Source organism: Cibotium barometz, chromosome 11, assembly GCF_041138505.1.
Source record: "Cibotium barometz isolate CiBa-2024 chromosome 11, ASM4113850v1, whole genome shotgun sequence".
Lineage (NCBI taxonomy): Eukaryota > Viridiplantae > Streptophyta > Polypodiopsida > Cyatheales > Cibotiaceae > Cibotium > Cibotium barometz.
Window position 1 is genome coordinate 18,142,804 of NC_141056.1, and position 144,179 is coordinate 18,286,982.

The window sequence follows — 144,179 nt, forward strand, 5'->3', positions numbered from 1 at the left end:
AGATTCCTCCCCCACCCCCTTTTTGATGTCTAGTATCTTCCCCTGTAATCAATCCCTCTTCAGAATTATAAAGACCTTGTTTCTAACTATTTTAACCTAGAGAGAGAAAATATTCTAGAGAGAGAATATTCAGATTTTGAATATTTTTGGATAGAAAAATATCTCTTATAATTAAGATGAATTTCCCTGAAACAGAAATTCAAAAAAAATTCTCCAATGTGCAATTGGAATTAATTGGAAATGTGTATAAAGGACCTTAGCCTAGGGGTCTAGATTTTCAGAAATTTTTGGATTATGGTCCAATTAAGGTTCCTATGGGCCAATAGCATCAATCCATGTGTAGGGAGGAGATAAATCCAATTTGTAAAAGAAGATACCCAAAAATGAGTAAATGCTCACATAAGATGAAGAGTTGAAAATGTACAAGGTTTATTAGTAAAAAAATATGAGCAATATTAAAAATATGAGATATTTTGGGTATCCAAAAATGAGTAAATGCTCACATAAGATGAAGAGTTGAAAATGTACAAGGTTTATTAGTAAAAAACTATGAGCAATATTAAAAATATGAGATATTTTGGGTATAATGATTCCATTTTGACACATATGTAAGGAAGGGGAGTTCTTTAAAGGAGGTGCATATTTCACATAAGATGAAGAGTTAAAAATGTACAAGGTTTATTAGTAAAAAAACTATGACACATATGTAAGGAAGAGGAGTTCTTTAAAGGAGGTGCATATTTCACATAAGATGAAGAGTTGAAAATGTACAAGGTTTATTAGTAAAAAACTATGAGCAATATTAAAAATATGAGATATTTGGGTATAATGATTCCATTTTGACACATATGTAAGGAAGGAGAGTTCTTTAAAGGAGGTGCATATTTCACATGCTTGAATGAGTTTTAAACTCATAAAAATTGAGATATTTCATCTCTCCTCTCTCCTCATTCAAGTCTAGTTCCAAACAGTTAGCTTAACTGACCTAAAAATGATCAAAAATTGACCAAACTGATTTGGAAAATTCTAGAATCAGTTTGTTTGGTTAGGAGCTCAATTTTTCCTATAAATAGAAGCCTACCCCTTGTTGAAAAATATATAGTGTTTATGCATCGTTACTCTACTCCACCTAAGCCAAGAACTGTGAATTCATTAATAATTCACTAGTTTTTGGAGCTTCCCTCTTTCTTTAATCCCCATTGGTGGCTCCATCAACATACTTAACCAATTGATTGGTTGGGGGCCTCTACCGTGAACAAAGAATCAAGCAAATTGTAAGGTAATTAGTGAATTTTTATCATTTTCTATAATTTCTCAATGTTTCTCTCTTCTCAACCCCTCTCAAGCTTGAGAGGCTTAATTGGAATGGTTTTTGAATGCTATTCAAGTTAATTGATGAATGTTAGTGAAGAGTTACATAATTTGATGAATGCTATTGAAGTTAATTGATTAATGATAGTTAAGAATTACATAAATTTCCATTTATGCTTAATTCTAATGGTTTTTATGTAATTTCTCTCTCTCACTCAAGAAATGGTCATACTCATGACCCATTCTCAATCCAAATGAAGCTTTTCATAAAGCTTTTCCTTAATCCAAGATTAAGCTATGCTTGATGGTTTTTTTTCTATGCTTTTAGTTTATGTATATTGATGATTCAATCCATTATGGATTGATGATCCAATTAGAGACCATTCTAATTATTTCCTTAATGATAAGCTTTATTCCTTAGAAAAATTGAGATTTATCAGTCATAGCAGCGAAGCTATGGCAAAATTTTTATAAAAATTATGCATAAAATAATTTCATTCAAAGCATAAAAAGAGGACTTCCTACCATATTCTAAGAATTATCATCCTAGATTAATTGAAAGAATTTCATTGTAATCATGGAGAAATTAAATTTTTATATTATGCATAAAGGATAAGTTTTTATATCAAAAGTGTTACTTTTATCATTTTTATTTTTATGCATAGAAGTATGCATAATGGATAAGTTTTTATATCAAAAGTGTTACTTTTATCATTTTTTTTTCATGCATAGAAGTATGCATAATGGATAAATTTTTATATAAAAAGTATTACGTTTATCATTTTTATTTTCATGCATAGAGGTATGCATAAAATATTATTATTTTAACATAAAAGTGTTACTTTTATCATAATTGAATTTCATGCATAGAGGTATGCATAAAAGTTGATTATTTTATTATAAAAGTGTTACTTATATCACAATTGAATTTCATGCATAGAAGTATGCATAAAAGTTGATTATTTTATTATAAAAGTGTTACTTTTATCATAATTGGATTTCATGCATAGAAGTATGCATAAAAGATATTCTTTTTATACTAAAAGTGTGATTTTCATCATAAAGGGATTTTATGCATAACTTAGATGCATAAGAGAAATTCTTTTATTCTAAAAGTGTAATTCCTACCAAATTGAATTTATGCATAGGAAGATGCATAAAAGATTGATTCAAAAGTGTCATTCTCATCTAAATTGAATTCATGCATAGGAAGATGCATAAAAGATTGAATTTTAATTCAAAAGTGTCATTTTCATTTAAAATGAATTTATGCATAGGAAGATGCATAAAAGATTGATTTTTACTTCGAAAGTATTAATCTCCTTAAATGAAAGTTATGCATAAATAAATGTGTAAAGAAATCTTATATCAAATATAAGAATTCTCTTGTATTCTATAAATAGAAATGAGATGTGATAGGATGTGATAAGAGGTGATAAGATGCTTATGATTCAGCAAATCACTATGAGATTAGTGGGTTGTGCGCTGTCAAATTGTTACTGTTAACACTTGACCGGTAGATCAAGTTAAGGGATGACAAATTGAGAACTTGCTTGACTGAAATTCCCGTGGAAGAATGTTCAGAAGGAAATTTTTCAGTCTAATGGACCATTATCATGTTAAAGATATGAATGATAAGATCTGAATGAATTGTTATTTAATTATGAGTTCTATATAAGGGATATTTATCCGAGTATTCTGTTGGGTTGACCAGAATATAAGGAACCCCAGAATAAAATTGGATCTTAAGAAAAAGAGTTGTCCTCTACCTTGCGAGATGAGGACATCTCGCACTTTTTTAAGTGGGGTAGAATGTAAGATTCCCCCAGCCTTCGAGGTATACAGGAGTAAGAATCTCCCTTTCCCCCAGCCTTCGAGGAGTAAGAATCTCTCTTTCTGATCTTATAATTATTCCCTCTCTAAAATAAAAGAAAGATTCTGTTTAAAAAAGGAAGACCCTTTCCCTAGAATACTCCTCATTCAGGAGTCACACCTGTTTTAAGGATTCAGAACAATGAGTTCAGAAGTAAAAATCGGTGTTTTGGATACCAAGGTTTTGGTCTTCATTCGAGTACGGCCCAAAAGAAGTTCTTTATCTATTGGGGAGTTTAAGAAGTTATCCCCCAGATATTGTGAGCCTTATCTGAATTCAAAGAAAGTAAGTGACTTAGCTTACCAGCTTCTTTTATCTCCTCATCCCAAAGTTCTTAATGCCTTCTATAGAATATTGTGCCAAACCCAAATCATGGAAAGACGGTAAAACTTCAGTGGTGGCAAGTTACCGTTGGCTTCTAAGTTACGCTAGCTCCTTCCTTTATATAAGTCGTAACTTTTACTTATCGCTCTCAATAATCTTACTCCCATCGATCTCCTTCTTTCTTAATCTCCTTTATGGCTTGGCAACAGGAATTAGTTTTATCCATGATGATTCGTCACCTTCAAGACGCAAGCGAGTCTATGAAGAAGGATTTTATAGAACAGTATGAGCGCTCACTTTTCCCTCACTTGGGAACTTCTGTAGCTCAGACCAAATGGCAGACCTATCAAAACATAACTAGGGTAACACCCTAGGGTCAGTAGCACTTTCGTAACAATGTCCGCTTGGCCATGGTTATTGAAGCTTTGGGTTTGGGTCCCCGATACTACTGCGTCATGAGATCAAGACATCTTGGGTTTTCTAAGCGGGTCTTCTTACAAGCGTGTTTTCTTTCTCATGAGAAGATATGCCTTTACCCCGTTTTTGGCTTACCTCTTAGAGGTCCTTTTGTTAGATCACCTCATACCACTGAGATAGGTGCGGTAATAACCAACAGAATTATTCCCATAGATGAGTTACCTTATACATGCGCAACTTGTGAGTGCTGCTTTTGTGATCATATGATGGACGGGCTTATGGAAGTGTAAAGAGTTCTTCTATCTTTACTGTATATGTTCCAAGAATGAATAAAGTTTAAATCTTGTTCTTGTCTTGAATCTTACTCTCTTTGAGACTTTTCTCCGTGGTTAATCTTTATTCGTGCATCTTGCGAAATTATCCCAAGTTGCGAGATGAGGACATCTCACGTTTTTTAAGTGGGATAGAATGTAAGATTCCTCCCCCAACCCCCTTTTGATGTCTAGTATCTTCCCCTGTAATCAATCCCTCTTTAGAAATATAAAGACCTTGTTTCTAACTGTTTTAACCTAGAGAGAGAAATTATTCTAGAGAGAGAATATTCAGATTTTTAATATTTTTGGATAGAAAATTATCTCATCTTATTAAAATAAGTTCCCCTGAAACAGAAATTCAAAAAGAACTTTGCAATGTGCAATTAGAATTTATTGAAAATGGGTATAAAGGACCTTAGCCTAAGGGTAAGGGTCTAGATTTTTAGAAATTTTTGGATTATGATCCAATTAAGGTTCCTATGGGCCAATAGCATCAATCCATGTGTAGGGAGGAGATAAATACAATTTGTAAAAGAAGATACCCAAAATATGAGTAAATGCTCACATAAGATGAAGAGTTGAAAATGTACAAGGTTTATTAGTAAAAAACTATGAGCAATATTAAAAATATGAGATATTTTGGGTATAATGATTCCATTTTGACACATATGTAAGGAAGGGGAGTTCTTTAAAGGAGGTGCATATTTCACATGCTTGAATGAGTTTTAAACTCATAAAAATTGAGATATTTCATCTCTCCTCTCTCCTCATTCAAGTCTAGTTCCAAAAAGTTAGCTTAACTGACCTAAAAATGGTCAAAAAGTGACCAAACTGACTTGGAAAATTCTAGAATCAGTTTGTTTGGTTAGGAGCTCAATTTTTCCTATACATAGAAGCCTCCCCTTGTTGAAAAAAATATAGTGTCTTATGCTTTGTTACTCTACTCCACCTAAGCCAAGAACTGTGAATTCTTTAATAATTCACTAGTCTTTGACACTTCTCTCTTTCTTCAATCCCCATTGGTGGCTCCATCAACATACTAAACCAATTGATTGGTTGGGGGCCTCTACCGTGAACAAAGAATCAAGCAATTTGTAAGGTAAGTGTGGTGAATTTTGATCTTTTCTATATTTTCTCAATGTTTCTCTCTTCTCAACCCCTCTCAAGCTTGAGAAGCTTAATTGAAATGGTTTTTTTTTGAATGCTATTGAAGTAATTAATGAATGATAGTAAAGAATTACATAAATTTTTATTTATGCTTAATTCTAATGGTTTTTATGTAATATCTCTCTCACACTCAAGAAATGGTCATACTCATGACCATTTCTCAATCCAAATGAAGCTTTTCATAAAGTTTTTTCTTAATCCAAGATTAATCTATGCTTAAGACCAAATTAATGGCTTTCCCTATGCTTTTAGTTTATGTATTTCATGAATATTGATGATTCAATCCATTATGGATTAATGATCCAATTGGGGATCATTCTAATTATTTCCTTAATGATAAGCTTTATCCCTTAGAAAAATTGAGATTTATCAGTCATAGCAGCGGAGCTATGGTAAAATTTTTATAAAAATTACGCATAAAATAATTTCATTCAAAGCATGAAAAGAGGATTTCCTACCATATTCTAGGAATTATCATCCTAGATTAATTGAAAGATATTCATTGTAATCCTAGAGAAATTGATTTTTATATTATGCATAATTGATTTTCATGCATAGAGGTATGCATAGAAGATGATTATTTAGATGATTATTTTATTATAAAAGAGTTACTTTTAGCATAATTGAATTTCATGCATAGAGGTATGCATAAGAGATGAATATTTTATTATAAAAGAGTTACTTTTAGCAAAATTGAATTTCATGCATAGAGGTATGCATAAGAGATGAATATTTTATTATAAAAGTGTTACTTTTAGCATAATTGAATTTCATGCATAGAGGTATGCATAAAAGATGATTATTTTATTATAAAAGTGTTACTTTTAGCATAATTGAATTTCATGCATAGAGGTATGCATAAAAGATATGGGAAGTGATAAATGTGAAAAGATGCATATGAGATGAGTTAGGATGTGATAAGATGAGTTAAGAAGTGATAGGATGAGTTAAGAAGTGATAGGATGTGTATGGGATGAGGTAAGAAATGTATGTGATGGGATAAGATGTATATGGATTGTGATAGGGTGAGATTATGGATGTGAATGTAGATGTGGATGTATGCATGTAGATATAGATGTATAGATGTGGATGTGAATGTGAATGTGGAGGTGGATGTATGCATGTAGATGTAGATGTAGATGTATGGATGTGAATGTGAATGTGGATATGGATGTATACATGGAGATGTGGATGTATGCATGTAGATGTAGATGTATGAATGTGGATGTGGATGTATGCATATAGATGTGAATGTACGCATATAGATGTGAATGTACGCATATAGATGTGGATGTATGGATGTGAATGTGGATGTGGATGTGGATATATGTATGGATGTGAATATATGATATGTGATGTGAAGGAATCTGAAGTGATGAGATGGAAAATGATGTGATGGGATGAGTACTCATATAAATGGAATGTGGAATAGGTAATGTGGATTGAAGAGGGATAATGTGGAAAAATGAGAGTTTATATAGAAACTGTATTTGTAAACTATTTATAAATGGCTGTTTTATGTCAAGAATGCTGGGGAAGCATTTTGACCGTCTTGTGATTAAGGTCGTGGAGACCTAACTGATAAAGTTGCAACTGCTGACGGAGAGTCAATGGTGGACGTCTCGCGTAGCAAGGTCGGCCGAGGTCTTGACCAGCCTCGGTTCGATTAAAATGGCGAGCTTCCGGTACGGTGGATGAGGGACCAAGGAAGCGGCCTATGAGTGAAGCGCTAGGTCACCTGCGAAGAGGGTGCTGACCATACGGTGCTCGGGCTCTGGGTTGCTCAGGATACCCACGCGTGCGTCGAGGAAGATATTGGAACAAGGAGTAAGAGTTGTTTTCTGAAATCGGGCATGGATCTGGTTGATTGACCTTGCTAGTCTTCAATGGATGAGTCCATGGCTCTTTATATGGATCTATTGGTTGATCTTGCTGATCTTCAACAAGAGTCCATCTTGATAAGTGATTATATTGCCGAGTATTATGGGCTAGGAACTATTGAAACGGCCCCTGAAGTGGACAGGTGGTGAGCGTTCTAGTTGCCAATGATGCCATAGATACTCTGATGAAGGAATGATGGGAAATTAAGAATCAATTGGATAAATTGGAAGATGGTGATCAATGATACTATGGTTTTATTAAAGGATTGTTTTAAAACTGGTTGAATCTGTGAAAAGGCAATTTCATATTGGGTGTGTAAGTGGTGTGATTAGTTTTATTTTTGCATGAACTTCCGGCTAGGGGGCCTTGGAACTCTTTTCCTTGGTACCCAGGACAAAACCTAACCAAATTCTTAATTGGATCCCATCACTACAGTGGTTGGGCAGTTGGCTAACCCATGGGATCGGCGGATGGGGTTAGGCTGGACTGATGGATCCGTAAATCAAGACTCAATTTTGTTATTACGATAGATAAAGTAAATCCCGGATAGTAATTGTTCTATGGATAGGAATCAACGGCTGTGCCTCTTGATGGGGAAAAAAGCGTTGATTCCAATGATCCAAGTGCAAGTTTCTTCTTTGATCCGAACGAGTACCTTTATAGGGTGCAATCAGATCAGCTTGATCAGTAATAGTCTTGACTACGTTAGAGTAAAAAGTTATCCTGGTGGAATCGCCCGTGCTTTCCGGGTAAGGGAAGTTTTTTCGAGTCTGGTTTTGGAAAAACCGACGGATTAGTCTCTTGTCCGGATATCCATGGACGAGGCCCCAAATGTGGGATCCCTGTCCCGCGCGAGAAGTGCTACTTCCGCTGCTAGTACCCCGAATCTGTTGCTCGGTGGGAATAGGGATCTCACAAAAAAGAATATAAACTTCCTAGAGGCCTACTCTTTTGTGTATCGGAACGTTGCTCCTCAACACGTTGCTCTATTTCTTGCGCACTTAACTTGTGATTGTTAGAAGCAGCTGTACCTGCAAAAACAACTCTCGCTGAGAAACATAACTTTTAACACACAAAATTGCTGAATAAATCATCTTAAATAACATCCTATTGAAAAAGATCTACCTTTAGTTTTCTTGGCACCCTCTGCTGCTTTGCAGAGTCCTTGATTTCAACTATTCTCTCTTTATTTGTAGCAAATGTAGCCTCATCAATTTCTTCAACACCCTCTGCCACCACAGAGTCCTTGATTTCAACTATTTTCCCTTTATTCGTAGCATATGTAGCCTCATCAATTTGTTCGACAATCTCTTCTTGTCTCCCCTTGGTTGCAAAAGTCTCTTGAAGCTCTTCATTAACTTTATCTTTATTCTCACTAACCTCAACATTAACTTGCAAATCAGGAATATCCTTAGTCTCTTTAGTCAACATCACTTGAAGGCCTTGAAGATGTTTGCAAAGCTGAATCATCGATGTGATCTACCTCCACCATGTTGTCTTCATTATTTCTAGCATTTGAATCATGAGAGTTGATCTCTCTAGTAGGGCTTTCATAATGATGTTCTAGTTGAGCAATGTTATCTTCGTCTTTCCCTTCTTTGTATATATCTATAAGATTAAAATAAAATGCTATTGCTTTTAGGATCTAAATAATACACCAAGGCTAATACAATACTAGTCATTTTTATATCTACACATATACTTTTTATCCAAACTTAGATTACTCAACATTAGGCGATGTACCATAATGAATTAGGAACCATATTACCGGCCAAGACTTTCACACAAGGGTCAAACTTGAGTTTGAGCCTCACTTACAAGGGCAAAGTAAAGATCTCTCAACTTGAGATTGTGCCTTGTGTTGGAAGACATCCGACATAAGTGGAGGTACGGCTCAAACTTAAGTTTGAGCCTCACCGCTACACTAGGATATGGAGTAAGTGTAATTTCTTAATAGTAAGTGTGCGTCATCATTTGTATTAGGCTCAAACTTAATTTTGAGCCTCACTACTACACTAGGATATAGAGTAATTTCTTAAAAGTAAGTGTGCATCATCATTTGTACCAGACGTTGGCATGAAATCAAGGATAATTAGAATAGAAACATTCACTTTAATAGAAAAATGTTAAAAGTGAATCCAAAAAAGCCGATGTATTTATCAAAAGACTAATAATTATTTCAACAAATCCAAACTTTGAACAAGACCTATGTTAATATTTGTTTTTGATAAGCTCCTTTCACATGATCACTATTCGTTGTACATTCATAAGCACTATCAGTGCACTTTTCTACCTTTCTTTGGTTGAGAGCTTGATGTGCTATGAGCATGGAAAGCCTTGTTGACATCTGTATCCGCAATCTTCTCAAATGCCATAGCAACCCCAACATTTGAAGCTTCCATGGCTTTTGCAGTATCCAATATATCATCACCATTCCCACCTTCATCATCATTTTCATGCCTTCCAATATCTTCAAAATTGTCTTCGGCATCCTCATTGAATAGAGCATCATTCCCTTGGTCCTCTTCATTCCTTTGCCCTGCATAGCATCCCCAACTTCTTTATCAGCATCTATGTCATTTTTGTTGTCAATACCATCACCTTCGTCTTCCTCCTTTGTTCTTGGCGGGTCATCACAATGTAAAGATTTTAAAGGTTCTCTTTTTCTACATCATCTAGTGTTTTCTTTTTTGTGCCGCCACTTGCACCACACCACTCTTGCAAGGACGGGTGACCGTCTAAAAGAGCAGAGCACTTTGATTCTAATGCCATCGCTTCCAAATCATCTTTGCATAAAGCAATACATCGTCTCTTCTTTAGCAAGCTCTCCTCTAGCACAACTCCACCACAATATATCTCTACAACATAGCTGTGTTCAAAACCCTGTGAGATGAGACCGTCAATAAAGCCCTTGTCGATGAATTCTCTATTTTGGCCACTAGAGCCTGAGATGAATACATTTTTTGTGAGAACCCTATCAATGGCCTCAAACTTGTCAACCTTGCTGATGAAAAGAATAACAGTTGCAATCTCAACTGTTCCAGATGTCCAGGCATCATCTTTTTGTGTGTGGATCACGCCAAATTCATAGTGCACCTTTGTTGACTGGCTAGAAATCCCTTCGATAAGAATTCCAATGGTGATGAAATCAACAAAACACACAAGAATATATTCATATTGTGAGTTTAGTGTGTTCAAAGCAAGTGCCAACTTGGAGAAAAATTCTAACGAGAGCTGCTCCTTTGTACCATGTAGGTCCATGATTGCCAGTTGAAATGGTACATGCTCTTCACTACAGAAGGTTATAATCTTTGTCATATCAAAACCCACCTCCCTAATTGTCCAAGGAATAGACTCTTGTTGAGATACAATACCCATAGATGCTCTATATAGGTGATTGAGTAAAGTTACTACACTTTTTGAAAGTGAAGGATTTTTTTTTTGGAACGATTGAGAGAGCCCCTAACAAAGGACTGGCTGTAGCTCCTCAATTGATTATACTCATACTCCCCTAGCTTATATGTCTCACACACCTGTTCCCAAGTCATCTTTTTCCTTGCCAAATCAAAATAGAAGGCGGTTATTGCATCTTTGAGCACTCGATTTGTTTTTAGCTTCCAAGCCATCTCCTCTATATCCATTCTTTGATGGGTTTGCTTTCCCTTCTTAAGCAATATTCTATTGTCAAGAAGTGCTATTTAAATGTCTAAAACTTCCCTCTTTTGAAGGCCTAAAATGCACCTAAACAATGTTGGGCCTAGCGTGACTGTTCCTGGTGCTGAATTTGCCCACTCTTCAAAGTTGGAAGTTTGGGATTTTAATCAAGACCTTTAGTTTGAGTTTCGCCCTTTGTATTTGGTAGCAAGCCTTTTGCATATAGCCTCATGATCTTAACCCAATTCTGCCATACATCATCATCACATAGAAGCAAGTGTAAATCTTTTTTGACAAAATTCTTATGTAGTGTATGCTCCGTGGTCTCCACAAAGGCCTGCAAAGTTGCAAAGTAAGAAGTTAGCCCCCTTACTATAGATATCACAAAATATTAGGAGGAATCATGCATCTATGGGTTTTCAATCATTTGGAGCTTATGCTCAAACTTGAGTTTGAGCCTCACTTGCCAGTGTGCTAAACTAGTATATAATGGTGATGCTCGATCTTAGGTTTGAGCGTCACCTCCGTATGCAAATCTAGCACTTACAAGTAAGACTCCAACTTAAGTTCGAGCCACAATTAGATATGCAAGTGCCACACCATCACAGAGAGGTGAGGCTTGAAGTTCAATTTCAAACCAAACTATTAAGTTTATGCAGTTTGAGAAGAAGCCTCACATGCATCTTTCTTATGCTACTGCTACACTTGAAACTATAGATCCGTAAAAGATATTATGAAAAGTAAAGAAGAAGTAATGTATGTCTATAATTTACCAAGATATAGCAAAGAATCAAAAGAGTACCTTCTAAGACTCATCCATCTTGGGTTGATTGACACCAGGCAAAGGTTTACTAGGACAACCGTTTGCATGACATTGTGCTCGAGCTTGTAGAAGTTGATCGAGGAATGGCTTCTTTTGCATTGACTTTGCAACAGATAAATTTGCATCCTTGGAAATGTCACGAGAAACCTTGGGCGGGCAATTTACAATTATCTTTGATCTCCTGAACCTAAATTGCTGACGCAGTTGAGGGGTCACTTTAGCCATATTTAGAGCCTGCAAGCTTTTTGCAGCACTAATGGAGTGTTGACCAGAGATAATCCAATATTCAACTTTATGAATATCTTCTTTTGCGAGTTTATCAAGGGGGTTGTTTCGTAGCACGATTACAGGGCATCAAAATTGCAAGTATCTCCTCTTGCTTTGGGTCCTCAATAAAGTCTTGGGTCAAAATATGAACCCAATCCTTATTTAACCTTCTATACGCAGTTTGAAGGAGCAGGATAACATTTCATCACATCAATGCTGAAGACCTCATTTAGACCAAAGGGACAATAACCCTTCTTTATTTCTAATGAGATCATTGCTTTGCTGTCCTTGTTTGGAGTCTCAACCTCCATTAGCTCGTCATCGAACACATCTATCTCCTTTGAACCACTTGTTGGTTTTGTCCTTTGCCTCTTTGAAGAGATTTCTTGAACCTTTGTAGAGTGCTTTGCCTTTCTCTTCTTTGCAAGTGCTTGCTCCAATTCTTGCACCTGAGAGCCTGCCATGTCTTCTGCTATTGTGCTTACATCAAGGACTTTTGTTTTGTCACCCTCCTTTTTATGTTTTGTTTGCACCAGCATTTCTAGATGCTTCTAGTGCACTCTTCACTATGGCCCTGCCTTTTTTCTCCATAACTTTCCTAACTTGAGTGGTTGTTGTCTCCTTTTCAAGTATGGACTTTTTTCGTGAATCCAAAGCCTTCTTTGCATGCCTCACCACTTTCACCAAGTCCTCCACATTATCCACCCCTCTGAGTCTTCTTGATTGAAAAAGTCAATGATCTTCAATCCTAGCTCTACAATAGAATTGTCCTTTCCTAGTTTACTACCAGTCATGTCTACTGGGTGAAAAGTGTCCAATGATAAGCAAAACTTATTTTCTTTTGTAGTTTCTCCTTCTGGCAATATATTGCATGTGAAGCATGGTTTTGCTCTTGCATCCACATCATCCTTAGCGCCTACCACAATCCCCATATCTCCATATGATGTATCACCTTGAGAAAGAAACAAATGGAGGACTCCTTTGAAGTTTGCACTAGCATCGTAGCTATCCACAAACCATTTTACTCCTTCTTTGTTACTCAATTCAAAGGTTTTATCCACCTTAATTCTAGGAGTGACACTTTTAGCTTGAGTTGTTGTTTCGAGAGCATCCAGAGTAAAGATTGGTGCACCATCCACAAACCATTTTACTCCTTTGTTACTCAATTCGAAGGTTTTATCTACCTTAATTCTAGGAGTGACACTTTTAGCTTGAGTTGTTGTTTCGAGAGCATCTAGAGTAAAGATTGGTGCACCATGTGGTTGCGAGGTAGCGGGCGCTCTGCTAGCTTCCATTCCTGTGAAAAGCACAAAAAAAGTTTTAAAACCTTAGAAAAAAATGGATTTAAATGCTACATATCAAATCAAAACCTATCAAACTTAAGAAACTTAATGCATGCTACAATTATTGATGCTTCACTTAGTTTTCTTGAATAGCGGGGGCCTCACTTGCATTTACTTAATCCATACAGAAGCTCGACTTGGAGCCTAGATCCAAGTTGTGCACTCATATGCTAGGGGTATGCTAGCATAGAGAGGCAAGGCTCAAACTCATGTTTGAGCCTTAAGGCAAAGTTCCATGTATGGGAGGCTTGAACTTAAGCTAGAGTCTAGATCCAAGTTGTGCACTCATATGCTAGGGGTACACTAGTATATTGGAGCCTTAAGGCCAAGTTCCATATAGGGGAAACCCAAACTTAAGCTAGAGCCTAGATCCAAGTTGTGCACTCATATGACAGGGGTACACCAGCATATAGAGACAAGGCTCAAGCTCAAGTTCGAGCCTTAAGGCCAAGTTTTATGTAGGAGAGGCTCGAACTTAAGCTGGAGCCTAGATCCAAGTTGTGCACTCATATGCTAGGGATACACTAGCATAGATAGGTAAGGCTTGAACTCAAAGCCTTGAGGCCAAGTTCCATGTAAAGTTAAGCATGGAGAATGAGCCTTAACACATAAGTTCCATGTAGGGGAGGTTCGATCTTAAGGTGGGGTCTATATCCAAGTTGTGCGCTGAGATGGTAGGGGTGCACTAGCATGGAGAGCAAAGGCTCAAACTCAAGTTCGAGCCTTGAGGCCGGAGAACACTAGCATGGAGAACAAAGGCTCAATCTAAAGTTTGAGCCTTAAGGCCGGTGTACACTAGCATCGAGAGCAAAGGCTCCAACTCAAGTTCGAACCTTAAGGCGTAGCATGGAGAACAAAGGCTCAATCTGAAGGTCGAGCCTTAACACCGGGGTGTACTAGCATGGAGAGAAAAGGCTCAAAATCAAGTTCGAGCCTTAAGGCCGGGGTACACTAGCATGGAGAACGAAGGCTCAATCTGAAGTTCGAGCCTTAAGGCGCCGGGGTGCACTAGCATGGAGAGCAAAGGATCAAACTCTAGTTCGAGCCTTAAGACCGAGGTGCACTAGCATGGAGAGCAAAGGCTCAAACTCAAGTTCGAGCCTTAAGGCCGCGGTACACTAGCATGGAGAATGAAGGCTCAATCTGAAGTTCGAGCCTTAAGGCCGGGATGCACTAGCATGGAGAGCAAAGGCTCAAACTCAAGTTCAAGTCTTAAGGCCGAGGTACACTAGCATGGAGAACGAAGGCTCAATCTGAAGTTCGAGCCTTAAGGTCGGGGTGCACTAGCATGGAGAGCAAAGGCTCAAACGCAAGTTTGAGCCTTAAGACCGGGGTGCACTAGCATGGAGAGCAAAGGCTCAAACTCAAGTTCGAGCCTTAACGCCGGGGTACACTAGCATGAAGAATGAAGACTCAATCTGAAGTTCCAGCCTTAAGGCTGGGGTGCACTAGCATGGAGAGCAAAGGCTCAAACTCAAGTTTGAGCCTTAAGACCGGGGTACACTAGCATGGAGAGCAAAGGCTCAATCTGAAGCTCGAGCCTTAAGGCCGGGGTGCACTAGCATGGAGAGCAAAGGCTCAAACTCAAGTTCGAGCCTTAAGACCGGGGTGCACTAGCCTGGAGAGCAAAGGCTCAAATTCAAGTTCGAGCCTTAAGGCCGGGGTGCACTAGCATGGAGAACGAAGGCTCAATCTAAAGTTTGAGCGTTAAGGTCGGGGTGCACTAGCATGGAGAGAGCAAAGGCTCAAACTGAAGTTTGAGCCTTAAGACCGGGGTGCACTAGCATGGAGAGCAAAGGAGCAAAGGCTCAAACTCAAGTTCGAGCCTTAAGGCCGGGGTGCACTAGCATGGAGATCAAAGGCTCAAACTCAAGTGTGAGCCTTAAGGCCCTGTGAGATCCCCCTGTTCCCACCGAGCAACGGATTCGGGTACTAGCAGCGGAAGTAGCACTTCTCGTACTGGACAGGGGTCCCACATTCGGGGCCTCGTCCACCCACGGATATCCGGACAAGAGACTAATCCGTCGGTTTTTCCAAAACCGAACCCGGAAAAAACTTCCCTTACCCGGAAAGCACGGGCGATTCCACCAGGATAATTTTTTACTCTAACGTAGTCAAGATCATTACTGATCACGCTGATCCAACTGCACCTATAAAGATACTCGGTCGGATCAAGGAAGAAACTTGCACTTGGATCATTGGGATCAACGCTTTTTTCCCCATCAAGAGGCACAGCCGTTGATTCTTATCCATAGAACAATTACTATCCGGGACTTACTTCATCTATCGTAATAACAGAAATTGAGTCTCGGTTTACGGATCCATCAGTCCAGCCTAACCCCATCCGATCCCATGGGTTAGCCAACCGCCCAACCACTGTAGTGATGGGATCCAATTTGGAATTTGGTTAGGTTTTGTCCCGGGTACCAAGGAAAAGAGTTCCAAGGCCCCCTAGCCGGAAGTTCATGCAAACATAAAATTAGGCACACCACTTACACACCCAATATGAAATTGCCTTATTCTTAGCATCAGCTAACTTTAAAACAATCCTTTAATGAAACCATAGTATCACTGATCACAGTCTTCCAAATTATCCGGTTGATTCTCAAATTTCCCATCATTCCTTCATCATCAGAGTATCTATGGCATCATTGGCAACTAGAACGCTCACCACCTGTCCACTCAGAGGCCGTTTCCATAGTTCCTAGCCCATAATACTCGGTAATATAATCATTTATCAAGATGGACTCTCGTTGAAGATCAGCAAGATCAACCAACAGATCCATATAAAAGAGCCATGGACTCATCCGTTGAGGACCAGCAAGGTCAGTCAACCAGATCCATGCCCGGTTTCACAAAACAACTCTTACTCCTTGTTCCAATATCTTCCTCGACGCACGCGTGGGTATCCTAGGCGACCCAGAGCCCGAGCACCGTATGGTCAGCACCCTCTAGGATCCTTCGCAGGTGACCTAGCGCTTCACTCATAGGCCGCTTCCTTGGTCCCTCATCCACCGTACCGGAAGCTCACCATTTTAATCGAACCGAGGCTGGTCAAGACCTCGGTCGACCTTGCTACGCGAGACGTCCTCCATTGACTCTCCGTCAGCAGTTGCAACTTTATCAGTTAGGTCTCCACGACCTTAATCACAAGACGGTCAAAATGCTTCCCCAGCATTCTTGACATAAAACAGCCATTTACAAACAGCATTTACAAACAGTTTACAAATACAGTTTCTATATTAACTCTTATTTTTCCACATTATCCCTCATTAATCCACATTACTTATTCCACATTCCATGTATATGTGTACTCATCCAATCACCTCCTTTTCCATCTCTTCACTTCAGATTCCTTCACATCACATATCATATATTCACATCCATATCCACATCCATACGTCCACATCCACATCCACATTCACATCCATACATCCACATCTACATGCTTATCTCCATTTTCACATCCTCATTTATACATCCACATCCCATATCCACATTCATACATACACATCCATATCCACATCCACATCCACATCCACATTCACATCCATGCATCCACATCTACATGCTTACCTCCATTTTCACATCCTCATTTATACATCCACATCCCATATCCACATTCATACATACACATCCATACATCCACATCTACATCCACATACATACATACATCCACATCCACATTCCACATTCACATCTATACATCCACATCTACATTCACATTCACATACATCCACATCCACATTCCCATACATCCACATCTATACATCCACATTCCACATTCACATCTACATTCACATTCACATACATGCATCCACATCTACATGCTTACCTCCATTTTCACATCCTCATTTATACATCCACATCCCATATCCACATTCATACATACACATCCATACATCCACATCTACATCCACATACATACATACATCCACATCCACATTCCACATTCACATCTATACATCCACATCTACATTCACATTCACATACATCCACATCCACATTCCCATACATCCACATCTATACATCCACATTTCACATTCACATCTACATTCACATTCACATACATCCACATCTACATTCACATTCACATACATCCACATCCCCATTCCCATTCACATCTATACATCCACATCTACATCCACATACATACATACATCCACATCCACATTCCACATTCACATCTATACATCCACATCTACATCCACATTCACATACATCCACATCCACATTTCCATTCACATCTATACATCCACATCCATTCACATCTATACATCCACATCTACATCCACATTTACATCTATGCATATACATCTTCATGCATATATCCATTTTCATGTTCATACATCCACACTCCCATCTCCATATCCACACATCCACATACATACATCCATTTTCACATTCCCATTTATATAACCCCATATACCTTCACATCTTATCTTTTACATCACATCCATTCTCGCCCTATCACAACCCATATACATCTTATCCTATCACATACACTTCTTACCTCATCCCCCCATACACATCTTAATTCATCTTACCACATCCTAACTTATTTCATAAGCATCTTATCACCTCTTATCACACCTCTTATCACATCCTATCACTTTCCATACGCATCTTATCAATTCTTATCACATCTCATACACCTCTTATCACATCTTATCACATTTCATATCTTGTTTTTTAAAAAAAGAGAATTCTTTTATTTGATATAAGATTTCTCTACACATTTATTTATACATAAATTCCATTTAAGGAGACTAACACTTTCGAAATTAAAATCAATCTTTTATGCATCTTCTTATGCATGATTTCAATTTGGTAGGGAATTATACTTTTAGAATAAAAGAATTTCTCTTATGCATCTAAGTTAAGCATAAAATCCATTTATGAGGAAAATCATACTTTTAGTATAAAAAAGAATATCTTTTATGCATACCTATATGCATGAAATCCAATATGATAAAAGTAACACTTTTGATATAAAAATTTTTCCTTTATGCATACTTCTATGCATGAAAATTAAAAATGATAAAAGTAACACTTTTGATATAAAAATTTTCCTTTATGCATACTTCTATGCATGAAAATTAAAAATGATAAAAGTAACACTTTTGATATAAAAATTTTCTTTTATGCATACTTTTATGTATGAAATAAAAATGATTAAAGTAACACTTTTGATATAAAAATTTATCCATTATGCATACTTCTATGTATGAAAATAAAAATGGTAAAAATAACACTTTTGATATAAAAATTTATCCTTTATGCATACTTCTATGCATGAAGGTAAAAATGATAAAAGTAACACTTTTGATATAAAAATTTATCCATTATGCATACTTCTATGCATGAAAATAAAAATGGTAAAAATAACACTTTTGATATAAAAATTTATCCTTTATGAATAATATTAAAATTTAATTTCTCCATGATTATAATGAAATTCTTTCAATTAATCTAGGATGATGATTCCTAGAATATGGTAGGAAGTCCTCTTTTTATGCTTTGAATGAAAATTTTTTATGCATAATTTTTATAAAAATTTTGCCATAGCTCCGCTGCTATGACTGATAAATCTCAATTTTTCTAAGGGATAAAGCTTATCATTAAGGAAATAATTAAAATGATTCTCTAATTGGATCCTTAATCCATAATGGATTGAATCATCAATATACATAAACTAAAAGCATAAGAAAAAGCCATTAATTTGGCCTCAAGCATAGCTTAATCTTGGGTTAAGGAAAAGCTTTATGAAAAGCTTGATTTGGATTGAGAATGGGTCATGAGTATGACCATTTCTTGAGTGAGAGAGAGAATTTACATAAGAATCATTAGAATTTAAACATAAATGAAAATTAACTTCAATAGCATTTATTAAATTATGTAACTCTTCACTACTATTCAAACTTCAATAGCATTTAAAAAAAACCATACCAATTAAACTTCTCAATCTTGAGAGGGGTTGAGAAGAGAGAAACATTGAGAAATTATAGAAAGATGAATATTCACTAATTACCTTACAACTTGCTTGATTCTTTGTTCACGGTAGAGGCCCCCAACCAATCAATTGGTTAAGTATGTTGATGGAGCCACTAATGGGGATTGAAGAAAGAGGGAAGCTCCAAAAACTAATGAATTATTAAATGAATTCACAGTTTCTGGCTTAGGTGGAGTAGAGTAACGATGCATAAACACTATATATTTTTCAACAAGGGGGAGGCTTCTATTTATAGGAAAAATTGAGCTCCTAACCAAACAAACTGATTCTAGAATTTTCTAAATCAGTTTGGTCAATATTTGACCATTTTTAGATCAGTTAAGCTAACTTTTTGGAACTAGACTTGAATGAGGAGAGAGGAGAGATGAAATATCTCAATTTTTATGAGTTTAAAACTCATTCAAGCATGTGAAATATGCACCTCCTTTAAAGAACTCCCCTTCCTTACATATGTGTCATAATGGAATCATTTTAATATTGCTCATAGTTTTTTTACTAATAAACCTTGTACATTTTCAACTCTTCATCTTATGTGAAATATGCACCTCCTTTAAAGAACTCCTCTTCCTTACATATGTCATACTTTTAATATTGCTCATAATTTTTTACTAATAAACCTTGTACATTTTCAACTCTTCATCTTATGTGAAATATGCACCTCCTTTAAAGAACTCCTCTTCCTTACATATGTCATACTTTTAATATTGCTCATAATTTTTTACTAATAAACCTTGTACATTTTCAACTCTTCATCTTATGTGAAATATGCACCTCCTTTAAAGAATTCCCCTTCCTTACATATGTCATATTTTTAATATTGCTCATAGTTTTTTACTAATAAACCTTGTACATTTTCAACTCTTCACCTCATGTGAGCATTTACTCATTTTTGGGTATTTTCTTTTTACAAGTTGGATTTATCTCCTCCCTACACATGGATTGATGCTATTGGTCCATAGGAACCTTAATTGGACCATAGTCTAAAGATTTCTGAAAATCTAGACCCTTAGGCTAAGGTTCTTTATAGCTATTTTCAATTAATTCCAATTGCACATTGGAAAATTCTTTTTGAATTTCTGTTTCAGGGGAACTCATCTGAATTAGAAGAGATATTTTTCTATCCAAAAATATTCAAAATCTGAATATTCTCTCTCTAGAATATTTTTCTCTCTCTAGGCTAAAACAGATAGAAACAAGGTCTTTATATTTCTGAAGAGGGATTGATTACAGGGAAAGATACTAGACATCAAAAAGGGAGTGGGGGAGGAATCTTACATTCTACCCCACTTAAAAAACGCGAGATGTCCTCATCTCGCAAACTGGGATAATTTCGCAAGATGCACGAATTATGAGACTTAGAGAAAAATTTAAATCAGGATTAACCACCAAGAAAAAGTCTCAAAGAGAGCAAGATTCAAGATAAGAACAAGATTTAAACTTTATTCATTCTCGGAACTTATACAGTAAAGATAGAAGAACTCTTTACACTTCCATAAGCCCGTCCATCATATGATCACAAAAGCAGCACTCACAAGCTGCACAAGTATAGGGTAACTCATCTATGGGAATGATTCTGTTGGTTATTGCCGCACCTATCTCAGTGGTATGAGGTGATCTAACAAAAGGACCTCTGAGAGGCAAGCCAAAAACGGGGTAAAGGCATATCTTCTCATGAGGAAGAAAACACGCCAATAAGAAGACCCGCTCAGAAAACCCAGGATGCCTTGATCTCATGACGCAGTAGTATCGGGGACCCAAACCCAAGGCTTCAATAACCATGGCCAAGCGGACATTGTTGCGAAAGTGCTGCTGACCCCAGGGTGTTACCCTAGTTATGTCTTGATAGGTCCGCCATTTGGTCTGCGCTACAGAAGTTCCCAAGTGAGGGAAAAGTGAGCGCTCATACTGTTCTATAAAATCCTTCTTCACAGACTCACTTGCGTCTTGAAGGTGAGGAATCATTATGGATAAAACTAATTCTTGTTGCCAAGCCATGAAGGAGATTAGGAAGAAAGGAGATCGATGGGAGTAAGATTACTGTGAGCGACAAGTAAAAGTTACGACTTATATAAAGGAAGGAGCTAGCGTAACTTAGAAGCCAACGGTAGCTTGCCACTGAAGTTTTACCGTCTTTCCATGATTTGGGTTTGGCACAATTTTCTATAGAAGGCATTAAGAACTTTGAGATGAGGAGATAAAAGAAGTTCGTAAGTTAAATCACCTACTTTCTTTGGTCCACAATATCTGGGAGATAACTTCTTATACTTCCCAAGAGATAAAGAACTTCTTTTGGGTCGTACTCGAGACCAAAACCTTGATATCCAAAACATCGATTCTCACTTCTGAACTCGTTGTTCTGAATCCTTAAAACAGGTGGGACTCTTGAGAAGTATTCAGGAAAAAGGTTCTTCCTTTTTTAAACAGAATCTTTCTTTTATTTTAGAGAGGGAATAATTATAAGATCAAAAAGGGAGATTCTTACTCCTGTATACCTCGAAGGCTGGGGGAGAATCTTACATTCTACCCCACTTAAAAAGTGCGAGATGTCCTCATCTCATAAAGTAGAGGACAACTCTTTTTCTTAAGATCCAATTTTTTTCTGGGGTTCCTTATATTCTGGTCAACCCAACAGAATACTGGGATAAATATCCCTTAGAACTCATCATTAAATAACAATTCATTCAGATCATATCATTCATATCTTTAACATGATAAAGGTTCATTAGACCGAAAAATTTCCTTCTGAGCATTCCTCCACGGGAATTTCAGTCAAGTAAGTTCTCAATTTGTCATCCCTTAACTTGATCTAACGGTCAAGTGTTAACAGTAGCAATTTGACAGCACAATCCACTAATCTCATAGTGATTTGCTGAATCATTTTCATCATTTATCATTACAGGGACTCGTCCCAATCATCCACCTTGTGGTTTCGCTCAGCTTATTACATTTCAATCCATTTTCAGGGATCATCATTTTTCAATCAGAATCCAAATCAATTCATCGGTTTCCAAACAGAACTAAAAATCATATCAACCACATTCGAAATCATCCTCTTGATAGCATTAACGCTTATAATTTCAAGTCTTAGATTTACTCGTATATACTGTCAGTAAAGAGCTGCAGTTATACTCTCGGTATATACGGTAGTCACGGCCCTTGGAATTATAAGGTAAATACCATCATGTCTAGGCCTCAAGCAAGTCAGGGATTCTATATAATTGCGGTACTTCCATCTGAAGACCCAATTACCAATTTACGAATTTCAGTTTGAATATCAAATTGTATGAATTATATCACACAATTACAACCTTTTTTGTGCTTCTTGATAAATTTTTGACATATTTGGTTTCTCAGTTGATCTTTATTAGCCAAATGCTCTGATACCAACTGTGAGATCCCCCTGTTCCCACCGAGCAACGGATTCGGGTACTAGCAGCGGAAGTAGCACTTCTCGCACGGGACAGGGGTCCCACATTCGGGGCCTCGTCCACGGATATCCGGACAAGAGACTAATCCGTCGATTTTTCCAAAACCGAACCCGGAAAAAACTTCCCTTACCCGGAAAGCACGGGCGATTCCACCAGGATAATTTTTTACTCTAACGTAGTCAAGATCATTACTGATCACGCTGATCCAACTGCACCTATAAAGATACTCGGTCGGATCAAGGAAGAAACTTGCACTTGGATCATTGGGATCAACGCTTTTTTCCCCATCAAGAGGCACAGCCGTTGATTCTTATCCATAGAACAATTACTATCCGAGACTTACTTCATCTATCGTAATAACAGAAATTGAGTCTCGGTTTACGGATCCATCAGTCCAGCCTAACCCCATCCGATCCCATGGGTTAGCCAACCGCCCAACCACTGTAGTGATGGGATCCAATTTGGAATTTGGTTAGGTTTTGTCCCGGGTACCAAGGAAAAGAGTTCCAAGGCCCCCTAGCCGGAAGTTCATGCAAACATAAAATTAGGCACACCACTTACACACCCAATATGAAATTGCCTTATTCTTAGCATCAGCTAACTTTAAAACAATCCTTTAATGAAACCATAGTATCACTGATCACAGTCTTCCAAATTATCCGGTTGATTCTCAAATTTCCCATCATTCCTTCATCATCAGAGTATCTATGGCATCATTGGCAACTAGAACGCTCACCACCTGTCCACTCAGAGGCCGTTTCCATAGTTCCTAGCCCATAATACTCGGCAATATAATCATTTATCAAGATGGACTCTCGTTGAAGATCAGCAAGATCAACCAACAGATCCATATAAAAGAGCCATGGACTCATCCGTTGAGGACCAGCAAGGTCAGTCAACCAGATCCATGCCCGGTTTCACAAAACAACTCTTACTCCTTGTTCCAATATCTTCCTCGACGCACGCGTGGGTATCCTAGGCGACCCAGAGCCCGAGCACCGTATGGTCAGCACCCTCTAGGATCCTTCGCAGGTGACCTAGCGCTTCACTCATAGGCCGCTTCCTTGGTCCCTCATCCACCGTACCGAAAGCTCACCATTTTAATCGAACCGAGGCTGGTCAAGACCTCGGTCGACCTTGCTACGCGAGACGTCCTCCATTGACTCTCCGTCAGCAGTTGCAACTTTATCAGTTAGGTCTCCACGACCTTAATCACAAGACGGTCAAAATGCTTCCCCAGCATTCTTGACATAAAACAGCCATTTACAAACAGCATTTACAAACAGTTTACAAATACAGTTTCTATATTAACTCTTATTTTTCCACATTATCCCTCATTAATCCACATTACTTATTCCACATTCCATGTATATGTGTACTCATCCAATCACCTCCTTTTCCATCTCTTCACTTCAGATTCCTTCACATCACATATCATATATTCACATCCATATCCACATCCATACGTCCACATCCACATCCACATTCACATCCATACATCCACATCTACATGCTTATCTCCATTTTCACATCCTCATTTATACATCCACATCCCATATCCACATTCATACATACACATCCATATCCACATCCACATCCACATCCACATTCACATCCATGCATCCACATCTACATGCTTACCTCCATTTTCACATCCTCATTTATACATCCACATCCCATATCCACATTCATACATACACATCCATACATCCACATCTACATCCACATACATACATACATCCACATCCACATTCCACATTCACATCTATACATCCACATCTACATTCACATTCACATACATCCACATCCACATTCCACATTCACATCTATACATCCACATCTACATTCACATTCACATACATCCACATCCACATTCCCATACATCCACATCTATACATCCACATTCCACATTCACATCTACATTCACATTCACATACATGCATCCACATCTACATGCTTACCTCCATTTTCACATCCTCATTTATACATCCACATCCCATATCCACATTCATACATACACATCCATACATCCACATCTACATCCACATACATACATACATCCACATCCACATTCCACATTCACATCTATACATCCACATCTACATTCACATTCACATACATCCACATCCACATTCCCATACATCCACATCTATACATCCACATTTCACATTCACATCTACATTCACATTCACATACATCCACATCTACATTCACATTCACATACATCCACATCCCCATTCCCATTCACATCTATACATCCACATCTACATCCACATACATACATACATCCACATCCACATTCCACATTCACATCTATACATCCACATCTACATCCACATTCACATACATCCACATCCACATTTCCATTCACATCTATACATCCACATCCATTCACATCTATACATCCACATCTACATCCACATTTACATCTATGCATATACATCTTCATGCATATATCCATTTTCATGTTCATACATCCACACTCCCATCTCCATATCCACACATCCACATACATACATCCATTTTCACATTCCCATTTATATAACCCCATATACCTTCACATCTAATCTTTTACATCACATCCATTCTCGCCCTATCACAACCCATATACATCTTATCCTATCACATACACTTCTTACCTCATCCCCCCATACACATCTTAATTCATCTTACCACATCCTAACTTATTTCATAAGCATCTTATCACCTCTTATCACACCTCTTATCACATCCTATCACTTTCCATACGCATCTTATCAATTCTTATCACATCTCATACACCTCTTATCACATCTTATCACATTTCATATCTTTTTTTTTTAAAAAAGAGAATTCTTTTATTTGATATAAGATTTCTCTACACATTTATTTATACATAAATTCCATTTAAGGAGACTAACACTTTCGAAATTAAAATCAATCTTTTATGCATCTTCTTATGCATGATTTCAATTTGGTAGGGAATTATACTTTTAGAATAAAAGAATTTCTCTTATGCATCTAAGTTAAGCATAAAATCCATTTATGAGGAAAATCATACTTTTAGTATAAAAAAGAATATCTTTTATGCATACCTATATGCATGAAATCCAATATGATAAAAGTAACACTTTTGATATAAAAATTTTTCCTTTATGCATACTTCTATGCATGAAAATTAAAAATGATAAAAGTAACACTTTTGATATAAAAATTTTCCTTTATGCATACTTCTATGCATGAAAATTAAAAATGATAAAAGTAACACTTTTGATATAAAAATTTTCTTTTATGCATACTTTTATGTATGAAATAAAAATGATTAAAGTAACACTTTTGATATAAAAATTTATCCATTATGCATACTTCTATGTATGAAAATAAAAATGGTAAAAATAACACTTTTGATATAAAAATTTATCCTTTATGCATACTTCTATGCATGAAGGTAAAAATGATAAAAGTAACACTTTTGATATAAAAATTTATCCATTATGCATACTTCTATGCATGAAAATAAAAATGGTAAAAATAACACTTTTGATATAAAAATTTATCCTTTATGCATAATATTAAAATTCAATTTCTCCATGATTATAATGAAATTCTTTCAATTAATCTAGGATGATGATTCCTAGAATATGGTAGGAAGTCCTCTTTTTATGCTTTGAATGAAAATTTTTTATGCATAATTTTTATAAAAATTTTACCATAGCTCCGCTGCTATGACTGATAAATCTCAATTTTTCTAAGGGATAAAGCTTATCATTAAGGAAATAATTAAAATGATTCTCTAATTGGATCCTTAATCCATAATGGATTGAATCATCAATATACATAAACTAAAAGCATAAGAAAAAGCCATTAATTTGGCCTCAAGCATAGCTTAATCTTGGGTTAAGGAAAAGCTTTATGAAAAGCTTGATTTGGATTGAGAATGGATCATGAGTATGACCATTTCTTGAGTGAGAGAGAGAATTTACATAAGAATCATTAGAATTTAAACATAAATGAAAATTAACTTCAATAGCATTTATTAAATTATGTAACTCTTCACTACTATTCAAACTTCAATAGCATTTAAAAAAAACCATACCAATTAAACTTCTCAAGCTTGAGAGGGGTTGAGAAGAGAGAAACATTGAGAAATTATAGAAAGATGAATATTCACTAATTACCTTACAACTTGCTTGATTCTTTGTTCACGGTAGAGGCCCCCAACCAATCAATTGGTTAAGTATGTTGATGGAGCCACTAATGGGGATTGAAGAAAGAGGGAAGCTCCAAAAACTAATGAATTATTAAATGAATTCACAGTTTCTGGCTTAGGTGGAGTAGAGTAACGATGCATAAACACTATATATTTTTCAACAAGGGGGAGGCTTCTATTTATAGGAAAAATTGAGCTCCTAACCAAACAAACTGATTCTAGAATTTTCTAAATCAGTTTGGTCAATATTTGACCATTTTTAGATCAGTTAAGCTAACTTTTTGGAACTAGACTTGAATGAGGAGAGAGGAGAGATGAAATATCTCAATTTTTATGAGTTTAAAACTCATTCAAGCATGTGAAATATGCACCTCCTTTAAAGAACTCCCCTTCCTTACATATGTGTCATAATGGAATCATTTTAATATTGCTCATAGTTTTTTTACTAATAAACCTTGTACATTTTCAACTCTTCATCTTATGTGAAATATGCACCTCCTTTAAAGAACTCCTCTTCCTTACATATGTCATACTTTTAATATTGCTCATAATTTTTTACTAATAAACCTTGTACATTTTCAACTCTTCATCTTATGTGAAATATGCACCTCCTTTAAAGAACTCCTCTTCCTTACATATGTCATACTTTTAATATTGCTCATAATTTTTTACTAATAAACCTTGTACATTTTCAACTCTTCATCTTATGTGAAATATGCACCTCCTTTAAAGAATTCCCCTTCCTTACATATGTCATATTTTTAATATTGCTCATAGTTTTTTACTAATAAACCTTGTACATTTTCAACTCTTCACCTCATGTGAGCATTTACTCATTTTTGGGTATTTTCTTTTTACAAGTTGGATTTATCTCCTCCCTACACATGGATTGATGCTATTGGTCCATAGGAACCTTAATTGGACCATAGTCTAAAGATTTCTGAAAATCTAGACCCTTAGGCTAAGGTTCTTTATAGCTATTTTCAATTAATTCCAATTGCACATTGGAAAATTCTTTTTGAATTTCTGTTTCAGGGGAACTCATTTGAATTAGAAGAGATATTTTTCTATCCAAAAATATTCAAAATCTGAATATTCTCTCTCTAGAATATTTTTCTCTCTCTAGGCTAAAACAGATAGAAACAAGGTCTTTATATTTCTGAAGAGGGATTGATTACAGGGAAAGATACTAGACATCAAAAAGGGGGTGGGGGAGGAATCTTACAGGCCCGAGGTACACTAACATGGAGAACAAAGACTCAATCTAGGTCGAGCGTTAACACATAAGTTCTATGTAGGGGAGGCTTGAACTTAAGGTGGAGTCTATATCCAAGTTGTGCACTCAGATATGTGACACATATACCATGTTTATATAGAGAACCCTTGTCATTTAGATTATATAATGTGCACAAAGATCAGTTTTATAGGTTCTCAACATATGTGAAGATACAAAAGAGAGCAGCAAGAAGTGCAAACAATCTACAACGATTGACAAATGGCACACTTAGCGTGCAATCAAGTAAGTGTTTATATTGATATAGACAATCAATTAAAGAAGGACTTACTTGTTACGTAAAGTATTCAATTAGATGAGGGAACACACGAAACGCAGTTGGGCGCACGAAAGTCTCCGATGTCGCACAGACGTGATGGATGCTTGAAGTCTCCGATGGCATGTGGGCGTGATGGTTTTGCAAGAAACAGAGGTCGAAACCAACGCAGACGTGTCAATTGCGGGAGGAAAAGAAACTGTTTGAAACGCAGGAGGACGCAGGGCTGAGCGAGTACTTCAGAGACAAGAAACAGAGATGATTATTGCATACGATGGCATGTGCGATGGTGATTACGAGCACTGTACGCTCACCACACAGAATCGCGTTCGCTCACCACACAGAATTGCTTTGGGTGTAGAATTACGTTTAGGGTTCGCAGGTCCTTTGGTTTGGTTGAAACACGGACGTGTCTTCACTGTGTGGGAACACGGCTAGTGCGATTGGGAGGAAGGGGGAAAAGAAATTTGAATTTCAAATGGGATTCGCCTAAAGACTTTCTTAGAGTCCTATACACACACAAAAAGAAGAATTCTCAAAGTATAGCCCTCTGCGCAAACACTTTACTTATTTCTGTGGCACTTCAACCTTTGCACAAACAGCAGCTGCTAGCTATAGTGTGGCGGCCATGGAAGATCGCCCTCTTTTGGGGCTACTAGTCTTGCTCTTACAAGTGGTAACCATCATAAGCATTCTATCTCTTCAGCCTTGCCCGACATTGGGCCAATAGCAGATGACTGAGTTAGTGTATGGCTTGTGTAACACAGCCAGCTTCTCTACCAAACGGCTCCTTTGCTCACAACCTCAACTCAATGCTGGGCACCCTCACCCAGCAAGCCTCTAGGTCCTTGTACTCAAATGCCACAGTAACTTCTGGTTGTTCCAACGCTTCCTATGTGTATGGCATGTACCAGTGCCGGGGAGACCTCTCTCCTTTTCCGACTACTATGTTTGTGTTTCGCCAATTTTGGGGACTTCTGCATGTAGCTTCGTAATCTTTTAATGTTGTATGAAGCTACCAAACTCATATTTCAATCATTATTCAGATTGTAAAGGCTTTCTTAAGCTTTTAGATTTATGGTTCACCCATTGTTCAAGAATTTTGATTCAATACAGATGGTGATCTTTTTAATTCTATCACCTAGTCTTTCTTACAACTTAAAGTTACATTGAATATCACCTAGTCTTTCTTACAACTTAAAGTTACATTGAATATCCTTTCTTTGTTAAAGTTTCTGTGTTTGATGGTCAACTGGAGGCTATGTGATATAAACAAACTTAATTCTTGGTGTGCATATGTGTGTGTGTGTGTGTGTGTGCAGGCAAATTTACATCCCACCAACATCATATATACTTGTTACAAATGTACAATAGTACATAAATCATATCGCATTATTTAAATGCTTGTTGAGAACATCCAATAATAAATCTTGCATATCGCACAGTAAACATTGTATTGGATCTAACAAAGAATTGTCCCAAAATTGTGCATATTTTTCAAAATTTCTAAATTTGAGTTGGATATGGATGTGTATGTGAAGAATGAATGTGAATGTGTTTGTGAAAATGGATGTGAATGTGTATCTGAAGAATGGATATGGATGTGTATGTGAAGAATGGATTTGAATGTGTATGTGAAGAATGGATATGAATGAGTATGTGAAAGAATGGATGTGGATGTATGTGAAAGAATGGATGTGGATGTGTATGTGAAAGAATGTGATGTGATGTAAAGAGATGTGATGTGACATGAATATATGTGTGTAAGATTCCTCCTCAGCCTCTCAAAATGTCCAGCATCTTCCCCTGTAATTCAATTCCCTCTTCAGAAATATAAGAGATCTCGTCTCTACCTGTTTTATCATAGAGAGAAAATATTCTAGAGAGAGAATATTCAGATTATGAATATTTTTGGATAGAAAAATAACTCATCTTATTAAAATAAGTTCCCCTGAAACAGAACTTCAAAAAGAACTTTCCAATGTGCAATTGGAATTTATTGGAAATGGGTATAAAGGACCTTAGCCTAAGGGTCTAGATTTTCAGAAATTTTTGGATTATGGTCCAATTAAGGTTCCTATGGGCCAATAGCATCAATCCATGTGTAGGGAGGAGATAAATCCAATTTTTAAAAGAAGATACCCAAAAATGAGTAAATGCTCACATAAGATGAAGAGTTGAAAATGTACAAGGTTTATTAGTAAAAAACTATGAGCAATATTAAAAATATGAGATATTTTGGGTATAATGATTTCATATTGACACTATGTAAGGAAGGGGAGTTCTTTAAAGGAGGTGCATATTTCACATAAGATGAAGAGTTGAAAATGTACAAGGTTTATTAGTAAAAAACTATGAGCAATATTAAAAATATGAGATATTTTGGGTATAATGATGCTATTTTGACACATATGTAAGGAAGGGGAGTTCTTTAAAGGAGGTGCATATTTCACATGCTTGGATGAGTTTTAAACTCATAAAAATTGAGATTATTCATCTCTCCTCTCTCCTAATTCAAGTCTAGTTACAAAAAGTTAGCTCAACTGACCTAAAAATGGTCAAAAATTGACCAAACTGAGTTGGAAAATTCTAGAATCAGTTTGTTTGGTTAGGAGCTCAATTTTTCCTATAAATAGAAGCCTCCCCTTGTTGAAAAAAATATATAGTGTTTATGCATCGTTACTCTACTCTACCTAAGCCAAGAATTGTGAATTCATTAATAATTCACTAGTTTTTGGAGCTTCCCTCTTTCTTTAATCCCCATTAGTGGCTCCATCAACATACTTAACCAATTGATTGGTTGGGGGCCTCTACCGTGAACAAAGAATCGAGCAAATTGTAAGGTAATTAGTGAATTTTGATCATTTTCTATAATTTATCAATGTTTCTCTCTTCTCAACCCCTCTCAAGCTTGAGAAGCTTAATTGGTATGGTTTTTTAAATGCTATTGAAGTTAATTGGTGAATAGTAGTGAAGAGTTACATAATTTGATGAATGCTATTGAAGTTAATTAATTAATGATAGTAAAGAATTACATAAATTTTTAATTATGTTTAAATTCTAATGGTTTTTATGTAATTTCTCTCTCTCACTCAAGAAATGGTCATACTCATGACCCATTCTCAATCCAAATGAAGCTTTTTATAAAGCTTTTCCTTAACCCAAGATTAAGCTATGCTTGAGGCCAAATTAATAGCTTTTTTCTATGCTTTTAGTTTATGTATATTGATGATTCAATCCGTTATGGATTAATGATCCAATTAGAGATCATTTTAATTATTTCCTTAATGATAAGCTTTATTCCTTAGAAAAATTGAGATTTATCAGTCATAGTAGCGGAGCTACGGCAAAATTTTTATAAAAATTACGCATAAAATAATTTCATTCAAAGCATAAAAAGAGGACTTCCTACCATATTCTAGGAATTATCATCCTAGATTAATTGAAAGAAATTCATTATAATCATGGAAAAATTGAATTTTTATATTATGCATAAAGGATAAGTTTTTATATCAAAAGTGTTATTTTTATCATTTTTATTTTCATACATAGAAGTATGCATAAAGGATAAATTTTTATATCAAAAGTGTTACTTTTATTATTTTTATTTTCATGCATAGAAGTATGCATAATGGATAAAATTTTATATCAAAAGTGTTACTTTTACCATTTTTATTTTCATGCATAGAAGTATGCATAATGGATAAATTTTTATATCAAAAGTGTTACTTTTATCATTTTTATTTTCATGCATAGAAGTATGCATAATGGATAAATTTTTATATCAAAAGTGTTATTTTTATCAATTTTTATTTTCATGCATAGAAGTATGCATAAAGGATAAATTTTTATATCAAAAGTGTTATTTTTATCATTTTTATTTTCATGCATAGAAGTATGCATAAAGGATAAATTTTTATATCAAAAGTGTTACTTTTATCATTTTTATTTCATGCATAGAAGTATGCATAATGGATAAATTTTTATATCAAAAGTGTTACTTTTATCATATTTGAATTTCATGCATAAAGGTATGCATAAAAGTTGATTATTTTATTATAAAAGTGTGTCTTTTATTATATTGAATTTCATGCATAGAGGTATGCATAAAAGTTGATTATTTTATTATAAAAGTGTGACTTTTATCATAATTGAATTTCATACATAGAGGTATGCATAAAAGTTGATTATTTTATTGTAAGAGTGTTACTTTTATCATATTGGATTTCATGCATAGAGGTATGCAAAAAAAAGATATTCTTTTTATACTAAAAGTGTGATTTTCATCATAAATGGATTTTATGCATAACTTAGATGCATAAGAGAAATTCTTTTATTCTAAAAGTGTAATTACTACCAAATTGAATTTATGCATAAGAAGATGCATTAAAAAAAAAGATTGATTTTAATTTCGAAAGTGTTAGTCTCCTTAAATGGAATTTAAGCATAAATAAATGTGTAGAGAAATCTTATATCAAATATAAGAATTCTCTTAAAAAAGATATGAAATGTGATAAGATGTGATAAGAGGTGTATGAGATGTGATAAGATTTGATAAGATGCGTATGGAAAGTGATAGGATGTGATAGGAGGTGTATGAGATGTGAAAAGATGTGATAAGATTTGTATGAGATGTGATAGAATGTGTTAAGATGAGTTAGGATGTGTTAAGATGTATATGGGATGTGTTAGGACGAGAATGGATGTAATATGGTTGTATGAATGTGATGTGGATGTATACATGTAGATGTATATGTATGAATGTGAATGTGGATGTGGATGTGGATGTATGGATGTAGATACGGATGTGTATGTATGTATGTGGATGTGTATGTATGAATGAGGATGTGAAAATGGATGTATGTATGTAGATGTGGATGTATGGATGTAGATACGGATGTGGATGTATGTATGTGAATGTGGATGTATGAATGAGGATGTGAAAATGGATGTATGCATGTGAATGTGGATGTATGAATATGAATGTGGATGTGTGGATGTGGAAATGGAGGTATGGATGTATGAATGTGGATGTGGATGTATGCATGTAGATGTGTATGTATGAATGTGAAATTGGATGTATGATGTGGACGTACGAACATGGATATGTATGTAGAATAATGAATATGAAGGTGTATGTGAGATAATGTGTAGTCTATATGAGTGAATGGATGAGAACGAGTATACATTGAATGGAATGTGGAATAAGTAATGTGGTCCGAGAGTGGATAATATGGAAAGACAAGAGTTCGTTATAGAAACTGTATTTTGTGACTCTTTGTAAATGACTGTTTTATGTCAAGAATGCTGGAGAAGCATTTTGACCGTCTTAAGGATTAAGGTCATGAAGACCGAACTGTTAAAGTTGCAACTGCTGACGGAGAGTCAATGGAGGACGTCTCGCGTAGCAAGGTCGACCGAGGTCTTGACCAGCCTCGGTTCGATTTAAATGGTGAGCTTCCGGTACGGTGGGTGAGGGACCAAGGAAGCAGCCTATGAGTGAAGCGCTAGGTCACCTGCGGATCCTAGAGGGTGCTGACCATACGGTGCTCGGGCTCTGGGTCGCCGAAGATACCCACACGTGTGTCGTGGAAGATATTGGAACAAGGAGTAAGAGTTGTTTTCTGAAACCGGGCATAGATCTAGTTGATTGACCTTGCTGGTTCTCAACGGATGAGTCCATGGCTTTTTTATATGGATCTGTGGGTTGATCTAGCTGATCTTCCACGGACATTCCATTCTATTATATGAATATATTGCCGGTTACTATGAGCTAGGAACTATGGAAAAGGCCCCTGAGCGAACAGGTGGTGAGCGTTCTGGTTGCCAATGATGCCATAAGTATACCAATGAATGAATGACTGGAAATAAGGATTCAACCAGAGACTTTGAGGATTGTCATCAGTGACATAATGGTTTTATTAAAGGATTGTTTTAAAGCTAGTTGATGCTAAGAAAAAGGCAATTTCATATTGGGTGTGTAAGTGGTGTGACTAGTTTTATGTCTGCAGCATGAACTTCCGCGGCTAGGGGGCCTTGGAACTCTTTTCCTTGGTACCCGGGGGACAAAACCTAACCAAATTCTTAATTGGATCCCATCACTACAGTGGTTGGGCGGTTGGCTAACCCATGGGACTGGATGGGGTTAGGCTGGACTGATGGATCCGTAAATCGAGATTTAATTTCTATTATTATGATAGATGAAGTAAATCCCGGATAGAAATTGTTCTATGGATAGGAATCAACGGCTGTGCCTCTTGATGGGGAAAAAAGCGTTGATCCCAATGATCCAAGTGCAAGTTTCTTCCTTGATTTGACCAAGTACCGTTAAGGTGCAGTCAAATCAGTTGATCCGTAATGATCTTGACTACGTTAGAGTAAAGAGTTATCCTGGTGGAATCGCCCATGCTTTCCGGGTAAAGGAAGTTTTTCCGGTTTCGGCGGACAAACCGACGGATTAGTCTCTTGTCCGGATATCCGTGGGCGAGGCCCCGAGTGTGAGACCCCTACCCGCGCATGATGTGCTACTTCCGCTGCTAGTACCCCGAATCCGTCGCATGGTGAGGACAGGGATCTCACAGTTGGTATCAGAGCAGGTTTAAAACTAATACGGATAAGGAAATTCTTATCATAAATTGATAATAAAAATTCAAAAAAAACATTATTTTCATGATGTATTTTCATTCCGTAAGCCTCTTTAATGAAGAATTTTGAATCAAAGAATTTTTTTTATAGATGAAAGTTCCCTACTTATCTGGTATTCCCGACCTCACCCAGTCTCAAGATATGACTGCGTTCGCCTTCGAACATCTCATCTCTTCCGCTTCAACTCAATCAAGCCGAGCAAGACTCGCACGCCAATTTGCAAATTTATATTTTCCTACCCCAGCGGAGAGAATACAGCATAAGTGGTTTGCAGGGCAATATGTCCACGCCCCTTGCGACCGCCATACAATGCTGTGGCAGAATCTCTCATTGACTATGATTCTGTTAAAGCTGAAAATGGTGCGTGGTGTCATTCTATATTGTGAGATCCCGGTCTCCACCGCGCAACGGATTCGGGGTACTAGCAGCGGAAGTAGCACATCATGCGTGGGTAGGGGTCTCACACTCGGGGCCTCGCCCACGGATATCCGGACAAGAGACTAATCCGTCGGTTTGTCCAAAACCGAAACCGGAAAAACTTCCTTTACCCGGAAAGCATGGGCGATTCCACCAGGATAACTCTTTACTCTAACGTAGTCAAGATCATTACGGATCAACTGATTTGACTGCACCTTTAACGGTACTTGGTCAAATCAAGGAAGAAACTTGCACTTGGATCATTGGGATCAATGCTTTTTTCCCCATCAAGAGGCACAGCCGTTGATTCCTATCCATAGAACAATTTCTATCCGGGATTTACTTCATCTATCGTAATAATAGAAATTAAATCTCGATTTACGGATCCATCAGTCCAGCCTAACCCTATCCAGTCCCATGGGTTAGCCAATCGCCCAACCACTGTAGTGATGGGATCCAATTAAGAATTTGGTTAGGTTTTGTCCCGGGTACCAAGGAAAAGAGTTCCAAGGCCCCCTAGCCGGAAGTTCATACAAACATAAAACTAGTCACACCACTTACACACCCAATATGAAATTGCCTTTTTCTTAGCATCAACTAGCTTTAAAACAATCCTTTAATAAAACCATTATGTCACTGATGACAATCCTCAAAGTCTCTGGTTGAATCCTTATTTCCAGACATTCTTTCATCGGTGTACTTATGGCATCATTGGCAACCAGAACGCTCACCACCTGTTCTCTCAGGGGCCTTTTCCATAGTTCCTAGCTCATAGTAACCGGCAATATATTCATATAATAGAATGGAATCTCCGTGGAAGATTAGCAAGATCAACCCACAGATCCATATAAAAGAGCCATGGACTCATCTGTTGAGGACCAGCAAGGTCAATCAACCAGATCCATGCCCGGTTTCAGAAAACAACTCTTACTCCTTGTTCCAATATCTTCCAGGACGCACGTGTGGGTATCTTCAGCGACCCAGAGCCCGAGCACCGTATGGTCAGCACCCTCTAGGATCCTTCGCAGGTGACCTAGCGCTTCACTCATAGGCCGCTTCCTTAGTCCCTCATTCACCGTACCGGAAGCTCACCATTTAAATCGAACAACCGAGGCTGGTCAAGACCTCGATCGACCGTGCTACGCGAGACGTCCTCCATTGACTCTCCGTCAGCAGTTGCAACTTTATCAGTTCAGTCTTCATGACCTTAATCCTCAAGACGGTCAAAATGCTTCTCCAGCATTCTTGACATAAAACAGTCATTTACAAACAGTCACAAAATACAGTTTCTATAACGAACTCTTGTCTTTCCATATTATCCACTCTCGGACCACATTACTTATTCCACATTCCATTCAGTGTGTACTCGTTCTCATCCATTCACTCATATAGACTACATTATCTCACATACATCTTTATACATATCCTTGTTCATTATTCTACATACATATCCTTGTTCGTACGTCCACATCATACATCCAATTTCACATTCATACATACGCATCTACATGCATACATCCACATCTACATTCATACATCCATACCTCCATTTCCACATCCACACATCCACATTCATATTCATACATCCACATTCACATGCATACATCCATTTTCACATCCTCATTCATACACCACATTCACATACATACATCCACATCCGTATCTACATCCATACATCCACATCCACCTCTTCATTCACATTCACATCCATACATCCACATCTACATACATACATCCATTTTCACATCCTCATTCATACATCCACATTCACATACATACATCCACATCCGTATCTATATCCATACATCCACATCCACCTCTTCATTCACATTCACATCCATACATCCACATCTACATACATACATCCACATCTACATACATACATCCATTTTCACATCCTCATTCATACATTCACATCCGTATCTACATCCATACATCCACATCCACCTCTTCATTCACAATCACTTCCATACATCCACATCTACATACATACATCCACATCTACATACATACATCCATACATCCACATCTACATACATACATCCATTTTCACATCCTCATTCATACATACACATCCACATACATACATACACATCCGTATCTACATCCATACATCCACATCCACATCAACATTCACATTCATACATATACATCTACATGTATACATCCACATCACATTCATACAACCATATTACATCCATTCTCGTCCTAACACATCCCATATACATCTTAACACATCCTAACTCATCTTAACACATTCTATCACATCTCATACACATCTTATCACATCTTTTTACATCTCATACACCTCTTATCACATCCTATCACTTTCCATACACATCTTATCAAATCTTATCACATCTCATACACATCTTTTTACATCTCATACACCTCTTATCACATCCTATCACTTTCCATACGCATCTTATCAATTCTTATCACATCTCATACACCTCTTATCACATCTTATCACATTTCATATCTTTTTAAAAAAAAAGAGAATTCTTATATTTGATATAAGATTTCTCTACACATTTATTTATACATAAATTCCATTTAAGGAGACTAACACTTTCGAAATTAAAATCAATCTTTTATGCATCTTCTTATGCATAAATTCAATTTGGTAGGAAATTATACTTTTAGAATAAAAGAATTTCTCTTATGCATCTAAGTTATGCATAAAATCCATTTATGAGGAAAATCACACTTTTAGTATAAAAAGAATATCTTTTATGCATACCTATATGCATGAAATTCAATATGATAAAAGTAACACTTTTGATATAAAAATTTTTCCTTTATGCATACTTCTATGCATAAAAATTAAAAATGATAAAAGTAACACTTTTGATATAAAAAATTTTCCTTTATGCATACTTCTATGCATGAAAATTAAAAATGATAAAAGTAACACTTTTGATATAAAAATTTTTCTTTTATGTATACTTCTATGCATGAAAATTAAAAATGATAAAAGTAACACTTTTGATATAAAAAAGTTTCCTTTATGCATACTTCTATGCATGAAAATTAAAATTGATAAAAGTAACACTTTTAATATAAAAAAATTATCCTTTATGCATACTTCTATGCATGAAAATTAAAATTTGATAAAAGTAACACTTTTTATGTTAAAATAATAATCTTTTATGCATACCTCTATGCATGAAATCCAAATATGATAAAAGTAACACTTTTATGTTAAATTAATAATCTTTTATGCATAGCTCTATGCATGAAAATCAATGATGCATAATATAAAAATCAATTTCTCTATGATTACAATGAATATCTTTTAATTAATCTAGGATGATAATTCCTAGAATATGGTAGGAAGTCCTCTTTTTATGCTTTGAATGAAATTATTTTATGCATAATTTTTATAAAAATTTTGCCATAGCTCCGCTGCTATGACTGATAAATCTCAATTTTTCTAAGGGATAAAGCTTATCATTAAGGAAATAATTAAAATGATCTCTAATTGGATCATTAATCCATAATGGATTGAATCATCAATATACATAAACTAAAAGCATAAAAAAAAGCCATTAATTTGGCCTCAAGCATAGTTTAATCTTGGGTTAAGGAAAAGCTTTATGAAAAGCTTGATTTGGATTGAGAATGGGTCATGAGTATGACCATTTCTTGAGTGAGAGAGAGAAATTACATAAAAACCATTAGAATTTAAACATAAATGGAAATTAACTTCAATAGCATTTATTAAATTATGTAACTCTTCACTACTATTCTTAACTTCAATAGCATTTAAAAAACCATACCAATTAAGCTTCTCAAGCTTGAGAGGGGTTGAGAAGAGAGAAACATTGAGAATTTATAGAAAAGATCAATATTCACTAATTATCTTACAAATTGCTTGATTCTTTGTTCACGGTAGAGGCCCCCAACCAATCAATTGGTTAAGTATGTTGATGGAGCCACTAATTGGGATTGAAGAAAGAGGGAAGCTCCAAAAACTAGTGAATTATTAAATGAATTCACAGTTCTTGGCTTAGGTGGAGTAGAGTAACGATGCATAAACACTATATATTTTTCAACAAGGGGGAGGCTTCTATTTATAGGAAAAATTGAGCTCCTAACCAAACAAACTGATTCTAGAATTTTCCAAATCAGTTTGGTCAGTTTTTGACCATTTTTAGGTCAGTTAAGCTAACTTTTTGGAACTAGACTTGAATTAGGAGAGAGGAGAGATAAAATATCTCAATTTTTATGAGTTTAAAACTCATTCAAGCATGTGAAATATGCACCTCCTTTAAAGAACTCCCCTTCCTTACATATGTGTCATAATGGAATCATTTTAATATTGCTCATAGTTTTTTTACTAATAAACCTTGTACATTTTCTACTCTATATCTTATGTGAAATATGCACCTCCTTTAAAGAACTCCCCTTCCTTACATATGGGTCATAATGGAATCATTTTAATATTGCTCATAGTTTTTTTACTAATAAACCTTGTACATTTTCAACTCTTCATCTTATGTGAAATATGCACCTCCTTTAAAGAACTCCCCTTCCTTACATATGTGTCATAATGGAATCATTTTAATATTGCTCATAGTTTTTTACTAATAAACCTTGTACATTTTCAACTCTTCATCTTATGTGAGCATTTACTCATTTTTGGATACCCAAAATATCTCATATTTTTAATATTGCTCATAGTTTTTTACTAATAAACCTTGTACATTTTCAACTCTTCATCTTATGTGAGCATTTACTCATTTTTGGGTATCTTCTTTTACAAATTGGATTTATCTCCTCCCTACACATGGATTGATGCTATTGGCCCATAGAAACCTTAATTGGACCATAATCCAAAATTTTCTGAAAATCTAGACCCTTAGGCTAAGGTCCTTTATACCCATTTCCAATTAATTCCAATTGCACATTGGAAAGTTCTTTTTGAATTTCTGTTTCAGGGGAACGTATTTTAATAAGATGAGATAATTTTCTATCCAAAAATATTAAAAATTTGAATATTATCTCTCTAGAATATTTTCTCTCTCTAGGTTAAAACAGTTAGAAACAAGTCTTTTACATTTCTGAAGAGGGATTGATTACAGGGGAAGACGCTGGACATTTAGAGAGGCTGGGGAGGAATCTTACATATATCATTCGATGCCTCGAAATTTCAGACTTTCATGTCAAATTTATAGACTCCTGAGTCGATTTATCCCTAAGGAGAAAATAATAACTCCCTTCGCAGTTAGAGAACTTATGTAACAGGGCATGACTATGGCCCACCAGTATGGTCCTCTTATAGGTCTTCCGAGGAGATTTTGAACTCAGAGCTGAGTTGCTCTATGTACATATTGCAACTTTTATATAAATAAAGAAACATTTTCTGGTTAAAAAAATTCCTGTTGGATAAATGATTGTTTATGGGCGAACGATCTGCTGAAAAAGAAAAAAAAAATCTGTTATCGGACATATGTCATAGATCTCCATTAAGATCTTGTCTTGTATAAGAAATTATTTTCCGAACTCTTAAGTCTTAGGATCTCGTGAATAATATCAAAATAAAAATTTAATAATATATAAAATTTGGCAGAATCATGAGACGAGGAAACCGTGGTCATCAGCCAGACCCTGTCTCTGAAGATGACGAGCTTGAACTTGATGTTCGCAAGGCTCTTCATAGGACTCAGCCAGGACCCTTCAAAGAAGAAGGGGAGAACCTGGGCGAGGCTGTGGAGAAATGGGTGGAAGCCTTGGAAGAGTATTTTAACGTCACAGGATACAATCATCAGAGCAATTGGCTAATAAAGATCAACTGAGAAGCCAAATATGTCAAAAATTTATCAAGAAACACAAAAAGGTTATAATTATGTGATATAATTCATACAATTTGATATTCAAACTGAAAAATTCGTAATTTAGTAATTGGGTCTTCAAATGGAAGTACCGCAATTATATAGAATCCCTGACTTGCTTGAGGCCTAGACATGATGGTAATTACCTTATAATTCCAAGGGTCGTGACTACCCGTATATACCGAGAGTATAACTGCAGCTCTTTACTGACAGTATATACGAGTAAATCTAAGACTTGAAATTATAAGCGTTAATGCTATCTAGAGGATGATTTCGAATGTGGTTGATATGATTTTTAATTCTGTTTGAGAATTGATGAATTGATTTGGATTCTGATTGAAAAATGATGATCCCTGAAAATTGGTTGAAATGTAATAAGCTGAGCGAAACCTCAATGAGAATGAATGAGACGAGTCCCTGTGATGATATTCATAACTGGAATGATGATAATGATTTCAGCAAATCACTATGAGATTAGTGGATTGTGCTGTCAAAGTGCTACTGTTAACACTTGACTCGGTATATCAAGTTAAGGGATGACAAATTGAAAACTTGGTTGACTGAAATTCCCGTGGAGGAATGTTCAGAAAGAACAATTTTCGATTTGATGGACCATTATCGTGTTAAAGATATGAATGATATGATCTGAAATGAATTGTTATTTAATGATGAGTTCTATATAAGGGATATTTATCTCCGTATTCTGTTGGGTTGACCAGAATATAAGGAACCCCAGAATAAATTGGATCTTAAGAAAAAGAGTTGTCCTCTACTTTACGAGATGAGGACATCTCGCACTTTTTAAGTGGGGTAGAATGTAAGATTCCTCCCCAGCCTTCGAGGTATGCAGGAGTAAGAACCTCCTTTTTTGATCTTATAAATTATTCCCTCTCTAAAATAAAAGAAAGACTCTGTTTAAAAAAGGAAGACACTTTACCCAGAATACCTTCTCAGGAGCCCACTTGTTTTAAGGATTCAGAACAATGAGTTCAGAAGTGAAAATCGGTGTTTTGGATACCAAGGTTTTGGTTTCATTCGAGTACGGCCCAAAAAAATTCCTTTATCTCTTGGGAAGTATAAGAAGTTATCCCCCAGATATTATGAACCTTATATCTGAATTCAATGAAAGTAGGCGACTTAGCCTACAAGCTTCTTTTACCTCCTCATCTTAAAGTTCTTAATGTATTTCATAGAAATATGTGCCAAACCCAAATCATGGAAAGACGGTAAAACTTTAGTGACAAGATACCGTTGGCTTCTAAGTTACGCTAACTCCTTCCTTTATATAAGTTGTAACTTTTACCTGTCGCTCACAGTAATCTTACTTCCATCGATCTCCCTTCTTATTAATCTCCTTCATGGCTTGGCAACAGGAATTAGTTTTATCCATGATGATTTCTCACCATCAAGACGCAAGCGAGTCTGTGAAGAAGGATTTTATAGAACAGTATGAGCGCTCACTTTTTCCTCACTTAGGAACTTCTGTAGCTCAAACTAAATGGCGGACCTATCAAGATATAACTAGGGTAACACCCTGGGGTCAGCAGCACTTTCGTAACAATGTCCGCTTGGCCATGGTTATTGAAGCCTTGGGTTTGGGTCCCCGATACTACTGCGTCATGAGATCAAGACATCTTGGGTTTTCTGAGGGGATCTTCTTACTGGCGTATTTTCTTCCTCATCAGAAGATATGCCTTTACCCCGTTTTTGCCTTGCCTCTCAGAGGTCCTTTTGTTAGATCACCTCATACCACTGAGATAGGTGCGGCAATAACCAACAGAATTATTCCCATAGATGAGTTACCTTATACGTGCGCAGCCTGTGAGTGCTGCTTTTGTGATCATATGATGGACGGGCTTATGGAAGTGTAAAGAGTTCTTCTATCTTTACTGTATATGTTCCAAGAATGAATAAAGTTTAAATCTTGTTCTTGTCTTGACCCTTACTCTCTTTGACTTTTTTAATTGGTGGTTAATCTTAATTAAAAATTTTCTCTCAGTCTCTTACTTGTGCATCTTGCGAAACTACCCCCAGTTTGCGAGATGAGGGCATCTCGCGTTTTTCAAGTGGGAGAGAATGTAAGATTCCTCCCCAGCCTCTCAAAATGTCCAGCATCTTCCCCTGTAATTCAATTCCCTCTTCAGAAATATAAGAGATCTCGTCTCTACCTGTTTTATCATAGAGAGAGAAAATATTCTAGAGACAGAATATTCAGATTATGAATATTTTTGGATAGAAAAATAACTCATCTTATTAAAATAAGTTCCCCTGAAACAGAAATTCAAAAAGAACTTTCCAATGCGCAATTGGAATTTATTGGAAATGGGTATAAAGGACCTTAGCCTAAGGGTCTAGATTTTCAGAAAATTTTGGATTATGGTCCAATTAAGGTTCCTATGGGCCAATAGCATCAATCCATGTGTAGGGAGGAGATAAATCCAATTTGTAAAAGAAGATACTCAAAAATGAGTAAATGCTCACATAAGATGAAGAGTTGAAAATGTACAAGGTTTATTAGTAAAAAACTATGAGCAATATTAAAAATATGAGATATTTTGGGTATAATGATTTCATATTGACACTATGTAAGGAAGGGGAGTTCTTTAAAGGAGGTGCATATTTCACATATAATGAAGAGTTGAAAATGTACAAGGTTTATTAGTAAAAAACTATGAGCAATATTTAAAATATGAGATATTTTGGGTATAATGATACTATTTTGACACATATGTAAGGAAGGGGAGTTCTTTAAAGAAGGTGCATATTTCACATGCTTGAATGAGTTTTAAACTCATAAAAATTGAGATTATTCATCTCTCCTCTCTCCTAATTCAAGTCTAGTTACAAAAAGTTAGCTCAACTGACCTAAAAATGGTCAAAAATTGACCAAACTGAGTTGGAAAATTCTAGAATCAGTTTGTTTGGTTAGGAGCTCAATTTTTCCTATAAATAGAAGCCTCCCCTTGTTGAAAAAAATATATAGTGTTTATGCATCGTTACTCTACTCCACCTAAGCCAAGAACTGTGAATTCATTAATAATTCACTAGTTTTTGGAGCTTTTCTCTTTCTTTAATCCCCATTAGTGGCTCCATCAACATACTTAACCAATTGATTGGTTGGGGGCCTCTACCGTGAACAAAGAATCGAGCAAATTGTAAGGTAATTAGTGAATTTTGATCATTTTCTATAATTTATCAATGTTTCTCTCTTCTCAACCCCTCTCAAGCTTGAGAAGCTTAATTGGTATGGTTTTTTAAATGCTATTGAAGTTAATTGGTGAATAGTAGTGAAGAGTTACATAATTTGATGAATGCTATTGAAGTTAATTAATTAATGATAGTAAAGAATTACATAAATTTCTAATTATGTTTAAATTCTAATGATTTTTATGTAATTTCTCTCTCTCACTCAAGAAATGGTCATACTCATGACCCATTCTCAATCCAAATGAAGCTTTTCATAAAGCTTTTCCTTAACCCAAGATTAAGCTATGCTTGAGGCCAAATTAATAGCTTTTTTCTATGCTTTTAGTTTATGTATATTGATGATTCAATCCATTATGGATTAATGATCCAATTAGAGATCATTTTAATTATTTCCTTAATGATAAGCTTTATTCCTTAAAAAAATTGAGATTTATCAGTCATAGTAGCGGAGCTATGGCAAAATTTTTATAAAAATTACGCATAAAATAATTTCATTCAAAGCATAAAAAGAGGACTTCCTACCATATTCTAGGAATTATCATCCTAGATTAATTGAAAGAAATTCATTATAATCATGGAAAAATTGAATTTTTATATTATGCATAAAGGATAAGTTTTTATATCAAAAGTGTTATTTTTATCATTTTTATCTTCATGCATAGAAGTATGCATAAAGGATAAATTTTTATATCAAAAGTGTTACTTTTATTATTTTTATTTTCATGCATAGAAGTATGCATAATGGATAAAATTTTATATCAAAAGTGTTACTTTTACCATTTTTATTTTCATGCATAGAAGTATGCATAATGGATAAATTTTTATATCAAAAGTGTTACTTTTACCATTTTTATTTTCATGCATAGAAGTATGCATAATGGATAAATTTTTATATCAAAAGTGTTATTTTTATCAATTTTTATTTTCATGCATAGAAGTATGCATAAAGGATAAATTTTTATATCAAAAGTGTTATTTTTATCATTTTTATTTTCATGCATAGAAGTATGCATAAAGGATAAATTTTTATATCAAAAGTGTTACTTTTATCATTTTTATTTCATGCATAGAAGTATGCATAATGGATAAATTTTTATATCAAAAGTGTTACTTTTATCATATTTGAATTTCATGCATAAAGGTATGCATAAAAGTTGATTATTTTATTATAAAAGTGTGTCTTTTATTATATTGAATTTCATGCATAGAGGTATGCATAAAAGTTGATTATTTTATTATAAAAGTGTGACTTTTATCATAATTGAATTTCATGCATAGAGGTATGCATAAAAGTTGATTATTTTATTGTAAGAGTGTTACTTTTATCATATTGGATTTCATGCATAGAGGTATGCAAAAAAAAAAGATATTCTTTTTATACTAAAAGTGTGATTTTCATCATAAATGGATTTTATGCATAACTTAGATGCATAAGAGAAATTCTTTTATTCTAAAAGTGTAATTACTACCAAATTGAATTTATGCATAAGAAGATGCATAAAAAAAAAGATTGATTTTAATTTCGAAAGTGTTAGTCTCCTTAAATGGAATTTAAGCATAAATAAATGTGTAGAGAAATCTTATATCAAATATAAGAATTCTCTTAAAAAAGATATGAAATGTGATAAGATGTGATAAGAGGTGTATGAGATGTGATAAGATTTGATAAGATGCGTATGGAAAGTGATAGGATGTGATAGGAGGTGTATGAGATGTGAAAAGATGTGATAAGATTTGTATGAGATGTGATAGAATGTGTTAAGATGAGTTAGGATGTGTTAAGATGTATATGGGATGTGTTAGGACGAGAATGGATGTAATATGGTTGTATGAATGTGATGTGGATGTATACATGTAGATGTATATGTATGAATGTGAATGTGGATGTGGATGTGGATGTATGGATGTAGATACGGATGTGTATGTATGTATGTGGATGTGTATATATGAATGAGGATGTGAAAATGGATGTATGTATGTAGATGTGGATGTATGGATGTAGATACGGATGTGGATGTATGTATGTGAATGTGGATGTATGAATGAGGATGTGAAAATGGATGTATGCATGTGAATGTGGATGTATGAATATGAATGTGGATGTGTGGATGTGGAAATGGAGGTATGGATGTATGAATGTGGATGTGGATGTATGCATGTAGATGCGTATGTATGAATGTGAAATTGGATGTATGATGTGGACGTACGAACATGGATATGTATGTAGAATAATGAATATGAAGGTGTATGTGAGATAATGTGTAGTCTATATGAGTGAATGGATGAGAACGAGTACACATTGAATGGAATGTGGAATAAGTAATGTGGTCCGAGAGTGGATAATATGGAAAGACAAGAGTTCGTTATAGAAACTATATTTTGTGATTGTTTGTAAATGACTGTTTTATGTCAAGAATGCTGGAGAAGCATTTTGACGTCTTAAGGATTAAGGTCATGAAGACCGAACTGTTAAAGTTGCAACTGCTGACGGAGAGTCAATGGAGGACGTCTCGCGTAGCAAGGTCGACCGAGGTCTTGACCAGCCTCGGTTCGATTTAAATGGTGAGCTTCCGGTACGGTGGATGAGGGACCAAGAAAGCGGCCTATGAGTGAAGCGTTAGGTCACCTGCGAAGGATCCTAGAGGGTGCTGACCATACGGTGCTCGGGCTCTGGGTCGCCGAAGATACCCACACGTGCATCGTGGAAGATATTGGAACAAGGAGTAAGAGTTGTTTTCTGAAACCGGGCATGGATCTAGTTGATTGACTTTGCTGGTCCTCAACGGATGAGTCCATGGCTCTTTTATATGGATCTGTGGGTTGATCTAGCTGATCTTCCACGGAGATTCCATTCTATTATATGAATATATTGCCGGTTACTATGAGCTAGGAACTATGGAAAAGGCCCCTGAGCGAACAGGTGGTGAGCGTTCTGGTTTCCAATGATGCCATAAGTATACCAATGAATGAATGACTGGAAATAAGGATTCAACCAGAGACTTTGAGGATTGTCATCAGTGACATAATGGTTTTATTAAAGGATTGTTTTAAAGCTAGTTGATGCTAAGAAAAAGGCAATTTCATATTGGGTGTGTAAGTGGTGTGACTAGTTTTATGTTTGTATGAACTTCCGGCTAGGGGGCCTTGGAACTCTTTTCCTTGGTACCCGGGACAAAACCTAACCAAATTCTTAATTGGATCCCATCACTACAGTGGTTGGGCGGTTGGCTAACCCATGGGACTGGATGGGTTTAGGCTGGACTGATGGATCCGTAAATCGAGATTTAATTTCTATTATTACGATAGATGAAGTAAATCCCGGATAGAAATTGTTCTATGGATAGGAAAAAAGCGTTGATCCCAATGATCCAAGTGCAAGTTTCTTCCTTGATTTGACTAAGTACCGTTAAGGTGCAGTCAGATCAGTTGATCCGTAATGATCTTGACTACGTTAGAGTAAAGAGTTATCCTGGTGGAATCGCCCATGCTTTCCGGGTAAAGGAAGTTTTTCCGGTTTCGGTTTTGGACAAACCGACGGATTAGTCTCTTGTCCGGATATCCGTGGGCGAGGCCCCGAGTGTGAGACCCCTACCCGCGCATGATGTGCTACTTCCGCTGCTAGTACCCCGAATCCGTCGCATGGTGAGGACAGGGATCTCACAATGTGGATGTGAAGTGGTAGATATGAATGAATGGATAGATGTGAGTAGTCGTACATGTGAACGATTGGATGGATGTGGAGGAATGAGATGAGATGTGTATGAATGCGATATGATGTGGATAGAAGTGATGTGATATAATGTGGATAGAATGTATGTGATGGGATGGTTATGAGACTGAATGTGGTGCATATGAATGAATGAATGTGATGTGATGGATGTAAATGGATGTGATGTAAATGAATGTGATGGACGTGAATAGATGTGATGTGATGTGATGGATGTAAATGGATGTGATGTAAATGAATGTGATGGACGTGAATAGATGTGATGTGATGTGAATCGGGATGTGAATGAATGAGATGTGATGTCATATGAATCGGGATGTGAGTGAATGAGATGTGTTGTAAATTGGGATAGATGTGATATGTGATGTGAATGAATATGATGTGATGAGATTTGGATATGGGTAGATGCAAGTGGATGAGATCTGATGATGCGGATAAATGAGGAAAGATGTGATGAGATGGAAAATGATGTGATGAGAATGGGAATACATATGAAATAAATGAGGATTGATGTGGAACAATGTGGAAAGATGAGAGTTCGTTATAGAAACTGTATTTATGACCTGTTTTTAAATGACTATTTTATGTCAAAAATGTTGGGGAAGCATTTTGACCATCTTGTGAATGAGGTCGTGGAGACCTAACTGTGATAAAGTTGCAACAACTGACGGAGAGTCAACGGAGGACATCTCGCGTATCAATCGAGGTCTTGACTAGCGGTTCGATTTAAATGGTGAGCTTTCGGTACGGTGGATGAGGGACCAAGGAAGCAGCCTATGAGTGAAGATAAAAAAACATTCCTTTATGCATCTTTGTATGCATAAAAATTAAATTTAATGAGAATAATACTTTTATAATAAAAAACTTTCCATTATGCATCTTTCTTTGCATAGAAATGAAATTTAATAAGAATAACACTTTTATAGTAAAAAATTTCCATTATGCATCTTTCTATGCATAGAAATTAAATTTAATAAGAATAACACTTTTATGATAAAAAAAATTTCTTTATGCATCTTTCTATGCATAAAAATCAAATTTAATGAGAATAATACTTTTATAATAAAAAAAATTCCATTATGCATCTTTCTATGCATAGAAATCAATTTTAATAATTAATATCAATGATATCCATGCATATTCATAGGTGAATATGTACATGGAGTAATAAGAATGTTTCTTTTAGATGCAAAAAATGGTGGGAATTACTCTTTTGGAATAACATAAAAATAAACTTTCTTTTCCACAAAATTTTGAAAAATTTTACCATAACCTCCTTTGTATGGCTGACCATTTCTCATTTTTATCATTCTTTATTTAACTTAAACTAACCTAACTTAGATTTATAGATCTCTAATCTACATAATTTTCTAAATTCAAGAGAGTAAACAATAAGAAGAGTTTAATTAATCCCTTAGTTAATCTTTCTAAGATTAAGAAATGCTAGAATATAAAGAAAAGAAGGGGGTTGCCTTTTCTTCAAAGGCATAGCATTTGAATTTAATTCAATCAACTATAAAACATTAAAATCAAGAAAACCATAGATTTAAAATATGTAAATAAGTAAGAAAATTGGCTTACATGGATCTTGTAAGCTCTCCTTTGGCTTGAGGGATTGAGGGTTCTACTCTTGTTTGAAGCAAGAGTGGCCATCAATTCACTTTGGAGAGGATTAGGCCAAAAACAATTGAATTATTAAGAAATTCAATGTAGATGGCTCAGGAGACAAGAGTAGAGTAACAGTGCATAAACACCATTAAGATTTTACAAAGGGGGAGGCTTGTATTTATAGGAAAAAGTGAGCCTCTAACCAAGCAAATTGATTCTAGAGTTTTCCAGATCAGTTTGGTCAATTTTTGACCATTTTTTGGGTCAGTTCAGCTTACTTTTTGAATCTAGTTTTGAACAGGAGAGAGGAGAGATGAAAATGTCTCATTTTATTAATTAAAAATCAGGGGTAATGATGAGAAAAAAGGCACCTACTTCATGAGGGGAGATCCCCACTCTGAGGTGTCAAAATTATGTTTTTTAATTGTTTTCGTTGGTCCTTTGGTCCTTAGTCCACTCTTTATCTTATGTGAGCATTTACTCATATTTGGGGGTGTTTTTCTTTTATTCTTCAATTTATCTCCTCCCTACATTTGGATTAATCTTATTGGTCCATAAGAATCTTAATCCAAAATTTTCAGAAAATCTGGACCCTTAGGCTGTGGTCTTTTATGCACATTATAATTTATTTCTAATGCACCTTAGAAATGTCTTTTTAAACTTCTGTTTTGGGAAAATTTATTCTCATAAGAAGGGATATTTTTCCATCCAAATATATCTAAAAATTGAATTACCTCTCTCTAGAACATTTTCTCTCTCTAGGCCAAAACACGTAGAAACAAGATCTTTTATATTTCAGAAAAGGGGATTGATTACTGGGGAAGAAACATGACATCTTGAGGGACTGGGGAGGAATCTTACAGGAACAAGCCCTTAGCAAGAGGCTATAAAGGAGAGTTTGTAAATGAGTGGGTAGCAGTGAAAAGGTGAGAGGTATCTACTGATGAGAGAATCAAGGGTAGCATGATGAGTGAATATAGGGGTGTGGAAAGATTCTAGGAAAAGGTGCCCCCAAATGTAAGGGAGGTGGCACAAATCAAGGAGAAATCAATGGGATTAGATGCTTTGCATCTTGTGGAAAGAAACGCTATAAATTGAGGCATTGGCCTAATGAGTATTTTCTGGTCTTTGACTATCCATGCCTACATTATTTGATTAGGTTAATTTTCACTAATCTTACCTTAATCATCATCTAATCTGTTATTAATTATGTTGATTCTAGCATTTGATCCACCATAGCTCACTCTTGCTTTCATTTTAACATGGTATCAGAGCCGTAGCTTAGGACTCATCTAGTTTTTAAGCAATAGATTATCTTGCTAATCATGATTAATAATCACTTTTTAAAGCCTCTTTCAACAAACTCCTTGTACCCCCAGCTCTCTCTCCCTCTAGCCTTAAAATTAGTCAAAGACCTTCTAGCCACATCTAGGCAACTCCCCAGTGCTCCACCCTCTCATCTCATTTCATTGAATCACCACGCGCTGCCCCCGATTTACGCTGATTTACAGGCACCCCAAATTTGAAGTACAGTGGAGATTACTCACTACTCCAAGTAAATCAGAGCTCAAGAGAGCATTCCTAGCAACTTTCCAATGCTACAAACATGCCTGTGTGGTCCGAATTACATAAAACGTCTCCAGCAATCAATTTTAGCTCAATGGTACTCACAGAAGCAGTTTTGGTAATCTTAAGATTAAGCATTGAATGTCAGATCAAATCCTTTGTTTCTTGGTTTTATCCTCTTCTAGACTAATTGCTATTGATGCCATTGAAAGGATTTGAGCTCATTTGAACTGTAAGGCACCAGATCTGGCCTCCCAGCACACTCTATTTTTTGCACGTAAAACAGGGGATTATTTCACTAATCAATTGATTAATTAGCACTAATCACTATTTTTGGTACAATTGATGGTTCAAATTCACTGTTGGATATCTGATAGAGATGTCTATCACTTCAGATTACAATTCGAAGATGGTTTGATGCTCCAACCATTCAGTACACATCAGCTACACTTGGCTTTATGTAATTTTTGGTGAATTTATGCTGATAAATCTGTAATCATCATTGAACACAAGATCTGAGTTGTAAAAGGGTAGACACTGCCCTTGAATCTTGAATTGGATCAAGTGGTAAGACTTGCTTCACATCATCATGAGCACGGCACAAAAAATAGCTAAATTTAATGGGGAGCAGTTTCATACACATGGCAAACAAAGACCATGTATTTGCTCATGAGAGGAAAAATCTGTGGGGGCTAGTTGAGGGAAGAGATAAATGCCCAGAGGAGATTGGGTAGAATGAGTGGAAGAGCAAGAATGAGAAAGCTTTAGGGCTCATTGCACTAAGCCTAAATGATGAAATCGTTCATCACTACATCACAGGGATACAACGGGCAAAAGATGCATGGGATGAACTCAATAAATTCTTTTGCACTCAAGCAAACAATTCAAAGATAAATCTACTAATGCAATTCTACAAACTTGACATGAAGGAAAGTGAACCTCTAACCACGCACTTGAACAAATATAAAAGTATTAAGCAACAACTGGCAGCCATTGGTGATGAGAAGGCAGAGGATGATGAGACACTAGCAGTGCTTCTGAAGAGTGTGGACAAAGGAGAATATGAAAACATTGTGGCAACCTTAAAGAATGTACCAAAAAATTGAAGCTACATGAGATAGAAGGAGCTCTACTAGAGCAAGAGACCAAGGTCAAAGAAAAGAAAGGGGTGGACCCTACAACTAGAGAGGAAAGAGCTTTCTACACCCGAGGAGGATTCTCATCACGAGGACGAGGACGAGGAAGAGGCAAGGGAGGAGGAAGGACCTTCACTTGCCACAACTGTGGGAAGCCAAGACACATGGCTAGAGACTGCTACAACCAACCTAGTGAAGAAGGATCTGCAAAATTCATGGAGACTCCTAAGGAAGAGGAGTCAAAACATATTTTCTAAGAGAGAAACCCCACAACCCAATGTAACCGGACCCAACAGAGTAAAACTACCTCTGAGCCATCGATGATGTAGTCTATGTGGTAGATGTATGTGTGAGCACTTTAGTCAAGGTCACGGGCACTTGTAGTAGCCTTGGACACATAGAGAGAGAGTGTCAAGGACTATGAGTTAGGGACTTGAGGCATTGGTCGCGGGCTACCAAGTAAGAGGGAAACTTGGTATAGGGTCCAAGTGTGCTAGGATTATTCACTTGAGGGGAGGTGTTGAAATATATAAGTGAATAGGTGTGTACATCTCCAGCAATCGATTTCAGCTCAATGGTACTCACAGAAGTAATTTTGCTAATCTTAAGATTAAGCATTAAATGTCTGATCAAATCCTTTGTTTCTTGGTTTGATCCTTCTACTAGAGTAATTGCTATTGATGTCTTGAATGGATCTGAGCTCATTTGAACTCTAAGGCACCAGATCCTTCCAGCACACTCTATTTTTTGCACGCAAACAAGGGATTATTTCACTAGGCCGTGATTAATTAGTACTAATCACTAGGTCGTGATTAATTAGTACTAATCACTATTTTGGTACAATTGATGGTTCAAATTTACCATTGGATATCTGATACAGATCTCTATCACTTCAGATTGCAATTCGGAGATTGTTTGATGCTCCAACCATTCAAATACACTTGGCTTTATGTAATGTTTGGTGAATTTATGCTGATAGATCTGTTGTAATCATCATTTAACACGAGATCTGAGTTGTAAAAGGGTAGACACTGCCCTTGAATCTTGAATGGATCAAGAGATAAGACCTCCTTCACATCATCATGTGAGTATGGCACAAGAAATAGCTAAATTTAATGGGGAGCAGTTTCATACACATGGCAAACAAAGACCATGTATTTACTCATGAGGAAAAATCTATGGGGGCTAGTTGAGAGAAGAGATGAATGCCCAGAGGATATTGGGTAGAATGAGTGGAAGAGCATGAATGAGAAAGCTTTAGGGCTTATTTCACTTCGCCTAAATGATGAATCATTCACCACATCACAGGGATACAACAAGCAAAAGATGCATGGGATGAACTCAATAAATTATTTGGCACTCACATTAGGAATTTTCTGGACCCAAAAAGGGCCTCCTAAGGATTCCTAATTTTAAGGGATTAGACCTTAAAAAGTTGGGCTTAAGGGACAAAGGCTATGATGACCCCTATTTTTTGCCTTGCCACATCAGCCATACCCCCCTAGTTTCACTTTTTAAAGGGAATATTCTCATACTCTCTCTCTTACTTTTTGACTTTTCTCATACTTTCTCTCTTACTTTTTGAATTTTTTATCTTCACTCTGTACAAATTGAATCTTTCTTGTCAATTTGAAATCTCCTTTATCATTAACTCCCACCATATCTCCCTTCCACATCAACAAAACATTCTCGTATTTAGGTGGGCCCTAAAAAGTGAAAATTTTTTATTTTTTATTTTTTTACATTTTGAGGTGGAAAAAACACCACCCAACCAATATGTATGATGAAAATAATTTTTTTCCTCCAAAAAGCTTGTAATTCAAGGGTCACGTCAGAAGCCTGTCAGGAGCCATTACATCCATAACTAACTGTCAGGTCCCCACAACCCCATAAACATAACTAACTGTCAGGAACTAAATCCATGAGATCCCGAAATTGTGGGGACCCCAATTTTTTTAAAATTTTTCTCATAAATGTAATTTATTGATGAAAAACTAGTATATTTGTATATCAAAATTATCATTTTCTACTTAGAAAAACAGATTTGTGTTGAACCTGCAACAGCAAAGTTTTAACAGTCTCTCTCACTCACTCCCTCTCCCCCCCCCCTCTCTCTCTCTCTCTCTCTCTCTCTCTCTCTCTCTCTCTCTCTCTCTCTCTCTCTCTTTGAGAATCTCTCTCTCTCTCTCTCTCTCTCTCTCTCTCTCTCTCTCTCTCTCTCTCTCTCTCTCTCTCTTTGAGAATCTCTTTGCTTTAGCTTCTTCCTCTGCTTAGCTATGGAGCCTTTGCAAGCTGTGTGTGTAGCCCCTTGTGAAGCCCTTGTGAAGCTAGAAAATGGAAGATTGATTTACACATTCCTATTCTTGAAGAGTATGGCAGCTCTAAAAAAACCCATCCTACTGATGCACAATCTGTCCAAGCTCATAGGATAGCTAAGGAGAAAACTGTAGATCTTTGGGTTGATGGGCATCTCTATCCAGTTGACCCCCCATTAAGAGAAAACCCTCCTTTCTGCAATTTATCATCTTTTATGCAATTTGTTGGTGAAGGAGAGCTTGGCTTGTTAGGATATTGCAGAGAAGATTGACTACAAACCCATATTCTCCAATCTCCATTGCAAGCATCACAATTCAGCCTTTTACAATGTCAAGAAGGACTTAAAACATCATCAGTGAATAAGCAGACCTCTGGTATGTCATACGAGGTTGCTCAAAAGGTCTCCATGACTGGATCAAAGGCAAGGAGATTTTTGGAGAAGCCAGCAAACATAGAGAAATTCAAAGAAGACTTGGGGACTCTGGAGAGACCTGTGTGCAATCACCATAAATGTAGATTGTCCAATGCCAGCTCTTGTAAATATGCGCAAACAGCTTTGGATAAATTTCAATAACATGGTTCGTATTATGAATCAAAGTAGCACAACTGCCCAAGAACAAGCATCATTCCAACAACATATCATAGAATTCACCAAAAGTGTGCTAGGTGCTTGGGGGGAGAGAGTAAAGTAACACACTATATGGTAAGTTATATAGTAAAAAAATAAATTGGTGTTTTAACCTTGACTTTTTCTAATTAAATTCTATTGTCATGTGTACAGCACATAGTTTATGTGCATGGTGCGTATTTCATGAACAGGCTCGACATGTGGAGTACCTAAGGGATGGAGAAATCACATTATAAAGCAAGAGGGGTTTATTTCAAAAATACAAGACATGGAGGTGGAGCTTCTGCAGAGGAGGAACACGTACAAGAGATGTTCACTTGGTTTTATCGCACAACCTTTGGAAGGGTATTGGTTAGGGAGCGGGCCCAACAATCTAAGCTTGCATAAGAGGCACGCAAGGCTGCAAAAAGTCATGCTTGGCTTGAATGATTGCAGACCAATGCTCCCCATAGGCATGGTGCTTGGCATGCACGAATGAGGAGACAAGGGAGATGTTGGGTTGTGCACGCACCAGCATAAATCTAGATGTAATAAGGCTAAGAAAATAAGTTTAGTTAGGTTTTTTTTTCCATTCAAAAAAACTATTAATAGTTCCTTCTCTCACTTCATTTTCATTTCACCTTTTTAGAGAGCTTGAGCTCAACATCTATGTAGACACCCACGTAAGGACACCAGCACATCACCGCGTTAGCATAGTCGTACATGGATATGGCACGCACCAAGAACACTGCACATGCTACCATGCCTTCACAAAACTTAGTTCAAGGCACCCAACAACCACATACTCACGACACCAGGGAAGAGAGTGACCTCTTGGATTCTAGGACATGCCCAATGGGATCACTAGAGTCCAACCCTCCTCCCACAGCAACACCAGGGAAGAGAGTGACCCCTTGGATTCTAGGACATGCCCAATGGGATCACTAGAGTCCAACCCTCCTCCCACAGCAACACCAACGCACACACATGCAGGCCCTTCTAGTGGGAGCAAGCGTGTGAAGAAGACCCCACAATGCAGCCAGCCTAGAGATCAAGATAGAGAGGCCGATGATGAGCAGTTCGACTGGGTTGGTGAAAACAATCCTACATTGTGCAGTACCATAGGTGGCAAGACCCTACTACCAGGACAGGGTCCCCTACCTACCTGGGAGGAACTTGATACACAAGTAGCAACAAGAGGAGGAGGATTTAGACTATGAGAGAGACCAAGAGGAGGTTCCTGCAAGTGCGCGCAAGCGTAGAAAGGTCAAGCTCTTCAAGCCAAGGAAGTCCCAACCTCGCCAACGCACTAACACAACACAGAGAGCAGGATGCGCCAAGGGCACAGGGCTCTACAAGAAATCAAGTTTTATCAGAGGAACACTGAGTTGCTGATAAGAAGAGCCCCTTTCGCTCGCACAGTGAAAGAGATTCTCCAATGATATAGAACAGAGTTCCGTGTGCAGGGGATTGCCCTTGAAGCATTGCAAGAAACCTCCGAGGTTTACCTTGTTGGGCTTTTTGAAGACACCAACCTCCTTGCAATACATGCAAAGAGGATTACCAACCTCCTTGCAATACATGCAAAGAGGATTACCATATCTTCCAAGGACATGCAACTAGCTCGGCGTATTCGAGGGGTGAGCAAGACACGATCTAGAGATCTTAGATGTTAACCTTTTTTTTGAAGCAACTCTTTCGTTTCAAACCCCCCCTTTGTAACAAGCCTATCTGGCTTTCATTTGTAACCTTCTGATAATTAAAATTTTAAGTTTCTCTTACAATGTCTCGGTGTCATCATGTTTGTTTAACATGGAGTGTCTATCATGTGCCAGTTTGTCACCCAAGGCATCAGAAATGCTCCTAGGAGGACTGAGGAAGCTATGCCAGAACAGTGCGAATTTGGCCTCCTGCAACAACGATGTAGGCTCAAAATTTGCACTATTCTAGCACTTCTCCCCTAGCCACTCAGGATCATTTTTTATGCATTTATAATGAAGTTGAGCACACTAATTGTGAGAAACAATAGTTTAATAGATAAAAACACCTTTAATCATGTGTAAAAATATAGTGTTTATCATCCAATGCATCAGAATTGCTCCTGGAGGACTGGGGAAGCTATGCCAGAACAGTGCGAATTTAAGCTCTGCCCAGTGACGTAGGCTCAAAATTTGCACTGTTCTGGCACTGCTCTCCTAGCCACTCAGGATCATTTCTGATGCATTTATAATGAAGTCGAGTACACTAATTGTGAGAAACAATAGTTTATAAGATAAAAACAGCTTTAATCATGTGTAAAATTACATTGTTTGTCATCCAATGCATCAGAATTGCTCTTGGAGGACTGGGGAAGCTATGCCAGAACAGTGCAAATTTAGGCTTTGTAGTGACGGTGCAGGCTCAAAATTCACATTGTTCTGGCACTGCTCCTTCCCTAGCCACTCAAGATCATTTTTGATGCATTTATAATGAAGTTGAGTACACTAATTGTGAGAAACAATAGTTTATAAGATAAAAACAGCTTTAATCATGTGTAAAATTACATTGTTTGTCATCCAATGCATCAGAATTGCTCCTGGAGGACTGGGAAAGCTATGCTAGAATAGTGTGAATTTGTCATCTAATGCATCAGAATTGCTCCTGGAGGACTGGGGAAGCTATGCCAGAACAATGCGAATTTGGGCTCTACAGCAGCGGTGCAGGCTCCAAATTTGCACTATTGTGGCACTGCTCCCCAGCCACTCAGAATCATTTCTCATGCATTTATAATCAAGTTGAGTACATTGATTATGAGAAACAGTTACAAATTTGGGCTCTACAGCAGCGGTGCAGGCTCAAAATTCACACTATTTTGGCACTGCTCCCCTAGGTTTCCCAGGTCATTTCTGATGCATTCACAAAAACATTGATGGTACAAACTAGAAAAAATAATGATTTTAATTAAGGTTCCTATGGACCAATAAGATTAATCCAAATGTAGGGACGAGATCAATTGAACAATAAAAGAAAACCTCCCCAAAAATAAGTAAATGCTCACATAAGATGAAGAGTGGACTAAGGACCAAAGAAAACAATTAAAAAATTTAAATTTTGACACCTCAGTGTGGGGATCTCCCCTCATGAAGTAGGTGCCTTTTTCTCATCATTACCCCCAATTTTTAATCAATAAAATGAGATATTTTCATCTCTCCTCTCTCCTATTTCAAAACTAGATCCAAAAAGTAAACTGAACTGAACAAAAAATGGTCAAAAATTGACCAAACTGATCTGGAAAATTCTAGAATCAGTTTGCTTGGTTAGAGGCTCACTTTTTCCTATAAATAGAAGCCTCTCCCTTTGTAAAAGCTTAATGGTGTTTATGCACTATTACTCTACTCCTGTCCTGAGCCATCTACATTGAATTTTTTAATAATTCAATTGTTTTTGGTCTAATCCTCTCCAAAGTGAATTGGTGGCCACTCTTGCTTCAAACAAGAGTAGAACCCTCATTGATCCCTCAAGCCAAAGGAGAGCTTACAAGCTCTATGTAAGCTAATTTTCTTACTTTATTTATAAATTTTAATGAAAACTCTATGGTTTTCTTTTGATTTTTATGTTTTGCTAATGTTGAATTAAATTCAAATGCTATGCCTTTGATAAAAAGGCCACCCCCTTCTCTTCTTTACATTCCAATCTTTCTCAATCCTAGAAAGATTAACTAAGGGATTAATTAAACTCTTATTATTGTTTACTCTCTTGAATTTAGAAAATTATATAGATTAGAGTTCTACAAATATAATTTGGGTTAATTTAAGTTAAATAAAGAATGATAAAAATGAGAAATGGTCAGCCATACAAAGGAGGTTATGGCAAAATTTTCCAGAATTAAGTGGAAAAGAAAGTTTGTTTTATGTTATTCCAAAAGAGTAATTCCCACCATTTTTGCATCTAAAAGAAATATTCTAATTACTCCATGTACATATTCACCTATGAATATGCATGGATATTTCCTAATATTAATTATTAAGTTTGATTTTTATGCATAGAAAGATGCATAAAGAAATTTTTTTAATTACAAAAGTGTTATTCTCATTAAATTTAATTTTTATGCATAGAAAGATGCATAAAGGAATTTTTTTTATTACGAAAGTGTTATTCACATTAAATTGATTTTTATGCATAGAAAGATGCATAAAGAAATTTTTTTTATAACAAAAGTGTTATTCTCATTAAATTTGATTTTTATGCATAGAAAGATGCATAAAGGAATTTCTTTTATATAAAAGTGTTATTCTTATTAAATTTGATTTTTACGCATAGAAAGATGCATAAAGGAATTTTTTTATTATAAAAGTGTTATTATTATAAAAAATGATTTTTATGCATAAATAGATGCATAAAGAAATTCTTTTTATTTTAAAACTGTTATTCCTATTAAATTTAATTTTATGCATAAATAGCTGTATAAAAGGATTTTTTTAATAAAAGTGTTATTCCCATTGAAGTTGATTTTTATGCATAAATAGATGTATAAAGAATTTTTATATCAAAATTAGAATTCTCTTAAATTCTATGTTTAAATTCTATGAGTATTTGATAAATGAATAATTAAATACTCTAAGAGAGAAATTCTTATCGTTTTATATTCACACGGATTGTAAAAAGAAAATTCACAAAATCTATCGAGATCAAAATATTCAGATAAATGATTAATTTATTTCTCATTGGAATTCGTAACTAATTTAGAAATCAATTAAGTGAATATTCAAAGAAAGAAATTCAGTAAAATAGTAACTGAATTATCAAACCTTTTTGAGAAAGATAGTTCAGGAAAAATCTTATCTGACTCAAACCTTGAATCAGACTATGACCAAGACCAAACTCTTTCGTCAGTTTCGAGGAAAGAAGGTGTGACCAGTTTAGAAAAATACACTCAAAACTCCCGCCAAATCTGAAACTAAGTTTGAGACCCTTCGAATTGATATGTGGATCAAGGTTATAGAATTAGAGGAATTCTGGTATGAAATTCAGAATATCGATCAAGAAGTTTTGGGGATATTGATTCAAGAAATACTCCTTGTATTCAAAAGAAATACTCCTTGTATTCAAAAGAAAATCAAATTGAAAACTTGCTTAGAAACCCTGTTTTCTTAAAGGACTGTCTTACGCCAGAATGGAGGGATGAGATGTGATGTGAATAGATGTGATGAGATGTCATGTGAATTAGATAGATGTGAATGAATGGATGAGATGTAATGTGATGTGAAATGGGATATGAATGTGTATGTGAAGAATGGATGTGGATGTGTATGTGATGAAAATGGATGTGAATGTGTATGTGAAGAATGGATGTGAATGTGTATGTGAAAGAATGGATGTGGATGTGTATGTGAAAGAATGGATGTGGATGTGGATATGTATGTAAAAGAATGTGATGTGATGTAAAGAGATGTGATGTGACATGAATATATGTGGATGTGAAGTGATAGATATGAATGTATGGATAGATGTGGGTAGTCGTACATGTGAACGATTGGATGGATGTGGATGAATGAGATGAGATGTGTATGAATGAGATATGATGTGGATAGATGTGATGTGATGTTATGCGGATGGAATGTATGTGATGGGATGGTGATGAGAATGAATGTGATGGATATGAATGGATGTGATGTGATGTGAATCGGGATGTGAATGAATGAGATGTAATGTCATGTGAATCAGGAGATGTGAATGAATGATATGGGATGTGAATGGATGAGATGTGATGTGATGTGAATCGAGATGTCACATGAATGAGATGTGATGTCATGTGAATCAGGATGTGAATGAATGATATGGGATGTGAATGGATGAGATGTGATGTGATGTGAATCGAGACGTGAATGAATGAGATGTGATGTGAAATGGGGATGTGGTGATGTAAATGGGATAGATGTGAATGGATGATATGTGATGTGAATGAATGTGATGTGATGTGATGTAAATTGGGATAGATGTGAATGGATGATATGTGATGTGAAACGGGATAGATGTGAATGAATGAGATGTGAGGTGAAATTGATGTGATGTGGATCGGGGTAGATATGAATGGATGAGATGAGAATGAATGTGATGTGATGTGATGAGATGTGGATATGGGTAGATGCGAGTGGATGAGATCTGATGAGGATAAATGAGGAAAGATATGATGAGATGAAAATGATGTGATTGGATGAGAATGGGAATACATGTGAAATGGATGTGGATTAAATAATGTGGATTGATGTGGAACAATGTGGAAAGACGAGAGTTTGTTTTATAGAAACTGTATTTATGACATGTTTTTAAATGACTGTTTTATGTCAAGAATGCTGGGGAAGCATTTTAACCGTCTTGTGAATGAGGTTGTGGAGACCTAGTTGATAAAGCTAATGGAGAGTCATTGGAGGACGTCTCACGTAGCAAGGTCGTGGCCGAGGTCTTGACCAGCCTCGGTTCGATTTAAATGATGAGCTTCCGGTACGGTGGATGAGGGACCAAGGAAGCGGCCTATGAGTGAAGCGCTAGGTGACCTGCGAAGAATCCTAGAGGGTGCTGACCATACGGTGCTCGGGCTCTGGGTCGCCGAAGATACCCACACGTGCGTCGTGGAAGATATTGGAACAAGGAGTAAGAGTTGTTTTCTGAATTCGAGCATGGATCTGGCTGATTGACCTTGCTGGTCCTCAACGGATGAGTCCATGGCTCTTTTATATGGATCTATTGGTTGATCTTGCTGATCTTCAATGGAGATTCCATTTTGATTTTTATAAGTGAAAATATTTTCAGGTACTATGAGCTAGGAATTATCGAAAAGGCCCCTGAGTGGATAGGTGGTGAGCATTCTGTTTGCCAATGATGCCATAGGTACACCGATGAAGGAAAAATTGGAAATTAGGATTCAACCGGATATTTTGGAGGTTTATGATCAGTGATACTATAGTTTCATTTAAAGATTGTTTGAAAGACAGCTGAATCTATGAAAAAAGGCAATTTCATATTGGGTGTGTAAGTGGTGTGACTAGTTCTAAGTTTGCATGAATATCCGGCTAGGGGGCCTGGGAACTCTTTTCCCTTGTATACCCAGGACAAAACCTAACCAAATTCTTAAATGGATCCTATCACTACAGTGGTTGGATCCTATCACTACAGTGGTTGGGTGATTGGCTAACCCAAAGGACTAGGCTGGACTGATGCATCCCTAAAATGAGACTCAATTCTGTTACGATAGATGAAGTAAATCCCGGATAAAAATTGTTCTACGGAAAAGAATCAACGGTTGTGCCTCTCAATGAGGAAAAAAGTGTTAGTCTCTATGATCCAAGTGCAAGTCTTTTCCTTGATCTGACTATGGGACTTACGGGTTCGATCAGATCAGTTCAGTTAGTTAAGGCTCTTGACTACGTTAGAGTAAATTTATCCTGGAGGAATCGCCTGTGCTTTCCGAGCAAGGGAAGTTTTTCCCAGGTTTGGTTTTGGAAGAACCGATGGATTAGTCTCTTGTCCGGATATCCGTGGTGGGCAAGGCCTCGAGTGAGGGACCCTGCCCCGTGCAAGAAGTGCTACTTCTGCTGCTAGCACCCCTGAATTCATTTGCGTTGAGGGGACAGGGATCTTTCAATAAAAGAAAATTCAGGCATCCATCTCTCTTGTGTCTTGCACTCTTTTGTGTGTGTATGTGTTTGCTTGCAAGGAACTCAAGCTCTCTCTCTCTCCCCCACATTCTCTTTATGGTATCAGAGCTTTAGTTTGTGTGAGAGCTAAGGAGGCAAGAAATAGCAACCAAGGAAGCGGTACACAGGTAAGAGCATCACCATCTCTTTCCCTTCTTGGTTTAGGTACAACACCCCTCGGTAGCTCCAGGTGCTTGTGTGCTACATAGTACTTTATACTTCAGTTTTTCAGCCAAAATTACATTTTGGGTGTGTCTCGGTCTTCGTTCTGTCATTGCAAGGTATTTTTGACAGTTTTGAGAAGTTCTAGTTAAGAACTATCCATGGTTGAAATCTGGTTATTGTAGTGTAATAGTGCATTTTGGGAGTGCAGACAGTGTTTGCACATGTATTGTTGACATTGGGTGTATGTACATGTATTTTGGTCAAATTTGGTGACATACTGAAGTACTCCCTATAATAGTCACAAAAGATACTCCTGTGTTACAGGTTGCATACATAAATTGTCTATTGTAGGTTTTTGGTTGTTTGTAGGAAAACATGTCTGGTAACGACATCAATCAGATTGTCAGTGAGAAGTTGGAAAAGAACAACTTCCATGTGTGGAAGTTCAAAATGATCGATTTCCTTATGGGTAAAGGATTTTGGGACTGTCGAAGGAGACAATGAGGAGCCTCTTGAGTTGTTTGAAGAGAATGCCACTCCCGCAGACATAAAGGCATTCAAGGATTGGAACCAAGGTGCAAGAAAAGTCATATATTGGCTTTCCATTAGTGTCACAGACACGATGATAGTACACATACATGATGCCAACACTCTAGCAGTTGCATGGTAGAATCTAGTGCAAATGTTTCAAACCAACACGAAGGCAAGGACTAAAGCAAGAGCTACATACTGTGGAAAAGAAAAGCATGTCAATTATAATGAGTATACTTTAAAGATCAAGGACATTTTTTAATCCCTTGGGTCTATCAATGTATCGATGGAAGATGATGACTTGGTAAGTGTCTGTTTGAATGGGCTTGGCAAAGAGTACAAGCCATTCAAGACATCCATTGTAGTCAGGGAGAATATTCCCAACTTTTGGGACTTGGTGTGTCTATGTTGATAATAGAGGAAAAGTCACAAGGTGAGGAGTCTTCTTCACAAAGTAAGAACACATCGGAACATGCCTTTTACTCTACTATAGGTAGAGGCAGAGGTAAAGGTCATGGTCGAGGCCAAGGTGGTGGTCAACAAGGAAATCAGAATTCTGGACAACAACAGTCTAATGATTCGTACACAGGTGGAATAGGCCAGTCTAGGGGCAAGGGGAGCCAAATAGGTCGAGGTGGTTGGCCAAAAAAATCAGAATGCAAATAGTATAGAGTTCTATATGCAAATAGCACTATATGCAAATAGCATATATTGCTATTATTATGGAAAACCATGGCACATGGCAAAGGACTGCTATAAAAAATAGAATGACATTAAAAGTGGAAAGTTGCAGCAGGGTAACTATACATCATCTAGTAAACAAGGAGGTGATGAGACAGAAGTGAGCAGTTGTTTGTGATGCAACACATGCTCAGTTCCATAACTAGAGATGTGTCAAGATCTCAAGATATATGGTATGTGGATTATGGTGCCTGTAACCACATGACTAGTCATGCTAAGTAGCTTGGAAACATGTAGAAAATGTAAAAAACTAGGTTATGTAGAAACAGTTGAGGATACTGCGCATCATTGTGCATGTTGGTAAAGTGTCATTGTCTATGCAGGATGGCAAAATGAAGTACATAGAATATGTACTTCGTGTTCCAAGTATTACAAAGAACCTGGTTTTTATTGGACAGATGGTTGAACAGGGTCTGTAAGTGAGGTTTATTCCTCAAGGATGTTTTGTGGAAGACTTCAAAATCAGTGTTGCTTGGTTGCAAAGGATAACAAAAATGGCAGGATGTTGTTACTTTGGATGTGAACATGCTTGAAGTAAAGGCAGCCATGTTTGCACATGGAAAAGGTGTTGTTGTAGATATTGACATATGGCACAAACGCATTGGTCATGTAGCGACTGAAGTCTATGCAGGCCCAAAATATTGTTGTAGCGACTGAAGTCTATAGGTTTGCCAAAGTTTAAGGTTGATGGTATGCATAAAGTATGTGAAGCATGTCGGCTTGGTAAGCAGGCCAAACATGCTTTCCCACATGAAAAGCATGTCAGTGCAAGGCCATGAGATGTCATACATTCAAATGTATAAGGATCGACCAAGACTGCAACAATTGTAGGTTGCAGGTACTATGATGACCACACTAGGAAAGTGTGGGTTTACTTCATGAAGGAGAAAAGTGAGGTGTTTGCTCACTTTCAGAGATTTAAAGCCTTGGTTGAGAAGGAAAAAGGCATGCAAATAAAATGCTTGAGATCAGATGGTAGGGGAGAATATTTCTCCAATGAGTTCAACGATTTCCTGAGAGAAAGCAGGGAATCAAGAGACAATCTACATATGTAGGTACACTCTGGAATAGAATGGTGTTGCAGAAAGGAAAAACAAACACATTGCAAAAGTGGCATGTGCCTTGATGGTGGCTGAAAAGAATATGCCACATTATTTTTGGACAGAAGCAGTAGCAACTATTGTGTACATTATGAACAGGACATCCACTGTAGCTGTTCATAGTATGACACCTAAATAGAAGTTTATAGGTATAAGACCAGATGTGTCTCACTTGAAAGTGTTTGGGTGTATTGCATATGTGCATGTTTTTGATGAAATGAGACCAAAGTTGGATCCAAAGGTAGAGAAATGCATCTTAATTGGTTATGCTATGGAGCAGACAGGTTATAAATGTTATAACCCTACCACTCGTGAGATACGAGTAAGCAGAGATGTTGTTTTTGATGAGATGAGTATGCACCAGCAGTGAAGGAAATAGAAGATGTAGATGTAAGAAGTGTTGATGCTGCACCACATGTACAGCAACAATCACAAGTGCTTATTGAACCTAGAGAGTCCTCTAGCACTAGATCCAATGTTTTAACACCCATGGTCAGGCACGTTAAAGACATATGTAGGTACACATGTATCACGCAAAGGGAAGGAAAAGGTAGATCAAACCTTTGTGCTTGATCTATTAGTAGGTCACTCATATGTGGATGGTGACTCTAGTGGCTCTGAGTAGAGCCTTGATGAGGAGTTTGGCATTCCATCTATGGTTACTCCTAGTGTAAGGAGAATGAGGGATATTTTGAGGACACTTGTTGGTAGTGATCCACGTGTACATAGGTCTACAAGGGTTAGGTACCCTATTGATAGGTTAAGATATGATGGATATGCCAACCATCATTATACTTACAAAATTTTTGAGTTTGTGTTATTTTAGGACTTAATCTCACCATTAATCTCTTTAAAAACACCATTGTGTTGCATTGTGCATATCATTAGATAGGTTAGTGAAACCTAAAGCACTCTATCAAATTAAAAAATCCAAAAGCATGCACCCATTAAGGAGAAATCAAAGGGAAAAATCTGGATTTTTTGACCAAAACATAGAAAATTGCTCTCTAGTTTGCCTACGTACATGCTTGACTAGGTCTGCGTATGTTTGAAATTAAGAACACAATTCGATGTAAGTGGGTGTATAAAGTCAAGCATAATGTTGATGGTTCAGTGAGCAGGTATAAGGCAAGATTGGTAGCCAAAGGCTATGCGCAGACTTACGGCATTGACTATGAAGAGACATTCAGCCCGGTTGCAAGAATGGCAACCGTGAGAGCTATCATTTTGCTATGGGTGCAATAAATGGTTAGTCTTTACATCAGATGGATGTAAAGAATCCCTTCTTACATGGTGATTTGCAAGAAGAAGTTTACATGATGTAGCCACCAAGTTATGAGAGTGATGCACATCTAGATTTCATGTGCAGGTTATGCAAAGCCTTGTATAGCTTGAAGCAAGCCCCAGAGTATGGTCAAACATGATCGGGGAGTATCATGTTACCATTGGATTTCAGATATCCAAAGCAAATTTTTCACTTCATGTGAAAAAGACAAATAGAGGGATCATGCTATTAGTCATCTATGTGGATGACTTGATTATCACTGGTGATAGTGATGTTGATATACAGGATGCCAGGAGGCTTTTAAAGCAAAAGTTTGAGATAAAGAATTTGAGTGAGCTGCGGTATTTCTTGGGCATAGAGGTGGTGATATCAACTCATGGAATTTTGTTATTGCAGAGGCAATATGGATTGGACATGTTGTCCAAGTATGGTATGACAGGCTGTAAGCCTATTTTAGTGCCATTGGAGTAGAACACAAAGCTTTTCGTAGATACAGGTGAGCTTTTGGAGGACCCCACTACATACAAGCGCATAGTGGGTAGCTTGATCTACATAACCATTACTAGGCTAGACTTGAGTTATGATGTTGGATTTGTGAGTCAATTTATGTGGATCCCTAGGAAGCCACACTTGGATGCGGCTAGACGGATTCTCAGGTACATAAAGTCCACAGTTGATTATGGACTTTTCTATGAGGTTGGTATAGAGATACAACTACATGGGTACACAGATGTTGATTGGGCTGGTAACGTTACATGCAGGAAATCTACCAGTGGTTTTATGTTCTCATTTGGGAGTGCTGCTGTGAGAAGCAGCCAACAATTGCCTTGTCGAGTATAGAGGCAGAGTACAGGGGTGATGCTATGGCAACTTGTGAGGTAGCTTGGTTTCAGAAGGCTACTTAGTGATATGGGTGAGCCTGTGGATAGGGCAGTTGTCATTTATTGTGACAACATGAGTAGCATACAGTTCGCCAGTAACCCGGTATACCATGCTAGAATGAAGCACATTGAGGTGCACTATCACTTTGGAGGGAGAAGGTTCTAGAGAAGGTGATGTGTCAGCAGCACAGAGGATCAGGTGGCTGACATCTTCATGAAGGCATTGGACATAGAGAAGCTCCATAGGTTTAGGAGCTTACTTAGAGTATAGTGTGTGGAGTTGAGCTTGAGGGGGAGTGTTGAGATATCGAGCTCAACTAGTGCTACAAGACGGACATTGATGACCCGCCTCTAGGTGATAGCTTCTGCACTTATGTCACCGGCATGGTTGGTGTGATTGTGGTTGATATGTTGCCAGTGGTGGATGATAGGCTGTGTGATAGCCACTTTGGAGTACTAGAGTTATGGCATAGTTACAGCGCCAGCTCATATAGTCGGGTTCACACTATAGATCAGCAGCTACATTGTATGTTGTTGTAAGAGAGTACTTTCCCTTTATGTATGTACTCTTATCTTTTAGTTATATGGATATAGAGAAGAGAAGAAGATAGAAGAAAATTCAGCCATCCATCTCTCTTGTGTCTTGCACTCTTTTGTGTGTGTGTGTGTGTGTGTGTGTGTGTTTGCTTGCAAGGAACTCAAGCTCTCTCTCTCTCTCCCCCACATTCTCTTTAAACTGCATGTAGCTTCTGCCCAATTCATGGGCTGCCCTTGGTGTACCCTGGCCAATGTAGATATGGGTGAACCTATATGTCCATCTGGTTGTCAAAAGAAACTACAATGCCCTCGCCGCTGGCATTACCAGCTCCTCCTATGTGATGTTGGCCCATTTGACTCCATCTTTGTTTGTTGCACCTTTGTAAGTGCCTTTGGTCAACTTTGGGGTGTTTGTTAGCCGCATTAAGGTTGGTCTAGGCGGGGGAGCTGGAGGGTGTCTCTGATCAAATCCACGCTCAAGTGAACTCTTGTGGTGGCTACCCCTCATTGTTGAGCACCTCGTCTGTGTGTAGGTTGGCATCATAGGTCTTAGTAAAATATAGGCAGTTATATAGATCCAGCTCCCATGGTTCCATTGTTGGCAGACCTCCTAGCCCCAACTACTCCAGTCAGTGTACCACTGCTGGGTCTTTCGCAAACTACCCTGTAGCATTGCCCTATGTAGTAAAGGAGCTTGTGCTCTCCTTTACGGTTGTTCTTCATCCCCAGGAGTGCTGTAAGATTCTTCCCTCTAGCTTTTGAGGTGTAAAGGTGTAAGAACCTCCCCTTCTATTCTTGTAATTATTCCCTTCTCTGAAATAGAAGAAAGATCTTGTTTTACCCTATTTTGGCCTAGAGAGAGATAATCCAACAAAATTAAGATATCTTTGGATATAAAAATCCTCCTAGTGTCTAAAATGGATTCCCCTGAAACAGAAATTCAAAATGAACTTTCCAAGGTACATTTGGAATTAATTAAAAATGGTATAAGGGACCTTAGCCTAAGGGTTTACATTTTCAGAAATTTTTTGGATTATGGTCCAATTAAGGTTCCAATGGGCTAATTGGATTAATCCAAGTGTGGGGATGAGATAAATCCAAAAGAATAAAAGAAAATACCCAAAAATGAGTAAATGCTCACATAAGATGAAGAGTTGATTGAGTACAAGGTTTATTAGTTAAAAACTATGAGATATTACTAAAAAAATGAGATATTTTAGAATAATGATGCATTATATATATAAAAAGAGGAATTCCCATGATAATTGAGATTCAAGTAATTAATGGTAAAAGATAAATTTTTGATAAATTTATTTTATGCAAAAAGAGGAATTCCCATGATAATTGAGATCCAAGTAATTAATGGTAAAAGAGGAATTTTTGGTAAATTTATTTTTATGAAAAAAGAGGAATTCCCATGATATTTGAGATCCAAGTAAATTTTAGTATAATTCAAATTTTGAGTATCAAAAGTAAAATTTTGAGCATTATTGGGAAATATGGGTAGATATGATTTTTGTAAATCCCATGAATCTTTTACTCACAAGAAGAATATTGAATATATTTCACTTGAGAAATTTGAGAAAGATTATGAAAATATCCATCAAGAAAAAGTACCTTTATCTAGGCCAAGCAATTGGTACAAATTTAGAAAAGTCCCATCATCAGTATCGAAAGTAGAAAATGTTACTAAATATGAATAGATGTAAATACGATGTGATAAGATGTGAATGTGATGTGATAAGATATGAGTGGATGTGATAAGATGTAAATGCGATGTGATAGGATGTGATAAGATGTGAGTGGATGTGATAAGATGTAAATGCGATGTGATAGGATGTGATAAGATGTGAGTGGATGTGATCAGATGTGAATGTGATGTGATGTAAATGGATGTGGATGTGGATGTGATGAGATGTGGGTGGGATGTGATGTGATGTAAATGGATGTGGATGTGGATGTGAAGAGATGTGGATGGGATATGATGTGATATAAATGCATGTAGATGTGAATGTGATGAGATGAGATTGAGATGTGATGATATGTGAAAGGATGTGATGTGATGTAAATGAGAATGAGATGTGGATGTGATGTAATGTGGATCGAATGAATGTGATGTGATGTGGATGTTAACAATCCTAAAATGGGATTTATCATGGTGATAGACATAGATTAAGCAACATAATTAAGATGGATTAAACCACACTAAAAACTCCATAAGAGAGAGAGAGAGAGATTGCACACTCAACACAAGTTCTATTTCATATCTCAAGTGAACCATACAATGATATAGGCTCTCTAGCCTTATCCCACTTTACATGTCATCATCCATGTGGCAACTCCTTTTCCACTTCTTTGGTCACACACACCATACATGTGGCATTCTTATCTTATGACAATATCTTGCACCTCTAGGGTGCTTTCCCACATACACACAACACCACGATTACATCTCTCAACACCCCCTCTTAATCAAGGTGTTCCACAATGTGAGATCCCAATCTCCACCACGCAACAGATTCGGGGTACTAGCAGCGGAAGTAGCACATCGTGCGCGGGTAGGGGTCTCACACTCGGGGCCTCGCCCACGGATATCCGGATAAGAGACTAATCCGTCGGTTTGTCCAAAATCGAAACCGGAAAAACTCCCTTTCCCCGGAAAGCACGGGCGATTCCACCAGATAACTTTGTACTCTAACGTAGTCAAGATCCTTACCGATCACGCTGATCCGACTGCACCTATAAAGATACTCGGTCGAATCAAGGAAGAAACTTGCACTTGGATCATTGTGATCAACGCTTTTTTCCCCATCAAGAGGCACAGCCGTTGATTCCTATCCATAGAACAATTACTATCCGGGATTTACTTTATCTATCGTAATAACAGAAATTAAAATCTCGATTTACGGATCCATCAGTCCAGCCTAACCCCATCCGATCCCATGGGTTAGCCAACCGCCCAACCACTGTAGTGATGGGATCCAATTTGAAATTTGGTTAGGTTTTGTCCCGGGTACCAAGGAAAAGAGTTCCAAGGCCCCCTAGCCGGAAGTTCATGCAAACATAAAACTAGCCACACCACTTACACACCCAATATGAAATTGCCTTTTTCTTAGCTTCAGCTAACTTTAAAACAATCCTTTAATGAAACCATAGTACCACTGATCACAATCTTCCAATTTATCTGGTTGATTCATAATTTCCCATCATTCCTTCATCAGAGTATCTATGGCATCATTGGCAACTAGAACGCTCACCACCTGTCCACACAGGGGCCTTTTCAATAGTTCCTAGCCCATAATACTCGGCAATATAATCACTTATAAAAATCAAGATGGACTCTCGTTGAAGATCAGCAAGATCAACCAACAGATCCATATAAAGAGCCATGGACTCATCCATTGAAGACCAGCAAGGTCAATCAACTAGATCCATGCCCGGTTTCACAAAACAACTCTTACTCCTTGTTCCAATATCTTCCACGACGCACGTGTGGGTATCTTCGGCGACCCAGAGCCCGAGCACCGTATGGTCAGCACCCTCTAGGATCCTTCGCAGGTGACCTAGCGCTTCACTCATAGGCCGCTTCCTTGGTCCCTCATCCACCGTACCGGAAGCTCACCATTTAAATCGAACCGAGGCTGGTCAAGACCTCAGTCGACCTTGCTACGCGAGACGTCCTCCATTGACTCTCCGTCAGCAATTGCAACTTTAACAGTTAGGTCTTCATGACCCTAATCCACAAGACGGTCAAAATGCTTCCCCAGCATTCATGACATAAAACAGTCATTTACAAACAGTCACAAAATACAGTTTCTAAATCGAACTCTTGTCTTTCCATATTATCCACTCTCGGACCACATTACTTATTTCACATTCCATTCACTCATATAGACTACATTATCTCACATACATCTTCATATTCATTATTCTACATACATATCCATGTTCGTACGTCCACATCATACATCCAATTTCACATTCATACATACGCATCTACATGCATACATCCACATCTACATTCATACATCCATACCTCCATTTCCACATCCACACATCCACATTCATATTCATACATCCACATTCACATGCATACATCCATTTTCGCATCCTCATTCATACATCCACATTCACATACATACATCCACATCCGTATCTACATCCATACATTCACATCCACCTCTTCATTCACAATCACATCCATACATCCACATCTACATACATACATCCACATCTACATACATACATCCATACATCCACATCTACATACATACGTCCATTTTCACATCCTCATTCATTCATACACATCCACATACATACATACACATCCGTATCTACATCCATACATCCACATCCACATCAACATTCACATTCATACATATACATCTACATGTATACATCCACATCACATTCATACAACCATATTACATTCATTCTCGTCCTAACACATCCCATATACATCTTAACACATCCTAACTCATCTTAACACATTATATCACATCTCTTACACATCTTATCACAATCTTTTATGCATCTTCTTATGCATAAATTCAATTTGGTAGGAAATTACACTTTTAGAATAAAAAAATTTCTCTTATGCATCTAAGTTAAGCATAAAATCCATTTATGAGGAAAATCACACTTTTAGTATAAAAAGAATATCTTTTATGCATACCTATATGCATGAAATCCAATATGATAAAAGTAACACTCTTACAATAAAATAATCAACTTTTATACATACCTCTATGCATGAAATTCAATTATGATAAAAGTCACACTTTTATAATAAAATAATCAACTTTTATGCATACCTCTATGCATGAAATCCAATATGATAAAAGTAACACTTTTGATATAAAAAATTTTCTTTTATGCATACTTCTATGCATGAAAATTAAAATGATAAAAGTAACACTTTTGATATAAAAAATTTTCTTTTATGCATACTTCTATGCATGAAAATTAAAAATGATAAAAGTAACACTTTTGATATAAAAAATTTTCCTTTATGCATACTTCTATGCATGAAAATTAAAAATGATAAAAATAACACTTTTGATATAAAAATTTATCCATTATGCATACTTCTATGCATGAAATAAAAATGGTAAAAATAACACTTTTGATATAAAAATTTATCCATTATGCATACTTCTATGCATGAAATAAAAATGGTAAAAATAACACTTTTGATATCAAAATTTATCCATTATGCATACTTCTATGTATGAAATAAAAATGGTAAAAATAACACTTTTGATATAAAAATTTATCCATTATGCATACTTCTATGCATGAAATAAAAATGGTAAAAATAACACTTTTGATATAAAAATTTATCCATTATGCATACTTCTATGCATGAAATAAAAATGGTAAAAATAACACTTTTGATATAAAAATTTATCCATTATGCATACTTCTATGCATGAAATAAAAATGGTAAAAGTAACACTTTTGATATAAAAATTTAACCATTATGCATACTTCTATGCATGAAATAAAAATGGTAAAAATAACACTTTTGATATAAAAAATTATCCTTTATGCATACTTCTATGCATGAAAATAAAAATTGATAAAAATAACACTTTTGATATAAAAATTTATCCTTTATGCATGATATTAAAATTCAATTTCTCCATGATTGTAATGAAATTCTTTCAATTAATCTAGGATGATAATTCCTAGAATATGGTAGGAAGTCCTCTTTTTATGCTTTGAATGAGATTATTTTATGCATAATTTTTATAAAAATTTTGCCATAGCTCCGCTGCTATGACTGATAAATCTCAATTTTTCTAAGGGATAATGCTTATCATTAAGAAAATAATTAAAATAATCTCTAATTGGATTATCAATCCATAATGGATTGAATCATTAATATACATAAACTAAAAGCATAGAAAAAAGCCATTAATTTGGCCTCAAGCATAGCTTAATCTTGGGTTAAGGAAAAGCTTTATGAAAAGCTTGATTTGGATTGAGAACGGTTCATGAGTATGACCATTTCTTGAGTGAGAGAGAGAATTTACATAAAAATCATTAGAATTCAAACATAAATGAAAATTAACTTCAATAGCATTATGTAACTCTTCACTACTATTCAAACTTCAATAGCATTAAAAAAAAACCATACCAATTAAACTTCTCAAGCTTGAGAGGGGTTGAGAAGAGAGAAACATTGAGAAATTATAGAAAGATCAATATTCACTAATTACCTTACAACTTGCTTGATTCTTTGTTCACGGTAGAGGCCCCCAACCAATCAATTGGTTAAGTATGTTGATGGAGCCACTAATGGGGATTGAAGAAAGAGAGAAGCTCCAAAAACTAGTGAATTATTAAATGAATTCACAGTTCTTGGCTTACGTGGAGTAGAGTAACGATGCATAAACACTATATCTTTTTCAACAAGGGGGAGGCTTCTATTTATAGGAAAAATTGAGCTCCTAACCAAACAAACTGATTCTAGAATTTTCTAAATCAGTTTGGTCAATATTTGACCATTTTTAGGTCAGTTAAGCTAACTTTTTGGAACTAGACTTGAATGAGGAGAGAGGAGAGATGAAATATCTCAATTTTTATGAGTTTAAAACTCATTCAAGCATGTGAAATATGCACCTCCTTTAAAGAACTCCTCTTCCTTACATATGTGTCATAATGGAATCATTTTAATATTGCTCATAGTTTTCTTTTACTAATAATCCTTGTACATTTTCAACTCTTCATCTTATGTGAAATATGCACCTCCTTTAAAGAATTCCCCTTCCTTACATATGTCATATTTTTAATATTGCTCATAGTTTTTTACTAATAATCCTTGTACATTTTCAACTCTTCATCTTATGTGAAATATGCACCTCCTTTAAAGAATTCCCCTTCCTTACATATGTCATATTTTTAATATTGCTCATAGTTTTTTACTAATAAACCTTGTACATTTTCAACTCTTCATCTTATGTGAAATATGCACCTCCTTTAAAGAATTCCCCTTCCTTACATATGTCATATTTTTAATATTGCTCATAGTTTTTTTACTAATAAACCTTGTACATTTTCAACTCTTCATCTTATGTGAGCATTTACTCATTTTTGGGTATCTTCTTTTACAAATTGGATTTATCTCCTCCCTACACATGGATTGATGCTATTGGCCCATAGGAACCTTAATTGGACCATAATCCAAATTTTTTTTGAAAATCTAGATCCTTAGACTAAGGTTCTTTATACCTATTTCCAATTAATTCCAATTGCACATTGGAAAATTCTTTTTGAATTTCTGTTTCAGGGGAACTCATCTGAATTATAAGAGATATTTTTCTATCCAAAAATATTCAAAATCTGAATATTCTCTCTCTAGAATAATTTTTCTCTCTCTAGGCTAAAATAGTTAGCAACAGGGTCTTTATATTTCTGAAGAGGGTTGATTACAGGGGAAGATACTAGACATCAAAAAGGGGTTGGGGGAGGAATCTTACATTCTACCCCACTTAAAAAACGCGAGATGTCCTCATCTCGCAACTTGTGATAATTTCGCAAGATTCACGAATATGAGACTTAGAAAAAAAAATTTAATCAAGATTAACCACCAAGATAAGTCTTAAAGAGAGCAAGATTCAAAATACGAACAAGATTTAAACTTTATTCATTCTCGGAACTTATACAGTAAAGATAGAGGAACTCTTTACACTTCCATAAGCCCGTCCATCATATGGTCACAAAAGCAGTCCTCACAAGCTGCACAAGTATAAGGTAACTCATCTATGGGAATGATTCTGTGGGTTATTGCTGCGCCTATCTCAGTGGTATGAGGTGTTCTAACAAAAGGACCTCTGAGAGGCAAGCCAAAAACGGGGTAAAGGCATATCTTCTCATGAGGAAGAAAACACGCCAGTAAGAAGACCCGCTCAGAAAACCCAAGATGCCTTGATCTCATGACGCAGTAGTATCGGGGACCCAAACCCAAAGCTTCAATAACCATGGCCAAGCGGACATTGTTACGAAAGTGCTGCTGACCCCAGGGTGTTACCCTAGTTATGTCTTGATAGGTCCGCCATTTTGTCTGCGCTACAGAAGTTCCCAAGTGAGGGAAAAGTGAGCGCTCATACTGCTCTATAAAATCTTTCTTCACAGACTCCCTTGCGTCTTGAAGGTGAGAAATCATCATGGATAAAACTAATTCTTGTTGCCAAGCCATGAAGGAGATTAAGAAAGAAAGGAGATCGATGGAAGTAAGATTACTGTGAACGACAAGTAAAAGTTACGACTTATATAAAGGAAGGAGCTAGCGTAACTTAGAAGCCAACGGTAACTTGCCACTGAACCACTGAAGTTTTACCGTCTTTCCATGATTTGGGTTTGGCACATTTTTCTATAGAAGACATTCAAAACTTTGAGATGAGGAGATAAAAGAAGTTCGTAAGCTAAATCACCTACTTTCTTTGGTCCACAATATCTGGGAGATAACTTCTTATACTTCCCAAGAGATAAAGAACTTCTTTTGGGCCGTACTCGAGACCAAAACCTTGATATCCAAAACATCGATTCTCACTTCTGAATCCTTAAAACAGGTGGGACTCTTGAGAAGTATTTAGGAAAAAGGTTCTTCCTTTTTTAAACAGAATCTTTCTTTTATTTTAGAGAGAGAATAATTATAAGATCAGAAAGGGAGATTCTTACTCCTGTATACCTCTAAGGCTGGGGGAGGAATCTTACATTCTACCCCACTTAAAAGGTGCAAGATGTCCTCATCTCGCAAGTAGAGGACAACTTTTTTGCTTAAGATCCAATTTATTCTGGGGTTCCTTATATTCTGGTCAACCCAACAGAATATGGGGATAAATATCCCTTATATAGAATTCATCATTAAATAACAATTCATTCAAATCATATCATTCATATCTTTAACATGATAATGGTCCATTAGACCGAAAATTTCCTTCAGAACATTCCTCCACGGAATTTAAGTTAAGCAAGTTCTCAATTTGTCATCCCTTAACTTGATCTACCGTCTCAAGTATTAACAGTAGCAATTTGACAACATAATCCACTAATCTCATAGTGATTTGCTGAATCATTTTCATCATTTATCATTACAGGGACTCGTCCCAATCATCCACATTGTGGTTTCGCTCAGCTTATTACATTTCAACCCATTTTCAAGGATCATCATTTTTCAATCAGAATCCAAATCAATTCATCAGTTCCCAAACAGAATTAAAAATCATATCAACCACATTCAAAATCATCATCTGGATAGCATTAACGCTTATAATTTCAAGTCTTAGATTTACTCGTATATACTGTCGGTAAAGAGCTGCAGTTATACCCTCGGTATATACGGATAGTCATGATACTCGAAACTATAAGGTAAATACCATCATGTCTAGGTCTCAAGCAAGTCAGGGTTCCATACAATTGCGGTACTTCCAATTGAAGACCCAATTACTAATTTACGAATTTCAATTTGAATTAACAATTTGTATGAATTATATCAAACAATTACAACCTTTTTGTGCGTCTTGATAAACTTTTGACATAATTTGCTCCTCAGTTGATCTTATTGGAGATCTATGACTTAAGTCTGATAAATAGATTTTTCTTTATCCGATCGTCCGTAAAAAAACATTTGTATATTTATATACAAGTTGCAATAATTACATAGAGTGGCTCGGCTCCAAAATTCAAAATCTCTTCGAGAGACGTATAAGACGACGGTACTGGACCATAGTCATGCCTTGTTACATAAGTTCTCTAACTGCGAAGGGAGCTATTATTTTCTCCTTAGGGATAAATCGACTAAGGAGTCTATAAACTCGGCAAGCACGTCTGAAATTTTGAGGCGTTGAAAGATATAGAATGACACCACGCGTCATTTTCAGCTTTATCAAAATCATGGCCAATGAGAGGTTCTGCCTCAGCATTGCACGCCGGTTATAAGAGGCGTGGATATATAACCCTGCAACCCACTTATGCTGTTGTCTCTCCACTGGGTTAGGAAAATATAATTCCTCGAAATGGCGTGCGAGTCTTGCTCGGCTTGTTCGTGTTGAAGCGGAAGAGATGAGATGCTCGAAGGCAAATGCAATCATATCTTGAGACTGGGTGAGGTCGGGAATACCAGATAAATGGGGAACTTCCATCTATAAAAACAATTTCTTTGATTAAAATTTCTTCATTAAAGAAGCTTACGGAATGAAAATACATTATGAAAATGCTGTTTCTGAATTCTTATTACCAATTTCAAATAAGAATTTAATTATCTTTATTAGCTTTCAAAACCTTGCTCTGATACCAACTGTGAGATCCCAATCTCCACCACGCAACAGATTCGGGGTACTAGCAGCGGAAGTAGCACATCGTGCGCGGGTAGGGGTCTCACACTCGGGGCCTCGCCCACGGATATCCGGATAAGAGACTAATCCGTCGGTTTGTCCAAAATCGAAACCGAAAAAACTCCCTTTCCCCGGAAAGCACGGGCGATTCCACCAGATAACTTTGTACTCTAACGTAGTCAAGATCCTTACCGATCACGCTGATCCGACTGCACCTATAAAGATACTCGGTCGGATCAAGGAAGAAACTTGCACTTGGATCATTGTGATCAACGCTTTTTTCCCCATCAAGAGGCACAGCCGTTGATTCCTATCCATAGAACAATTACTATCCGAGATTTACTTTATCTATCGTAATAACAGAAATTAAAATCTCGATTTACGGATCCATCAGTCCAGCCTAACCCCATCCGATCCCATGGGTTAGCCAACCGCCCAACCACTGTAGTGATGGGATCCAATTTGAAATTTGGTTAGGTTTTGTCCCGGGTACCAAGGAAAAGAGTTCCAAGGCCCCCTAGCCGGAAGTTCATGCAAACATAAAACTAGCCACACCACTTACACACCCAATATGAAATTGCCTTTTTCTTAGCTTCAGCTAACTTTAAAACAATCCTTTAATGAAACCATAGTACCACTGATCACAATCTTCCAATTTATCTGGTTGATTCATAATTTCCCATCATTCCTTCATCAGAGTATCTATGGCATCATTGGCAACTAGAACGCTCACCACCTGTCCACACAGGGGCCTTTTCAATAGTTCCTAGCCCATAATACTCGGCAATATAATCACTTATAAAAATCAAGATGGACTCTCGTTGAAGATCAGCAAGATCAACCAACAGATCCATATAAAGAGCCATGGACTCATCCATTGAAGACCAGCAAGGTCAATCAACTAGATCCATGCCCGGTTTCACAAAACAACTCTTACTCCTTGTTCCAATATCTTCCACGACGCACGTGTGGGTATCTTCGGCGACCCAGAGCCCGAGCACCGTATGGTCAGCACCCTCTAGGATCCTTCGCAGGTGACCTAGCGCTTCACTCATAGGCCGCTTCCTTGGTCCCTCATCCACCGTACCGGAAGCTCACCATTTAAATCGAACCGAGGCTGGTCAAGACCTCAGTCGACCTTGCTACGCGAGACGTCCTCCATTGACTCTCCGTCAGCAATTGCAACTTTAACAGTTAGGTCTTCATGACCTTAATCCACAAGACGGTCAAAATGCTTCCCCAGCATTCATGACATAAAACAGTCATTTACAAACAGTCACAAAATACAGTTTCTAAATCGAACTCTTGTCTTTCCATATTATCCACTCTCGAACCACATTACTTATTTCACATTCCATTCACTCATATAGACTACATTATCTCACATACATCTTCATATTCATTATTCTACATACATATCCATGTTCGTACGTCCACATCATACATCCAATTTCACATTCATACATACGCATCTACATGCATACATCCACATCTACATTCATACATCCATACCTCCATTTCCACATCCACACATCCACATTCATATTCATACATCCACATTCACATGCATACATCCATTTTCGCATCCTCATTCATACATCCACATTCACATACATACATCCACATCCGTATCTACATCCATACATTCACATCCACCTCTTCATTCACAATCACATCCATACATCCACATCTACATACATACATCCACATCTACATACATACATCCATACATCCACATCTACATACATACGTCCATTTTCACATCCTCATTCATTCATACACATCCACATACATACATACACATCCGTATCTACATCCATACATCCACATCCACATCAACATTCACATTCATACATATACATCTACATGTATACATCCACATCACATTCATACAACCATATTACATTCATTCTCGTCCTAACACATCCCATATACATCTTAACACATCCTAACTCATCTTAACACATTATATCACATCTCTTACACATCTTATCACAATCTTTTATGCATCTTCTTATGCATAAATTCAATTTGGTAGGAAATTACACTTTTAGAATAAAAGAATTTCTCTTATGCATCTAAGTTAAGCATAAAATCCATTTATGAGGAAAATCACACTTTTAGTATAAAAAGAATATCTTTTATGCATACCTATATGCATGAAATCCAATATGATAAAAGTAACACTCTTACAATAAAATAATCAACTTTTATACATACCTCTATGCATGAAATTCAATTATGATAAAAGTCACACTTTTATAATAAAATAATCAACTTTTATGCATACCTCTATGCATGAAATCCAATATGATAAAAGTAACACTTTTGATATAAAAAATTTTCTTTTATGCATACTTCTATGCATGAAAATTAAAATGATAAAAGTAACACTTTTGATATAAAAAATTTTCTTTTATGCATACTTCTATGCATGAAAATTAAAAATGATAAAAGTAACACTTTTGATATAAAAAATTTTCCTTTATGCATACTTCTATGCATGAAAATTAAAAATGATAAAAAATAACACTTTTGATATAAAAATTTATCCATTATGCATACTTCTATGCATGAAATAAAAATGGTAAAAATAACACTTTTGATATAAAAATTTATCCATTATGCATACTTCTATGCATGAAATAAAAATGGTAAAAATAACACTTTTGATATCAAAATTTATCCATTATGCATACTTCTATGTATGAAATAAAAATGGTAAAAATAACACTCTTGATATAAAAATTTATCCATTATGCATACTTCTATGCATGAAATAAAAATGGTAAAAATAACACTTTTGATATAAAAATTTATCCATTATGCATACTTCTATGCATGAAATAAAAATGGTAAAAATAACACTTTTGATATAAAAATTTATCCATTATGCATACTTCTATGCATGAAATAAAAATGGTAAAAGTAACACTTTTGATATAAAAATTTAACCATTATGCATACTTCTATGCATGAAATAAAAATGGTAAAAATAACACTTTTGATATAAAAAATTATCCTTTATGCATACTTCTATGCATGAAAATAAAAATTGATAAAAATAACACTTTTGATATAAAAATTTATCCTTTATGCATGATATTAAAATTCAATTTCTCCATGATTGTAATGAAATTCTTTCAATTAATCTAGGATGATAATTCCTAGAATATGGTAGGAAGTCCTCTTTTTATGCTTTGAATGAGATTATTTTATGCATAATTTTTATAAAAATTTTGCCATAGCTCCGCTGCTATGACTGATAAATCTCAATTTTTCTAAGGGATAATGCTTATCATTAAGAAAATAATTAAAATAATCTCTAATTGGATTATCAATCCATAATGGATTGAATCATTAATATACATAAACTAAAAGCATAGAAAAAAGCCATTAATTTGGCCTCAAGCATAGCTTAATCTTGGGTTAAGGAAAAGCTTTATGAAAAGCTTGATTTGGATTGAGAACGGTTCATGAGTATGACCATTTCTTGAGTGAGAGAGAGAATTTACATAAAAATCATTAGAATTTAAACATAAATGAAAATTAACTTCAATAGCATTATGTAACTCTTCACTACTATTCAAACTTCAATAGCATTAAAAAAAAACCATACCAATTAAACTTCTCAAGCTTGAGAGGGGTTGAGAAGAGAGAAACATTGAGAAATTATAGAAAGATCAATATTCACTAATTACCTTACAACTTGCTTGATTCTTTGTTCACGGTAGAGGCCCCCAACCAATCAATTGGTTAAGTATGTTGATGGAGCCACTAATGGGGATTGAAGAAAGAGAGAAGCTCCAAAAACTAGTGAATTATTAAATGAATTCACAGTTCTTGGCTTACGTGGAGTAGAGTAACGATGCATAAACACTATATCTTTTTCAACAAGGGGGAGGCTTCTATTTATAGGAAAAATTGAGCTCCTAACCAAACAAACTGATTCTAGAATTTTCTAAATCAGTTTGGTCAATATTTGACCATTTTTAGGTCAGTTAAGCTAACTTTTTGGAACTAGACTTGAATGAGGAGAGAGGAGAGATGAAATCTCTCAATTTTTATGAGTTTAAAACTCATTCAAGCATGTGAAATATGCACCTCCTTTAAAGAACTCCTCTTCCTTACATATGTGTCATAATGGAATCATTTTAATATTGCTCATAGTTTTTTTTTACTAATAATCCTTGTACATTTTCAACTCTTCATCTTATGTGAAATATGCACCTCCTTTAAAGAATTCCCCTTCCTTACATATGTCATATTTTTAATATTGCTCATAGTTTTTTACTAATAATCCTTGTACATTTTCAACTCTTCATCTTATGTGAAATATGCACCTCCTTTAAAGAATTCCCCTTCCTTACATATGTCATATTTTTAATATTGCTCATAGTTTTTTACTAATAAACCTTGTACATTTTCAACTCTTCATCTTATGTGAAATATGCACCTCCTTTAAAGAATTCCCCTTCCTTACATATGTCATATTTTTAATATTGCTCATAGTTTTTTTACTAATAAACCTTGTACATTTTCAACTCTTCATCTTATGTGAGCATTTACTCATTTTTGGGTATCTTCTTTTACAAATTGGATTTATCTCCTCCCTACACATGGATTGATGCTATTGGCCCATAGGAACCTTAATTGGACCATAATCCAAATTTTTTTTGAAAATCTAGATCCTTAGACTAAGGTTCTTTATACCTATTTCCAATTAATTCCAATTGCACATTGGAAAATTCTTTTTGAATTTCTGTTTCAGGGGAACTCATCTGAATTATAAGAGATATTTTTCTATCCAAAAATATTCAAAATCTGAATATTCTCTCTCTAGAATAATTTTTCTCTCTCTAGGCTAAAATAGTTAGCAACAGGGTCTTTATATTTCTGAAGAGGGTTGATTACAGGGGAAGATACTAGACATCAAAAAGGGGTTGGGGGAGGAATCTTACATTCTACCCCACTTAAAAAACGCGAGATGTCCTCATCTCGCAACTTGTGATAATTTCGCAAGATTCACGAATATGAGACTTAGAAAAAAAAATTTAATCAAGATTAACCACCAAGATAAGTCTTAAAGAGAGCAAGATTCAAAATACGAACAAGATTTAAACTTTATTCATTCTCGGAACTTATACAGTAAAGATAGAGGAACTCTTTACACTTCCATAAGCCCGTCCATCATATGGTCACAAAAGCAGTCCTCACAAGCTGCACAAGTATAAGGTAACTCATCTATGGGAATGATTCTGTGGGTTATTGCTGCGCCTATCTCAGTGGTATGAGGTGTTCTAACAAAAGGACCTCTGAGAGGCAAGCCAAAAACGGGGTAAAGGCATATCTTCTCATGAGGAAGAAAACACGCCAGTAAGAAGACCCGCTCAGAAAACCCAAGATGCCTTGATCTCATGACGCAGTAGTATCGGGGACCCAAACCCAAAGCTTCAATAACCATGGCCAAGCGGACATTGTTACGAAAGTGCTGCTGACCCCAGGGTGTTACCCTAGTTATGTCTTGATAGGTCCGCCATTTTGTCTGCGCTACAGAAGTTCCCAAGTGAGGGAAAAGTGAGCGCTCATACTGCTCTATAAAATCTTTCTTCACAGACTCCCTTGCGTCTTGAAGGTGAGAAATCATCATGGATAAAACTAATTCTTGTTGCCAAGCCATGAAGGAGATTAAGAAAGAAAGGAGATCGATGGAAGTAAGATTACTGTGAACGACAAGTAAAAGTTACGACTTATATAAAGGAAGGAGCTAGCGTAACTTAGAAGCCAACGGTAACTTGCCACTGAACCACTGAAGTTTTACCGTCTTTCCATGATTTGGGTTTGGCACATTTTTCTATAGAAGGCATTCAAAACTTTGAGATGAGGAGATAAAAGAAGTTCGTAAGCTAAATCACCTACTTTCTTTGGTCCACAATATCTGGGAGATAACTTCTTATACTTCCCAAGAGATAAAGAACTTCTTTTGGGCCGTACTCGAGACCAAAACCTTGATATCCAAAACATCGATTCTCACTTGTGAATCCTTAAAACAGGTGGGACTCTTGAGAAGTATTTAGGAAAAAGGTTCTTCCTTTTTTAAACAGAATCTTTCTTTTATTTTAGAGAGAGAATAATTATAAGATCAGAAAGGGAGATTCTTACTCCTGTATACCTCTAAGGCTGGGGGAGGAATCTTACATTCTACCCCACTTAAAAGGTGCAAGATGTCCTCATCTCGCAAGTAGAGGACAACTTTTTTGCTTAAGATCCAATTTATTCTGGGGTTCCTTATATTCTGGTCAACCCAACAGAATATGGGGATAAATATCCCTTATATAGAATTCATCATTAAATAACAATTCATTCAAATCATATCATTCATATCTTTAACACGATAATGGTCCATTAGACCGAAAATTTCCTTCAGAACATTCCTCCACGGAATTTAAGTTAAGCAAGTTCTCAATTTGTCATCCCTTAACTTGATCTACCGTCTCAAGTATTAACAGTAGCAATTTGACAACATAATCCACTAATCTCATAGTGATTTGCTGAATCATTTTCATCATTTATCATTACAGGGACTCGTCCCAATCATCCACATTGTGGTTTCGCTCAGCTTATTACATTTCAACCCATTTTCAAGGATCATCATTTTTCAATCAGAATCCAAATCAATTCATCAGTTCCCAAACAGAATTAAAAATCATATCAACCACATTCAAAATCATCATCTGGATAGCATTAACGCTTATAATTTCAAGTCTTAGATTTACTCGTATATACTGTCGGTAAAGAGCTGCAGTTATACCCTCGGTATATACGGATAGTCATGATACTCGAAACTATAAGGTAAATACCATCATGTCTAGGTCTCAAGCAAGTCAGGGTTCCATACAATTGCGGTACTTCCAATTGAAGACCCAATTACTAATTTACGAATTTCAATTTGAATTAACAATTTGTATGAATTATATCAAACAATTACAACCTTTTTGTGCGTCTTGATAAACTTTTGACATAATTTGCTCCTCAGTTGATCTTATTGGAGATCTATGACTTAAGTCTGATAAATAGATTTTTCTTTATCCGATCGTCCGTAAAAAAACATTTGTATATTTATATACAAGTTGCAATAATTACATAGAGTGGCTCGGCTCCAAAATTCAAAATCTCTTCGAGAGACGTATAAGACGACGGTACTGGACCATAGTCATGCCTTGTTACATAAGTTCTCTAACTGCGAAGGGAGCTATTATTTTCTCCTTAGGGATAAATCGACTAAGGAGTCTATAAACTCGGCAAGCACGTCTGAAATTTTGAGGCGTTGAAAGATATAGAATGACACCACGCGTCATTTTCAGCTTTATCAAAATCATGGCCAATGAGAGGTTCTGCCTCAGCATTGCACGCCGGTTATAAGAGGCATGGATATATAACCCTGCAACCCACTTATGCTGTTGTCTCTCCACTGGGTTAGGAAAATATAATTCCTCGAAATGGCGTGCGAGTCTTGCTCGGCTTGTTCGTGTTGAAGCGGAAGAGATGAGATGCTCGAAGGCAAATGCAATCATATCTTGAGACTGGGTGAGGTCGGGAATACCAGATAAATGGGGAACTTCCATCTATAAAAACAATTTCTTTGATTAAAATTTCTTCATTAAAGAAGCTTACGGAATGAAAATACATTATGAAAATGCTGTTTCTGAATTCTTATTACCAATTTCAAATAAGAATTTAATTATCTTTATTAGCTTTCAAAACCTTGCTCTGATACCAACTGTGAGATCCCAATCTCCACCACGCAACAGATTCGGGGTACTAGCAACGGAAGTAGCACATCGTGCGCGGGTAGGGGTCTCACACTCGGGGCCTCGCCCACGGATATCCGGATAAGAGACTAATCCGTCGGTTTGTCCAAAATCGAAACCGGAAAAACTCCCTTTCCCCGGAAAGCACGGGCGATTCCACCAGATAACTTTGTACTCTAACGTAGTCAAGATCCTTACCGATCACGCTGATCCGACTGCACCTATAAAGATACTCGGTCGGATCAAGGAAGAAACTTGCACTTGGATCATTGTGATCAACGCTTTTTTCCCCATCAAGAGGCACAGCCGTTGATTCCTATCCATAGAACAATTACTATCCGGGATTTACTTTATCTATCGTAATAACAGAAATTAAAATCTCGATTTACGGATCCATCAGTCCAGCCCAACCCCATCCGATCCCATGGGTTAGCCAACCGCCCAACCACTGTAGTGATGGGATCCAATTTGAAATTTGGTTAGGTTTTGTCCCGGGTACCAAGGAAAAGAGTTCCAAGGCCCCCTAGCCGGAAGTTCATGCAAACATAAAACTAGCCACACCACTTACACACCCAATATGAAATTGCCTTTTTCTTAGCTTCAGCTAACTTTAAAACAATCCTTTAATGAAACCATAGTACCACTGATCACAATCTTCCAATTTATCTGGTTGATTCATAATTTCCCATCATTCCTTCATCAGAGTATCTATGGCATCATTGGCAACTAGAACGCTCACCACCTGTCCACACAGGGGCCTTTTCAATAGTTCCTAGCCCATAATACTCGGCAATATAATCACTTATAAAAATCAAGATGGACTCTCGTTGAAGATCAGCAAGATCAACCAACAGATCCATATAAAGAGCCATGGACTCATCCATTGAAGACCAGCAAGGTCAATCAACTAGATCCATGCCCGGTTTCACAAAACAACTCTTACTCCTTGTTCCAATATCTTCCACGACGCACGTGTGGGTATCTTCGGCGACCCAGAGCCCGAGCACCGTATGGTCAGCACCCTCTAGGATCCTTCGCAGGTGACCTAGCGCTTCACTCATAGGCCGCTTCCTTGGTCCCTCATCCACCGTACCGGAAGCTCACCATTTAAATCGAACCGAGGCTGGTCAAGACCTCAGTCGACCTTGCTACGCGAGACGTCCTCCATTGACTCTCCGTCAACAATTGCAACTTTAACAGTTAGGTCTTCATGACCTTAATCCACAAGACGGTCAAAATGCTTCCCCAGCATTCATGACATAAAACAGTCATTTACAAACAGTCACAAAATACAGTTTCTAAATCGAACTCTTGTCTTTCCATATTATCCACTCTCGGACCACATTACTTATTTCACATTCCATTCACTCATATAGACTACATTATCTCACATACATCTTCATATTCATTATTCTACATACATATCCATGTTCGTACGTCCACATCATACATCCAATTTCACATTCATACATACGCATCTACATGCATACATCCACATCTACATTCATACATCCATACCTCCATTTCCACATCCACACATCCACATTCATATTCATACATCCACATTCACATGCATACATCCATTTTCGCATCCTCATTCATACATCCACATTCACATGCATACATCCACATCCGTATCTACATCCATATATTCACATCCACCTCTTCATTCACAATCACATCCATACATCCACATCTACATACATACATCCACATCTACATACATACATCCATACATCCACATCTACATACATACGTCCATTTTCACATCCTCATTCATTCATACACATCCACATACATACATACACATCCGTATCTACATCCATACATCCACATCCACATCAACATTCACATTCATACATATACATCTACATGTATACATCCACATCACATTCATACAACCATATTACATTCATTCTCGTCCTAACACATCCCATATACATCTTAACACATCCTAACTCATCTTAACACATTCTATCACATCTCTTACACATCTTATCACATCTTTTTACATCTCATACACCTCTTATCACATCCTATCACTTTCCATACGCATCTTATCAAATCTTATCACATCTCATACACCTCTTATCACATCTTATCACTTTCCATACGCATCTTATCAATTCTTATCACATCTCATACACCTCTTATCACATCCTATCACTTTCCATACGCATCTTATCAATTCTTATCACATCTCATACACCTCTTATCACATCTTATCACATTTCATATCTTTTAAAAAAAAAAGAATTCTTATATTTGATATAAGATTTCTCTACACATTTATTTATACATAAATTCCATTTAAGAATACTAACACTTTCGAAATTAAAATCAATCTTTTATGCATCTTCTTATGCATAAATTCAATTTGGTAGGAAATTACACTTTTAGAATAAAAGAATTTCTCTTATGCATCTAAGTTAAGCATAAAATCCATTTATGAGGAAAATCACACTTTTAGTATAAAAAGAATATCTTTTATGCATACCTATATGCATGAAATCCAATATGATAAAAGTAACACTCTTACAATAAAATAATCAACTTTTATACATACCTCTATGCATGAAATTCAATTATGATAAAAGTCACACTTTTATAATAAAATAATCAACTTTTATGCATACCTCTATGCATGAAATCCAATATGATAAAAGTAACACTTTTGATATAAAAAATTTTCTTTTATGCATACTTCTATGCATGAAAATTAAAATGATAAAAGTAACACTTTTGATATAAAAAATTTTCTTTTATGCATACTTCTATGCATGAAAATTAAAAATGATAAAAGTAACACTTTTGATATAAAAAATTTTCCTTTATGCATACTTCTATGCATGAAAATTAAAAATGATAAAAATAACACTTTTGATATAAAAATTTATCCATTATGCATACTTCTATGCATGAAATAAAAATGGTAAAAATAACACTTTTGATATAAAAATTTATCCATTATGCATACTTCTATGCATGAAATAAAAATGGTAAAAATAACACTTTTGATATCAAAATTTATCCATTATGCATACTTCTATGTATGAAATAAAAATGATAAAAATAACACTTGATATAAAAATTTATCCATTATGCATACTTCTATGCATGAAATAAAAATGGTAAAAATAACACTTTTGATATAAAAATTTAACCATTATGCATACTTCTATGCATGAAATAAAAATGGTAAAAATAACACTTTTGATATAAAAATTTATCCATTATGCATACTTCTATGCATGAAATAAAAATGGTAAAAGTAACACTTTTGATATAAAAATTTAACCATTATGCATACTTCTATGCATGAAATAAAAATGGTAAAAATAACACTTTTGATATAAAAAATTATCCTTTATGCATACTTCTATGCATGAAAATAAAAATTGATAAAAATAACACTTTTGATATAAAAATTTATCCTTTATGCATGATATTAAAATTCAATTTCTCCATGATTGTAATGAAATTCTTTCAATTAATCTAGGATGATAATTCCTAGAATATGGTAGGAAGTCCTCTTTTTATGCTTTGAATGAGATTATTTTATGCATAATTTTTATAAAAATTTTGCCATAGCTCCGCTGCTATGACTGATAAATCTCAATTTTTCTAAGGGATAATGCTTATCATTAAGAAAATAATTAAAATAATCTCTAATTGGATTATCAATCCATAATGGATTGAATCATTAATATACATAAACTAAAAGCATAGAAAAAAGCCATTAATTTGGCCTCAAGCATAGCTTAATCTTGGGTTAAGGAAAAGCTTTATGAAAAGCTTGATTTGGATTGAGAACGGTTCATGAGTATGACCATTTCTTGAGTGAGAGAGAGAATTTACATAAAAATCATTAGAATTTAAACATAAATGAAAATTAACTTCAATAGCATTATGTAACTCTTCACTACTATTCAAACTTCAATAGCATTAAAAAAAAACCATACCAATTAAACTTCTCAAGCTTGAGAGGGGTTGAGAAGAGAGAAACATTGAGAAATTATAGAAAGATCAATATTCACTAATTACCTTACAACTTGCTTGATTCTTTGTTCACGGTAGAGGCCCCCAACCAATCAATTGGTTAAGTATGTTGATGGAGCCACTAATGGGGATTGAAGAAAGAGAGAAGCTCCAAAAACTAGTGAATTATTAAATGAATTCACAGTTCTTGGCTTACGTGGAGTAGAGTAACGATGCATAAACACTATATCTTTTTCAACAAGGGGGAGGCTTCTATTTATAGGAAAAATTGAGCTCCTAACCAAACAAACTGATTCTAGAATTTTCTAAATCAGTTTGGTCAATATTTGACCATTTTTAGGTCAGTTAAGCTAACTTTTTGGAACTAGACTTGAATGAGGAGAGAGGAGAGATGAAATATCTCAATTTTTATGAGTTTAAAACTCATTCAAGCATGTGAAATATGCACCTCCTTTAAAGAACTCCTCTTCCTTACATATGTGTCATAATGGAATCATTTTAATATTGCTCATAGTTTTTTTTTACTAATAATCCTTGTACATTTTCAACTCTTCATCTTATGTGAAATATGCACCTCCTTTAAAGAATTCCCCTTCCTTACATATGTCATATTTTTAATATTGCTCATAGTTTTTTTACTAATAATCCTTGTACATTTTCAACTCTTCATCTTATGTGAAATATGCACCTCCTTTAAAGAATTCCCCTTCCTTACATATGTCATATTTTTAATATTGCTCATAGTTTTTTACTAATAAACCTTGTACATTTTCAACTCTTCATCTTATGTGAAATATGCACCTCCTTTAAAGAATTCCCCTTCCTTACATATGTCATATTTTTAATATTGCTCATAGTTTTTTTACTAATAAACCTTGTACATTTTCAACTCTTCATCTTATGTGAGCATTTACTCATTTTTGGGTATCTTCTTTTACAAATTGGATTTATCTCCTCCCTACACATGGATTGATGCTATTGGCCCATAGGAACCTTAATTGGACCATAATCCAAAATTTTTTTGAAAATCTAGATCCTTAGACTAAGGTTCTTTATACCTATTTCCAATTAATTCCAATTGCACATTGGAAAATTCTTTTTGAATTTCTGTTTCAGGGGAACTCATCTGAATTATAAGAGATATTTTTCTATCCAAAAATATTCAAAATCTGAATATTCTCTCTCTAGAATAATTTTTCTCTCTCTAGGCTAAAATAGTTAGCAACAGGGTCTTTATATTTCTGAAGAGGGTTGATTACAGGGGAAGATACTAGACATCAAAAAGGGGTTGGGGGAGGAATCTTACATTCTACCCCACTTAAAAAACGCGAGATGTCCTCATCTCGCAACTTGTGATAATTTCGCAAGATTCACGAATATGAGACTTAGAAAAAAAAATTTAATCAAGATTAACCACCAAGATAAGTCTTAAAGAGAGCAAGATTCAAAATACGAACAAGATTTAAACTTTATTCATTCTCGGAACTTATACAGTAAAGATAGAGGAACTCTTTACACTTCCATAAGCCCGTCCATCATATGGTCACAAAAGCAGTCCTCACAAGCTGCACAAGTATAAGGTAACTCATCTATGGGAATGATTCTGTGGGTTATTGCTGCGCCTATCTCAGTGGTATGAGGTGTTCTAACAAAAGGACCTCTGAGAGGCAAGCCAAAAACGGGGTAAAGGCATATCTTCTCATGAGGAAGAAAACACGCCAGTAAGAAGACCCGCTCAGAAAACCCAAGATGCCTTGATCTCATGACGCAGTAGTATCGGGGACCCAAACCCAAAGCTTCAATAACCATGGCCAAGCGGACATTGTTACGAAAGTGCTGCTGACCCCAGGGTGTTACCCTAGTTATGTCTTGATAGGTCCGCCATTTTGTCTGCGCTACAGAAGTTCCCAAGTGAGGGAAAAGTGAGCGCTCATACTGCTCTATAAAATCTTTCTTCACAGACTCCCTTGCGTCTTGAAGGTGAGAAATCATCATGGATAAAACTAATTCTTGTTGCCAAGCCATGAAGGAGATTAAGAAAGAAAGGAGATCGATGGAAGTAAGATTACTGTGAACGACAAGTAAAAGTTACGACTTATATAAAGGAAGGAGCTAGCGTAACTTAGAAGCCAACGGTAACTTGCCACTGAACCACTGAAGTTTTACCGTCTTTCCATGATTTGGGTTTGGCACATTTTTCTATAGAAGACATTCAAAACTTTGAGATGAGGAGATAAAAGAAGTTCGTAAGCTAAATCACCTACTTTCTTTGGTCCACAATATCTGGGAGATAACTTCTTATACTTCCCAAGAGATAAAGAACTTCTTTTGGGCCGTACTCGAGACCAAAACCTTGATATCCAAAACATCGATTCTCACTTCTGAATCCTTAAAACAGGTGGGACTCTTGAGAAGTATTTAGGAAAAAGGTTCTTCCTTTTTTAAACAGAATCTTTCTTTTATTTTAGAGAGAGAATAATTATAAGATCAGAAAGGGAGATTCTTACTCCTGTATACCTCTAAGGCTGGGGGAGGAATCTTACATTCACGGGCGATTCCACCAGGATAAGTTTTTTCTCTAACGAAGACAAGATCAATTCTGATCAAGCTAATCCAATTGTATCTTCAAGATACTAGATCAGATCAAGGAAGAAACTTGCACTTGGATCATTGGGATCAACGCTTTTTTCCCCATTCAAGAGGCACAGCCGTTGATTCCTATCCATAGAAAAATTACTGTCCGGGATTTACTTTATCTATCGTATTAACAAAAGTTGAGTCTCGATTTACGGATCCATCAGTCCAGCCTAACCCCATCCGATCCCATGGGTTAGCCAACCGCCCAACCACTGTAGTGATGGGATCCAATTTGGAAGTTGGTTAGGTTTTGTCCCGGGTATCAAGGAAAAGAGTTCCAAGGCCCCCTAGCCGGAAGTTCATGCAAACATAAAATTAGGCACACCACTTACACACCCAATATGAAATTGCCTTATTCTTAGCATCAGCTAACTTTAAAACAATCCTTTAATGAAACCATAGTACCACTGATCACAGTCTTCCAAATTATCCGGTTGATTCTCAAATTTCCCATCATTCCTTCATCATCAGAGTATCTATGGCATCATTGGCAACTAGAACGCTCACCACCTGTCCACTCAGAGGCCGTTTCCATAGTTCCTAGCCCATAATACTCGGCAATATAATCATTTATCAAGATGGACTCTCGTTGAAGATCAGCAAGATCAACCAACAGATCCATATAAAAGAGCCATGGACTCATCCGTTGAGGACCAGCAAAGTCAGTCAACCAGATCCATGCCCGGTTTCACAAAACAACTCTTACTCCTTGTTCCAATATCTTCCTCGACGCACGCGTGGGTATCCTAGGCGACCCAGAGCCCGAGCACCGTATGGTCAGCACCCTCTAGGATCCTTCGCAGGTGACCTAGCGCTTCACTCATAGGCCGCTTCCTTGGTCCCTCATCCACCGTACCGGAAGCTCACCATTTTAATCGAACCGAGGCTGGTCAAGACCTCGGCCGACCTTGCTACGCGAGACGTCCTCCATTGACTCTCCGTCAGCAGTTGCAACTTTAACCATGACCTTAATCACAAGACGGTCAAAATGCTTCCCCAGCATTCTTGACATAAAACAGCCATTTACAAACAGCATTTACAATAGTTTACAAATACAGTTTCTATATTAACTCTCATTTTTCCACATTATCCCTCATTAATCCACATTACTTATTCCACATTCCATTTATATATATACTCATCCAATCACATCATTTTCCATCTCTTCACTTCAGATTCCTTCACATCACATATCATATATTCACATCCATATCCACATCCACATCCACATTCACATCCATACATCCACATCTACATGCTTACCTCCATTTTCACATCCTCATTTATACATCCACATCCCGTATCCACATTCATACATACACATCCATATCCACATCCATACATCCACACCCACATGCATACATCCACTATCACGTCCTCATTCATACATCCACATCCACATACATACATACATCCACATCCACATTCCCATTCACATCTATACATCCACATCTACATCCACATACATACATCCATCCACATCCACATTCCACATTCACATCTATACATTCACATCTACATCCACATTCACATACATCCACATCCACATTTCCATTCACATCTATACATCCACATCTACATCCACATACATACATACATCCACATCCACATTCCACATTCACATCTATACATCCACATCTACATCCACATTCACATACATCCACATCCACATTCCCATTCACATCTATACATCCACATCCATTCACATTCACATACTTCCACATCTACATTCACATTCACATACATCCACATCTCCATTCACATACATCCACATCCCCATTCTCATTCACATCTATACATCCACATCTACATCCACATACATACATACATCCACATCCACATTCCACATTCACATCTATACATCCACATCTACATCCACATTCACATACATCCACATCCACATTCCCATTCACATCTATACATCCACATCCATTCACATCTATACATCCACATCTACATCTACATTCACATACATCCACATCCACATTCCCATTCACATCTATACATCCACATCCATTCACATCTATACATCCACATCTACATCCACATTCACATCTATGCATATACATCTTCATGTATATATCCATTTTCACGTTCCTACATCCACATCTACATCTACATTCACACATCCACATACATACATCCATTTCCACATTCCCATTTATATAACCTCATATACCTTCACATCTAATCTTTTACTTCACATCCATTCTCGCCCTATCACAACCCATATACATCTTATCTTATCACATACACTTCTTACCTCATCCCCCCATACACATTTTAATTCATCTTATCACCTCGTAACTTATTTCATAAGCATCTTATCACCTCTTATCACACCTCTTATCACATCCTATCACATCTCTTATCTATTTTTAGAATACAAGAGATTTCTTACATTTGATATAAGATTTCTTTACACATTTATTTATGCATAAATTCTATTTAAGGAGATTAATACTTTCGAAGTAAAAATCAATCTTTTATGCATCTTCCTATGCATAAATTCATTTTAAATGAAAATGACACTTTTGAATTAAATTTCAATCTTTTATGCATTTTTCTATGCATAAATTTATTTTAGATGAGAATGACACTTTTGAATTAAAAAATCAATCTTTTATGCATCTTCTTATGCATAAATTCAATTTGGTAGGAATTACACTTTTAGAATAAAAAAATTTCTCTTATGCATAAAATCCATTTATGATGAAAAATCACACTTTTAGTGTAAAAAGAATATCTTTTATGCATACCTATATGCATGAAATCTAATATGATAAAAGTAACACTCTTACAATAAAATAATCAACTTTTATGCATACTTCTATGCATGAAAATTAAAAATGATAAAAGTAACACTTTTGATATAAAAAAATTTCTTTTATGCATACTTCTATGCATGAAAATTAAAAATGATAAAAGTAACACTTTTGATATAAAAAAAATTTCTTTTATGCATACTTCTATGCATGAAAATTAAAAATGATAAAAGTAACACTTTTGATATAAAAATTTTTCCTTTATGCATACTTCTATGCATGAAAATTAAAAATGATAAAAGTAACACTTTTGATATAAAAATTTTCCTTTATGCATACTTCTATGCATGAAAATTAAAAATGATAAAAATAACACTTTTGATATAAAAATTTATCTATTATGTATACTTCTATGCATGAAATAAAAATGGTAAAAATAACACTTTTGATATAAAAATTTATCCATTATGCATACTTCTATGCATGAAATAAAAATGGTAAAAATAACACTTTTGATATAAAAATTTATCCATTATGCATAATATTAAAATTCAATTTCTCCATGATTGTAATGAAATTCTTTCAATTAATCTAGGATGATAATTCCTAGAATATGGTAGGAAGTCCTCTTTTTATGCTTTGAATGAAATTATTTTATGCATAATTTTTATAAAAATTTTGCCATAACTCCGCTGCTATGACTGATAAATCTCAATTTTTCTAAGGGATAAAGCTTATCATTAAGAAAATAATTAAAATGATCTCTAATTGGATTATCAATCCATAATGGATTGAATCATTAATATACATAAACTAAAAGCATAGAAAAAAGGCATTAATTTGGCCTCAAGCATAGCTTAATCTTGGGTTAAGGAAAAGCTTTATGAAAAGCTTGATTTGGATTGAGAACGGTTCATGAGTATGACCATTTCTTGAGTGAGAGAGAGAATTTACATAAAAATCATTAGAATTTAAACATAAATGAAAATTAACTTCAATAGTATTATGTAACTCTTCACTACTATTCAAACTTCAATAGCATTTAAAAAAAACCATACCAATTAAACTTCTCAAGCTTGAGAGGGGTTGAGAAGAGAGAAACATTGAGAAATTATAGAAAGATCAATATTCACTAATTACCTTACAACTTGCTTGATTCTTTGTTCACGGTAGAGGCCCCCAACCAATCAATTGGTTAAGTATGTTGATGGAGCCACTAATGGGGATTGAAGAAAGAGGGAAGCTCCAAAAACTAGTGAATTATTAAATGAATTCACAGTTCTTGGCTTAGGTGGAGTAGAGTAACGATGCATAAACACTATATATTTTTCAACAAGGGGGAGGCTTCTATTTATAGGAAAAATTGAGCTCCTAACCAAACAAACTGATTCTAGAATTTTCTAAATCAGTTTGGTCAATATTTGACCATTTTTAGGTCAGTTAAGCTAACTTTTTGAAACTAGACTTAAATGAGGAGAGAGGAGAGATGAAATATCTCAATTTTTATGAGTTTAAAACTCATTCAAGCATGTGAAATATGCACCTCCTTTAAAGAACTCCCCTTCCTTACATATGTCATATTTTTAATATTGCTCATAGTTTTTTACTAATAAACCTTGTACATTTTCAACTCTTCATCTTATGTGAAATATGCACCTCCTTTAAAGAACTCCCCTTCCTTACATATGTCATACTTTTAATATTGCTCATAATTTTTTACTAATAAACCTTGTACATTTTCAACTCTTCATCTTATGTGAAATATGCACCTCCTTTAAAGAACTCCTCTTCCTTACATATGTCATACTTTTAATATTGCTCATAATTTTTTACTAATAAACCTTGTACATTTTCAACTCTTCATCTTATGTGAGCATTTACTCATTTTTGGGTATCTTCTTTTTTCAAATTGGATTTATCTCCTCCCTACACATGGATTGATGCTATTGGCCCATAGGAACCTTAATTGGACCATAATCCAAAAATTTCTGAAAATCTAGACCCTTAGACTAAGGTCCTTTATACACATTTCTAATTAATTCCAATTGCACATTGGAAAGTTCTTTTTTGAATTTCTGTTTTAGGGGAACTTATTTTAATAAGATGAGATAATTTTCTATCTAAAAATATTAAAAATCTGAATATTCTCTCTCTAGAATATTTTCTCTCTCTAGGTTAAAACAGTTAGAAACAAGTCTTTTATATTTCTGAAGAGGGATTGATTATAGAAGAAGATACTAGACATCAAAAAGGGGTTTGGGGGAGGAATCTTACATTCTACCCCACTTAAAAAACGCGAGATGTCCTCATCTCGCAAACTGGGATAATTTCGCAAGATGCACGAATTATGAGACTTAGAGAAAAATTTAAATCAGGATTAACCACCAAGAAAAAGTCTCAAAGAGAGCAAGATTCAAGATAAGAACAAGATTTAAACTTTATTCATTCTCGGAACTTATACAGTAAAGATAGAAGAACTCTTTACACTTCCATAAGCCCGTCCATCATATGATCACAAAAGCAGCACTCACAAGCTGCGCATGTATAAGGTAACTCATCTATGGAAATAATTCTGTTGGTTATTGCTGCACCTATCTCAGTGGTATGAGGTGATCTAACAAAAGGACCTCTGAGAGGCAAGCCAAAAACGGGGTAAAGGCATATCTTCTCATGAGGAAGAAAACACGCCAGTAAGAAGACCCGCTCAGAAAACCCAGGATGCCTTGATCTCATGACGCAGTAGTATCGGGGACCCAAACCCAAAGCTTCAATAACCATGGCCAAGCGGACATTGTTACGAAAGTGCTGCTGACCCCAGGGTGTTACCCTAGTTATGTTTTGATAGGTCCGCCATTTGGTTTGTGCTACAGAAGTTCCCAAGTGAGGGAAAAGTGAGCGCTCATACTGCTCTATAAAATCCTTCTTCACAGATTCACTTGCGTCTTGAAGGTGAGGAATCATTATGGATAAAACTAGTTCTTGTTGCCAAGCCATGAAGGAGATTAAGAAAGAAAGGAGATCGATGGAAGTAAGATTACTGTGAGCGACAAGTAAAAGTTACGACTTATATAAAGGAAGGAGCTAGCGTAACTTAGAAGCCAACGGTAACTTGCCACTGAAGTTTTACCGTCTTTCCATGATTTGGGTTTGACACATTTTTCTATAGAAGGCATTAAGAACTTTGAGATGAGGAGATAAAAGAAGCTCGTAAGCTAAGTCACTTACTTTCTTTGAATTCAGATATAAGGCTCACAATATCTGGGGGATAACTTCTTAAACTCCCCAATAGATAAAGAACTTCTTTTGGGCCGTACTCGAATGAAAACCAAAACCTTGGTATCCAAAACACCGATTTTCACTTCTGAACTCATTGTTCTGAATCCTTAAAATAGGCGTGACTCCTGAGAAGTATTCTAGGAAAAGGGTCTTCCTTTTTTAAACAGAAACTTTCTTTTATTTTAGAGAGGAAATAATTATAAGATCAGAAAGGGAGATTCTTACTCCTGTATACCTCGAAGGTTGGGGAGGAATCTTACATTCTACCCCACTTAAAAAGTGCGAGATGTCCTCATCTCGCAAGGTAGAGGACAGCTCTTTTTCTTAAGATCCAATTTTATTCTGGGGTTCCTTATATTCTGGTCAACCCAACAGAACACTAGGATAAATATCCCTTATATAGAACTCATCATTAAATAACAATTCATTCAGATTATATCATTCATATCTTTAACATGATAATGGTCCATTAGACCGAAAAGTTTCCTTCGGAACATTCCTCCACGGAAATTCAGTCAAGCAAGTCCTCAATTTGACATCCCTTAACTTGATCTACCGATCAAGTATTAACAGTAGCAATCTGACAGCACAACCCACTAATCTCATAGTGATTTGCTGAATTCATTATCATCATTCTAGTTATGAATATCATTACAGGGACTCGTCCCATTCCCCCTCATTTTCAACTCTTCATCTTATGTGAAATATGCACCTCCTTTAAAGAATTCCCCTTCCTTACATATGTCATATTTTTAATATTGCTCATAGTTTTTTACTAATAATCCTTGTACATTTTCAACTCTTCATCTTATGTGAAATATGCACCTCCTTTAAAGAATTCCCCTTCCTTACATATGTCATATTTTTAATATTGCTCATAGTTTTTTACTAATAAACCTTGTACATTTTCAACTCTTCATCTTATGTGAAATATGCACCTCCTTTAAAGAATTCCCCTTCCTTACATATGTCATATTTTTAATATTGCTCATAGTTTTTTTACTAATAAACCTTGTACATTTTCAACTCTTCATCTTATGTGAGCATTTACTCATTTTTGGGTATCTTCTTTTACAAATTGGATTTATCTCCTCCCTACACATGGATTGATGCTATTGGCCCATAGGAACCTTAATTGGACCATAATCCAAATTTTTTTTGAAAATCTAGATCCTTAGACTAAGGTTCTTTATACCTATTTCCAATTAATTCCAATTGCACATTGGAAAATTCTTTTTGAATTTCTGTTTCAGGGGAACTCATCTGAATTATAAGAGATATTTTTCTATCCAAAAATATTCAAAATCTGAATATTCTCTCTCTAGAATAATTTTTCTCTCTCTAGGCTAAAATAGTTAGCAACAGGGTCTTTATATTTCTGAAGAGGGTTGATTACAGGGGAAGATACTAGACATCAAAAAGGGGTTGGGGGAGGAATCTTACATTCTACCCCACTTAAAAAACGCGAGATGTCCTCATCTCGCAACTTGTGATAATTTCGCAAGATTCACGAATATGAGACTTAGAAAAAAAAATTTAATCAAGATTAACCACCAAGATAAGTCTTAAAGAGAGCAAGATTCAAAATACGAACAAGATTTAAACTTTATTCATTCTCGGAACTTATACAGTAAAGATAGAGGAACTCTTTACACTTCCATAAGCCCGTCCATCATATGGTCACAAAAGCAGTCCTCACAAGCTGCACAAGTATAAGGTAACTCATCTATGGGAATGATTCTGTGGGTTATTGCTGCGCCTATCTCAGTGGTATGAGGTGTTCTAACAAAAGGACCTCTGAGAGGCAAGCCAAAAACGGGGTAAAGGCATATCTTCTCATGAGGAAGAAAACACGCCAGTAATAAGAAGACCCGCTTAGAAAACCCAAGATGCCTTGATCTCATGACGCAGTAGTATCGGGGACCCAAACCCAAAGCTTCAATAACCATGGCCAAGCGGACATTGTTACGAAAGTGCTGCTGACCCCAGGGTGTTACCCTAGTTATGTCTTGATAGGTCCGCCATTTTGTCTGCGCTACAGAAGTTCCCAAGTGAGGGAAAAGTGAGCGCTCATACTGCTCTATAAAATCTTTCTTCACAGACTCCCTTGCGTCTTGAAGGTGAGAAATCATCATGGATAAAACTAATTCTTGTTGCCAAGCCATGAAGGAGATTAAGAAAGAAAGGAGATCGATGGAAGTAAGATTACTGTGAACGACAAGTAAAAGTTACGACTTATATAAAGGAAGGAGCTAGCGTAACTTAGAAGCCAACGGTAACTTGCCACTGAACCACTGAAGTTTTACCGTCTTTCCATGATTTGGGTTTGGCACATTTTTCTATAGAAGGCATTCAAAACTTTGAGATGAGGAGATAAAAGAAGTTCGTAAGCTAAATCACCTACTTTCTTTGGTCCACAATATCTGGGAGATAACTTCTTATACTTCCCAAGAGATAAAGAACTTCTTTTGGGCCGTACTCGAGACCAAAACCTTGATATCCAAAACATCGATTCTCACTTGTGAATCCTTAAAACAGGTGGGACTCTTGAGAAGTATTTAGGAAAAAGGTTCTTCCTTTTTTAAACAGAATCTTTCTTTTATTTTAGAGAGAGAATAATTATAAGATCAGAAAGGGAGATTCTTACTCCTGTATACCTCTAAGGCTGGGGGAGGAATCTTACATTCTACCCCACTTAAAAGGTGCAAGATGTCCTCATCTCGCAAGTAGAGGACAACTTTTTTGCTTAAGATCCAATTTATTCTGGGGTTCCTTATATTCTGGTCAACCCAACAGAATATGGGGATAAATATCCCTTATATAGAATTCATCATTAAATAACAATTCATTCAAATCATATCATTCATATCTTTAACACGATAATGGTCCATTAGACCGAAAATTTCCTTCAGAACATTCCTCCACGGAATTTAAGTTAAGCAAGTTCTCAATTTGTCATCCCTTAACTTGATCTACCGTCTCAAGTATTAACAGTAGCAATTTGACAACATAATCCACTAATCTCATAGTGATTTGCTGAATCATTTTCATCATTTATCATTACAGGGACTCGTCCCAATCATTCACATTGTGGTTTCGCTCAGCTTATTACATTTCAACCCATTTTCAAGGATCATCATTTTTCAATCAGAATCCAAATCAATTCATCAGTTCCCAAACAGAATTAAAAATCATATCAACCACATTCAAAATCATCATCTGGATAGCATTAACGCTTATAATTTCAAGTCTTAGATTTACTCGTATATACTGTCGGTAAAGAGCTGCAGTTATACCCTCGGTATATACGGATAGTCATGATACTCGAAACTATAAGGTAAATACCATCATGTCTAGGTCTCAAGCAAGTCAGGGTTCCATACAATTGCGGTACTTCCAATTGAAGACCCAATTACTAATTTACGAATTTCAATTTGAATTAACAATTTGTATGAATTATATCAAACAATTACAACCTTTTTGTGCGTCTTGATAAACTTTTGACATAATTTGCTCCTCAGTTGATCTTATTGGAGATCTATGACTTAAGTCTGATAAATAGATTTTTCTTTATCCGATCGTCCGTAAAAAAACATTTGTATATTTATATACAAGTTGCAATAATTACATAGAGTGGCTCGGCTCCAAAATTCAAAATCTCTTCGAGAGACGTATAAGACGACGGTACTGGACCATAGTCATGCCTTGTTACATAAGTTCTCTAACTGCGAAGGGAGCTATTATTTTCTCCTTAGGGATAAATCGACTAAGGAGTCTATAAACTCGGCAAGCACGTCTGAAATTTTGAGGCGTTGAAAGATATAGAATGACACCACGCGTCATTTTCAGCTTTATCAAAATCATGGCCAATGAGAGGTTCTGCCTCAGCATTGCACGCCGGTTATAAGAGGCATGGATATATAACCCTGCAACCCACTTATGCTGTTGTCTCTCCACTGGGTTAGGAAAATATAATTCCTCGAAATGGCGTGCGAGTCTTGCTCGGCTTGTTCGTGTTGAAGCGGAAGAGATGAGATGCTCGAAGGCAAATGCAATCATATCTTGAGACTGGGTGAGGTCGGGAATACCAGATAAATGGGAAACTTCCATCTATAAAAACAATTTCTTTGATTAAAATTTCTTCATTAAAGAAGCTTACGGAATGAAAATACATTATGAAAATGCTGTTTCTGAATTCTTATTACCAATTTCAAATAAGAATTTAATTATCTTTATTAGCTTTCAAAACCTTGCTCTGATACCAACTGTGAGATCCCAATCTCCACCACGCAACAGATTCGGGGTACTAGCAGCGGAAGTAGCACATCGTGCGCGGGTAGGGGTCTCACACTCGGGGCCTCGCCCACGGATATCCGGATAAGAGACTAATCCGTCGGTTTGTCCAAAATCGAAACCGGAAAAACTCCCTTTCCCCGGAAAGCACGGGCGATTCCACCAGATAACTTTGTACTCTAACGTAGTCAAGATCCTTACCGATCACGCTGATCCGACTGCACCTATAAAGATACTCGGTCGGATCAAGGAAGAAACTTGCACTTGGATCATTGTGATCAACGCTTTTTTCCCCATCAAGAGGCACAGCCGTTGATTCCTATCCATAGAACAATTACTATCCGGGATTTACTTTATCTATCGTAATAACAGAAATTAAAATCTCGATTTACGGATCCATCAGTCCAGCCTAACCCCATCCGATCCCATGGGTTAGCCAACCGCCCAACCACTGTAGTGATGGGATCCAATTTGAAATTTGGTTAGGTTTTGTCCCGGGTACCAAGGAAAAGAGTTCCAAGGCCCCCTAGCCGGAAGTTCATGCAAACATAAAACTAGCCACACCACTTACACACCCAATATGAAATTGCCTTTTTATTAGCTTCAGCTAACTTTAAAACAATCCTTTAATGAAACCATAGTACCACTGATCACAATCTTCCAATTTATCTGGTTGATTCATAATTTCCCATCATTCCTTCATCAGAGTATCTATGGCATCATTGGCAACTAGAACGCTCACCACCTGTCCACACAGGGGCCTTTTCAATAGTTCCTAGCCCATAATACTCGGCAATATAATCACTTATAAAAATCAAGATGGACTCTCGTTGAAGATCAGCAAGATCAACCAACAGATCCATATAAAGAGCCATGGACTCATCCATTGAAGACCAGCAAGGTCAATCAACTAGATCCATGCCCGGTTTCACAAAACAACTCTTACTCCTTGTTCCAATATCTTCCACGACGCACGTGTGGGTATCTTCGGCGACCCAGAGCCCGAGCACCGTATGGTCAGCACCCTCTAGGATCCTTCGCAGGTGACCTAGCGCTTCACTCATAGGCCGCTTCCTTGGTCCCTCATCCACCGTACCGGAAGCTCACCATTTAAATCGAACCGAGGCTGGTCAAGACCTCAGTCGACCTTGCTACGCGAGACGTCCTCCATTGACTCTCCGTCAACAATTGCAACTTTAACAGTTAGGTCTTCATGACCTTAATCCACAAGACGGTCAAAATGCTTCCCCAGCATTCATGACATAAAACAGTCATTTACAAACAGTCACAAAATACAGTTTCTAAATCGAACTCTTGTCTTTCCATATTATCCACTCTCGGACCACATTACTTATTTCACATTCCATTCACTCATATAGACTACATTATCTCACATACATCTTCATATTCATTATTCTACATACATATCCATGTTCGTACGTCCACATCATACATCCAATTTCACATTCATACATACGCATCTACATGCATACATCCACATCTACATTCATACATCCATACCTCCATTTCCACATCCACACATCCACATTCATATTCATACATCCACATTCACATGCATACATCCATTTTCGCATCCTCATTCATACATCCACATTCACATGCATACATCCACATCCGTATCTACATCCATATATTCACATCCACCTCTTCATTCACAATCACATCCATACATCCACATCTACATACATACATCCACATCTACATACATACATCCATACATCCACATCTACATACATACGTCCATTTTCACATCCTCATTCATTCATACACATCCACATACATACATACACATCCGTATCTACATCCATACATCCACATCCACATCAACATTCACATTCATACATATACATCTACATGTATACATCCACATCACATTCATACAACCATATTACATTCATTCTCGTCCTAACACATCCCATATACATCTTAACACATCCTAACTCATCTTAACACATTCTATCACATCTCTTACACATCTTATCACATCTTTTTACATCTCATACACCTCTTATCACATCCTATCACTTTCCATACGCATCTTATCAAATCTTATCACATCTCATACACCTCTTATCACATCTTATCACTTTCCATACGCATCTTATCAATTCTTATCACATCTCATACACCTCTTATCACATCCTATCACTTTCCATACGCATCTTATCAATTCTTATCACATCTCATACACCTCTTATCACATCTTATCACATTTCATATCTTAAAAAAAAAAAAAAGAATTCTTATATTTGATATAAGATTTCTCTACACATTTATTTATACATAAATTCCATTTAAGAATACTAACACTTTCGAAATTAAAATCAATCTTTTATGCATCTTCTTATGCATAAATTCAATTTGGTAGGAAATTACACTTTTAGAATAAAAGAATTTCTCTTATGCATCTAAGTTAAGCATAAAATCCATTTATGAGGAAAATCACACTTTTAGTATAAAAAGAATATCTTTTATGCATACCTATATGCATGAAATCCAATATGATAAAAGTAACACTCTTACAATAAAATAATCAACTTTTATACATACCTCTATGCATGAAATTCAATTATGATAAAAGTCACACTTTTATAATAAAATAATCAACTTTTATGCATACCTCTATGCATGAAATCCAATATGATAAAAGTAACACTTTTGATATAAAAAATTTTCTTTTATGCATACTTCTATGCATGAAAATTAAAATGATAAAAGTAACACTTTTGATATAAAAAATTTTCTTTTATGCATACTTCTATGCATGAAAATTAAAAATGATAAAAGTAACACTTTTGATATAAAAAATTTTCCTTTATGCATACTTCTATGCATGAAAATTAAAAATGATAAAAATAACACTTTTGATATAAAAATTTATCCATTATGCATACTTCTATGCATGAAATAAAAATGGTAAAAATAACACTTTTGATATAAAAATTTATCCATTATGCATACTTCTATGCATGAAATAAAAATGGTAAAAATAACACTTTTGATATCAAAATTTATCCATTATGCATACTTCTATGTATGAAATAAAAGTGATAAAAATAACACTTTTGATATAAAAATTTATCCATTATGCATACTTCTATGCATGAAATAAAAATGGTAAAAATAACACTTTTGATATAAAAATTTAACCATTATGCATACTTCTATGCATGAAATAAAAATGGTAAAAATAACACTTTTGATATAAAAATTTATCCATTATGCATACTTCTATGCATGAAATAAAAATGGTAAAAGTAACACTTTTGATATAAAAATTTAACCATTATGCATACTTCTATGCATGAAATAAAAATGGTAAAAATAACACTTTTGATATAAAAAATTATCCTTTATGCATACTTCTATGCATGAAAATAAAAATTGATAAAAATAACACTTTTGATATAAAAATTTATCCTTTATGCATGATATTAAAATTCAATTTCTCCATGATTGTAATGAAATTCTTTCAATTAATCTAGGATGATAATTCCTAGAATATGGTAGGAAGTCCTCTTTTTATGCTTTGAATGAGATTATTTTATGCATAATTTTTATAAAAATTTTGCCATAGCTCCGCTGCTATGACTGATAAATCTCAATTTTTCTAAGGGATAATGCTTATCATTAAGAAAATAATTAAAATAATCTCTAATTGGATTATCAATCCATAATGGATTGAATCATTAATATACATAAACTAAAAGCATAGAAAAAAGCCATTAATTTGGCCTCAAGCATAGCTTAATCTTGGGTTAAGGAAAAGCTTTATGAAAAGCTTGATTTGGATTGAGAACGGTTCATGAGTATGACCATTTCTTGAGTGAGAGAGAGAATTTACATAAAAATCATTAGAATTTAAACATAAATGAAAATTAACTTCAATAGCATTATGTAACTCTTCACTACTATTCAAACTTCAATAGCATTAAAAAAAAACCATACCAATTAAACTTCTCAAGCTTGAGAGGGGTTGAGAAGAGAGAAACATTGAGAAATTATAGAAAGATCAATATTCACTAATTACCTTACAACTTGCTTGATTCTTTGTTCACGGTAGAGGCCCCCAACCAATCAATTGGTTAAGTATGTTGATGGAGCCACTAATGGGGATTGAAGAAAGAGAGAAGCTCCAAAAACTAGTGAATTATTAAATGAATTCACAGTTCTTGGCTTAGGTGGAGTAGAGTAACGATGCATAAACACTATATCTTTTTCAACAAGGGGGAGGCTTCTATTTATAGGAAAAATTGAGCTCCTAACCAAACAAACTGATTCTAGAATTTTCTAAATCAGTTTGGTCAATATTTGACCATTTTTAGGTCAGTTAAGCTAACTTTTTGGAACTAGACTTGAATGAGGAGAGAGGAGAGATGAAATATCTCAATTTTTATGAGTTTAAAACTCATTCAAGCATGTGAAATATGCACCTCCTTTAAAGAACTCCTCTTCCTTACATATGTGTCATAATGGAATCATTTTAATATTGCTCATAGTTTTTTTTTACTAATAATCCTTGTACATTTTCAACTCTTCATCTTATGTGAAATATGCACCTCCTTTAAAGAATTCCCCTTCCTTACATATGTCATATTTTTAATATTGCTCATAGTTTTTTTACTAATAATCCTTGTACATTTTCAACTCTTCATCTTATGTGAAATATGCACCTCCTTTAAAGAATTCCCCTTCCTTACATATGTCATATTTTTAATATTGCTCATAGTTTTTTACTAATAAACCTTGTACATTTTCAACTCTTCATCTTATGTGAAATATGCACCTCCTTTAAAGAATTCCCCTTCCTTACATATGTCATATTTTTAATATTGCTCATAGTTTTTTTACTAATAAACCTTGTACATTTTCAACTCTTCATCTTATGTGAGCATTTACTCATTTTTGGGTATCTTCTTTTACAAATTGGATTTATCTCCTCCCTACACATGGATTGATGCTATTGGCCCATAGGAACCTTAATTGGACCATAATCCAATTTTTTTTTGAAAATCTAGATCCTTAGACTAAGGTTCTTTATACCTATTTCCAATTAATTCCAATTGCACATTGGAAAATTCTTTTTGAATTTCTGTTTCAGGGGAACTCATCTGAATTATAAGAGATATTTTTCTATCCAAAAATATTCAAAATCTGAATATTCTCTCTCTAGAATAATTTTTCTCTCTCTAGGCTAAAATAGTTAGCAACAGGGTCTTTATATTTCTGAAGAGGGTTGATTACAGGGGAAGATACTAGACATCAAAAAGGGGTTGGGGGAGGAATCTTACATTCTACCCCACTTAAAAAACGCGAGATGTCCTCATCTCGCAACTTGTGATAATTTCGCAAGATTCACGAATATGAGACTTAGAAAAAAAAATTTAATCAAGATTAACCACCAAGATAAGTCTTAAAGAGAGCAAGATTCAAAATACGAACAAGATTTAAACTTTATTCATTCTCGGAACTTATACAGTAAAGATAGAGGAACTCTTTACACTTCCATAAGCCCGTCCATCATATGATCACAAAAGCAGCACTCACAAGCTGCGCATGTATAAGGTAACTCATCTATGGAAATAATTCTGTTGGTTATTGCTGCACCTATCTCAGTGGTATGAGGTGATCTAACAAAAGGACCTCTGAGAGGCAAGCCAAAAACGGGGTAAAGGCATATCTTCTCATGAGGAAGAAAACACGCCAGTAAGAAGACCCGCTCAGAAAACCCAGGATGCCTTGATCTCATGACGCAGTAGTATCGGGGACCCAAACCCAAAGCTTCAATAACCATGGCCAAGCGGACATTGTTACGAAAGTGCTGCTGACCCCAGGGTGTTACCCTAGTTATGTTTTGATAGGTCCGCCATTTGGTTTGTGCTACAGAAGTTCCCAAGTGAGGGAAAAGTGAGCGCTCATACTGCTCTATAAAATCCTTCTTCACAGATTCACTTGCGTCTTGAAGGTGAGGAATCATTATGGATAAAACTAGTTCTTGTTGCCAAGCCATGAAGGAGATTAAGAAAGAAAGGAGATCGATGGAAGTAAGATTACTGTGAGCGACAAGTAAAAGTTACGACTTATATAAAGGAAGGAGCTAGCGTAACTTAGAAGCCAACGGTAACTTGCCACTGAAGTTTTACCGTCTTTCCATGATTTGGGTTTGACACATTTTTCTATAGAAGGCATTAAGAACTTTGAGATGAGGAGATAAAAGAAGCTCGTAAGCTAAGTCACTTACTTTCTTTGAATTCAGATATAAGGCTCACAATATCTGGGGGATAACTTCTTAAACTCCCCAATAGATAAAGAACTTCTTTTGGGCCGTACTCGAATGAAAACCAAAACCTTGGTATCCAAAACACCGATTTTCACTTCTGAACTCATTGTTCTGAATCCTTAAAATAGGCGTGACTCCTGAGAAGTATTCTAGGAAAAGGGTCTTCCTTTTTTAAACAGAAACTTTCTTTTATTTTAGAGAGGGAATAATTATAAGATCAGAAAGGGAGATTCTTACTCCTGTATACCTCGAAGGTTGGGGAGGAATCTTACATTCTACCCCACTTAAAAAGTGCGAGATGTCCTCATCTCGCAAGGTAGAGGACAGCTCTTTTTCTTAAGATCCAATTTTATTCTGGGGTTCCTTATATTCTGGTCAACCCAACAGAACACTAGGATAAATATCCCTTATATAGAACTCATCATTAAATAACAATTCATTCAGATTATATCATTCATATCTTTAACATGATAATGGTCCATTAGACCGAAAAGTTTCCTTCGGAACATTCCTCCACGGAAATTCAGTCAAGCAAGTCCTCAATTTGACATCCCTTAACTTGATCTACCGATCAAGTATTAACAGCAGCAATCTGACAGCACAACCCACTAATCTCATAGTGATTTGCTGAATTCATTATCATCATTCTAGTTATGAATATCATTACAGGGACTCGTCCCATTCCCCCTCATTTTCAACTCTTCATCTTATGTGAAATATGCACCTCCTTTAAAGAATTCCCCTTCCTTACATATGTCATATTTTTAATATTGCTCATAGTTTTTTACTAATAATCCTTGTACATTTTCAACTCTTCATCTTATGTGAAATATGCACCTCCTTTAAAGAATTCCCCTTCCTTACATATGTCATATTTTTAATATTGCTCATAGTTTTTTACTAATAAACCTTGTACATTTTCAACTCTTCATCTTATGTGAAATATGCACCTCCTTTAAAGAATTCCCCTTCCTTACATATGTCATATTTTTAATATTGCTCATAGTTTTTTTACTAATAAACCTTGTACATTTTCAACTCTTCATCTTATGTGAGCATTTACTCATTTTTGGGTATCTTCTTTTACAAATTGGATTTATCTCCTCCCTACACATGGATTGATGCTATTGGCCCATAGGAACCTTAATTGGACCATAATCCAATTTTTTTTTGAAAATCTAGATCCTTAGACTAAGGTTCTTTATACCTATTTCCAATTAATTCCAATTGCACATTGGAAAATTCTTTTTGAATTTCTGTTTCAGGGGAACTCATCTGAATTATAAGAGATATTTTTCTATCCAAAAATATTCAAAATCTGAATATTCTCTCTCTAGAATAATTTTTCTCTCTCTAGGCTAAAATAGTTAGCAACAGGGTCTTTATATTTCTGAAGAGGGTTGATTACAGGGGAAGATACTAGACATCAAAAAGGGGTTGGGGGAGGAATCTTACATTCTACCCCACTTAAAAAACGCGAGATGTCCTCATCTCGCAACTTGTGATAATTTCGCAAGATTCACGAATATGAGACTTAGAAAAAAAAATTTAATCAAGATTAACCACCAAGATAAGTCTTAAAGAGAGCAAGATTCAAAATACGAACAAGATTTAAACTTTATTCATTCTCGGAACTTATACAGTAAAGATAGAGGAACTCTTTACACTTCCATAAGCCCGTCCATCATATGGTCACAAAAGCAGTCCTCACAAGCTGCACAAGTATAAGGTAACTCATCTATTGGAATGATTCTGTGGGTTATTGCTGCGCCTATCTCAGTGGTATGAGGTGTTCTAACAAAAGGACCTCTGAGAGGCAAGCCAAAAACGGGGTAAAGGCATATCTTCTCATGAGGAAGAAAACACGCCAGTAAGAAGACCCGCTCAGAAAACCCAAGATGCCTTGATCTCATGACGCAGTAGTATCGGGGACCCAAACCCAAAGCTTCAATAACCATGGCCAAGCGGACATTGTTACGAAAGTGCTGCTGACCCCAGGGTGTTACCCTAGTTATGTCTTGATAGGTCCGCCATTTTGTCTGCGCTACAGAAGTTCCCAAGTGAGGGAAAAGTGAGCGCTCATACTGCTCTATAAAATCTTTCTTCACAGACTCCCTTGCGTCTTGAAGGTGAGAAATCATCATGGATAAAACTAATTCTTGTTGCCAAGCCATGAAGGAGATTAAGAAAGAAAGGAGATCGATGGAAGTAAGATTACTGTGAACGACAAGTAAAAGTTACGACTTATATAAAGGAAGGAGCTAGCGTAACTTAGAAGCCAACGGTAACTTGCCACTGAACCATTGAAGTTTTACCGTCTTTCCATGATTTGGGTTTGGCACATTTTTCTATAGAAGACATTCAAAACTTTGAGATGAGGAGATAAAAGAAGTTCGTAAGCTAAATCACCTACTTTCTTTGGTCCACAATATCTGGGAGATAACTTCTTATACTTCCCAAGAGATAAAGAACTTCTTTTGGGCCGTACTCGAGACCAAAACCTTGATATCCAAAACATCGATTCTCACTTCTGAATCCTTAAAACAGGTGGGACTCTTGAGAAGTATTTAGGAAAAAGGTTCTTCCTTTTTTAAACAGAATCTTTCTTTTATTTTAGAGAGAGAATAATTATAAGATCAGAAAGGGAGATTCTTACTCCTGTATACCTCTAAGGCTGGGGGAGGAATCTTACATTCACGGGCGATTCCACCAGGATAAGTTTTTTCTCTAACGAAGACAAGATCAATTCTGATCAAGCTGATCCAATTGTATCTTCAAGATACTAGATCAGATCACGGAAGAAACTTGCACTTGGATCATTGGGATCAACGCTTTTTTCCCCATTCAAGAGGCACAGCCGTTGATTCCTATCCATAGAAAAATTACTGTCCGGGATTTACTTTATCTATCGTATTAACAAAAGTTGAGTCTCGATTTACGGATCCATCAGTCCAGCCTAACCCCATCTGATCTTATGGGTTAGCCAACCGCCCAACCACTGTAGTGATGGGATCCAATTTGGAATTTGGTTAGGTTTTGTCCCGGGTACCAAGGAAAAGAGTTCCAAGGCCCCCTAGCCGGAAGTTCATGCAAACATAAAATTAGGCACACCACTTACACACCCAATATGAAATTGCCTTATTCTTAGCATCAGCTAACTTTAAAACAATCCTTTAATGAAACCATAGTACCACTGATCACAGTCTTCCAAATTATCCGGTTGATTCTCAAATTTCCCATCATTCCTTCATCATCAGAGTATCTATGGCATCATTGGCAACTAGAACGCTCACCACCTGTCCACTCAGAGGCCGTTTCCATAGTTCCTAGCCCATAATACTCGGCAATATAATCATTTATCAAGATGGACTCTCGTTGAAGATCAGCAAGATCAACCAACAGATCCATATAAAAGAGCCATGGACTCATCCGTTGAGGACCAGCAAGGTCAGTCAACCAGATCCATGCCCGGTTTCACAAAACAACTCTTACTCCTTGTTCCAATATCTTCCTCGACGCACGCGTGGGTATCCTAGGCGACCCAGAGCCCGAGCACCGTATGGTCAGCACCCTCTAGGATCCTTCGCAGGTGACCTAGCGCTTCACTCATAGGCCGCTTCCTTGGTCCCTCATCCACCGTACCGGAAGCTCACCATTTTAATCGAACCGAGGCTGGTCAAGACCTCGGCCGACCTTGCTACGCGAGACGTCCTCCATTGACTCTCCGTCAGCAGTTGCAACTTTAACCATGACCTTAATCACAAGACGGTCAAAATGCTTCCCCAGCATTCTTGACATAAAACAGCCATTTACAAACAGCATTTACAATAGTTTACAAATACAGTTTCTATATTAACTCTCATTTTTCCACATTATCCCTCATTAATCCACATTACTTATTCCACATTCTATTTATATATATACTCATCCAATCACATCATTTTCCATCTCTTCACTTCAGATTCCTTCACATCACATATCATATATTCACATCCATATCCACATCCACATCCACATTCACATCCATACATCCACATCTACATGCTTACCTCCATTTTCACATCCTCATTTATACATCCACATCCCGTATCCACATTCATACATACACATCCATATCCACATCCATACATCCACACCCACATGCATACATCCACTATCACGTCCTCATTCATACATCCACATCCACATACATACATACATCCACATCCACATTCCCATTCACATCTATACATCCACATCTACATCCACATACATACATCCATCCACATCCACATTCCACATTCACATCTATACATTCACATCTACATCCACATTCACATACATCCACATCCACATTTCCATTCACATCTATACATCCACATCTACATCCACATACATACATACATCCACATCCACATTCCACATTCACATCTATACATCCACATCTACATCCACATTCACATACATCCACATCCACATTCCCATTCACATCTATACATCCACATCCATTCACATTCACATACTTCCACATCTACATTCACATTCACATACATCCACATCTCCATTCACATACATCCACATCCCCATTCCCATTCACATCTATACATCCACATCTACATCCACATACATACATACATCCACATCCACATTCCACATTCACATCTATACATCCACATCTACATCCACATTCACATACATCCACATCCACATTCCCATTCACATCTATACATCCACATCCATTCACATCTATACATCCACATCTACATCTACATTCACATACATCCACATCCACATTCCCATTCACATCTATACATCCACATCCATTCACATCTATACATCCACATCTACATCCACATTCACATCTATGCATATACATCTTCATGTATATATCCATTTTCACGTTCCTACATCCACATCTACATCTACATTCACACATCCACATACATACATCCATTTCCACATTCCCATTTATATAACCTCATATACCTTCACATCTAATCTTTTACTTCACATCCATTCTCGCCCTATCACAACCCATATACATCTTATCTTATCACATACACTTCTTACCTCATCCCCCCATACACATTTTAATTCATCTTATCACCTCGTAACTTATTTCATAAGCATCTTATCACCTCTTATCACACCTCTTATCACATCCTATCACATCTCTTATCTATTTTTAGAATACAAGAGATTTCTTACATTTGATATAAGATTTCTTTACACATTTATTTATGCATAAATTCTATTTAAGGAGATTAATACTTTCGAAGTAAAAATCAATCTTTTATGCATCTTCCTATGCATAAATTCATTTTAAATGAAAATGACACTTTTGAATTAAATTTCAATCTTTTATGCATTTTTCTATGCATAAATTTATTTTAGATGAGAATGACACTTTTGAATTAAAAAATCAATCTTTTATGCATCTTCTTATGCATAAATTCAATTTGGTAGGAATTACACTTTTAGAATAAAAAAATTTCTCTTATGCATAAAATCCATTTATGATGAAAAATCACACTTTTAGTGTAAAAAGAATATCTTTTATGCATACCTATATGCATGAAATCTAATATGATAAAAGTAACACTCTTACAATAAAATAATCAACTTTTATGCATACTTCTATGCATGAAAATTAAAAATGATAAAAGTAACACTTTTGATATAAAAAAATTTCTTTTATGCATACTTCTATGCATGAAAATTAAAAATGATAAAAGTAACACTTTTGATATAAAAAAAATTTCTTTTATGCATACTTCTATGCATGAAAATTAAAAATGATAAAAGTAACACTTTTGATATAAAAATTTTTCCTTTATGCATACTTCTATGCATGAAAATTAAAAATGATAAAAGTAACACTTTTGATATAAAAATTTTCCTTTATGCATACTTCTATGCATGAAAATTAAAAATGATAAAAATAACACTTTTGATATAAAAATTTATCTATTATGTATACTTCTATGCATGAAATAAAAATGGTAAAAATAACACTTTTGATATAAAAATTTATCCATTATGCATACTTCTATGCATGAAATAAAAATGGTAAAAATAACACTTTTGATATAAAAATTTATCCATTATGCATAATATTAAAATTCAATTTCTCCATGATTGTAATGAAATTCTTTCAATTAATCTAGGATGATAATTCCTAGAATATGGTAGGAAGTCCTCTTTTTATGCTTTGAATGAAATTATTTTATGCATAATTTTTATAAAAATTTTGCCATAGCTCCGCTGCTATGACTGATAAATCTCAATTTTTCTAAGGGATAAAGCTTATCATTAAGAAAATAATTAAAATGATCTCTAATTGGATTATCAATCCATAATGGATTGAATCATTAATATACATAAACTAAAAGCATAGAAAAAAGGCATTAATTTGGCCTCAAGCATAGCTTAATCTTGGGTTAAGGAAAAGCTTTATGAAAAGCTTGATTTGGATTGAGAACGGTTCATGAGTATGACCATTTCTTGAGTGAGAGAGAGAATTTACATAAAAATCATTAGAATTTAAACATAAATGAAAATTAACTTCAATAGTATTATGTAACTCTTCACTACTATTCAAACTTCAATAGCATTAAAAAAAAACCATACCAATTAAACTTCTCAAGCTTGAGAGGGGTTGAGAAGAGAGAAACATTGAGAAATTATAGAAAGATCAATATTCACTAATTACCTTACAACTTGCTTGATTCTTTGTTCACGGTAGAGGCCCCCAACCAATCAATTGGTTAAGTATGTTGATGGAGCCACTAATGGGGATTGAAGAAAGAGGGAAGCTCCAAAAACTAGTGAATTATTAAATGAATTCACAGTTCTTGGCTTAGGTGGAGTAGAGTAACGATGCATAAACACTATATATTTTTCAACAAGGGGGAGGCTTCTATTTATAGGAAAAATTGAGCTCCTAACCAAACAAACTGATTCTAGAATTTTCTAAATCAGTTTGGTCAATATTTGACCATTTTTAGGTCAGTTAAGCTAACTTTTTGAAACTAGACTTAAATGAGGAGAGAGGAGAGATGAAATATCTCAATTTTTATGAGTTTAAAACTCATTCAAGCATGTGAAATATGCACCTCCTTTAAAGAACTCCCCTTCCTTACATATGTCATATTTTTAATATTGCTCATAGTTTTTTACTAATAAACCTTGTATATTTTCAACTCTTCATCTTATGTGAAATATGCACCTCCTTTAAAGAACTCCCCTTCCTTACATATGTCATACTTTTAATATTGCTCATAATTTTTTACTAATAAACCTTGTACATTTTCAACTCTTCATCTTATGTGAAATATGCACCTCCTTTAAAGAACTCCTCTTCCTTACATATGTCATACTTTTAATATTGCTCATAATTTTTTACTAATAAACCTTGTACATTTTCAACTCTTCATCTTATGTGAGCATTTACTCATTTTTGGGTATCTTCTTTTTTCAAATTGGATTTATCTCCTCCCTACACATGGATTGATGCTATTGGCCCATAGGAACCTTAATTGGACCATAATCCAAAATTTTTTGAAAATCTAGACCCTTAGACTAAGGTCCTTTATACACATTTCTAATTAATTCCAATTGCACATTGGAAAGTTCTTTTTTGAATTTCTGTTTTAGGGGAACTTATTTTAATAAGATGAGATAATTTTCTAGCTAAAAATATTAAAAATCTGAATATTCTCTCTCTAGAATATTTTCTCTCTCTAGGTTAAAACAGTTAGAAACAAGTCTTTTATATTTCTGAAGAGGGATTGATTATAGAAGAAGATACTAGACATCAAAAAGGGGTTTGGGGGAGGAATCTTACATTCTACCCCACTTAAAAAACGCGAGATGTCCTCATCTCGCAAACTGGGATAATTTCGCAAGATGCACGAATTATGAGACTTAGAGAAAAATTTAAATCAGGATTAACCACCAAGAAAAAGTCTCAAAGAGAGCAAGATTCAAGATAAGAACAAGATTTAAACTTTATTCATTCTCGGAACTTATACAGTAAAGATAGAAGAACTCTTTACACTTCCATAAGCCCGTCCATCATATGATCACAAAAGCAGCACTCACAAGCTGCGCATGTATAAGGTAACTCATCTATGGAAATAATTCTGTTGGTTATTGCTGCACCTATCTCAGTGGTATGAGGTGATCTAACAAAAGGACCTCTGAGAGGCAAGCCAAAAACGGGGTAAAGGCATATCTTCTCATGAGGAAGAAAACACGCCAGTAAGAAGACCCGCTCAGAAAACCCAGGATGCCTTGATCTCATGACGCAGTAGTATCGGGGACCCAAACCCAAAGCTTCAATAACCATGGCCAAGCGGACATTGTTACGAAAGTGCTGCTGACCCCAGGGTGTTACCCTAGTTATGTTTTGATAGGTCCGCCATTTGGTTTGTGCTACAGAAGTTCCCAAGTGAGGGAAAAGTGAGCGCTCATACTGCTCTATAAAATCCTTCTTCACAGATTCACTTGCGTCTTGAAGGTGAGGAATCATTATGGATAAAACTAGTTCTTGTTGCCAAGCCATGAAGGAGATTAAGAAAGAAAGGAGATCGATGGAAGTAAGATTACTGTGAGCGACAAGTAAAAGTTACGACTTATATAAAGGAAGGAGCTAGCGTAACTTAGAAGCCAATGGTAACTTGCCACTGAAGTTTTACCGTCTTTCCATGATTTGGGTTTGACACATTTTTCTATAGAAGGCATTAAGAACTTTGAGATGAGGAGATAAAAGAAGCTCGTAAGCTAAGTCACTTACTTTCTTTGAATTCAGATATAAGGCTCACAATATCTGGGGGATAACTTCTTAAACTCCCCAATAGATAAAGAACTTCTTTTGGGCCGTACTCGAATGAAAACCAAAACCTTGGTATCCAAAACACCGATTTTCACTTCTGAACTCATTGTTCTGAATCCTTAAAATAGGCGTGACTCCTGAGAAGTATTCTAGGAAAAGGGTCTTCCTTTTTTAAACAGAAACTTTCTTTTATTTTAGAGAGGGAATAATTATAAGATCAGAAAGGGAGATTCTTACTCCTGTATACCTCGAAGGTTGGGGAGGAATCTTACATTCTACCCCACTTAAAAAGTGCGAGATGTCCTCATCTCGCAAGGTAGAGGACAGCTCTTTTTCTTAAGATCCAATTTTATTCTGGGGTTCCTTATATTCTGGTCAACCCAACAGAACACTAGGATAAATATCCCTTATATAGAACTCATCATTAAATAACAATTCATTCAGATTATATCATTCATATCTTTAACATGATAATGGTCCATTAGACCGAAAAGTTTCCTTCGGAACATTCCTCCACGGAAATTCAGTCAAGCAAGTCCTCAATTTGACATCCCTTAACTTGATCTACCGATCAAGTATTAACAGCAGCAATCTGACAGCACAACCCACTAATCTCATAGTGATTTGCTGAATTCATTATCATCATTCTAGTTATGAATATCATTACAGGGACTCGTCCCATTCCCCCTCATTTTCAACTCTTCATCTTATGTGAAATATGCACCTCCTTTAAAGAATTCCCCTTCCTTACATATGTCATATTTTTAATATTGCTCATAGTTTTTTACTAATAATCCTTGTACATTTTCAACTCTTCATCTTATGTGAAATATGCACCTCCTTTAAAGAATTCCCCTTCCTTACATATGTCATATTTTTAATATTGCTCATAGTTTTTTACTAATAAACCTTGTACATTTTCAACTCTTCATCTTATGTGAAATATGCACCTCCTTTAAAGAATTCCCCTTCCTTACATATGTCATATTTTTAATATTGCTCATAGTTTTTTTACTAATAAACCTTGTACATTTTCAACTCTTCATCTTATGTGAGCATTTACTCATTTTTGGGTATCTTCTTTTACAAATTGGATTTATCTCCTCCCTACACATGGATTGATGCTATTGGCCCATAGGAACCTTAATTGGACCATAATCCAATTTTTTTTTGAAAATCTAGATCCTTAGACTAAGGTTCTTTATACCTATTTCCAATTAATTCCAATTGCACATTGGAAAATTCTTTTTGAATTTCTGTTTCAGGGGAACTCATCTGAATTATAAGAGATATTTTTCTATCCAAAAATATTCAAAATCTGAATATTCTCTCTCTAGAATAATTTTTCTCTCTCTAGGCTAAAATAGTTAGCAACAGGGTCTTTATATTTCTGAAGAGGGTTGATTACAGGGGAAGATACTAGACATCAAAAAGGGGTTGGGGGAGGAATCTTACATTCTACCCCACTTAAAAAACGCGAGATGTCCTCATCTCGCAACTTGTGATAATTTCGCAAGATTCACGAATATGAGACTTAGAAAAAAAAATTTAATCAAGATTAACCACCAAGATAAGTCTTAAAGAGAGCAAGATTCAAAATACGAACAAGATTTAAACTTTATTCATTCTCGGAACTTATACAGTAAAGATAGAGGAACTCTTTACACTTCCATAAGCCCGTCCATCATATGGTCACAAAAGCAGTCCTCACAAGCTGCACAAGTATAAGGTAACTCATCTATGGGAATGATTCTGTGGGTTATTGCTGCGCCTATCTCAGTGGTATGAGGTGTTCTAACAAAAGGACCTCTGAGAGGCAAGCCAAAAACGGGGTAAAGGCATATCTTCTCATGAGGAAGAAAACACGCCAGTAATAAGAAGACCCGCTTAGAAAACCCAAGATGCCTTGATCTCATGATGCAGTAGTATCGGGGACCCAAACCCAAAGCTTCAATAACCATGGCCAAGCGGACATTGTTACGAAAGTGCTGCTGACCCCAGGGTGTTACCCTAGTTATGTCTTGATAGGTCCGCCATTTTGTCTGCGCTACAGAAGTTCCCAAGTGAGGGAAAAGTGAGCGCTCATACTGCTCTATAAAATCTTTCTTCACAGACTCCCTTGCGTCTTGAAGGTGAGAAATCATCATGGATAAAACTAATTCTTGTTGCCAAGCCATGAAGGAGATTAAGAAAGAAAGGAGATCGATGGAAGTAAGATTACTGTGAACGACAAGTAAAAGTTACGACTTATATAAAGGAAGGAGCTAGCGTAACTTAGAAGCCAACGGTAACTTGCCACTGAACCACTGAAGTTTTACCGTCTTTCCATGATTTGGGTTTGGCACATTTTTCTATAGAAGGCATTCAAAACTTTGAGATGAGGAGATAAAAGAAGTTCGTAAGCTAAATCACCTACTTTCTTTGGTCCACAATATCTGGGAGATAACTTCTTATACTTCCCAAGAGATAAAGAACTTCTTTTGGGCCGTACTCGAGACCAAAACCTTGATATCCAAAACATCGATTCACACTTGTGAATCCTTAAAACAGGTGGGACTCTTGAGAAGTATTTAGGAAAAAGGTTCTTCCTTTTTTAAACAGAATCTTTCTTTTATTTTAGAGAGAGAATAATTATAAGATCAGAAAGGGAGATTCTTACTCCTGTATACCTCTAAGGCTGGGGGAGGAATCTTACATTCTACCCCACTTAAAAGGTGCAAGATGTCCTCATCTCGCAAGTAGAGGACAACTTTTTTGCTTAAGATCCAATTTATTCTGGGGTTTCTTATATTCTGGTCAACCCAACAGAATATGGGGATAAATATCCCTTATATAGAATTCATCATTAAATAACAATTCATTCAAATCATATCATTCATATCTTTAACACGATAATGGTCCATTAGACCGAAAATTTCCTTCAGAACATTCCTCCACGGAATTTAAGTTAACCAAGTTCTCAATTTGTCATCCCTTAACTTGATCTACCGTCTCAAGTATTAACAGTAGCAATTTGACAACATAATCCACTAATCTCATAGTGATTTGCTGAATCATTTTCATCATTTATCATTACAGGGACTCGTCCCAATCATCCACATTGTGGTTTCGCTCAGCTTATTACATTTCAACCCATTTTCAAGGATCATCATTTTTCAATCAGAATCCAAATCAATTCATCAGTTCCCAAACAGAATTAAAAATCATATCAACCACATTCAAAATCATCATCTGGATAGCATTAACGCTTATAATTTCAAGTCTTAGATTTACTCGTATATACTGTCGGTAAAGAGCTGCAGTTATACCCTCGGTATATACGGATAGTCATGATACTCGAAACTATAAGGTAAATACCATCATGTCTAGGTCTCAAGCAAGTCAGGGTTCCATACAATTGCGGTACTTCCAATTGAAGACCCAATTACTAATTTACGAATTTCAATTTGAATTAACAATTTGTATGAATTATATCAAACAATTACAACCTTTTTGTGCGTCTTGATAAACTTTTGACATAATTTGCTCCTCAGTTGATCTTATTGGAGATCTATGACTTAAGTCTGATAAATAGATTTTTCTTTATCCGATCGTCCGTAAAAAAACATTTGTATATTTATATACAAGTTGCAATAATTACATAGAGTGGCTCGGCTCCAAAATTCAAAATCTCTTCGAGAGACGTATAAGACGACGGTACTGGACCATAGTCATGCCTTGTTACATAAGTTCTCTAACTGCGAAGGGAGCTATTATTTTCTCCTTAGGGATAAATCGACTAAGGAGTCTATAAACTCGGCAAGCACGTCTGAAATTTTGAGGCGTTGAAAGATATAGAATGACACCACGCGTCATTTTCAGCTTTATCAAAATCATGGCCAATGAGAGGTTCTGCCTCAGCATTGCACGCCGGTTATAAGAGGCGTGGATATATAACCCTGCAACCCACTTATGCTGTTGTCTCTCCACTGGGTTAGGAAAATATAATTCCTCGAAATGGCGTGCGAGTCTTGCTCGGCTTGTTCGTGTTGAAGCGGAAGAGATGAGATGCTCGAAGGCAAATGCAATCATATCTTGAGACTGGGTGAGGTCGGGAATACCAGATAAATGGGGAACTTCCATCTATAAAAACAATTTCTTTGATTAAAATTTCTTCATTAAAGAAGCTTACGGAATGAAAATACATTATGAAAATGCTGTTTCTGAATTCTTATTACCAATTTCAAATAAGAATTTAATTATCTTTATTAGCTTTCAAAACCTTGCTTTGATACCAACTGTGAGATCCCAATCTCCACCACGCAACAGATTCGGGGTACGAGCAGCGGAAGTAGCACATCGTGCGCGGGTAGGGGTCTCACACTCGGGGCCTCGCCCACGGATATCCGGATAAGAGACTAATCCGTCGGTTTGTCCAAAATCGAAACCGAAAAAACTCCCTTTCCCCGGAAAGCACGGGCGATTCCACCAGATAACTTTGTACTCTAACGTAGTCAAGATCCTTACCGATCACGCTGATCCGACTGCACCTATAAAGATACTCGGTCGGATCAAGGAAGAAACTTGCACTTGGATCATTGTGATCAACGCTTTTTTCCCATCAAGAGGCACAGCCGTTGATTCCTATCCATAGAACAATTACTATCCGGGATTTACTTTATCTATCGTAATAACAGAAATTAAAATCTCGATTTACGGATCCATCAGTCCAGCCTAACCCCATCCGATCCCATGGGTTAGCCAACCGCCCAACCACTGTAGTGATGGGATCCAATTTGAAATTTGGTTAGGTTTTGTCCCGGGTACCAAGGAAAAGAGTTCCAAGGCCCCCTAGCCGGAAGTTCATGCAAACATAAAACTAGCCACACCACTTACACACCCAATATGAAATTGCCTTTTTCTTAGCTTCAGCTAACTTTAAAACAATCCTTTAATGAAACCATAGTACCACTGATCACAATCTTCCAATTTATCTGGTTGATTCATAATTTCCCATCATTCCTTCATCAGAGTATCTATGGCATCATTGGCAACTAGAACGCTCACCACCTGTCCACACAGGGGCCTTTTCAATAGCTCCTAGCCCATAATACTCGGCAATATAATCACTTATAAAAATCAAGATGGACTCTCGTTGAAGATCAGCAAGATCAACCAACAGATCCATATAAAGAGCCATGGACTCATCCATTGAAGACCAGCAAGGTCAATCAACTAGATCCATGCCCGGTTTCACAAAACAACTCTTACTCCTTGTTCCAATATCTTCCACGACGCACGTGTGGGTATCTTCGGCGACCCAGAGCTCGAGCACCGTATGGTCAGCACCCTCTAGGATCCTTCGCAGGTGACCTAGCGCTTCACTCATAGGCCGCTTCCTTGGTCCCTCATCCACCGTACCGGAAGCTCACCATTTAAATCGAACCGAGGCTGGTCAAGACCTCAGTCGACCTTGCTACGCGAGACGTCCTCCATTGACTCTCCGTCAGCAGTTGCAACTTTAACAGTTAGGTCTTCATGACCTTAATCCACAAGACGGTCAAAATGCTTCCCCAGCATTCATGACATAAAACAGTCATTTACAAACAGTCACAAAATACAGTTTCTAAATCGAACTCTTGTCTTTCCATATTATCCACTCTCGGACCACATTACTTATTTCACATTCCATTCACTCATATAGACTACATTATCTCACATACATCTTCATATTCATTATTCTACATACATATCCATGTTCGTACGTCCACATCATACATCCAATTTCACATTCATACATACGCATCTACATGCATACATCCACATCTACATTCATACATCCATACCTCCATTTCCACATCCACACATCCACATTCATATTCATACATCCACATTCACATGCATACATCCATTTTCGCATCCTCATTCATACATCCACATTCACATACATACATCCACATCCGTATCTACATCCATACATTCACATCCACCTCTTCATTCACAATCACATCCATACATCCACATCTACATACATACATCCACATCTACATACATACATCCATACATCCACATCTACATACATACGTCCATTTTCACATCCTCATTCATTCATACACATCCACATACATACATACACATCCGTATCTACATCCATACATCCACATCCACATCAACATTCACATTCATACATATACATCTACATGTATACATCCACATCACATTCATACAACCATATTACATTCATTCTCGTCCTAACACATCCCATATACATCTTAACACATCCTAACTCATCTTAACACATTCTATCACATCTCTTACACATCTTATCACATCTTTTTACATCTCATACACCTCTTATCACATCCTATCACTTTCCATACGCATCTTATCAAATCTTATCACATCTCATACACCTCTTATCACATCTTATCACTTTCCATACGCATCTTATAAATTCTTATCACATCTCATACACCTCTTATCACATCCTATCACTTTTCATACGCATCTTATCAATTCTTATCACATCTCATACACCTCTTATCACATCTTATCACATTTCATATCTTTAAAAAAAAAAAAGAATTCTTATATTTGATATAAGATTTCTCTACACATTTATTTATACATAAATTCCATTTAAGAATACTAACACTTTCGAAATTAAAATCAATCTTTTATGCATCTTCTTATGCATAAATTCAATTTGGTAGGAAATTACACTTTTAGAATAAAAGAATTTCTCTTATGCATCTAAGTTAAGCATAAAATCCATTTATGAGGAAAATCACACTTTTAGTATAAAAAGAATATCTTTTATGCATACCTATATGCATGAAATCCAATATGATAAAAGTAACACTCTTACAATAAAATAATCAACTTTTATACATACCTCTATGCATGAAATTCAATTATGATAAAAGTCACACTTTTATAATAAAATAATCAACTTTTATGCATACCTCTATGCATGAAATCCAATATGATAAAAGTAACACTTTTGATATAAAAAAAATTCTTTTATGCATACTTCTATGCATGAAAATTAAAATGATAAAAGTAACACTTTTGATATAAAAAATTTTCTTTTATGCATACTTCTATGCATGAAAATTAAAAATGATAAAAGTAACACTTCTGATATAAAAAATTTTCCTTTATGCATACTTCTATGCATGAAAATTAAAAATGATAAAAATAACACTTTTGATATAAAAATTTATCCATTATGCATACTTCTATGCATGAAATAAAAATGGTAAAAATAACACTTTTGATATAAAAATTTATCCATTATGCATACTTCTATGCATGAAATAAAAATGGTAAAAATAACACTTTTGATATAAAAATTTATCCATTATGCATACTTCTATGTATGAAATAAAAATGGTAAAAATAACACTTTTGATATAAAAATTTATCCATTATGCATACTTCTATGCATGAAATAAAAATGGTAAAAATAACACTTTTGATATAAAAATTTATCCATTATGCATACTTCTATGCATGAAATAAAAATGGTAAAAATAACACTTTTGATATAAAAATTTATCCATTATGCATACTTCTATGCATGAAATAAAAATGGTAAAAGTAACACTTTTGATATAAAAATTTAACCATTATGCATACTTCTATGCATGAAATAAAAATGGTAAAAATAACACTTTTGATATAAAAAATTATCCTTTATGCATACTTCTATGCATGAAAATAAAAATTGATAAAAACAACACTTTTGATATAAAAATTTATCCTTTATGCATGATATTAAAATTCAATTTCTCCATGATTGTAATGAAATTCTTTCAATTAATCTAGGATGATAATTCCTAGAATATGGTAGGAAGTCCTCTTTTTATGCTTTGAATGAGATTATTTTATGCATAATTTTTATAAAAATTTTGCCATAGCTCCGCTGCTATGACTGGTAAATCTCAATTTTTCTAAGGGATAATGCTTATCATTAAGAAAATAATTAAAATAATCTCTAATTGGATTATCAATCCATAATGGATTGAATCATTAATATAAGCATAATCCCTTGGAGCATAGGGCCATGGTGGGTGGCCCTTATCCACCCACCATATTCTTTCTTCCTATCTCTACTGCACATCTGAGTTTTCCAACACTGCGAGCTATGCTTTTCTCTGTGCGGCATAAGCTCTCTTTCTAGCTACCATTGAATTGCTTCTTCTTTTTATTTCCATTGTCTTTTCTTGGTGCTCTTCTTGCTGCATGCATTGCTTCTCTACATGCTTGCATTATCTATACGTGCGAAGCATTTTTTTTCTTGCGACTCCTACATATTGACGGCTGAAAATTGTACCCGTTTACAAGCTCCCATTTCTTGCGGCTAAAAATCTTCATTTGATGCTTGCCTTCTTCACTATGGTTCTCCTATAGCCTCCGTTGCTTGACTACCTTGTGTTGCTAGCTCCTCTACTTCATCACATACTACAATAGAGACAGTTTGCCTTGTCTCTATCTGCTCACTCTCTAAACTGTTCCCTGCATGTTCTTTCATGAGTGCAATAACCTTTGTTGGTTGCTTCTCAAGTAGAAAATCTTGCTCTACTTTGTAGCACCTTCAATGCTACAAATTGTGAACTTGATGAACTTTACTCTCCGTCATTGCAAGCCTTATTACTTCAATGACTTATCACTCCTTTGTGTATGTAGCTTCTCTTAGGTGCATATCTCTTTGCCTCTTCCATGCCCAAAACCTCCATTCTTAATGGTGACTACAGTCATTAGAAAGATTTTCTTGAGCTCCACATGTGCATGCTACTTCCTAGCATGCAAATCTTCAAGGGTTTTTCTTTTAAGGTTTCATTACCATGAAACCAAGGTGCAAAACATGTGGAAACTGCCAAGGTTTCCATCCCCTTCTTCTTCTTTTAAGGTTTCATTACCATGAAACCAAGGTGCAAAACATGTGGAAATTGCCAAGGTTTCCATCCCCTTCTTTGCTTTCCTTCATTGATAAAACTACAAGCCAAGCCATTTTCTTGACAAGCTCCAACATGGACTGTGAATCAGCCCATAACCACCTGTCCACCACTTGAACAAGTATGTGCACCTCTGCATGCTCTTTATCTTTTTGCAAAGAACCATGGGATCCTCTCATCCCATAAATCAGCAACCTTTCTTTACATTGAGCATTCTTTCATGCTCAAACTAAAAATCTTTGAGGCAAAACTTCAAAACCAACTGTATCTTTGAGACACCATTGTCTCCTTGGCAGCTTCCTTGGAGATGACGTAGACTCCAAAGGTCTTCATATTGTTGAATTCTCCATTTTCAGCTTTGTAGGCAGCTCCATGGTCTCTCCAATCACCAATAGCACAATCTCTCTCTAAATGCAATACTAATGATAATATGAGTGTGCATATTATTTTTTTCATATAACTGAAAATAATGCTTAATCAAAGAATTCATAACCAAGAAAAACTATACATAAATAATCACCATGACCAAGAGCCCACCCAAGCTCTGATACCATGTTAACAATCCTAAAATGGGATTGATCATGGTGATAGACATAGATTAAGCAACATAATTAAGGTGGATTAAACCACACTAAAAACTCCATAAGAGAGAGAGAGAGATTGCACACTCAACACAAGTTCTATTTCATATCTCAAGTGAACCATGCAATGATATAGGCTCTCTAGCCTTATCCCACTTTACATGTCATCATCCATGTGGCAACTCCTTTTCCACTTCTTTGGTCAACACTCACACACCATACATGTGGCATTCTTATCTTACCCCACAATATCTTGCACCTCTAGGGTGCTTTCCCACATACACACTACACCACGATTACATCTCTCAACAGTGGATGCAATGAATGTGATGGATGTGAATGGGTGTGAGTGGATGTGATGAGATGTGAATGGATGCGATGAGATGTGAATGGATGCGATAAGATGTGAATGGATGTGAATGTGATGTGATGATATCTAAATGGATACGATGCGATGTGAATATGACATTCTCATCCATTTACATCACAACACATCCTTTCACATATCATCACATCTCAATCTCATCTCATCACATTCACATCCACATCCATTTACATCACATCACATCCCATCCACATCTCTTCACATCCACATCCACATCCATTTACATCACATCACATCCTTTCACATATCATCACATCTCAATCTCATCTCATCACATACACATCCACATCCACATCCACATCCACATCCATTTACATCACATCACATCCCATCCACATCCTATCACATCGCATTTACATCTTATCACATCGCATTTATCACATCTTATCACATCGTATTCACATCTTATCACATCGTATTCACATCTATTCATATTTAGTAATATTTTCTACTTTCGATACCGATGATGGGACTTTTCTAAATTTTCGCCAATTGCTTGGCCTAGTTAAAGGTACTTTTTCTCGATGGATATTTTCATATTCTTTCTCAATGTTCTCAAGTGAAATATATTCAATATTATTCTTTTGAGTAAAAGAGTCATGGGAGTTACAAAAATCAATTCTACCCATATTTTCCAATAAAATTAATAATGCTCAAAATTTCACTTTTGATAAATACTCATAATTTGAATTATGCTAAAAATTCCTCTTTTACCATTTAATTTCTTGGATCTCAATTGTCATGGGAATTCCTCTTTTTATATAAAATTAAATTTACCAAAAATTCATCTTTTTCCATTTAATTACTTGATTCTCAAATATCATGGAAATTCCTCTTTTTGCATAAAAATAAATTTACCAAAAATTACTCTTTTCTCTTAATCAATTAATTAAGCATAATTATAAAAAATTATTTCTCATGAATATGATGAAAATCATTCTTTTTTCATAGGATGTCCAATCCTAGAATATGGTAGGAAGTCCTCTTTTAGCATTATGCATAAAAATAATATAGGTGTTAATTTCTAAAAAATTTACCATAGTTTCGCTACTATTATAGATAATTTTTAAATTTTCTAGAAAAGAATAAGACTTTGTAATACAATTATGATAGAAGAACTATCCTTAAACTTAAATCCAAATTATGAAATTAAATCATAAATTTATCATAATTTTATTAACATAAAAGCATAAAAATACTATTTTCTTAACCTCTAGCTTAACAAGCTTAGAGTTTGGTTTTGAATTAAGAATTTATCAATGAGAAGCATTCTTTTTCTAAAGAATTAGCCATAGGAATGACTATTCTTTTTTGGGAGAGAGAGATATACATAAGAAGTATTCAAAATAAGCATAAAGATTAACTTTTTTGTGATTAATCATTAAAGTTCTTAGAGAAAGCTTGATTTATATTAAAAACAACTAATTAGAAACTTCTCAAGCATGAGAGGGGTTCATAAGTGAAATCATTTGAGACTATTAACAAAAACCATAAAATTCCTTCTTACCTCAAGGTTTGGCTTGCTTCTTTATCTAGAAGTGAAGCCCCCAACCAATCAATTGGTTTAGTAAGTTGAGAAGAAAGCTCCAAGGGTTGTTGAAGAGAGAGAGAGAGAGAGAGAAGCTCCAAGCTCTCCAAAATTAGAGGATTTTTAAGGGATAATAGAAAATATCATTATTTTAATGTAATACTGGCATGGTATAGTTCACAGATTTTTTTACAAAAGACTAAGGATCTATTTATAGGTGAGGGAAGCCACTAACCAAGTCCAACTGGGTTCTAGAATTTTCCAGGTTCAGTTTCACTCAATTTTCCAGGTTCAGTTTCACTCAATTCGGACAAGATTTGGACCAGTTTGGCTCCCTTTTTTATTTGGTTTGATCCAGGAGAGAGGAGAGATAAAAATATCATAATTTTTTTGAATTAAAAACCCTTCCACATGTGTGAAATAGGCGCCTACCTCAAGAGTCCCCCTTTCCTTACACCAAGGTGTCAAAAATGCATCATTATTCTAAAATATCTCATTTTTTTAGTAATATCTCTTAATTTTTAACTAATAAACCTTGTACTCATTCAACTCTTCATCTTATGTGAGCATTTACTCATTTTTGGCTATTTTCTTTTATTCTTTGGATTTATCTCATCCCAACACTTGGATTAATCCTATTGGCCCCATAGGAACCTTAATTGGACCATAATCCAAATTTTTTTGAAAATGTAGACCCTTAGGCTAAGGTCCTTTATACATGTTTTCAATTTCCAAATGCACCTTGGAAAGTTCATTTTGAATTTCTGTTTCAGGGGAGTCCATTTTAGACACTAGGAGGATTTTTATATCCAAAGATATCTTAATTTTGGATTTCTGTTTCAGGAGAGTCCAAAGATATCTTAATTTTGAATTTCTGTTTTAGGGGAGTCCGTTTTAGACACTAGGAGGATTTTTATATCCAGAGATATCTTAATTTTGGATTATCTCTCTCTAGGCCAAAACATGGTAAAACAAGATCTTTCTTTTATTTTTCAGAGGGGAATAATTACAAGAACAGAAGGGAAGGTTCTTACACCTTTACACCTCAAAAGCTGGAGGGAGGAATCTTACAGCTTGAGTGTATTTGGCTGTAGGACTAATGGGCCCAATGAAATCAATGCCCCACTTTTCAAATGGTTGCAAGGACACTACAGAATTCAAGGGCATGCTGTCTTTAAAGCGGGGAATTGCTGCACGTTGGCATTCATCATCGCTTGTTGACATATTCTGCTGATCAGCCATTAAGGTGGTGGGCCACCATAGCCCGACTGTGAGGACTTTATGTGTAGTGATATCTGTTGCGAAGTGCCCCCCACAGTGAGCTTGTTCGAAGGAAGACTTATTCATCTTCATGGACACAATGTCGTAGAATCTTGTTTTTCCCTTTCCTCTAGAGTTGTCCTGCAATGAGTTGGTAGGGGGCTGCCTATTTAATTAGGTGATGCGCACGACCTTTGTTTAGGAGGGGGTCCATTGGTAAGCCATTGGCTAGAAAGTGTGCTACATCCTCACTCCCCACTCAAAAATTCAGCATAGTTGGAATAGGGTGGCATCTGGTAAATCATCATCTACTCCCATTTGGTAGCTCGCCGTTAGGGATTCTTCACATGTGCTCTACCAAGACATGTTATAAGCCCTTCCTCACTGTGACGATGAAGTCAAACTCAAGCAAGATGAGTAGAGAAACTTGGTGATCCTTCCTTTTATTGTACATGGTTTGTTTTACCAATGTATAGAAGAGCTTAATGGTCTACAAAGAATACAAATTTGGTCGCCAGAAGATAATGGCAGAACTTCTTAATAGTGTAGACCATGGCCAACCCTTCTCTTTCCATCGTGGTATAATTTCTCTCAGCCTCATTTAGTTGGTAGCTAGCAAAGCTGATGGGAAAATCCATCTTGTGTTCACTAGTAGGTTGGGCCAGCACACATCCAACGACAAAGGCAGAGGCATCAATGTGGACATGAAAGATAATGTCCCAGTTGGGGGACCTAAGAATAAGAGCACTAACCAAGGCGTATAAGCTTGTTGGCATTCCTCCGTCCACTCGAAAAGGATCAAGAGTCTATAAAGAGGTCGAGCTATATCAACATATATGAAAATGAATCACCAAAAAAACAACATGTCCCATGAATCGTTGGACTCCTTTGAAATTGGTGGCTGGGGGCAGCTCAAGGATGAGCCACACCTTGCTATCATCTATTGAGATTCCTTGTCTAGAGATAATGTGTCCCAAGATTACTCCGTGTCTAACCAAAAATTAACATTTGAGTGGGTTCAACGAAATGCGATACAACCTGCATCTTTCTAACACCTTATGTAAACAATCAAGGTGCGCCTTCCATGAGAAGTTGACACAAAGGTCATCCATAAAGACCTCAAGGAATTTTCAAAGATATTCCTTATAGGCCATACACATGAGTCATTGGAAGGTGCATGGGGCATTGGTTTGCCCGAAGGGCATGACACGGTATGTGTAAGTGCCCCACTCTGTGACAAAGGCTGTTTTGTGTTGATCCTTAGGGTCGATCAACACTTGGTGGTAGCCACATAATCCATCAAGGAAGCTGTAGGCTTCCTTTCCTGCTACTCATTCTAGCACATGTTCAGTGAAGGGTAAGTTGTAACGATCCCTTATGGTGGCGGCATTGACCTTTTTGATGTTTACACACACTCTTACCTTCCCATTCTTTTTGGGCACTATCACGATGGGTGATACCCATTCTGCTGCATGCTCTATTTTGTAGATGAATCCGGCATCAATAAGTATGTTGATCTCTTCTTGAACCATCTTGGAATATTTTGGCTTCATAGGATAAGCCCTTTGTTTGACTAGCCTTACTCCATCAACCATCGGGATGGTGTGCTTGACTACTTCGGGTGGTACACCTTTCATATATGTGTGCTTCTAGGCAAAGCAATCCTGGAATTTTGTAAGCAGAGTGACGAGCTCAGTCTCTTCCTATATAGAGAAGTCTTCTCCAATGTGTATTGACCTTGGGTCTTTGCCCAAGCCTGCCAAGTTAGTTTCTTTTACCTTGGCTAGACCATCATACAAGGTCCCTGGTTGTCCATTGTGGAACCTTTGGGCCAAGTCATATTGCACAAAGCTGTCGGCCATATGAAAGGTCTTGAAGTATTTGGGCACTTGTTTAGTCTCTTCTGCCCTAGTGCTTTCTTCGTCTACAAGCCTTTTGGCCTCTTTTTCTGCCAGCGCTAACCTCTTATTGCATGCTCTATGTGCAGAGCGGCAAAGCTTTTCCGGTTCAAGTTTGGGATCCATGGATTCCACTGGCTTTGGGGTGGTTGTGTGGACCAGAAGAAGGGAGCTATTTACAAACTCCTTTTTCCATATTTGGTTGAAGTGGTCATGTGCTTCAACCGCCCCGACATACTTTAGCTAGTGAGTATCTGAATCATCAGGGAAAACATAGCGCTCTGGCCTAGGGAATCCATCAGGCTTTTGAGTCCTGTGCGAACCTGTTTCACATGATGGTTCTGCTTTGTGGGCCTGTTCAAGTTCTTGGGTGGTGACATTAGGCAAGTATGTTGAGCTAAGCATGTATAGAGATGTGATCTCCTACCTATCTGCCATAGAAAACCTCGTGCTGGTGCGCCTAGGGAGTATGTCTAGGGTGGCGAGGATATGCATCCAATTCTCAGAGTCTTCTGGCTCTAGAAGAGGTGCACACTTCTCACTATCGTTTTCATCATCTAGTGTTTTGTGGCACGTCTGACATAGATGAACTACAGTGGATCTGGTAGTTGTTACTCAGTTCTCTGCGAAGGGTCTACCACTCATGGGATGTACCTTCCACGTGCATTAGTTGAACTTTACTGTTTGATCTTTCCTTCAAATGTACCTTCCACGTGCATTGGTTGAACTTTACTGTTTGATCTTTCCTTCAAATGTAGATGTGGTTGGCATCCTAATCGTGGATCATTTTAGATTCTCTCATGAATGGTCGCCCAAGGATGTAGTTATATGAAACGAGTTGACGTCCAAAGTTCATCACCACAAAGGTGTGGTGGTAAGTAATTCCAAGGATATTTATTTTCAAATCCTTCAGTAGACCAATGGGTCTACTAGCTATGGCTCCATCAATGAGTTTTACTAGCAATGTGGTGTCATCTATGACAGCTGTGCCCCATTTTTCCCAGCATTGTTTTGTAACAATGCTCACTCCTGCTCCCTCGTTTACTAGGATTGCTGTAACTTGGAGGCCATCGAAGGTTATCAGCAGTGCCGCAATTGATTTCATCACCTTCAAAGCATTGTTTGAGCTTATTTACTTGAATTGTGGGGGATTTTGTGAGGTGCAACAATTTCATCTTCCTCAAACTCATTAGAACTATCTAGCTCTATAAACTCTTGCATGCTTGCCCCCTAGGTGTCCCTCCATCCAGTCGTTCAGATGTTTCCATAAGCTTGGGCTACCTTGAAGCAAGGTGCTGATAGGGATCTGGATCTGAGAAGAAAGGAAGAAAGAGAGACTAGCAATGTCTCTTGGAAAGGAGGCTATCCCATGAGGAAGGTTGCTTTGGCTTAATCTTAAGCTCTTATGTGTATACGGTATATGGATGGGGATTTCTGTGTCCATTCTTTTAATATGTTCATCCCCTAAATTTCTAAGATATTCAGCTACTCGGTTTCCCTGGTGGGGGGTAGCTGCTGTAGTGGGTGCTGCCGCTTCTATTGGCCTTTGTAGGGGTGATTGGTTTGGGAGCTCTCTAGAATATACCTGAGCTTCTTCAACAGGTCTCATGTTGGAGACCGATGGACATGGCTCAAGGTAGGTAGTAGGAGGCTTGTCTTCTCTTTGTGCTTGGCAATCCTTGACCAATTCTTAGGCTGCCAAGAATCTTTCTTTCTCCCCTATGGGGTTAGGGTATTCACAAGCTTTTTCGTGGGTTGGCTAGCATCAATAGGTTCCCTAGCTTGGGAGGCTGAGCATAGAAGATCTTCCTCTTCTGACGAAGAGGTTGATGCATGTGTTGTCATGACATCTTATGAATCACTCTTGATAACTACCCGAGTGTCTCTCGTGTCTATCTTTGTGGTTTTCTTTTTTGAGCATTTAGTTGCTCGTGTGCTTGTTCAGGGACATTCTTTGAGGATAAGACCTTTCCTTGTCCCTATTCTTGTGAGGTTGATGCCTCTGTTGTAGCATGAGCTGCAGCCCTCTATTTGTTTTGCATTTTGGTTACAACATTGAGAGGGACTGTGAGCCATCTCTTACACTCAACAAGTTAATGCTAGTGTTGGGATTAGCTTCACGAGCCTTCCCTGTTGTTCTAGGTCTTAGCAAACAATATTTATACATATGGTCTACCAATGCATAAAGGGGTTAAAACAGAAGCGCCTATACAGGTGCTTTCCATCGCTTTCTTGATTGGACACTCAGCCACTTAGTGAGGTCATGCGCAATGATAGCATTTCATGGGTGGTCATTTTGCTATTGTGTTCATGTCTTGACCCTGTGTGGCATTGGGACCAACTAAGTACACTGGGTACATTTGGTCACCCTCCATCACATAGTGGCTTAGAATTTGAGGGGGTGGACTATTTGGCTCTAGAGTTTTGTAGATAGGACCCTTATGAATTTCCTCCTCGTCTCCTTACTCAAAGATTTCCATCAGGGTTAACTGACAAACAGGTGCGACTCGTGGAAATGGGGGTTGTGGTGGGAGAACTAGGGGTGGTAAGGGCATTTCACATACCCTAATAATTCCTCTTTGGGCCACTTCTTGGCCTGGTTGAGGTAAGTTGGCAAGGCCAACTTACCTTGGGTTTGTAGGCAGGCTTGAGGTAGAGTGCGAGCTTGAGCAGCCCTTTGTTGATAACAGTTCGTGACTTCGTGATTGCCCCATCTTTGACAATGTGCCCAATAGAGGGTGGGATGGGGTCGCAAATGTGGACACTCCATGATGCTGGTATGGTTAGCTTGACAAATCGGGCACCATACAAGCTCCCTTTTCGAATAGAGATGGGGTTGGTCGAACCGATCTCGGATCTCCAATGTTGGGTCATCTACTGCATTAATGATGCAATGGCCAACTGCTCAACTTGCTATACAGACATTGAATCCTTGCTCTCTCTGTTAGATTTTGTGCTGGTGGTCTTGAATGAGGCTTCTAATGTACCCTCATAAAGTTCTGGGGAACGTGTTCCCTTCAAGTTTTCCTCAAAGTCCATAGCACTCTTGCAGTATTACTTGAAGGAGGTATGGGACAAGGCATACAATGAAATGTGTAAGGGTACGTCATCCAAACCTTCCATAAATCTCCCTACTATTAATCTTTCCTTAGAGAGAACTTGTCTCTGGCACTATAGCGAGAGTGGAGATATCTGACTTTATTGATATAGTCTTGGATGGTTTCACCATCCTTTTATTTGACATTGTGCATTTTCTCAATAGGACTCCATATGGTCCCTTGTGACGAGAATATCCTACCTTGAAGGCCTCTTTCAAGGCTGCAAAGGTGGCCTTTTCCTCAGCTTTCAAGGACCTAAACCATTGGTTGGCTTTACTGTACTAGGGTGAGGCCAAAGGTACTCACCTTAACTTGATCTTCCACGTAGCCAAAGGCTTCGCAAATTTGGTTGACATCTCCAAGTGTGGGATGGGGTCTCCAGTCCCATCAAATTTAGTGATCATCTTTGAGATGTTTTCAGGTTTATTCCCCTCTAATCTCGGTCCTAGTACTAGTTGAGATGGTGTTGAGATGTTTTCGGGTTTATTCCCCTCTAATCTCGGTCCTAGTACTAGTTGAGATGGTGTTGGGGGCGTGATGCCTGCAATCACCCCCTCCCTATTTCCATGGCTAATATTAACATTTCTAGCGCTAGCCCTACCTTGGCTAGATCAGGTGTTGGTTGGGGAATGGTTGGTGGAGGAGCAAGGCTGGGCGGATAATAGACCATTGGAGGGCCTTCTCTCATGGGTGGGTTAGGTTGTGCCCCATGTGGCCCCATGTGGTATCCATTGGAGGGCCTTCTCTCATGGGTGGGTTAGGTTGTGCCCCATGTGGCCCCATGTGGTATCCATGGTATGCTCCTTGTGGTGGATACTGTTGATATACATAGGTAGATTGGGTTGATGTGATGGCCCCGAGTAGATGCTTTCTCTTTGGTATGATTTTTTTGGTCCTTTGGGAAGATGGATCTGGCCCTGGGTTTTGTATGCATCTTTGGGCCCTGTATGAATTGGCCACTCCTAAGACATGCATGGCTGAGTCTGGGTGTGATGGCTCTCACTTTGTCCTATTTTCGCTCTAGGATCTAGAGATGGTGTAGGCTCACTTTCTTGTGGATGTTCCATACCTCTCACCCTGGGTTGTGGCTCTTCAGACTGTGTTACCCAGGATAAAGTTGTAGAGCCTCGAAGCAAGGTTTCTCTATGAATGTACAAGAGAGGCATGGTCTTGCTCCTAGACAGGCGGTCTGTCCATACACTGAACTTTAGGTTCTCCTGTTTCGAGGTCAGGAGTTTCTCGTCCCGTGCTGGGATGGTCTTAGCTCTCACTAGTGCTGTTAAGACGAGCACCATTTGGCTCCATTATGCGGTATTGACCAATGGGTCTGACCTTATGAGCAAGGGAGCTTTGGGAGAGTTTACATCGTCCAAAAAGAGAGTTGTTTTGTACCAATTTACCCAAACGTAGGTGCATGGAAGTGTGGAGCTACTCTGCAGAACCCCCATGTGAACAATCTTTTTTTATATTGTTATGAGTAGAGTCGTACGCTTTGGGAATGGTATAGGCATACGCTTCTCAGAAGGGAAGTGGAATGGTAATACTCTTTAGATGGAGAAGGTACGGGCGTGGCAAAGATATGGCACGGAGATGGCAAGTTTGCCACATGCGTATGCTGCAAAAGAGACAAAATGGTACGGGCTTGGCACAAGTGGAACGACTGTACGCTTGCTAGAGTTGGGACATGGGAAAAAGACAATGATACGGACGTGGAAAAATTGGTATGGAGGTGGCAAATCAGTGGAAAACTTGGTGCGCGCGTACGCTCTGAGATGGTACGATCGTGACAGAAATGAAACGACAATTGCAATGTCAAGTTTCAGAGAATTTAAGGTTGCGGGTCAGACTACCACCTACTATATTCCCTAACAGTGCAGCTGTACCCACTTAGTTAAATGCAATCAAATACAATTTATGGCCACTTAATGCAAATATTCTATTTTTAATGCTAATTGCCACATTCAAGGCTGGAGATTTTCCAAGATCTACCCAAAAAGAATGGTACGTGCATGGCTCATTCACCATGGCTACTGCCTGTGAAAGGAACGTCCGTTCGCTTCTCAGAAAAGTCTGCAAAATGTGATTTTTTGCCTTGTTTCCCCCTCATATTCTTACAATTTTAGGTATCTACCCATTTTTTTTTGGGAGTTTTGATTTGATAAATAGCTGGAGTAGTCTCAAGCTATCTATTGATGCCTACAATGCTTAAAGAAACCTAACTAATTAAGATTAATTTGAAATTTAAGCTATGGTGCAAACTTCATTAAGCGCTTAGCATGGTTACAAAAAGATAAGTTACAATGATGAGCATAGCCATGCTTGGAAAATAATGTTAACCAGAGTGGTTAACACCAATTTTCAAAGGTGGCTAGTCTTCAAATTTTAGCAACTATTCCCAACCAACATGCCCTGGGGCTTGCATGGTTTCTTCACATGGATTTGCACAAACCACACCCTTCTTAACTAGTTTCCCACTACGATAGAATTTGGATTTGAAGGGCTCCATTTGTTGTTTGTACGAGTGCTTTTCATAACCCCTCCATGTTACTTCTTTTCTAAATCAATTTTTGAGATTTGGACATGCCCAATACTAGCATACAATAAATTGTAGTCTTTCATCCCTACTGTGAGAGAAAAATAGCTTCCACATCCTCTCTATGCCTCCTTTTCATTTTACAAATGTCCACCACCCTCATAAATAGTATTGAAGCATCTCATTGCTAGTCCTGTACAATGCCACCATTACCATTGGTTCATCCAAGTCACGACAAAAAAAAGAAAGAACCCACTCAAAAAAAGAAGAAGAAAGGTGGTGTTAGTCATTTATTATCACAGCTCAAGGTGGCCGATGTAGTTTGTTTCTTGCTAAGCCATGATATACATGAATCACCAATATGAAAGCACTAGTGTCATAACATCCAGCCCAATCGAAATCACTAAAAGCATGCAGATGAATATCACCCCCCTTAACATAGAATAAGCCAAGGGACTGAGTGCCCTATAAGTATCTAAACACTCACTTGGTAGCCTACCAATTCTTGGTTTTGAGACTTTGCATAAACCAACTCAACTATGAGACCCAAAACTAAAACTATGGCCTCATATTACATAGATCGATGAGACACCCACCAATAGCTTATTGATAGAGTGATGTAACAAATGGTTCAGCTACATCCTAGAGACTAAGCCTAGCATGTCTCTACTTGTGTAGAAACATGCTTATAGTCTTCAAGACCAAATTGTCTAAGTAGCCTTTATATGTACTTTGACTGCAACAACATCATAATACCATCATTGTGCTCCATAAATTGTATGCCTAAATAATAATGCAACGAGCCCAAATCTGTGATATCAAATAACATAGTTTAGCCTTGAAGGTTGAAATCTTCTTCTCATTATGGCTTGAGCAACATGTCATCAACATATAAAATGATGACAAAAAAAATCTTTACTCCTCTTTACATAGAGGGTACTCTCTGTTGGACTGTTACCAAAACCATTTAAAACCAAGTATGCATTTATCCTCTCATACCATGCTTTAGGAGCCTACTTTAGGCTATATAAAGCTTTTCTTAACTTGCATACATTAGACTCGTATGTCCTTCTCAACAAAACCACTAGGCTAAGATACATATACCTCCTCATGAAAATAACCATTCAAGAAGGCAGCCTTGATATTTGATTGATGTACATTCCAACCATGATGCACTGTTGATGCAATAATACACATGATCATAGTCATACAAGATGTGGATGCAAAGGTCTTATATATCTCCACATGTAAATCACCATTTAGGAAGGCATTAGGAAGGCAGTGTTGACATCCAATTGATGTACATTCAAACCATGATGTGTTGCCAATGCAATAAAACACCTGATCGTAGTCATATGAGATGTGGATGAAAAGGCCTCATTATAATCTATGTCCTCTTGTGCATAGTCAAACAAGATGTGGATACAAAGATCTTATATATCTCCTCATGTAAATCACCATTTAGAAAGACAGTCTTGATATTTAATTAATGTTATATACATTATTCCAACCATGATTCATTGCCAATGCAATAATACACCTAATCGTTAGTCATACGAGATGTGGATGCAAAGGAGGTCGCATCATAATATATGTTCTTCTATTGAGCATAATCCTTTACAATAAGCCTTGCCTTGTAGAAGTCTGATCATAATCTATACAAGATTTGTTTTGTTGTGGTCAATGCTACCACTAGCTTTATGGTTTAAGCTTATAACCATAATCTATGCCCTTCTCCTGTGTGCACACAACAAGCCTTTTCTTATAATAGTCAATTCTACCACCAGCTTTATGCTTAAGCTTATAAACCCACTTTTGTACCAATAGCCTTTTCACCTGCTAAATACTAAGTTTCATTTTTAAGGATTGAGTCGTTCTCATCCTGCATCCAATGATCATTTTTCCTGTTCTTCCTCAAAGGAGCTTATAAACCCACTTTTGTACCAATAGCCTTTTCACCTGCTAAATACTAAGTTTCATTTTTAAGGATTGAGTCGTTCTCATCCTACATCCAATGATCATTTTTCCTGTTCTTCCTCAAAGGAAATCAGTTCCTGTATATACTGGAAATGAGAGCATGAACCACAAAAGAATAAGATGCATGATGAGAACTTGCATGTGTCCCGCTAGTAGAGGAATGGCCGATTTGCTATCCTGCAATGTCTGCACCACCAGCCATTTTGGCATATTCTTAGACACCTGTATGGATTATGAATTCCTTTCCTCATCCACCACTGCATCATCCATGATTTACTCATCAACACGATGATCTATGGGTTGAACCTTGAGTTGGTTTTTAGCCGTTATGAGCTGATTTGCAGCCCATTGTTGAGAATTTATTTACTCCACATATGGCATTGTTGAGAATTTATTTACTCCACATATGGCTACCCAGCATTGTATAAAGGTAGTATTGCATTAAAGATGTCACGTGAACATACATTTTGTTTTTTTTTGCTTTTTGCATAAAAGCATGGGCTAAACTGAGTTCTCAATAAAAAACACATCTCTACTCACCAAAATCCACTTTATGGCTAGATGGTAGAATTTGTACCCTTTTATTTCTAAGTTATATCCCATAAAATTCATTTTACCACCTTATCATCCACCTTATTGCATTGTTGCTTAGGCAAAAAAGTATAAGCAAGACAACGAAAGACACATAAATGAGTCATAGAGGGCTTCTTACCATTCTAAGCTTCATAAGGGGTAATTGTGTGCATAAGGCCTTAGTGAGGCATCATCTGTTTAGCACATAAGTGGCACACATAACTGCCTCTAACCAAAAAACATGAGGCAAATCCTAGCCTTTAACCATGTGATGGCCACCTCCATGAGAGATTTGTTCTTTCTCTCAACCACACCATTTCGCTAACGTGTGTAAGACATTGTGCATTGATGTTTTATGCCTCTTTCAATCATATATACATGAATCTCCTTTGACATATATTCCCTCCCTTGATATATATAAAGGGTCCCAATTTTACATGTAGAAACATTTTCAACCATAGAAACAAAGTGCTTGAAGCATGTAAAAACCTTTCGCTTTGATTTCAATGTGGCAGATACACCCAAGTGTGCCTAGAGTAGTCATCAATAAAAGTCACAACGTACAAATATCCATAGATCGATGGTATCCTCGTAGTAGGACCACATACATTACTATATATAAGCTAGAATATTTGGATCCATCTTTTAGGAATGGAACCCATTACATCTTGCCTAAAATGCACCCCCTCACATACATGTTTGACATGAGCCTCAAGCTTTGGTAACTCTGACACCATCTCTTACCTTCTAAGGCGCAACAAACTACCAAAATTCAAGTGACCAAGCGGGCATGCCATAGCTCCATGTCACTCATAGCATGTGTGGTAGTAATTGAACAAGTATTATGTGCCAATCTCTCATACATGTCCAAACTATCAAGCCCTTGGCTTAGAGTACCGGATACCACACGGATGTCTCCATCACTCTAGTCATCATGAATTGTATACGTGTCATCAAAAAAGTTGACCACTAGGCTTACGCTAGCAATGGTAGAGACTAACAACCAACAACAAGTTTTTTTAATGCTTATCACACAAACAAGACTTATGAGAGAGTGGTTATTCCACCATTTGCAATAATGAGAAAAACCTTATCAACTCCTTTTACTAGATATGAGGAGTTATTTGCACATGTGACTATTCCTCATTAAGGAGTAGACTTAAGGGAGAAAAATAAATCATACTAAGAAGTAATGTGCTTACTAGCACCACAATCAAAGTACCAGACATGTTGATCTATCATGTTGATTTGTCATTAACATGCATATTATCTACTAATCCTCATTAATTAACTAATGGGCTCATAAATCTGATTGATTCTAGGCATGACTCTGATACCATGTTGAAATTTGAGCAAAACGATGAGCTATGGTGGATCAAACACTAGAATCAACATCATTAACAAAGTGATTAGCAAATGATTAAGACGTAATTAGCAAATACATTATTGTAGGCATGGATACTCAAAAACCAGCAAATTCTCATTAGGTCTATGCCTCAATTTATAGAGTTTACATCAAGCATCAAATCCCATTGATTTCTCCATGATTCACTCCCAGAATATCTCCACCTTTTGCCTGATTCTCTCCACCTCTTCTCTTTTCCCTGAATATCTCCCAGAATAACTCCACACTCCTAAATTCCCTCATGCTACCCATTATTCTCTCCCAGTAGATTCTTCTCACCTTTTCACAAGTTCTTTCACAATTACTCAATCTCTTTTATAGCCTCTATCCAAGAGCTTGTTCCCACACACCCCCTATTCACTTGTATATTTCAACAGTGTAGAAGGGGGTGGATACTCACAAGCATTGGATGCCTTAGCTCATGGCAGCCATGTCCATATATACATGTCCATATATAGTACTGTAGCCAGTGTGGTAGATGTGTATACAACGAGGACGGTTACATTGCATAGACATGGTCACTGCTCGCGTATCAAGAACGCGGCCCACCGCCCACTAATGATGGACCTAGTATCCAAGAGAATATTCTTCATACCGTCGCCTCGGGGGCTCCCACCCTCAAACCCCCACCAGGGGGGTTGCTAGCCCCCCTGGGACCCCCCAGCCCCGCAGTGGTGATGTCCCAGACCCCAACTAACGCTCGTACCCCTGACCATCCCCTAACCATCATCAATGGTCACAATAATGATCCCATCGACGTCTAAGTTGGGGTTCCCACTAAAGACATATGCACCATGGCTACTCCTCATAATGGGGGCCTAACAAATGTGCATTATACATCAAAGTGAGATACATGCTGAGAGGCGAGCATTGAGTGTATACTAACATAGGTTATGTGTGCCACATCTCTATATCTCTATATTATCTTAAGGAAGAGTTTTACAAAGTTGCCACGCAAGAATTTGGAGGTTCGAAAAGGAGAGGAGGAGGTTTGGATAGAATTTGATTTTGGAAGCCTCAAAAGATGTGCGAAGCACGGGTTCCCAGCTAGTGACACCTTAAAAAGAAGCTTGGAAAAAATAATTTGGGTCACATTGCCATGTGGCAATATGGTATCTCCAAAAAAAATCCTGAAAAAAGGGTCACACCGCTACATGTGCCATATGGCACCTTTAAAAAAAAGAATTACATTGCCACATGACAATGTAGGCAACATGTTCCACATTGCACAT